General features: G+C 45.1%; 2 protein-coding genes and 1 pseudogene across 3 annotated transcripts; 2 read left to right on the top strand and 1 right to left on the bottom strand.

Annotated features, from left to right (window-relative positions):
* The first annotated feature begins 22,877 nt into the window (after positions 1–22,877).
* Positions 22,878–57,322, top strand: LOC311230438 (splicing factor U2AF 35 kDa subunit-like). Its single transcript, XM_084316709.1, has 8 exons — positions 22,878–22,950; positions 23,479–23,566; positions 30,199–30,265; positions 33,971–34,020; positions 38,449–38,547; positions 39,275–39,408; positions 48,919–49,011; positions 56,933–57,322. Exons 1-8 carry the CDS (start codon positions 22,907–22,909, stop codon positions 57,141–57,143), a joined length of 786 nt encoding a protein of 261 aa, XP_084172835.1. The 5' UTR covers positions 22,878–22,906; the 3' UTR covers positions 57,144–57,322.
* A 9,206-nt stretch (positions 57,323–66,528) lies between these two features.
* LOC311237653 (cystathionine beta-synthase-like) lies at positions 66,529–100,696 on the top strand (the record flags this gene model as incomplete). Its single annotated transcript, XM_084325619.1, has 14 exons — positions 66,529–66,806; positions 67,626–67,732; positions 69,305–69,439; positions 70,566–70,645; positions 75,108–75,312; positions 78,652–78,743; positions 86,430–86,555; positions 87,398–87,482; positions 89,607–89,712; positions 89,919–89,996; positions 91,206–91,340; positions 93,710–93,818; positions 96,648–96,732; positions 100,294–100,696. 14 exons carry the CDS (start codon positions 66,529–66,531, stop codon positions 100,419–100,421), a joined length of 1,749 nt encoding a protein of 582 aa, XP_084181745.1. The 3' UTR covers positions 100,422–100,696.
* Positions 100,697–105,538: 4,842 nt separating this feature from the next.
* On the bottom strand, positions 105,539–106,326 carry LOC311232588 (histone H1-like; annotated as a pseudogene). Its single transcript has 2 exons — positions 105,984–106,326; positions 105,539–105,773 (listed from the first exon to the last, which is right to left on the bottom strand). The product of its transcript is annotated as a histone H1-like (transcript).
* Positions 106,327–132,451: the final 26,125 nt, after the last annotated feature.

The raw sequence follows: 132,451 nt of genomic DNA, 5'->3' as shown, positions 1-132,451 counted from the left end.
TGCCAGGGTGGTGGTGGGTCCCGGGGTGGTGCTGGGTGCCGGGGTGGTGGGTGCCAGGGTGGTGCTGGGTACCTGGGTGCTGGTGGGTGCCGGGGTGGTGGTGGGTACCAGGGTGGTGGTGGGTGCCGGGGTGGTGGGTACTTGGGTGGTGCTGGGTGCCGGGGTGGTGGTGGGTGCCAGGGTGGTGGGTGCCAGGGTGGTGCTGGGTGCCAGGGTGGTGGTGGGTGCCAGGGTGGTGGTGGGTGCCAGGGTGGTGCTGGGTGCCGGGGTGGTGGTGGGTGCCGGGGTGGTGCTGGGTGCCAGGGTGGTGGTGGGTGCCAGGGTGGTGGTGGGTACCAGGGTGGTGCTGGGTGCCAGGGTGGTGGTGGGTGCCAGGGTGGTGGTGGGTGCCTGGGTAGTGGTGGGTGCCAGGGTGGTGGTGGGTGCCAGGGTGGTGGTGGGTGCCTGGGTGGTGGGTGCCTGGGTAGTGGTGGGTGCCAGGGTGGTGGTGGGTGCCTGGGTGGTGGTGGGTGCCAGGGTAGTGGTGGGTGCCAGGGTGGTGCTGGGTGCCTGGGTAGTGGTGGGTGCCGGGGTGGTGGTGGGTGCCTGGGTGGTGCTGGGTGGTGGTGGGTGCCAGGGTGGTGGTGGGTGCCTGGGTGGTGGTGGGTGCCTGGGTGGTGGTGGGTGCCGGGGTGGTGGTGGGTGCCTGGGTGGTGGTGGGTGCCGGGGTGGTGGTGGGTGCCGGGGTGGTGGTGGGTGCCGGGGTGGTGGTGGGTGCCAGGGTGGTGCTGGGTGCCAGGGTAGTGGTGGGTGCCAGGGTGGTGCTGGGTGCCTGGGTAGTGGTGGGTGCCGGGGTGGTGGTGGGTGCCTGGGTGGTGGTGGGTGCCTGGGTGGTGGTGGGTGCCAGGGTGGTGGTGGGTGCCTGCGTGGTGGTGGGTGCCTGGGTGGTGGTGGGTGCCAGGGTGGTGCTGGGTGCCTAGGTGGTGGTTGGTGCCAGGGTGGTGGTGGGTGCCTGGGTGGTGCTGGGTGCCGGGGTGGTGGTGGGTGCCTGGGTGGTGCTGGGTGCCGGGGTGGTGCTGGGTGCCAGGGTGGTGCTGGGTGCCTGCGTGGTGGTGGGTGCCTGGGTGGTGGTGGGTGCCAGGGTGGTGCTGGGTGCCTGGGTGGTGGTTGGTGGGTGGGTGGGTGGGTGGGTGGGTGGGTGGTGGTGGTGGGTGCCTGCGTGGTGGTGGGTGCCTGGGTGGTGGTGGGTGCCAGGGTGGTGCTGGGTGCCTGGGTGGTGGTTGGTGCCTGGGTGGTGCTGGGTGCCTGGGTGGTGGTGGGTGCCTGGGTGGTGGTGGGTGCCTGCGTGGTGCTGGGTGCCAGGGTGGTGGTGGGTGCCTGGGTGGTGGGTGCCTGGGTGGTGGTGGGTGCCGGGGTGGTGGGTGCCAGGGTGGTGGTGGGTGCCAGGGTGGTGGGTGCCAGGGTGGTGGGTGCCTGGGTGGTGCTGGGTGCCTGGGTGGTCGTGGGTGCCAGGGTGGTGGTGGGTGCCTGGGTGGTGGTGGGTGCCAGGGTGGTGGTGGGTGCCGGGGTGGTGGTGGGTGCCTGGGTGGTGGTGGGTGCCTGGGTGGTCGTGGGTGCCAGGGTGGTGGTGGGTGCCTGGGTGGTGGTGGGTGCTGGGGTGGTGGTGGGTGCCAGGGTGGTGGGTGCCTGGGTGGTGGTGGGTGCCTGGGTGGTGCTGGGTGCCTGGGTGGTGGTGGGTGCCAGGGTGGTGGGTGCTGGGGTGGTGGTGGGTGCTGGGGTGGTGGTGGGTGCTGGGGTGGTGGTGGGTGCTGGGGTGGTGGTGGGTGCCAGGGTGGTGCTGGGTGCCAGGGTGGTGGTGGGTGCCAGGGTGGTGGTGGGTGCCTGGGTAGTGGTGGGTACCAGGGTGGTGCTGGGTGCCAGGGTGGTGGTGGGTGCCAGGGTGGTGGTGGGTGCCTGGGTAGTGGTGGGTGCCAGGGTGGTGGTGGGTGCCAGGGTAGTGGTGGGTGCCAGGGTGGTGGAGGGTGCCTGGGTGGTGGTGGGTGCCAGGGTAGTGGTGGGTGCCAGGGTGGTGCTGGGTGCCTGGGTAGTGGTGGGTGCCGGGGTGGTGGTGGGTGCCTGGGTGGTGCTGGGTGCCTGGGTGGTGGTGGGTGCCAGGGTGGTGGTGGGTGCCTGGGTGGTGGTGGGTGCCTGGGTGGTGGTGGGTGCCGGGGTGGTGCTGGGTGCCTGGGTGGTGGTGGGTGCCTGGGTGGTGGTGGGTGCCTGGGTGGTGGTGGGTGCCAGGGTGGTGGTGGGTGCCTGCGTGGTGGTGGGTGCCAGGGTGGTGCTGGGTGCCTGGGTAGTGGTGGGTGCCAGGGTGGTGCTGGGTGCCTGGGTAGTGGTGGGTGCCGGGGTGGTGGTGGGTGCCTGGGTGGTGGTGGGTGCCTGGGTGGTGGTGGGTGCCAGGGTGTTGGTGGGTGCCTGCGTGGTGGTGGGTGCCTGGGTGGTGGTGGGTGCCAGGGTGGTGCTGGGTGCCTAGGTGGTGGTTGGTGCCAGGGTGGTGGTGGGTGCCTGGGTGGTGGTGGGTGCCTGGGTGGTGCTGGGTGCCGGGGTGGTGCTGGGTGCCAGGGTGGTGCTGGGTGCCTGCGTGGTGGTGGGTGCCTGGGTGGTGGTGGGTGCCAGGGTGGTGCTGGGTGCCTGGGTGGTGGTTGGTGGGTGGGTGGGTGGGTGGGTGGGTGGTGGTGGTGGGTGCCTGCGTGGTGGTGGGTGCCTGGGTGGTGGTGGGTGCCAGGGTGGTGCTGGGTGCCTGGGTGGTGGTTGGTGCCTGGGTGGTGCTGAGTGCCTGGGTGGTGGTGGGTGCCTGGGTGGTGGTGGGTGCCTGCGTGGTGCTGGGTGCCAGGGTGGTGGTGGGTGCCTGGGTGGTGGGTGCCTGGGTGGTGGTGGGTGCCGGGGTGGTGGGTGCCAGGGTGGTGGTGGGTGCCAGGGTGGTGGGTGCCAGGGTGGTGGGTGCCTGGGTGGTGCTGGGTGCCTGGGTGGTCGTGGGTGCCAGGGTGGTGGTGGGTGCCTGGGTGGTGGTGGGTGCCAGGGTGGTGGTGGGTGCCGGGGTGGTGGTGGGTGCCTGGGTGGTGGTGGGTGCCTGGGTGGTCGTGGGTGCCAGGGTGGTGGTGGGTGCCTGGGTGGTGGTGGGTGCCTGGGTGGTGGTGGGTGCTGGGGTGGTGGTGGGTGCCTGGGTGGTGCTGGGTGCCGGGGTGGTGGTGGGTGCCAGGGTGGTGGGTGCCTGGGTGGTGGTGGGTGCCTGGGTGGTGCTGGGTGCCTGGGTGGTGGTGGGTGCCAGGGTGGTGGGTGCTGGGGTGGTGGTGGGTGCTGGGGTGGTGGTGGGTGCTGGGGTGGTGGTGGGTGCTGGGGTGGTGGTGGGTGCCAGGGTGGTGCTGGGTGCCAGGGTGGTGGTGGGTGCCAGGGTGGTGGTGGGTGCCTGGGTAGTGGTGGGTACCAGGGTGGTGCTGGGTGCCAGGGTGGTGGTGGTGGGTGCCAGGGTGGTGGTGGGTGCCTGGGTAGTGGTGGGTGCCAGGGTGGTGGTGGGTGCCAGGGTAGTGGTGGGTGCCAGGGTGGTGGAGGGTGCCTGGGTGGTGGTGGGTGCCAGGGTAGTCGTGGGTGCCAGGGTGGTGCTGGGTGCCTGGGTAGTGGTGGGTGCCGGGGTGGTGGTGGGTGCCTGGGTGGTGCTGGGTGCCTGGGTGGTGGTGGGTGCCAGGGTGGTGGTGGGTGCCTGGGTGGTGGTGGGTGCCTGGGTGGTGGTGGGTGCCGGGGTGGTGGTGGGTGCCTGGGTGGTGGTGGGTGTCGGGGTGGTGGTGGGTGCCGGGGTGGTGGTGGGTGCCGGGGTGGTGGTGGGTGCCGGGGTGGTGGTGGGTGCTGGGGTGGTGCTGGGTGCCTGGGTGGTGGTGGGTGCCTGGGTGGTGGTGGGTGCCTGGGTGGTGGTGGGTGCCAGGGTGGTGGTGGGTGCCTGCGTGGTGGTGGGTGCCTGGGTGGTGGTGGGTGCCAGGGTGGTGCTGGGTGCCTGGGTGGTGGTTGGTGCCAGGGTGGTGGTGGGTGCCTGGGTGGTGCTGGGTGCCGGGGTGGTGGTGGGTGCCTGGGTGGTGCTGGGTGCCTGGGTGGTGCTGGGTGCCGGGGTGGTGCTGGGTGCCTGGGTGGTGCTGGGTGCCAGGGTGGTGGTGGGTGCCAGGGTGGTGGTGGGTGCCAGGGTGGTGGTGGGTGCCTGGATGGTGGTGGGTGCCAGGGTGGTGGTGGGTGCCAGGGTGGTGGTGGGTGCCTGGGTGGTGGTGGGTGCCTGGGTGGTGGTGGGTGCCAGGGTGGTGGTGGGTGCCAGGGTGGTGGTGGGTGCCTGGGTGGTGGTGGGTGCCAGGGTAGTGGTGGGTGCCAGGGTGGTGGTGGGTGCCTGGGTGGTGCTGGGTGCCTGGGTGGTGGTGGGTGCCAGGGTGGTGGTGGGTCCCGGGGTGGTGTTGGGTGCCAGGGTGGTGGTGGGTGCCAGGGTGGTGGTGGGTCCCGGGGTGGTGTTGGGTGCCAGGGTGGTGGTGGGTGCCTGGGTGGTGCTGGGTGCCTGGGTGGTGGTGGGTGCCGGGGTGGTGGTGGGTGCCTGGGTGGTGGTGGGTACCTGGGTGGTGCTGGGTGCCTGGGTGGTGGTGGGTACCTGGGTGGTGCTGGGTGCCAGGGTGGTGGTGGGTCCCGGGGTGGTGGTGGGTGCCGGGGTGGTGGTGGGTGCCTGGGTGGTGGTGGGTACCTGGGTGGTGCTGGGTGCCAGGGTGGTGGTGGGTCCCGGGGTGGTGTTGGGTGCCGGGGTGGTGGTGGGTGCCTGGGTGGTGGTGGGTGCCAGGGTGGTGGGTGCCTGGGTGGTGCTGGGTGCCTGGGTGGTGGTGGGTGCCTGGGTGGTGGTGGGTGCCTGCGTGGTGCTGGGTGCCAGGGTGGTGGTGGGTGCCTGGGTGGTGGGTGCCTGGGTGGTGGTGGGTGCCGGGGTGGTGGGTGCCAGGGTGGTGGTGGGTGCCAGGGTGGTGGGTGCCAGGGTGGTGGGTGCCTGGGTGGTGGTGGGTGCCTGGGTGGTGCTGGGTGCCTGGGTGGTCGTGGGTGCCAGGGTGGTGGTGGGTGCCTGGGTGGTGGTGGGTGCCTGGGTGGTCGTGGGTGCCAGGGTGGTGGTGGGTGCCTGGGTGGTGGTGGGTGCCTGGGTGGTGGTGGGTGCTGGGGTGGTGGTGGGTGCCTGGGTGGTGCTGGGTGCCGGGGTGGTGGTGGGTGCCAGGGTGGTGGGTGCCTGGGTGGTGGTGGGTGCCTGGGTGGTGCTGGGTGCCTGGGTGGTGGTGGGTGCCAGGGTGGTGAGTGTTGGGGTGGTGGTGGGTGCCAGGGTGGTGGGTGCTGGGGTGGTGGTGGGTGCCAGGGTGGTGGTGGGTGCCTGCGTGGTGGTGGGTGCTGGGGTGGTGGTGGGTGCCTGGGTGGTGCTGGGTGCCTGGGTGGTGGTGGGTGCCAGGGTGGTGCTGGGTGCCTGGGTGGTGGTGGGTGCCAGGGTGGTGCTGGGTGCCTGGGTGGTGGTGGGTGCCAGGGTGGTGCTGGGTGCCTGGGTGGTGGTGGGTGCCAGGGTGGTGGGTGCCAGGGTGGTGGTGGGTGCCTGGGTGGTGGTGGGTGCCTGGGTGGTGGTGGGTGCCTGGGTGGTGCTGGGTGCCAGGGTGGTGGTGGGTGCCTGGGTGGTGGTGGGTGCCTGGGTGGTGCTGGGTGCCAGGGTGGTGGTGGGTGCCTGGGTGGTGGTGGGTGCCGGGGTGGTGGTGGGTGCCGGGGTGGTGGTGGGTGCCGGGGTGGTGGTGGGTACCAGGGTGGTGCTGGGTGCCAGGGTGGTGGTGGGTGCCTGGGTGGTGCTGGGTGCCTGGGTAGTGGTGGGTGCCAGGGTGGTGGTGGGTGCCAGGGTGGTGGTGGGTGCCTGGGTGGTGGGTGCCTGGGTAGTGGTGGGTGCCAGGGTGGTGGTGGGTGCCTGGGTGGTGGGTGCCTGGGTGGTGCTGGGTGCCAGGGTGGTGGTGGGTGCCTGGGTGGTGGTGGGTGCCAGGGTAGTGGTGGGTGCCAGGGTGGTGCTGGGTGCCTGGGTGGTGCTGGGTGCCTGGGTGGTGGTGGGTGCCAGGGTGGTGGTGGGTCCCGGGGTGGTGCTGGGTGCCAGGGTGGTGGTGGGTGCCTGGGTGGTGGTGGGTGCCAGGGTAGTGGTGGGTGCCAGGGTGGTGCTGGGTGCCTGGGTGGTGCTGGGTGCCTGGGTGGTGGTGGGTGCCAGGGTGGTGGTGGGTCCCGGGGTGGTGCTGGGTGCCAGGGTGGTGGTGGGTGCCTGGGTGGTGGTGGGTGCCTGGGTGGTGCTGGGTGCCAGGGTGGTGGTGGGTGCCTGGGTGGTGGTGGGTGCCAGGGTGGTGCTGGGTGCCTGGGTGGTGGTGGGTGCCTGGGTGGTGCTGGGTGCCTGGGTGGTGGTGGGTGCCTGGGTGGTGGTGGGTGCCTGGGTGGTGCTGGGTGCCAGGGTGGTGGTGGGTGCCTGGGTGGTGGTGGGTGCCTGGGTGGTGCTGGGTGCCAGGGTGGTGGTGGGTGCCGGGGTGGTGGTGGGTGCCGGGGTGGTGGTGGGTGCCTGGGTGGTGGTGGGTGCCTGGGTGGTGGTGGGTGCCTGGGTGGTGGTGGGTGCCGGGGTGGTGGTGGGTGCCGGGGTGGTGGTGGGTGCCTGGGTGGTGGTGGGTGCCTGGGTGGTGGTGGGTGCCTGGGTGGTGGTGGGTGCCTGCGTGGTGGTGGGTGCCGGGGTGGTGGTGGGTGCCGGGGTGGTGGTGGGTGCCAGGGTGGTGCTGGGTGCCTGGGTGGTGGTGGGTGCCAGGGTGGTGGTGGGTGCCTGGGTGGTGCTGGGTGCCTGGGTGGTGGTGGGTGCCAGGGTGGTGTTGGGTCCCGGGGTGGTGGGTGCCTGGGTGGTGCTGGGTGCCTGGGTGGTGGTGGGTGCCTGGGTGGTGGTGGGTGCCTGGGTGGTGGTGGGTGCCAGGGTGGTGGTGGGTCCCGGGGTGGTGTTGGGTGCCAGGGTGGTGGTGGGTGCCAGGGTGGTGGTGGGTGCCGGGGTGGTGGTGGGTGCCTGGGTGGTGGTGGGTACCTGGGTGGTGCTGGGTGCCAGGGTGGTGGTGGGTACCTGGGTGGTGCTGGGTGCCAGGGTGGTGGTGGGTCCCGGGGTGGTGTTGGGTGCCAGGGTGGTGGTGGGTGCCAGGGTGGTGGTGGGTGCCTGGGTGGTGGTGGGTGCCAGGGTGGTGGTGGGTGCCAGGGTGGTGGTGGGTGCCGGGGTGGTGGTGGGTGCCTGGGTGGTGCTGGGTGCCAGGGTGGTGGTGGGTACCTGGGTGGTGCTGGGTGCCAGGGTGGTGGTGGGTGCCGGGGTGGTGGTGGGTGCCGGGGTGGTGGTGGGTGCCTGGGTGGTGCTGGGTGCCAGGGTGGTGGTGGGTGCCAGGGTGGTGGGTGCCTGGGTGGTGCTGGGTGCCTGGGTGGTGGTGGGTGCCTGGGTGGTGGTGGGTGCCTGCGTGGTGCTGGGTGCCAGGGTGGTGGTGGGTGCCTGGGTGGTGGGTGCCTGGGTGGTGGTGGGTGCCTGGGTGGTGCTGGGTGCCCGGGTGGTGCTGGGTGCCAGGGTGGTGCTGGGTGCCAGGGTGGTGGTGGGTGCCTGGGTGGTGGTGGGTGCCTGGGTGGTGGTGGGTGCCGGGGTGGTGGGTGCCAGGGTGGTGGTGGGTGCCTGGGTGGTGGGTGCCAGGGTGGTGGTGGGTGCCTGGGTGGTGGTGGGTGCCAGGGTGGTGGGTGCCTGGGTGGTGGTGGGTGCCTGGGTGGTGCTGGGTGCCTGGGTGGTCGTGGGTGCCAGGGTGGTGGTGGGTGCCTGGGTGGTGGTGGGTGCCTGGGTGGTGGTGGGTGCCAGGGTGGTGGTGGGTGCCAGGGTGGTGGGTGCCAGGGTGGTGGGTGCTGGGGTGGTGGTGGGTGCCTGGGTGGTGCTGGGTGCCGGGGTGGTGGTGGGTGCCAGGGTGGTGGGTGCCTGGGTGGTGGTGGGTGCCTGGGTGGTGCTGGGTGCCTGGGTGGTGGTGGGTGCCAGGGTGGTGGGTGCTGGGGTGGTGGTGGGTGCCAGGGTGGTGGGTGCTGGGGTGGTGGTGGGTGCCAGGGTGGTGGTGGGTGCCTGCGTGGTGGTGGGTGCTGGGGTGGTGGTGGGTGCCTGGGTGGTGCTGGGTGCCTGGGTGGTAGTGGGTGCCAGGGTGGTGCTGGGTGCCTGGGTGGTGGTGGGTGCCAGGGTGGTGCTGGGTGCCTGGGTGGTGGTGGGTGCCTGGGTGGTGCTGGGTGCCTGGGTGGTGGTGGGTGCCAGGGTGGTGGGTGCTGGGGTGGTGGTGGGTGCCAGGGTGGTGGGTGCTGGGGTGGTGGTGGGTGCCTGGGTGGTGCTGGGTGCCTGGGTGGTGGTGGGTGCCTGGGTGGTGGTGGGTCCCGGGGTGGTGTTGGGTGCCAGGGTGGTGGGTCCCGGGGTGGTGTTGGGTACCGGGGTGGTGTTGGGTGCCAGGGTGTTGGGTGCCGGGGTGGTGTTGGGTGCCTGGGTGAACGAGAGCAAGGCGACATGAAGGTAGAGGGGTTGAGAGCCTTTTATATGTAGCATAGTGGAATTGGATTGGAAGGGGACAATTAGTAGGAGATAAATGGTGTAAGAGGCTCATGTGACTGTGGTTAAATGTGAAGGCAGAAAGTCTGTTGAACTTTAATTTAGAACTCCCAGTTTAATTTCACTACAGTATTTCATTCACTAGAAGTTAGAACAACAATGAATGACTATTATGGTTATAGGTTTTCACTTTCTCCACCGTTACCTCCTCAACTACAGTAGACGGCTATTCCGGACTTAATCATATCAATCTTTCAAATCTTTCTCAGGTGGGTCCCCGACAAGAAAAAACGAGGTCTGCTGCCTAACTCGCATCAATTTGGGGGTCCTTCACACTGTCACACAAGAAAGATTGAGACACCACACCTCTGGATCCACATGGTCGATCTGTCTCTCCCCTACTCAGCCAAGGAACCAAACTGCCCAAGATGCGGGGAGTGGAGCGGGTGAGCAGCGCAGTAAGCTTACCAAGCATTCCACAGCAGGACGTGAATTCATACCTCCTTCCTCAGCCCACGCTCTCTAGACTACAGCCTACACACTCTCGAACAACATTTGAGCGATACGTGCTTCGTTCACTTCGTGGTCGGTGACTAACTTTCATTCCAGTTTGTCCAAAGTTCAAAAATAGCTGGGAGAATAAACACACACGCCCAGTTTCACACTTGTGTCTCAGGTATTATCCCTCCTGTGAGTCAGTCTGTGGTCGGGAGCGGAAACCGCCCGACGCCCCCTCAGCTTGGCGTACAGAAACATGTCATGATGATGACGTAATGTGATGTAGTTAACTGATAAAACCCTTGAAATTAAAATAGCACATTTAAAAACAACCGAGGTTGACCAAAGTGCTGCACAATACAAAGTACAAAAGTCATGTAAATACAATACTAATAAAAGAAAAAAAATACAAGACACAAGGTGCACAAATTACACAAACAGAAATAGTATACTGCAAACAGTACTACAGTAGTACACATATAACAATACAAATACAACGGAAAAATACAATATAAAATGCACAGTCAAATAGAAGCGGATGTACGGCTCAACCGGAATGAAAAGCCAGTGATAAAAGGTGAGTCTTCAACAAAGACTTAAAATCACTGTGAATGATGAGTGAATCACTTGTGTTTTGATTGATTGATTGATTGAACATTTTATTAACAGATTGCAGAATGGGTACAATACAGTACGGCTCAATACACACAATTGTTAAGGGGATGCAGACCAGAGAAAGACTTTCGTCTTGTTTACATCAGGGTCCCCCATTTTCAATTCATCATAACATATTATGACAACATACATGACATACAGATAGACAGTACTGCTACATCTAGACATTCATGACATACCAGATTTACAAATACAGTACTGTTTGTGATACAAAAAGAGTAAAACAAATTAAATAAAAGAGAGTATATACATTTGACGAAGAAACTGTACATTGGAGGAGGTGGGGGGGGGGGGTTGGGTGGGGTGGGGGGGGGTTCTGTACATTGGAGGTGGGTGGGGTGGGGATGGGTAGGTGGGGTGGGGGTAACTGTACATTGGATTATTATCGACGAAACCGTACTTGATCCAGGAAGAGGGTCTCGTGTATTACTGGGTTAGGACATTTACTGTACATTGGAGGGGGTTGGGTTAGGACATTTACAGGGGCCAGTTTCGAATTGCAGTCTCCCGTAGGTGCTCCTTGAGAGTGGTTTTAAAAGTGGGTAGTGATTCACATTCCTTTACAGCTTTGGGTAGGGCGTTCCACATTGATGTGGCATAATTGCGAAACGTGTTTAGTCCCTTGTTTGAGCCGAATCTGGGTTTAACATGATTTGTGGAGCTCCGTCTGGTGTTGTGATCGTGGTATTCACTGACCTTTGGGAAGTATTTTGACATGTACATGGGTACCTTGGTCGTGTAGTGTATCTTGTAGACCAGGCCCATTGCAAGTTGCTGTACTCTGTCGTCTACTCTAAGCCATCCTAGGTTGTCAAAGTGGGCAGGGGTGAGGTGGGTTCTAGGAGTAAGGTCAAGCAGTAGTCTGACCAGTTTGTTTTAAGATGTTTGTAATTTTGTTTTTAGCGCCTTTGAGGTGCTTTGGTACCATGAGGTGCAAGCATAGTCGTAGTACCCTTGAATGAGTGCTCCTGCCAGAGTCTTCAGGGTATTCTTGTTTACCAGAGAGGAGTGGTACTAAATGGTACTGATGGGGGGTGGAGGTCAGGCAGGAGGTCAGAGTACATAACCCTGTGGATGATAGAAGAGAAGGTGAACATTACAAATGACATATCTGTAGATACTATATCTATATCTGTACATATCCTACTCTTACTAATTACGCTGCTGAACAGTATGAATACTACCATACTGTCTTTACACCTGTATCACTGCACATATTATACTACAACTCTGTACAAACATCTGATTAGCACTACACTCAGTAGTACTAATTTGTATGTTTTGTACCCAGTTTAATCACCTGTTCATTGTATATTACTGTTACATTTGCACTCTGGTTGGATGCTTCTTGTCGTTGTACTGTACTTGTGCTGTATAATGACAAATTATTTGAATCTAATCTAAAAAGGCCCCCTCTTAGTTGTGAGGATTAGACTTCTATTTATTTTATTCAACCAGGGAGGTAAAATAAGAACAAATTCGTATTTACAATGATGGCCTGGTAAGAGGACAAAAGGGCCTCTCGAAGGGTAACAAAAAGTAATAAAGAAAAAAAAATGTATAAACCAAAAAGAACAATTCAGATAAGACTATGGATACAGACAATACATACATCACAGAGGTAAGAGACAGACGATACATACATCACAGAGGTAAGAGACAGGTGATACATACATCACAGAGGTAAGAGACAGACGATACATACATCACAGAGGTAAGAAACAGACGATACATACATCACAGAGGTAAGAGACAGACGATACATACATCACAGAGGTAAGAGACAGACGATACATACATCACAGAGGTAAGAGACAGATGATACATACATCACAGAGGTAAGAGACAGGTGATACATACATCACAGAGGTAAGAGACAGACGATACATACATCACAGAGGTAAGAGACAGGTGATACATACATCACAGAGGTAAGAGACAGGTGATACATACATCACAGAGGTAAGAGACAGGTGATACATACATCACAGAGGTAAGAGACAGACGATACATACATCACAGAGGTAAGAGACAGACGATACATACATCACAGAGGTAAGAGACAGGTGATACATACATCACAGAGGTAAGAGACAGACGATACATACATCACAGAGGTAAGAGACAGGTGATACATACATCACAGAGGTAAGAGACAGGTGATACATACATCACAGAGGTAAGAGACAGACGATACATACATCACAGAGGTAAGAGACAGGTGATACATACATCACAGAGGTAAGAGACAGGTGATACATACATTACAGAGGTAAGAGACAGGTGATACATACATCACAGAGGTAAGAGACAGGTGATACATACATCACAGAGGTAAGAGACAGACGATACATACATCACAGAGGTAAGAGCCAGACAAGTATACATCACAGAGGTAAGAGACAGACGATACATACATCACAGAGGTAAGAGACAGATGATACATACATCACAGAGGTAAGAGCCAGACAAGTATACATCACAGAGGTAAGAGACAGACGATACATACATCACAGAGGTAAGAGACAGGTGATATATACATCACAGAGGTAAGAGACAGATGATACATACATCACAGAGGTAAGAGACAGACGATACATACATCACAGAGGTAAGAGACAGACGATACATACATCACAGAGGTAAGAGACAGATGATACATACATCACAGAGGTAAGAGACAGACGATACATACATCACAGAGGTACATGTCGGGCAGCATGTCGAAGTGTCCTTGAGCAAGACACTTAACCCCTAATTGCTCCTGATGTGCAGGTTGGCACCTTGTATGGTTGCCTCTATGAAGTTGAGCAGTAATAACTTCCCCCATGACTATTTTTCTTATTGTAAGTATTGATTGATAAATATGTGTAATTGACAGAACATCTATTTCTAATGTTTATTTATTGTTTTGAGTAGGGGGCCGGCTAAATAAGATTTTCTTCTCCCTTGCTCCTTTTTGCTCATGGAATGTGCATTGCCATGAACAGAACAAATAAAAAATTTATTAAATTAAATTAGATAAACTTTTCAAGAATCTGTGTCCATGTGTACAATTAGAAAATACGGCTTAGATGGGATTTTACATCACAGAACAGATACTGACCTGCAAGCAAGAGGAAGAAGAACAGTCCCCACTTCATGGCTAGACGGTCCTCGTCAAGGCTGCCTCATAGGTCTTCTTGTCTGCAAGAACATACACAGTAAATATCCTTAGGAGACTAAAGGAAACACACGCAGATGGTGACGCTAGTTGGAGAAATAACAGCTTACCAGCAGCGATCGTAGTACAGTCTCCCCTGCGTCTCTGAGACCCCCCTCTTATTGCTACAGTGTTTGGATCTGAATGAATCGGTTAAAGTTCGGAGAGAGAGTAGGTCGAGTTAGGTTCACTTCAGTCGAGTCTAGTATGTGGGTTTTCACCGATTCACAAGACAAGAGAGTACAAAGCAGGCTTTGGCATGTGTTTATATATAGAGGCCGTTTTATCTACTCGCATCGTCATGACGGGCAGTTGAGTCAGGCGTTGGAAAACCAATGTTGAATGTTAATGTAAGTGGGACAGGACATTTAGAATACTGCTGATAAAGAAATACCCTGATGTGGACAAAGTGACCATGACATTCAGTTCCTAAATAACTCTCCAGATAGCAGGGCAGCCGACTCGTGTGTGACGAGACTTGATGCCCTCATTCCTCAACCGTACGATATATACAGGTTACATCTTCAGAACCGTCAGAACCGGTTCTAATTCCCCCTTGCCGTTTTTGCTTCAAATCGTCATTTCTGTCTTTTCTTTTTAAATGGGTTTTTGTACGAGACATTGACAGCCACAAGGGACACTGGCCACTTCCCATGGTGTCCATTATTACCTGTTGAATGCTATATAATAATGTAACACCTGGCCTAGATGAGCTAATCCCAGTCAAATGGAGTCCATCCTCAGCTTTCCAAGCAAGGACTAAAATATGACTACTTCACTCTACAAGGTGGTGTCTTGTACGTCCATGTCATGACCTTTGTGTTATGTTGTATATGTATACCAATACCAATACCTGTAATATTGCCTTGCAGGAACATATTCTATCAACATATTCTATTCTTTAGGTTACCTAAAGTGAACCTTTTCTACCAGTTACCTTAACCTAACCCAAGCCTTAACCCCTCCCTTTTCTACCAGTTACTTGAACCTAACCCAAGCCTTAAACCCTCCCTTTTCTACCAGTTACTTTAACCTAATCCAAGCCATAACCCCTCCCTTTTCTAACAGTTACTTTAACCTAACCCAAGCCTTAACCCCTCCCTTTTCTACCAGTTACTTTAACCTGCGGAAATGAGCTCCAGCAGGTTTGTGAGACCAAAACGACTCGTTAAGACACTCACTCACTCACTCACTCACCCACTCACTCAATCACTCACTCACTCACTCACTCACTCACTCACTCACTCACTCACTCACTCACTCACTCACTCACTCACTCACTCACTCACTCACTCACTCACTCACTCACTCACTCACTCACTCACTCAACAGAGAAGGATCTTTATTGAGACAGTAGGAAGACAGAGAGGGAGACATAAGAGAGAAGGGTCTTTATTGAGACAGTAGGAAGACTGAGAGAGAGAGAGAGAGAGAGAGAGAGAGAGAGAGGGATAGAGAGATAGAGAGAGAGAGAGAGAGAGAGAGAGAGAGAGAGAGAGAGAGAGAGAGAGAGAGAGAGAGAGAGAGAGAGACATAACAGAGAAGGGTCTTTATTGAGACAGTAGGAAGACTGAGAGAGACATAACAGAAGGGTCTTTATTGAGACAGAGGAAAACAGAGAGGGAGACATAACAAATAAGGGTCTTTATTGAGACAGTAGGAAGACAGAGATGGAGACATAAGAGAGAAGGGTCTTTATTGAGACAGTAGGAAGACAGAGATGGAGACAGAGTAGGGAGATACAGTAGAAAGAAAGTGCTGGTGGGATCTGATCCCAGGCCAGCAGGGGTGGTTCTAGAGACACAGGACAGAAGGTGCTGGTGGGATCTGACCCCAGGCTGCGTGAATACTTTCGGCAACCAACATGCCCTTCCGCGTTGCTCTGATTGGCCAGGGATCGGCCAGCCCTCCGTCATAGAACCGATTTCCCTATATGGTTGTGAAGTCTGGGGCCCACTTGCAAACCAAGACTTCACCAAATGGGACAAACACACAATTGAGACTGCATGCCGAATTTTGCAAATCCATTCTCCGCACCCAACGGAAAACACCAAATAATGCATGCAGAGAAAAACTAGGAAGATACCCACTAATCATCAAAATTCTAAAAAGAGCATTCAAATTCCACAATCACCTAAAAGAAAGTGACCCAGACACACTCCACAACATAGCCCTCACCCACAGAGAGACCCTCGATAGATGCCCACTCAGCCAGATGGTTCTGCGACTCTGCTCACAAACACAAGCAGAGCCAGACAGAAACCACACTGGACTAAATCAAATTATAAGAAAACAAAAAGAAAACAAAAAGAAAACTATCTGACACATTGGAAAGAAACAACCCAAAACCAGAGCAAATTGAAATGCTATTTGGCCCTAAACAGAGAGTACACAGTGGCAGAATACCTGAGCACTGTGACTAACCCAAAACTAAGAAGATCCTTGACTAGGTACAGACTCAGCGAGCACAGCCTATCCATCGAGAAAGGCCGCCATAGGCAGACCTGACTCCCAAGCGAAGACAGACTATGCACCCACTGCACACAAGATGAGGTGGAAACCGAGCTCCACTTCTTAACAACCTGCCCACTATACCAAGACATCAGAGACATATACTTCCCACTAGGGATGTCCGATATTATCGGCCTACTGATATTATCGGCCGATATCGGCATTAAAATGTGATATCGGAAAATATCTGTATCGGTTTTCAATTTTTTTTTTTTTTTCTTTTTTTTTTTTTTACATTTTTATAACCTTTATTGTCAAAAGTATGCATAATGTTGTGTTAATTCCACAACAAGAGATATGTAATGTTAATTACCTGAAATTATTCCGTTTTTTGGGGGGGGAAACCCTGCATATATCGGTATCGGTTGATATCGGTTGATATCGGTATCGGAAATTAAGAGTTGGACAATATCGGTATATCGGTATCGGTAAAAAAGCCAATATCGAGCATCCCTACTTCACACAAATTGCAAACACCCAAAGAGACTTTGAAAACATGGACAATAACTCAAAACTCCCATACCTACTGGGAGAAATACAAGAATGTGCAAACACAGCAGCAAGATTTGTGAGCTGCTGTGACAAGAAAAGGACATCCAACGGAATGCAACCACCATAAAGACTGTACAAGAAATTCCTTCTGTAATGTACTGATTTCTTTTGTTTTCTCTGTTTGATTGTTTTGTTTTGTTTGGCTTTGGCAATGTAAACGTATGTTTCCCATGTCAATAAAGCCCATTGAATTGAAATTGAATTGAGAGAGAGAGAGAGCGAGAGAGAGAGGGAGAGAGAGAGAGAGAGAGAGAGAGAGAGAGAGAGAGAGAGAGAGAGAGAGAGAGAGAGAGAGAGAGAGAGAGAACACGATAAGGGCTAGTTACAGTAGCAGCCTATTCATCATTGCAACGAAAATGTAATGTTGATATTGCTCCACTATGTACCTTTGCTAACACCTTACTTTACTGTATATCTCTCTTTTTTTCATACCCTTTTAATTTGTATCTTTCTTCTAATTGCTTTCTCTATATATTATTACTATTATACTTGTTTGTTCTATTTATATATAAAACAGCTATTATCAGCTAAGGCGTGCCCAACCTTTTCTCTACTTTTTAATTTACCACCTAGCCGAGAGCTACCAGCCAAAATTTTACCTACTCTCGGCTAGTATTAGTATTAATAGTATTAGTAATACACATTCAATATGCACATGACAGAACATATTATATGGCATATAATATTTTCTGTCATGTGCATATTGAATGGGTATATCGATTCCAGCTCCTCCAGGCAGCGTGTCCTGGAGCAAAGACCCTTAACCCCTAACTGCTCCCGATGAACAGGTCGCCACCGGCGAGTGGATGTTTGAATGTGAGGCATACGTTGTAAAGCACTTTGAATAATATACTGTTACCATTTAGGAAATCTTTTGTCTGATAATCTGATGTATCACAGACGTCAAAAACAGCTTGGGCTGGACTGTGAAAGTGGCTCCTGACGACAACATCAGCAAATGGCAAACTGGACAACTAGAGATGTCATATTTAGACTCCATGCCAGTTTCTTTGTTCATGGGGCACACAAGGACACACAGTTCCCTCCCCCACCTCTCTCCCTCTCTCTCCCTCTCTCTCCCCCCTCTTTCTCTCTCAAGCCAGTCATGCAAATGAAGGCAGTGCATGCTTATTTTTCCAAATCGTTTATTATTCAGTATAAGTTTGCGTACACGTCAATCGATAATTGGGAATCTGTGTGGAATGTGTACGTGTGAGTTCATGTGCAAGCTGTACAACACCTTCTTCACCCTTTCTACTATTCTTACCTTTATTGCTTTTCTACTATTTGCTATTGCTATTGTTCTTGCATATTTTGCTACTGTCCTAGTAAAATTGTATTTGCAATTTTGCATATTTTAAAGCTCCACTCGTGCCTTCGCTTAAGATATATATAACGAGACACGTTAAAAAATGCACAATTGTGCTAGCACACAGTGAAGCATATATGCATATATACACACACACACATTTATAGTATATACATACAGGATATATGCATATATGTGGTACGTGGGTATTGTTTTTTGCTCCACAGGAAACACATTTCTAATTACATCCCAGCCAGCAACATACACACACTTTCTTTTTTTCCCGGTTTTCTTTCTGAAGAAAGGACTTTCACCAGAAAAGTACAAATACAATCGACAACAATCACAGTCAATAATGATATATATTCTCTTATATACTGTATAGTAACCTATACAGTAAGTCACATACATTAAGTACTTTTTGATTGCACACATATTCACAGACTTACTGTTACATTACATTCTGGGCTAAACAATTAATAAGGAAATGACTAAGATTTGTTGACAAGGACTTGTGTAAACATGACGCCAGACATTAATTTGGTACATTCATCACTCAAATCAGCCAAAGGGTAAAGGCAGAGAAAGCAATAGGGTAGATTGATAGATCCTGATTATATTGAAAATATTATATCAGGCTATATCATCACATTATTTAATGGAACACAGCAACATTATTGGAATTGCGCTGACCGTCTTCTCCAGAGCCAGACGAGAATAGAATAGAATAGAAGTACTTTATTGATCCTGAGGGAAATTCAGCACTACAGATCACTCACAATAAACATTTAGGTAGTCAAAATCAAAAATCACAAATAAGAATAAAAATACAGTCTGGGATATACATTCTAAAATATGTATATACATTCTAAAATAGACAGTAAATGTACAGTAATAGACGTATAAAATAAATGTAAGTGTCGATGTAACAGTAAAAAGTCGTATGTCAAAAGTCCAGAAAGATTACCAGAGTTTGTACTGTCACTGTGTGCTCGGTGAGGCAGTGAGGCACAGTGATGCATTGTATAGTCTGATGGCTGTTGGAATGAAGGACTTCCTGTGCCGTTCAGTGTTGCATCTAGGGAGTCTTAGTCTAACACTGAACGTGCTCCTTCTATCAGCCAAGTCTGTGTGTAGTGGGTGGGAGGGGTTGACCATGATGGCGTGGAGCTTGGCAAGGCTCCTCCTCTCCGCCACCACCGCCAGAGAGTCTAGCTCCACTCCCACCACGTTACTGGCCTTCCTGACCAGCTTTTCCAGCCTGTTTGTGTCCCCTGCTCTCAGTCCGCTGCCCCAGCAGGTCACTGCGTACAAGAAGGCGCCCGCCACCACCGACTCATAGAACATCCTCAACATCCTTGTACAGACGTTAAATTGTATTCTTTCTCATTTAAGCTTATTCGTTCTGATATTAAATTTATTCGTTTTTAATTCGTTTTGAATGAGCCATTCAACCAAGAATTTTTTTTTTTTTTTTTTATTTAATTTATATAGTCGACTTTTTACTGATTGAATTGATACGCATGCGTAAAATGCCTGTGTGGTGACACAGAAGAGGGACTGTTTTATTGTTCAAATAAAGTCAAATGACGTTTGAACTGCTGCGGTCAGGCAAGCGATACCGGAGTCTCATGGCGAGCACAGAAAGACTCAGAAGAAGCTTCTATCCACAGGCCATCAGGATGCTCAACGAACAATAACACTATGTAACAACCATCAAATGCACTCACATCACAGCACACACATCCGCAGGCACACACTCACTTTAAACAAACAACTCACTGCAGCACCCACTTTACACACTTTAGAACACCTAAACACACTTTATATTTATTGGTAAAGAATTTGCACTACAACCCATACCTCATTACACCTTACTGTAAATTGTACCTAAATTGTACCTCATCCCATTTCTGCTTTGCACTATATATATTGTATATTAGTATATTGTATAGTATATTGTATGGTAACTCAGTTACTTCTACTCTGTATTGAACATTGTACATATGTACATACTGAACACTTGTGTCCACGTACGTGACTTCTATTTTTTACTTGCTAGACTTATTTTATTTTATACTTATCTATTTTTGTCTAGCACAGTCTCTGGAGCGTAACAGAAAGAAGCATTTTGTATAAAAGTATTCTGTACTTCTGTATGACAACTAATAAAGAAACTTGAAACTTGACTGTTGTAAAATTGTTGTTGTTGTCCCAGCGGCCATTGTCCCATGGGAAAAATAAAAAAAATTACAAAAAGAAATGCCTGTGTGGGCCGCAAATACTTTTGAGATTTTCAAGTGGGCCTTGAGTCCAAAAAGTTTGGGAACTATATATAGCTCGCGGCTTGAGCAGGTTCCTTTCCGTGCTGTTTGACGCAGCCAATATAATATTATCTTTCTTTTGGCGGGGATACATACTGGCAAGTACTTCAACATTTCATAGTCCATTCTTTGTATATCCTTTGTGTAATAATAACTGTTAGTTTAGAATGTACATTGCTGTAAAATAGTGTGCCGTAATATTGACCGAAATATGTGGAACTATCTCTTAGGTTTAAGCCAACCAAAAAAATGGAAAATGGATTATAAACATAGCTAGCTAACGTCGTATGGGCTAGCTAACATCGTATGGGCTAGCTAACGTCGTATGGGCTAGCTAACGTCACACATCGTGACATGTAACTTGGGGCGACAGTGGCTCGGGACTCAGGAGGTAGAGCAGTCGTCTGGTAATCTGGAGGTTCCGTTTAGATTCCCGCTCATCTCGGGCCTCGTGTCGAAGTGTCCTGGAGCAAGACACTTAAGCTCTAACCGCTCGCGGGTTGAGCATGCAGGTTGGCACCTTGTATATAGCTAGCAACCATACCCAGCTAGCACTAGATGACTAATCTACCGCCAGTCTATTTTTCGAAATCATTAGCCTGCAGTGACGTTGAGCTAATGTGCTGGAGGGGCAAACGGTGCCTCTACAATGGCTTTATATGAGCAAGATAGTGTATGTTTTTTTTAGGGGTTCATGGTTGTTGTTTTTATGAGCGGTGTGACTCTGGCTTGTTTTAGGAAGGTGGGAATCAGACCATACCAAAGTAGTGTCAGACCGAATCACCCACGTCATTAGTTTAACCATTTATTATAATGCACTTTGTTGAACATTGTTACTCAGCTGATAGAGTTGTGCCCTTCCTGATGACTTGTCGTACAGAACTTGTAAGTCGCTTTATCTATCTAGGTCGTCCTCGGACGGGCCCTCCATCGGTGCTTCCAGTCATCCTGATCCTCCATGCATCTGGCTAGCTCGCCGGTGCATTCTGTTCCTGCATCTCTCCTGAGTACGTCCACGTAGGTTAATGTGGGACGCCCTCGTGATCGATGCCCGTCCCGTGTGTTGGTTCCCACAGCACAAGTTTGCTGGTTGGCAGCTCATGGTGTCTCGGGCAGTGACCTGCCAGCCTCATTCTCCTGACTGCCACTTTATCGCTCACCTTTAGTCGCTTTGGATAAAAGCTAAATGACTAAATGTAAATGTAATGTATAATGCAGAATAAATGCCAATGGTAATAGTTATTCTTGGTGAGGTGGTTCTACTCTTAGGGGTGCTCCCTGCTGCAAGAGAGATTAAAGCATAACGTTTAATGTTGCTCCATGTGAGTAGACCTTTAGGCCGTGGTGGGACATCTTAAATCCAAATGAAAACCTATAGCGAGCTGAAAGGTCCCACTCTCTATCCTTCCTCATCATAACTATATGGCTGAACACCGCTCTTCTGTTCAATGTTGACACCATTATTACCCTCCAGATGTGTTCTGCACATTTACCACTAGAGGGCAGCATGTCCCCATGTATAACCTGAACGTGTCTATACTTTCCACAACAAATTCGTGTTTCCGCGTTCGAGTTTTGCACTCTGATTGGCCACGCGCGTTTCTGGTCATGTGACAGTTTGTGACAGTTTCTGGTCTACTCCATCGGTGCTTCCAGTCATCCTGATCCTCCATGCATCTGGCTAGCTCGCCGGTGCATTCTGTTCCTGCATCTCTCCTGAGTACGTCCACGTAGGTTAATGTGGGACGCCCTCGTTATCGATGCCCGTGTGTTGGTTCCCACAGCACAAGTTTGCTGGTTGGCAGCTCATGGTGTCTCTGGCAGTGACCTGCCAGCCTCATTCTCCTGACTGCCACTTTATCGCTCACCTTTAGTCGCTTTGGATAAAAGCTAAATGACTAAATGTAAATGTAATGTATAATGCAGAATAAATGCCAATGGTAATAGTTATTCTTGGTGAGGTGGTTCTACTCTTAGGGGTGCTCCCTGCTGCAAGAGAGATTAAAGCATAACGTTTAATGTTGCTCCATGTGAGTAGACCTTTAGGCCGTGGTGGGACATCTTAAATCCAAATGAAAACCTATAGCGAGCTGAAAGGTCCCACTCTCTATCCTTCCTCATCATAACTATATGGCTGAACACCGCTCTTCTGTTCAATGTTGACACCATTATTACCCTCCAGATGTGTTCTGCACATTTACCACTAGAGGGCAGCATGTCCCCATGTATAACCTGAACGTGTCTATACTTTCCACAACAAATTCGTGTTTCCGCGTTCGAGTTTTGCACTCTGATTGGCCACGCGCGTTTCTGGTCATGTGACATGTGTGCCAATCGTGGGACGGCAAGTTCTGCGGATATTTCCGGGTCTAACAGCCTGCAAACTACCTAACGCCTAGTTTATCACTGGTTAAGCTTAGGCGACTCTTTCGCAGTTGGTTAAGGATAGAGTTTGTAATCAGGGCAGGCGTTCTATCGCCATGCTCTAAGACAAACTCTAACCTTAACCAACTTCGAAAAAGCGCCTAAGCTTAACCATCCAAAAACTTGTGGTCCCACGATTGGCGCACATGTCACATGACCAGAAACGTGCCTGGCCAATCAGAGACGCGGAAACACGAATTTGTTGTAGAAAGTATTCAAGCAACCTGAACGTCACTCCTTACGTGATGTATAGATGTTACGGGTCCCAAGGCTCTCTTTATCATATATCGACACAGGAGTTCAGGGGCCAGGGACTACAGCCCCCTCAGCATCGACAGGGCACCAGTCAAGAGAGTGAACAGTTTGTGGCGGACTCAGGCTGTTTGAAGGGCAGGGGCGAAAAGAAAAAAAGGGCACCTACTGCACAACATGGGACCCACTTAGCAGAGACTGTTATTTATTTTGATGCCAATGTGTTAACGTTACATAGGAATTATAACAATGCCGTTGGAAAGTTATAGACGTCACCATGCATTTGTCGAGGCACTGATGAAATAGCCTACCTACCAGCACTATAAAACCCTGAGAAAGTGTATATAATTCATAATGAATAAAAAGGGGAACGGTCAACTATTCCAGTTGTCAGTTCTACTACAAGAACAGTAGTTAAGCCTAAAGTGTGCCAGTGGCGCCCCCGTGAGGCTTCTCTGTCAAACAGACGCACGCACAAGAACGTAGTCAGCAGTGTTAGTGTGTGTGTGTGTTACGTGATGACGTAGATCACAACTTCCCCTGACGACGAGACGAAAATGGCGGAGTACCTGGCGTCCATTTTCGGGACAGAGAAAGACAAGTAAGTTGTTTTTGAGTATTTTATTTGACCGGTAATGCAAATCGGACAGTGCGGCTACATGCAGGGGCTTTATCGACAACTTGAGCTAATTCCTGAGACGCAGCCGGATTCCGTAGGTCCCTCGAATCTCCTCCTAATAGGCAACTAGCAGGAGGCTGCTAGCTAGCTAACGTGTTGAATGAAGGGGAGGGCGCTTTAGCCAACGAGCTAGCTTAAAGTAGCTACAATGTGGTGTCGTAAATAACCAAGGACCAATTTCTAATTCAACCAGTTATCCAGTCTCTCGATTGACTTTTTGAAACGAGTCTGTATGCCTCTCTTTGTTAAATGGCTCAAATTAAGAAGGTAGAAGGATAACGTGTTCTGGATTAGCCTGTTAGCACAGGTCGCGGTCGTTACTTGCGCGCGTTGCTGTGTCTCGCGCGGCCACTGGAGGGCAGTGCACTGCTGCAGCGGTCAATGTATGGTTTTTTTTAAAGGTTGGATTTCATTTGACTTATAATAGATTCCATCCTTTTCTTCTTCTAGGGTCAATTGTTCTTTCTACTTCAAAATCGGAGCGTGCAGACATGGGGACCGCTGCTCGAGATTGCACAACAAACCAACCTTCAGCCAGGTGAGCATCATTGAGATGAGTGAATGAATGAAAACTTTATTTAACAGATTGCAGAATGGGTACAATACAGTACGGCTCAATACACACAATTGTTATGGGGATGCAGACCAGAGAAAGACGTTTGTCTTGTTTACATCATTTACAACATTGAGATGAGTAAATGTAATGTAACGTTCTTAGGAGAATCACCTTTTTTATTATTTTTTTTCGAGGCACTCATTTATGCAGCAAAGTCATTTAAAATTATGCTTTGTTAGGTTTAGGCTATCACTTCATTGTCTCACTCCCGAACCACGTGCATTTCTTTTTCTAAAATGTAGATTTATGATTAATATTGTGAAAACTCATACTATATAGGCCTACAGTACATATACTGATATAATGTCAAGCTGGGCAATGATGGACCTTTCTTTGTTTGTCGTCTGTCAATGTCATAATACTGTGATGGAATTAAGCTATTTTATTATTGTGGTACTTAATTTTGTTGTATTTATTAGCATTTTTGTTAGATATACCTGACATAAACGTGCAATGATCATTTAAGATGTGGTTTCTTATACGCTAGTAGATATTGTTATTCACATCTCACTGTGTCGGGTGGGGGTGATTATTGTGATTCACATCTATGACTGATCTATTATCAGTTATGCAACTGTTATGAATCTTGCACTATAGTCGGTCTCTCTATGCTTCACAGCATTGTTGTAGCATACCAAAAAAAAAAAAACATTAATATGTGAGCCTACGTTCTGACCATGTAGCCTAAGTTAGTGGCAAAAACATTGGAAAGATGTCTGGTCTCGTTAGCAAAAATAATGCAAATGCACCTAGTTGGCGATTCTTTGGTTGACCCAGACGGAAGAGGGGAGCCAGAGAACACGAACGAAGTGACTTGTAAGCCGTGCGATAAACAAGTCACGACTTAAGATGGAAACACCACAAATATCTGCTTCCATCATAAAAATCACCATCCAACACAAACTACAAGCCTGCCACAAACTATCCAACACAAACTACAAGCCTGCTACAGACTCCATCTAACACAAACTACAAGCCTGCCACAGACTCCATCTAACACAAACTACAAGCCTGCCACAAACTATCCAACACAAACTGCAAGCCTGCCACAGACTCCATCCAACACAAACTACAAGCCTGCCACAGACTCCATCTAACACAAACTACAAGCCTGCCACAGACTCCATCTAACACAAACTACAAGCCTGCCACAGATTCCATCTAACACAAACTACAAGCCTGCCACAGACTCCATCCACCACAAACTACAAGCCTGCCACAGACTCCATCCAACACAAACTACAAGCCTGCCACAGACTCCATCCAACACAAACTACAAGCCTGCCACAGACTCCATCTAACACAAACTGCAAGCCTGCCACAGACTCCATCCAACACAAACTACAAGCCTGCCACAGACTCCATCCAACACAAACTACAAGCCTGCCACAGACTCCATCCAACACAAACTACAAGCCTGCCACAGACTCCATCCAACACAAACTACAAGCCTGCCACAGACTCCATCTAACACAAACTACAAGCATGCCACAGACTCCATCTAACACAAACTACAAGCCTGCCACAGACTCCATCTAACACAAACTACAAGCCTGCCACAGACTCCATCCAACACAAACTACAAGCCTGCCACAGACTCCATCTAACACAAACTACAAGCCTGCCACAGACTCCATCTAACACAAACTACAAGCCTGCCACAGACTCCATCTAACACAAACTACAAGCCTGCCACAGACTCCATCTAACACAAACTACAAGCCTGCCACAGACTTCATCCAACACAAACTACAAACTCCATGACTCCAAAACGTTACCACTGCGAGAAACCAAACCGGTAAGCCTTTTACAACTAAGGCAATCAAATATAAATGTGACTATCAATGGTGGTGAGACTGTACGAGGGCAGTTATTAGTTACTTTGGGAAATAAATCGTTCCATTCCGCAGATATGTTGTTTTAGATGTGAAAAGGGCAGTTAGGGATGCTGAGTTCTATGCACTGACTTGTGGTCAAGTGTTCATTTACAGCCTTGAATGTCCATCACCGCCCACTTTATCAATTCTGATTGGAAGGCAGCTAGAATCAAAATGCTTGAATCTTCCCCGTGCACGTGCAGGGGTTGTGGCAAAGGTCTATGTCAAGTGAGCAGCAGGATTGTTTGAACATCTGGTCAGATTTTTTTCAAAATAAAAGCTTCAATATATGCGCCTTTTTGGGACGCTATTATCTTATATCGTTTTTCTTAAAGCAATATCGTTAGTAGGGGAATTTCAATATCGCCGAAGCCTACTTTGAAGTAGAACCTCCACATGTTGGGGAAGTAATATTATCACAAGATTATTACTTCATATTGTAACGGTATGACAGGTTGCTTAGGTCAGGGGTTAACAATATTTTTTCATGTTTGCGAGTCAGGACTCAAGCATAGAGCCGTATCATAAACACGACGCATATCTTCAACACTCAAGAACGCATATACAAAAACATATAGTATTAGGCCAACAAGCAATGAAACGCTAACAGCAGATTTTAATTCAATGATGTGTTTTCACAGTCAAGTTCCTCCCCGGAAACTTTTCCAGTTCAATTAAAGGTGCTGTAAGTGGCATTTTGTTTGTTAAATAAGTGTTCAATAGCTCTACATCCAACTGCCATCACTGATCGTGTTTGGTCAGTAACATGAGTCTGGCCAGTCGCTCTGCGGTAAACACAAAATAAATGTTCTCATATCCTGTTCCCACTTTATCCAAATCAGGAGAGAGAACCATAGATATCTTTATTTATTTCAAGTAATCTTGCCAAGCCAAATTTGCTTACTCTACTGGTAGATTATTTAATTTGTTTCAAGGACACATTTGCGTTAAACTAGTTTTTTATTTCTTATTTCTCCTGATTGGATAATGTGGGAACAGGATACCAGAAAATTTATTTTGTCTTTGATGCAGAGCGGAGGGACTGGGAGACCCATGTTACTGAACAGACTTATTTTAACAAAGAAAATGCCGCTTACAGCACCTTCAAAACGGTACCAGACCAAACTAAATATTATTCACTTCAAAGTTCCACCTACAGTTCAGTTCACTTGTAGAAAAAGGAATCAAAATAGTATTTCTCATAGATTGACCAAAGTTACCTAAATGAAACGTGAATGCAAGTCAGTCCAGTCTGTGCTTTCAGTCAGGTCAGTCGGGGCTGTGTTTACAAACACTGTTTCTGTTTGTAAAAGCTTCTTGTGCCACCTCCTGCCCACAGACGCAGACTACTGCACACCAACACATGGCAAAACCGAGGCCTCTGTTATTTTCATTGTACACATGCCAGTAACCTTCGACTCCAGCCCTCGCGGCAGCAGAAGGGGGGGGCAGATGGCCTCTGTCTCGGGGGGAGGGGGGGCGCACATTTGTTTTGACGCCAGCTGTTGAAGTCAAGCGCATCGACGGGCAGTTGCCGCGTTTGTGGGGGTTTTACACGTGACGTGCCTTCACACACACACGTCCGGGTACCCACTGCAGTAGGACTCGGCACTGACAGATTTGTGTTCATTGTGCTGCTTTTATAAAGCCTCAAATGACGGCTTACAATATTTCATGAAAGCAAAGTGTTTTGTTTGTCTGAGATTTAAAAAGGTTTAAACTTTACAGCACTGACAAAGTTGAACAAAGTGCTGTACAAGTCCCACAACATAAAAAAAATATATATATATATATATAATAATAAAATTATAATATTTTTTATCTCGAAGCTTCGAATTAAAATCAAATGCCCAGAAGCTTCGAATTCCCCTCAGTAGGTGTTGAGCCGCCAGTAGCATTGCTCTGGATTAGGACGCAGCCAATCGGGACGGAGAGAGAGAGGGAGAGATTTTGGTCCTCCCCCCTCTGGCCTTGTGTCTCTCTATTCTTCCCTCTGCAGACCATCTTGATTCAAAACATCTACTGTAATCCCCAAAACAGTGCACAGGCAGCCGCCGCCTCTCACTGCAAGTCCAAAGACTTGTTAGCAGCCTTTTGAGATGCAGATGTCCTCCTTCCCCACCCCCCACCGGTCACATTAGCAGCAGGCTGGCTGGGAGGCTTGTCTTCAAAATGAATAGGCCTAAAAAGTCTACTTCTAAGATCATAGTTCAATGCCTAATGTTAAAGGAACACGCACACATTTGGGGGAAATTAGCTTACCGTCTTCTCCAGAGAGAGACAAGAAGATAGATACCAGTTTCCTCTCTGTGCGCAAGCTATCTGGCTGCACGTTAGCCTAGCTTAGCACAATGAATGGAAGCGGGCATGACCGGTTTGCCTTCGGGAGAGGCGTTATTTGGACAATGTCTAGGCTAAATGACGACGTGACGGAACACAGCCTGGCTACCTCGTTGTGGCGATCTAGCAAGGTTAAATATCGATTCGGAAGGCAAGATGGAAAAATCGCCACGGCAAAGAATTGCGATACTTAACACATTCATGGCCATTTGGATCCGTCTAAAATCACTGTAGACGGCCAGCATTTCTAAACAGACTAACTTGCATAGTCCGTGGGGCTGTTTGTAGAGCTAAATCTATACTTTATAGTATTGCTATCTGTCCATTCTCATTGTCAATTGAGACCATAAATCGTCCCTTCAAAATGGCTTAAAGAAATAATTTTTTCATCAATACGTTCTCATTTTATAGCGTCTTGAATATAAGCGTTATAAGCGATTTCGGCTGGGATATTTCCTGGAACGCGAGATACAGGGCTAATGGCTACTAACGTTAAATCCAATGGCATTTCGGATATACAGAAGCTACAGTTAAAACTCAGACTGCATATGATCGGTATGATGGTCCACCACGAATGCATGAAAGGGGGGGGGGCGGGGGACGTCGTTTCTGATTATTGATTATTACCAATAACCTCATTAGCCTCATTCGTTGATCGGGTGGATGGCTATCAAAACAAGCCCTGATCAGCATGTAATTTACGTGAAAAAGATCTTACCGTGGGCCGGTTGGATCCCCCAGAGCATTTCTCAGTTATCGATCGTCATCTGGTAGATCGATATGTCCATTGGCTGATGATATATTCCTTTACTGCATAGTGAATTCGGCGTTGCAAAAGGTATTCCAAGCTACTATGCTGCACATCCAGAATCCAGCTACTGGAAACTACATTGAAAGTCAAAGAAAATAATGCACCGTTCTGCCACAGGGCACACTGCATTATCGAGACAGCGCCACTAAGAGGATCTGGCCGGTAATGCACTTTTCAGAATTCGAAGAGGAGGGTAGATCTGCAGTGCAGCTCGGTGACATCGAGTAGGTTAATACAATGGAATAAAAGCCAAAACAACCTTGCCACGGACATGTCCGTGGTTGGTCCTCAACCGTTGGATTCGAAACACGGATTTATACGTGGCCCGTCCCGAATGTGTTAAGTGATTTTCTTTGTCCCGCCCCTATTAGATAGGCCTATGTATAGTACATTATTGTTAGCACTACTAGTGTTGAGCCCTGTCTTGCAGCCCTGCTCTTGTAGGTGGGAGTGTGTGGTGAGGTTGGGGAGTCTTTGTGCTGACATTTTGACTTAGGCCAGGGGATCTCAAACTTTTTTATACCATGACCCCATTTTATTTAGGATTTCTTTTGACCTAATGTATCGCGTAATTTCGACGTGGAATTAAGGAATATCAAAATAAAAGCACACGTTGAACTTGAATCATGCATATTTATTAGAACATTTAATTACAGCACTATGTTATCAATACACATTTATAAAACGAGGCATATATTTAGCCAAAATATGTTGCCAGAACATAACATTTTTTATTTATGTTTTTCAATGCACTGTCACCTGCACTGTCGCGACCCGTGGTTTGAGAACCGCTGGTTTAGGCCCTTTTATTGCGGCACTACTTGACACCTCTTCACTGGTCAGCTCTGATGCAGGGCTCCCGCGAGGTCTTAAATTAAAAAAAGGTCCGGGTTGCAAAGTAAGCAGTGCGGTAATGGACTGTAATCAGTTCCCCAACAACAATTTGCATCTTTGGCAGTATGGCTGTGAAATACGTATAAAATTCTATTGAACGTGGTCTTAAAAAGTCTTGTTTAACTTACCTGCAAGAATCCTGTGTAATAGGCTTGGTCAATAGGCTTGATCAATAAGGACCCAGGGATTTGATTGCTTCAGTTGGTGTGAAATTCAACAATTCATCCCCCAAATCAATTAAACTTTATTTATATAGCGCACTATAACCATTTAATTGGTTGCGATGCAGTGCGCTTTACAATTATTTACAAACATAAAAAATGGCAATACATAAAAAAATATATACACAATTGTCTCGTTAGATACCGATGGTCCAGTTCTGAGACCCTTGTGAGCTTCCTATGAGGCCCCCGGCTGTGCTGACTTCTCTTCTCTCAGCATCTGTCCAACTCTTGGTTTCCTTCCAAGCACCCAGCAACTTGGCCTTCACTCAAAAGCTGTAATAACTGGATTGCGATTAAAAAAAAAAAAAGGATCTGGTTTGATATCTTAAAACTGCAACTTTTCTCTCCCCCATCTCCATATTATCTTGCCTAATCTGTATTACTAAAGTGTACGTTTTTGTATTTCAGACCATTGCCCTCCTGAACATTTACCGTAACCCACAGAACTCTGCCCAGTCTGCTGATGGCTTACACTGTAAGTACCTCCGCAGGACCCCGCGCATCCAGCACCCTCTACTTATTCTGCCACATCTCCCCCACGCTGCTCCTTGGCTAGTTTCAGTCTGGCCGGGTGCAGCGACGGCTAACTCTTAAAGTCCCCATGAAATGGCTAGCAGAATGCTATTTGATTCCACATATTTATGCGTTTCCTGTATGTATGTGTATGTATGTGTATATATATATATATATTAAAAAAACAGGAAGCTAGGGATGGACTTGTCTTGGATATTGATTGGCATTTACAGTAGCCAATAGTGCTGAATGTGCATTACGGTCAACCCATTAGCTAGCAAGCTAATGTTAGCAACATTAGTAACGTTATCTAGCAAGCTAATATATTGAACATTTGTTCAATTTAGTTGAAGAGGCAGAGTGCTAGCTCAGTTACAATGTGCTGTAAATGTCATTCTAGAAAGCATTTAATTGGACGCAAAATTGCTATACTCAAATCATCATCAAGAAAAATGCTGAGCCTGGGCCTTTCAGGAGCCTAAAGGAAAGCATTGAGTGAATTCAGCCCAATATCATAAAGGGCTGTGGCTTGGAGACCTCTTCAAAACTCAAACCATTGCTGCTGTGAAACAGATGTAATGGATGAAACACGAGTTATTCTCAGTGTAGTGTCTTGATTTAGATGAAACACAAGTTATTCTCAGTGTAGTGTCTTGATTTAGATTAAACGAGAGTTATTCTCACTTCTCAGTGTAGTGTCTTGATTTAGATGAAACATGAGTTATTCTCAGTGTAGTGTCTTGATTTAGATGAAACATGAGTTATTCTCAGTGTAGTGTCTTGATTTAGATTAAACATGAGTTATTGATTGTAGTGTCTTGATTTGGATGAAACATGATTTATTCTGTGTAATAATAATACACTTTATTTGTATAGCACCTTTCTTACAGAAACTGCAGCTCAAAGTGCTTCACAACAGAAAAAATGAGCACAGAAAGTGCAGACATAAAATCACAGTTTTTCACATTAGGATTAGTGCTGTCAGGCGATTAAAAAAATTAATCTAATTAATTACAGGATTTGTAATTAATCAAATTAATCGCATTTTAATCGCATAACAATTTTATGCCTGATATTCTATATTCTATAATCATATTTCAAATTGCATGTGTCCGGATGGCAGAATTCAGTACTGTATCTACAAAACCTTCTGTTTAATCATCTTCCATCTATTAATTTGCTTAGATTTTTCAGGTCTGATCAATTTGAGTGTTATTCACAGTCAAAGATAAAAAAAGAATTTATTGATGTTCTCATTTGGTTCATTACAATTTACTCAAGCCTAGTAGCAGACACAGTATTTCTGACACTGGGAATACATTCCCTGAGATCCATAGATGTCCCTAGAATCGGATACCAAGAACATGCAAATGAACCATATTTATTAAAAAAAAAAAAATCAGTAAATGTGTATTCTACGTTTTTATGGAATGAATGAGATTAAAAAAAAAAAAATTAATTTAATTTTGAGTTAATTTTCATAGCGTGATAATTTGCTGTGTAATTAATTAATCTAATTAACGCGATAAACTGACAGCTCTAATTAGGATCTAACATTCCCAACAGGCCACCTTGTTTATGGTTTGATTAAATTGGAAATAGACAATAATAAAAGAGTAAGATAAAATGGTCTAATTGTGCAGTGTAATAAAATAGTAGAATAGAATAGACAAAATGAGCACATAAAGTGCAGACATATATATATATTTATTTTTTTACAGTGCAATAAAATAGTTCTGGATTACTGTTCAACAGTTCAAAATCATCTTTACCTTCTCTGTTTGGTATCCACAGTTTAAAACTTGACAGTCTTCCCTTTTGTTTGATCCCCACTTTGACCCTTCGAACCTCACACTCGGTGCAAACCTCCCTCTCAGGGCACAGTTCCCTCTCTCAGGGTGCAGGCCTGGGTCCTACACAGTTTTAGGGTGTTTTCACACCTGTAGTTCGTTTGCTTTGTTCCGATTCAGGGAGACACAGGGACTATAATGATACAATTGTTGCACTTGTCCTTTAGTTCGTTTGTGTTTACACGGCTGTGTTAACAGCGGACCAAAACAAACACACGATCAAACTGTCACTCATTGGTCAGATTTTGGGGTGTGTGTCCCCCCCCCCCCCCCCCCCTAACCCTGACTCGAGCCTGACTTTACTGATGACCGTGGGCAAAGAGAGAGAGAGAGAGAGAGTCGGAGAGAGAGTGAGAGAGAGAGATAGAGAGGAGGCGGCGGCGTTGTCCCGCAAGGTGCTGCTGTTGCAGCGTCACTACAGACCCCGGCTCTCCTCTCCTGCGCGGCGGCGGGGACACAGCTGACTGACACCCGGCAACACAACCACCATTTCAGGGTCTGCTCTGCTTGTTGTATCTCCGCTGTAACAACGTGCAGCAGCAGCGCGACACTGTTCGACAGACCTTTCAAAGCCTCTTTCCCTCATTCGGTCACTAAACTTTCTGTACACTTCAGTGTTCTTGTGCGTGTTCTCCAGCATCTGACGAATGTGATCGTCTGCCCAAATATCAACGAGGCAGTGTACCTCATCGCTGCTCCACGTTGACCCACGACTCATTATTATTATTTTGCCGGATCAGTACGGCAAGTGAGTTGTGTCGGTTTGTTAAGTCGATTGCATTCTCACAGCGTACGAGTCGCGTCGGGTTCGTTTGGAAGTGCGCCGAGACCACCCTCTAGGTGGTCTCGGCCCGCTTGTTTTGTTCCGCAACAGAATGTGATTGCTGTGTTCATATTCATATATGCCCAACTGAACCGAAATAGGGGGTAAATGCTCCAGGTTTCGGAACAACAGCTCCAAACGAGCTAGGTGTGAAAACGCCCTTAAAGCCTGCCAGACAGTCTTTCTTGTTTGATACCCACACAGTTTAATACCTGACCGTTTTGAACCTGTAATAGACAGAGTAAAATAATACAGTGCAATAAAATTGTAGAATAGAATAGATAGTAAAATGTGTTCTTTTGCATGCTTTATACATTACACAAATCTGTTGCATCTACTTTCCTGAGACGATAAAAGGCCCAGTAAATGTTTCAAGTAAAACTGTTACAACAATAAAACATTTTTAAAAGCATGCCGCTCAGCGCTGACACATATACAATAATTATCGTACAACCAATAATGCAAAGTCCCATAATGTGTTCATTTTGTATCATTAGTTGTAATCTGTCTACTTATTCATGTTCCCTTTGCCTGAGGACAAAGTGATTTTTGTTCCTACCCGTCATTGTAACAATTTCTGTTACACAAATGTGTGTCCCCGTAAACAGACAGCCTATTTGAAGATTGCACAACGGTAGGCTATGTGTAACTTGAGATAAGATAGATAAGATATTCCTTTATTGATCCCCTTGGGGAAATTTGGCAGCTTGTGCTGATAAGGTTATTTATTTAATTTCCATGTAGATGCTGAACCAGGCTGCAACTTGTGTCGTTGTAGTTTACTATTATAGCTTTCAATTTGTTGACTCGCATACAATAATTTCCACAAAATACGACAATTCTAAGCCTCTGGTACGAATCACGATACATTCACCATCTGGCAACGCTGAAGCCGCTACATTTTAGTTTGGTTTAGACGTTTTGAAAGTTACAGGTGCAACCGAAATGTTTTCCCATCTGGCAAGTGTTGAATCGTTTTGTTTCCCTTTTGTAGGTGCAGTCAGTGATGTTGAGATGCAGGAGCATTACGACGAGTTCTTCGAGGTGAGTGACCTATCTCTCTCTCTTCCTCTCTCTCTCTCTCCTCTCCTCTCCTCTCCTCTCTCTCTCTCTGTATGTCTCTCTTTCTGTCTCTTTGTCTCTCTCTCTCTGTGTCTCTCGCTCTCTCTGTGTGTCTCTCTTTCTGTCTCTCTTGTCTCTGCGTCTCCTCTCTCGCTATGTGTGTGTGTCTCTCTCTCTCTCTCTCTCTCTCTCTCTCTCTTCTCGCTCTCTCTCTCTCTCTCTCTCTCTCTCTCTCTCTCTCCTCTCTCGCTCTCGCTCTCTCTCTCTCTCTCTCTCTCTCCTCTCTCTCTCTTTCTCTCTCTCTCTCTCTCTCTGTGTGTGTGTGTCCCAGTCTCTTACATGTGATCACATCAGATGACGTTAACGTCGTTTCCACATCGCTGCTCTGTCGGGCGGAAACCTTGTATCTCCCAACGCTGTCAACTTTTCGGGAATTGTAGAATAACAATCTCATTTCTTTTTTAGATTGACATGTATTTTTCTTATTATACAGTAGGGTTTTGAGTGGCTGTCATGGCCATTGAGATTAGCTCACAATATAAAGAAACATTTAAACTTTCAAAATCAAGTGAAAACATGACGATCACAAACCTGGAGATGCAAGGTTTTCTCGCAAGCCTTATTCTGTTGTTTCCTAATACTGGTTTGCCCTGAAGTAAGACCTTTTTCCAGTGCCAATATTGACAGAGGTTTACTGATGCAAGAGAGTTTAATAATAAATAACCGCATGTACTGTACCTGGCCAGCCACATGGAGACAAATTACACACACCAGTGGCCATATTCACACACAGGCCATTTTTCTCTTATGTCATGCTCAGGTTGGGTTGTTCCACCCTCTACCCCCCTGAGCATGACATTGGAGAAAAATGGCCGTTGTGTGAATATGTCAATAGTAAATGGTGGACTCTGTTTGGTGGTGCAGGGAATTAAAGGTGTTGTAGATAACATTCAGCCACTAGATGTCGCAATAGAGCACCAGCGTGTAATTTTTCCAATCAGGTGCAATCCATGTGAGGAAATGGAAGTAGGGAGGGGATATATACATGCACGCAACATCTAAACCAGCGGTTCTCAAGCTACGGGTTGCGACCCAAAGTGGGGTCGTGGGTAGGTGACAGTAAAAAAAAACATTTTGGCTAAATATGCCTCGTTTTATAAATGTGTATTGATAACATAGTGCTGTAATAAAATAAAAACGTAATATCTCGTGTTTAGCCGCCAAGCGTTGAGTGCCAAAAACTTTATATCTCGTTTTTAGATCCTTCGATCTTTTCCCTTTGATCCCCGTTATAAACACTCGCCCGGAGCTCTCTAGGTCTCTCTGGCTCATCTGCCTACGTTGGAATTGCAATAACGATCGAATCTCACCAGGTGGCAGTATCGCCTACCTTTTGAACTGGGGATATCAGTAGTCTTCCAGCCTGGGCCAGTACTGAGTTTACCTCTGGCTCTTTCCGCCTAGGAGTGGATCACAACATGGCAATCGGTGGAAGATTTGGTGCCTCAGAGCTATTCTTTCCCGTATGGTAGAATATAGGGGTGGGACGATACATCGATCCAGATCGATATATCGATCTATTATCAATAATCAAATAGGATTGATGCAACGTAAAAAGATCGATTCATATTGCGATACTCTTATTTTGAAAATCCGCGAGTCATATCCGCCGGCGCCCAGTGAAACTCTGTGTAGCTCTGTACAGCAGAACAGAGCGTCTATTTTGCGAAGCGATATAAGTCTGTGCAGTTTTTTCCCCGCAAGGGGTCAAATGCATCTAACATGCTTTGCATCGTCGCCATTCCTTTATGCCCACGTCGCGTTAAATATCTAAATGAACGTGACTCACGTTGGCTGCTTAAGCTAAGCAGCTAACCGTGAGAGAACAGGAGACGGAGAGGGAAAGGAGGGGGGGCGGGGGCATTCTACCTTTCTGTGTGTGGGGACTGGTGGAGGGGCAGTGTGTGTGTGTTACTGAGGATGGACAGATAATGTTGATATTTAAACATGAATACATAATAAATGTATTCATGATCATCATGCAACATAAAACAATTGTAGGAAGTTTGGGAGAGGAAGGGGTTTTAGCTTGCGTGTTGTGAGTTCCAAAACATTTTACTTAAAGTTTAAAGCTCAATATATAAAAAGTGAACAGGAGGTCTATTTGTATTAAAAACAATAGATTGTTTTTCATTTAAATGTCTGGAAGAGCTCAAAAATAAAAACATCAATTGATATTTCCGTAGCTTTTTTTTTGTTAATCTAAATGTGACTGATTGTGTTAAATGGGCACATAATATCGCCTCATATCGATCGCAGGCACCTGAATCGTATCGTGGCAGACTTTGTGATATCGGCAAATATCGTATCGTTGTCCAAAGAATCGATATCTTATCGTGATGAAACTGGTTCCCACCCCTAGTAGAATATACACGAGTAATTGCGATCGCCATGGGGTCGACTGGGATTTATTAATTTTGGACTACTTTCTGACTGAGGTAAGGTCTCCTGCTGGTATTTTTTTTTAACGTAAAACATGCTTCTGTAATGATCAGTGTCGTGTTTTACCGGACGTAAAACATGCTTGACAAACACGATCATGGTTTCTAGTTAAAACGACCCCCCCCCCCCCCATGATGATTTTGTGAAGACGCATACATGGTATATACCTTTTGGATTTGGAAGTATTTGGGGTTTCAGGCGATCAACCAGAGCGCCTTGGGCATATTGCATATAACGCGTCATATCTCGCTATCTATAAAAAAAGACTGGATTATTTTGGAAAGGGGCGATGTAATAGCGTGTAATAGCGCAAAAACTACAGTATGTAGAAATGAACTGATTAGTCAGTGATGGACTGTGAACAATGCCTGTCAAATGAGCCATACTATTGTCTCCATAGCTATAATACAGAACACACGATGGGTCTGCAAACATCGCTAAAATGGTCAACGCTGGCGCCATTGAGTACTACAGATGGGGGAAAGGGCGTGGCGCCCAAAGAGTTAAGTGTGGGGTCGCCAAAGAAAATACTAAATAAAATGGGGTTGAGCGAACCCCTGATCTTAATTTAGGACCCCGCCAATGTTTTTTGAATGATCAATACTCGTGGCTCGGGGGGTAGAGCAGTCGTCTGGCAATCCGGAGGTTCCGGTTCGATTCCCGCTCCTTCTGGGCAATGTGTCGATGTGTCCTTGAGCAAGACACCTAACCCCTAATTGCTCCCGATGAGCAGGTTGGCACCTTGCATGGTTGCCTCCGCCGTCGGTGTGTGAGTGAATGGGTAAAAGGTGAGTAACAAATTGTAAAGCGCTTTGGATAAAAGCGCTATATAAAAAAGCAGCCATTTACCATTTACTCGATACTTTTTTGTGGGAAAAGCAACACGTTTATTTAAAAAAAGAAAAATTAAAAATATTAGCTCTTATTATAAAAAATAAATGGACAATAATGTAACAAATATACCGGTATATATTATATATAAAATTTGTATCTATACTAGCACCTTTAAACCCCCCAGAAAGTCCATATATAGAGCGCATAAGCCCAACCTCACACACACACAGATTCACCCCTTCACTTCTTTGAAAAATTCAATGATGACGTGATTCAGCATTTGAATTGCCAAGAAAAGATAGTGTCATTTTGTTTTTCTCTTAACTCGGCCTTGGGCTGCTATTGCCTCTTCATTTCCCAATTCCCAAAAGTCGATTCCCTTTCACAAGGGCCGGTTTCGATCAGTTAGGGGTATTTCACGTACAATACCAATTTTGCTTGCATATGAAAGACATTCTCAAGAGAAATAACGCTGTAAATTGTACAAGGAACCTTCTAACCTTGTGCATTATTGAAAATATGAATGTATTGACCACAAAGCAGTTACATTAATGTACTTTTTATTTAATATGACCAACACACTACAGCAGTCAACTCAATTATTTATTTAAGTACAGTGACGTAAAACACTGGCGTGTTGTCAGTGTCACGGTGCCCCTATACCATTGTTTAGGGAAAGCCCTGTGTATATATATTATATATATATTCTCTAGCCTTACTACAGAAGATGAGGGGTTGAAAATATGTTTTCTTTTTGTTTAACCACAAGGCATTGCAGGGAAAAGGTTTTATATTCAGCCCACATACAGTATCATAATGGTGTGCAATGATGCTGTGTAACGTGACGCTGTGTAATGTGATGCAGTGTAACGTGACGCTGTGTAACCAAAGGCATTAGGAAAACGTTGATTTCAATACAAAAGCAAGTTAAAGGGACGGGTAACTCTCCCCCTGTGGCAGCTTGGCGACATGACACTTTTGAGTCAAACCAGTTCAGTCTATGCGAGACCTTCTGACAAACCCGTCTGTCCCTGTCGCTCCTCTCTCCCGTCTCTGTCTCTCTCTCGCCCACAGGAGGTGTTCACGGAGATGGAGCAGAAGTACGGAGAGGTGGAGGAGATGAACGTGTGCGATAACCTGGGAGACCATTTGGTGGGCAACGTCTATGTCAAGGTTAGTCTCATTTCTAAATTATGATTTTTTTTTTTTTTTACTTTTTACTTCACTTTTTTTAAATGATGATGATTCTGACTTGAGTTATTTTGTATGTTACAAGAGACTTGAGTTTAAGTCAAGCACTTTCATATATGTTATGTTTAAGTTTAAGTCAAGCACTTTGGTATGATATGTTGTCTGTTTAAGAAGAGTGCAATCAATTATTTTATTGAAAGAATAAGAATCGTGATCTCAATTCTTAGAGAGAAAAATCGTGATTCACATTTTAGCAAGAATCGTGCAGCCCTACATGACTGTGTGTGATGTTCCTCTGTCCATCAAGATATCATGGAACAAAGAAAAATGTATATGTAGGAGGAGAGCTGTAGAACAAACATGTATCTCAAACCCCTCCCCTCCTTTCTTGATCCTTGACCGGTTGCAATTTGCGAATCGAGAAAAGAGGGTGGGGTCTGACTGTCCGAGGCGGGTCAATAGTTGTAGCTTGTCAAAAACCAGACCTGGGACATTCAAAAGTGGCTATCCCAACAAAAATATATATATATCATGGAAGTTATGCTATATATATATATCATGGAATAATCACAGAATCGCAAGGAATAGGACAAATGAGTACGAAACCTGAATGTAACCGTTGTAGTTGACAAGTATTAATTAGCTTCAACCTCATAATGAATCATCAATGGATGTTAGGTGTTGAAAGGCCTGTGTGTGTGTTGTGTAGTTCCGTCGTGAAGAGGATGCAGAGAAAGCCGTCATGGACCTGAACAACCGCTGGTTTAACAGCCAGCCCATCAGCGCAGAGCTCTCTCCCGTCACGGACTTCAGGGAAGCCTGCTGTCGCCAGTATGAAATGGGGTCAGTGTCGCATCTTCTTTTTTTTTTTTTTTTTTTTTTTTTTTTTCTTATTGCAAAACAAAAATTGTTAAAAGTCAGTACTCAACACACAATGCATAATGAAACTAACAATCAAGGTGGCTAATATGACATGCATATTTTACACCTATACAGTGTATATCCAACGAAATTACCAATTATACCAATGCCTTATACAGGATATACCCCTAATACCTATTTTCTAAAACCCTACACACATATGCTCCAGCTCGAACCCCCCCCTCCCGGACCCCTCCTTGGATAGTACCTCCATTATCCCTCACTCCTAACCAGACACTACCATTATAAGCTAGCTTTTATTCTCTCCACCACTTCTAACCACATTGACATTTTGGATTCGTTGAGACCCAGAATTCTTGCTGTAGATATTTCTTGATAAATCACATCGAGATATGTAAGAAACCAAACCTTCCGGCACATTTTTTCCGGTTGAAACCAGCGTGATGCGATCAGTTTTTTAGCTACTGTGATTCCCGATAAAACCAATCTCTTTAGCTGTGGATTTACTGCAAACTCAAAAACATCATTCAATAGTAATACAGAGGGGTGTACTGGTATATTCCAAGATACGAGTTTTGATAATTGATGGGTCACATCTTTCCAGAATGCCTTAACTGGTGGGCAGTCCCAATACATGTGCATAAATGTCCCTTCGTCTCCATTTGTACATTGGGAGCATTTTGAGTCTTGTTTAAGACCCATTCTGTTCAGTCTTATAGGAGTCAAGTATGTCCTGTGAATATAGTTAAGATTGATTTGTTGATGGTCCGGGTTCCTTGATGTAAGACGGACATTTGCCCATGCTTCTTGCCAATCAAAGTCACTTTCCAGGTCTGGTATATCCCTCCTCCAGACAGAGTCTAGTTGGAGGGTTTCATACGAGGACGTTAGTAATTGATAATAAAAACCTGATACAAAACCTCTCGATGTTTCTCTTTCATAGAAGAATTTGTGTTATCTGTGGTGTTCAACTGGTATGTCTAATGGAACACCGTGAGACTTCAAACATAGCTGTAACTGTATGTAAAAAAAGCCATGTGGACCCGGTGAGGTTAAACTTTGTGCATATTTCTCCATAACTACAAAAACCCTGGTTATTAAAAATATCCCCTAATGAGTGTATGCCTTGCTCTTCCCATATAGGGAATCTTATAGGACGTTTTTCAATTAAGAGTGCATTGTTATTGAATAAGGGAGTGTGATTATGCCATTTTTGTAGGTTAGGATATTTTTTTTGTGTTTCACGCCATATCCGGATTGCATGGGTAATTATGGGGCCAAATTTCCGCTCACAGTGCTTGATTGGAAGTTTAGTGTGTGCTATGTCCTTCAGTCTATGTGGGGCTACTATGTTTTCTTCCAATTTTCTCCAGGATACCAATGCCTGGGGATCAAACCATATTGTCAATGGTCTTAATGTGTATGCCTTAAAATATTGGAAAAAATCTGGAACTGCCATGCCACCGTCTGCTTTATTTCTCTGTGCGGTGGATCTTTTTATGCGAGGTGGTTTGTTATTCCAAATAAATTTGTATGTGGAGGAGTGTAATCTTTTCCAGTAACCCTCTGGAGGGGGTAACGGTAGCATTGAACTGATGAAGTTGATTCTAGGTAGTACATCCATCTTAACTATTGATACCCTTGCCTGTACTGAGTTTTTAAGTTTTGCCCACCTGTCCAGGTTGTCTTTGATTTTGTTCTGTATTTTTGTGTAATTGTGCTTCGCACAATGCTTCGTATCTTCTTTTAATAGCGTCTCGACTTCCCCGCCTCTTAAAACGATGGGTCGGTGGTACCCAAAATGATTGATGGGTCACATGACACCAGTAGTAATAGGTTAAGTTCAAGTTTAGTTTTTTATTTGTCACATATAATATAATGTATATTATAGTGAAATGCTTGGTTCTGTATGACCCTCCTGAAATTGTGCTTCATACAGTAAAAAGTAAAATAATAAAAAACCAAACACTAGAAAATATGTTATTGATATGTTTCAGTGAGCCTGGTTTAAATGCAACAAATTATCACTAAACATAAAAAAAATCGTGTTTTTTTTGTCTCAAATCTGTGATTTTTAACTCCTCATCTAAAGTAGTGATCAATGACATCCCCATAGCTAGGGTGTGTTCTACATGCTTCCTTGTTGTTCTGCTTGATGAATCCCTATCATGGAAACCTCATATCACAGCCATAACTACAAAAATGGCCAAGAGTATTGGTATTCTTGGAAAAACACATCACTTGCTGAGCACTGAGGTTGCCACAATGTTATATTACTCTATACCCATATATCAATTACTGCAATTTAGTTTGGGGTAGTACTCATCAGACCAAACTTGAGAAACGAGCTCTAAAAATCATCAGCTGTGTACACCGAAGTCATTCTTCTCAGCCTCTATTCCAGGGATGTCAAACTCATTTTCACAGAGGGCCACATCAGCATTATGGTTGCCCTCAAAGGGCCAAAGACCGTATAAATGTTAATGTAATGTAAAATAAATGTAGCTACTCATTTACATATTGTTAAACATGTTGTTTCTGTATTTATTACTTATTCAAGTTATACATATTGCATATGCATTTGCATAGATGTAAAAATATGTTAGCTTATGTTATTTTAACAAATAATTTTAGTTTATCAGAACCCCATATTACTCCATTAATCAATGATCAAACCATTCAAGTAAGGTGCTTGTTACATACACACAGTGTTTTTGTGCTAGTTTTTATACGTTTTTGAATACGTTTGATGTCCCTATTACATAGAAATGCCGTTTTTGCCGGATACGTTGTGGCCCTACTGAAAACGCTAAATTGTGTTTTCCGTTTTGGAGTAGCGCCAAAACTCGCCGACAACATGTTGTGTAATCTGCGCGTAGCCGTTGTTGCGAAAACGCCCATGCGCAGTAGATACCATCTGCGTGCCCTTCCGGTGACAACAGAGCTGTCCCAAATAGCTGCAGCTACCATGTGTTGTCAAGTTATTGTTATAAGGACCCCAGTCCAAGCTACAACAGTCTGCATTCCCTTAACAATTGTTTGTATTGAGCCGTATTGTATTGTACCCATTATGCAATATGTTAAATAAAGTTTACATCATTCATTCTGCTAGCATTACCGATTGCATGAGCACTGCCGCTGGCTAACGTGAGCTAGCGTTAGCTATCAGACCCTGTTAGCTCAAGCTCCTCTTTCAATCTTAACAAGCATTAAACAAAATGGCCCAGTCATCTATTCACCTTTGTTTAATACACACAGCGTTGTCTCTAATGTTATCTAGCTACTGATAGCTCCCGATATCATCAGTTTGGTGCTGGGTGGTTAACGTGAGCTAGCGTTAGCTTCTAGCCACAATGCTATACTGTTATACTGGCATATTCCAGTCACGTTAGCATGTAGCTAACAACATTGCCGATCCTTTTTGAGACTAAACTATCCGCTCTTGGTGGTCACTTGTGTTGATGTTAGTTTTGTTTCATCAACAAATGAGAGGCAGAACACACAGTGAATGTATCCGTTTTGTTTATTGCACTTTTATTACATTTTGCTGAAAAATAAGTGCTGCATTGGGTAAATAGGCATTTAAAGATGGCGGCGCCTGCCTTGTTGACATTTTCTTTGCAGGAAGTGTATTGGCACATTCAAGTTCTGATTGGTTGAAAATTGCCTTCATGTTCGCCACCTACTGCTTTGGCAGTGTACTACATCACTGTGCTCAGGTGACAAAACGAAAGTGTGACTCGCCTCCCGCTACGTTGCGACCCTGGAAAAGCAAAACTCATCTGAAAACGAAACAAAAGTCTAACCGCAGCCTAAATAACAAAGAAGAAGATCATCAAATACAAGCTATGACATTAAGTTTGTTCAAAACCTTTTTGTCACAGTCAAGAGGGGCAGAACTAACAACTGAGCTGCAAAGAACACGTGGGACAGATGTAGCAGATGTTACAAAAACAAATGGCTGCACACAACCTTGCAGAGGCCATACATCCAACTAATGGAATATCGTTTAATTAACTTTAATTAACAGATTGCAGAATGGGTACAGTACAGTACAGCTCAATACACACAATTGTTAAGGGGATGCAGACCAGAGAAAGACTTTCGACTTGTTTACATCAGGGTCCACCATTTTCAATTCGTAATAAAATTGCTATTATGTGTCTGCATGAACACACAACTGTAACTGTACTCGAATAACAAAATAAGGGTTGTCTCAGTTCAAAACTATATTTGTCAAGTTTTGGGTGGGACTTGTTTGCGTCCCTACAGCTTCTTATTCAATTGAGCGAGATGCTCGGTTATGTCACACAGCCAGTTTGCATCTGACAGTTCAGACAATATTTCTTCAACCCTTTGTTACCTATTCCGCCTGGATCTTTTTTGTATTTTGGGCTGTAAAATTGTCAAAGAATGTCTGAGGAGTAAGTGCTTTTGGCTTTTTTCCTTTGTTACTTCATCAATACCTCAGATGTTCAACATACATGTATGTGTAATAACTAAGGCTGTCAAAGTTAAAGCTTTATTAACGCATTAACCCACAATTATTTTAACGCCCCTATTTTTTAACCCAAGAGTAATGTTTAAAAAAAAAAAAAAAATTACCAGAGCTCTTGGGGGCCACATCAAATGATGTGGTGGGCCATGAGTTTGACACCTATGCTCTATTCCAGTGGTTCTCAAACTTTTTACACCAAGTACCACCTGAGAACGTAGCTGGCTCTCCAAGTACCACCATATGACCGGCGTTAAAATACAGTCTATTCAGCTATGCACAGTTCACGCAGGAGGCAAATGTATTCCTAATACCATTATTTATTGTTAACTTTTGTCAGACACAGCCACAATGTACAAAGGGATAGCACTAGAACTAGCAAACGCTTCCACACAACTCATACAATGCAAGGGGCATTGAGAACATAATAACTAACATTCTCACATAGCAAGTGAGAACATTAAGAACAACTGTATTTCAGCAAATATACTTAATTATCTCTCTCTCTCTCTCTCACACAGCAAGCAATTGTCCGTCATTCTCTCTCTCTCACACACACACACACACACTTATTTAGTTACAAAAACTTAATTTCCTGCATTCTGGTGCAGGAATTTTTGAATTTTTACCCTTTAAATGCCAGTGTTTGTGATGGGCATCACGAATTATTGTAAAAAAGAAAATAACACATTCAATACATTTTTGAATGGTTACCCTTTAAATGCCAGTTTGTGTGATGGCATCACAAATTATTGTTAAAAAAAACACACAAAAAGTAAAATATTTTCAATATATCAAATGCAAAGTAAATTCTTCTGGGGGGGATTATTACAGGCTAGGCATGTGTCAATGATTAGCAGCAACACATAATTTGATGGATTTTTTGTAATGTCAGATTTAACACCAACTCTTAAGTGGGAGTATTTCATTTTTTATCTGACATTACAAGAAATCTAAAAATAAATGGTTATGATCAGGGCTGAAGTTGAATTAAAGATTTATGACTGTTTAGACTGCATTACTCTCTGTCACAGTGATCTCCTGGTTGTTCCCCACTTAGATTATCTAACTATCGCGCCGCCGCAACCAGAAACGCTGGCCTGGGCCCCGTTCCCCGTACCTGGATAACTGAGTTAGCCGGATAACTTTCGGTCAAGTCTGATTTAAGCCGGACTTTCCCATTCCCCGAAGCTGGATTGTCTAAATCACCATGACAACAGATCAAAAAGTTTGAGCCTGGTCGAGAGCAGGGTTTAAGTTCAAGTTAGCCGGATGAACCATAGCCACGCCCCCGCAAAGAAGTGACAGCCCGTTTCCTGAAATTATTCCCACAGTCTACTATCTGCATTATACCATTCTGAATTACGTTTTTGTGCTCCATTCTTCCAGAGGGGGCTTTTGAAATGTAAAATAGACCCAAAATGCTGATACTAAATTCACTTTGTCCTAAATAATGCACGTTATATTATACCGTGGCGCTCGCTCGGTGCGATGTACACATTATGTGGTTATTTTAACAACGCGCAGCATTGCAAATGTGAATCCCGCGGGGATATCCTTAATGATTGAAACCTATCGCTCGTTTGGCTCTGATTCCTTTCATATTCTCCGCTGTGGATGAGTGAGGAAGGAGAGGAGCGCCTGGATTTTGTTTCATTCAAGCATAAAATTGAAGTGTCTATGCGTGGATTGTGGATTTTGTGTGATATTGTAACTGGGATTAAAATGTCTGAGATGCGCTGTTTGACGGATTTGAGAAATTGAATGAGCCGTTGACGTCACATTAATGAATGAGAATAAAGAGATAAAACTTCATTCAAAATAAAGAATATTCTAAACACGGGTCTCTCGTTCATTAATGTATAAACAATGAATTTATCCCATCTGGCACAGTGGCGCAGCGGTAGTGCACAATCCTGGCAACCGGGCGACATGAAATGGAATTTTTTGGAATATAATATTAATGATTATACGCAGAAGTAGCCTAGTTTTAAGTTAAAATATTATAAATCTACATGCATTGAGGATGTCATTCTTTATATAGCTCTCAACGTGCACCAAATTGAAATATTCCTACATTGCAAAAAGAAGGAAAAGACTAGGAGAAGTGGGATTCGAACCCGGGCCGCCTGTGTGAAAGTCAAAAGCAGACACCGTTACACCACAGTGTAGATAAGTAAAAGATCCACCATACATCAATCAATGGGTAAGAGAGCCGTGTCCTTATTCCGTATAACAGTTTAACTAATTATTTTCGCTAGCAAGATCTCATTTGATTATCCATTCCATAAACCTACTGCCAGCAGGCAAGTTTAAAGAAATATAATCTGATTGATTGGGGTAATGAGGGACTTAAAATTAGCCTATAGATAACGCATTTAACTTGTCGGCGAGGCGATTGAGCCGTAATGCAATCTGTTAATAAAGTTTTAAATCAATTAATCAATCAATGCCGTTAACAAATCAGGATCTCTGCTACCGATACGTGATGGCTTTTCAACTGAAGCGGCCGCGCGCACTTATCCTGGGTCTCAAGTCTGGTTCTAGTTAACGAGACTGAATCCACCTTCGAGGAACATGAAAATCCCGGCTTCAAACATCGGGTTAACTGAAGCTGGATAATGGCCCTCTTGATCGACTTAGTTGAACCAGGTACGGGGAATAGGGCCCTGGCCTGCTTCTAAGTTCAGTGGCCTGACTGCAAAAAAAACATTATTTTCTTTTTTTAGCTTTTTTGGAAATGTTTTCAAGTACCACCAGCAGTACCACCAAGTACTAGTGGTACGCGTACCACAGTTTGAGAACCACTGCTCTATTCCATAAATTAGGTATACTCAGTGTTTATCAAGTGAATCATCTTCAGACTGGTTTATTTGTGTATAGTTCTTTAAACGGAGCCCTTGCCTCTTTTTTCATGACGTGTTTGCCCACAATCACCAAATTCATAATTACCCCACACGTAGTTCCTGTTTGCTTAGACCACCCCTTTCCCGCACTTCCCAATCTTAGTTTTGTTTACTCTACCAAGGGTCAAAGTTGGTGAACTCTTTGCCTCCACATATTTTGTAATTTTCTTTTCTGAAGTTCAAAAGAGCACTGAAATCTCATCTCCCAGATCACCAATATTACCCATATGGACTCCCTTTACCAACTGTGGTCTGATGGCTTGTTGTATTTTGTTATTGTATTTTCGTTTTATTATTTATTATAATTATATATTCTTCCTGTCATTAGTTGTTTTCTCTATACCCGAAATCGTATGGCTTCGGTGCCTATATGTAGACCTGCTTGTGTGTATTGTGAATGAATGTTCCTTGTTTGTTTGGGGGGGGGGGGGGTTGTATATTTTATCTTGATATAATATCAGTGTAATTTTGCTCCCTGGTGAGGAATGCCACATGCAAGCCCCTAGATGGTTTTTAGGCAATTCTCCTACACATCCCTTTGTGGATTGTAGGGGTGGGGGGGGGGGAATCGATACGTAGTAGTATCGCGATACTTTGCGTGGCGATACTGTATCGATACAGGGATGCCAAGTATAGATATTTAATTATTCATAAAAAAAAGAATGATTATTTTTATTTTGTATTTTTTTCAAGGACGTTGCATTGTTAATTTCAATACCTGTAATAGTACAGTAGTCCACACACACATGTGCATTCAGTTAAGTTGGAATATGACTGTAATACAAACGGTTCAGTTTGTCAGGTTCATGCAACACAGATTACAGTGTTTACATCTGTCTGCTTGAGAAAATACCATGTTCTGCAATAAAAATTATTGAAGTGAGATGAACAGACTGAACTTTATTTTATTAGATAAAACATGTTGACAAAGTTTTACTTTGCAGTTGAAAAAAGGTAATAAATCGCAGTATTAATATTGCAATACTCAGCATATCGCAATATATTTAGTATCGCAATACTATCGTATCGTGATAGTATCGTATCGTGAGGCCTCTGGTGATTCCCACCCCTAGTGGATTGTATTGTATTATGTAATTGTTTTTATATGTGTAAATAAACAAACAAACAACAGTAGTAATGTGTTATGTTTCAGTGAGCCTGGGGCACATGACTGCAGTAGTAATATGTTATTGATATGTTTCAGTGAGCCTGGGTCACATGACCTGGGGGTCTCATGTGTGTATCTACAGCAGTGCTTCTCAAACTTTTTCTGTCAGGCCCCCCTTTGGCGGACCAAAATATTTTGGGCCCCTCGCCCCAACAAAATAGTCATGAAATGGGCCATGTTTAAATTTATTGAAATAACACCAATATCGTGACCTTTCAAATTGGCCCTATATTTTGTTTTCAGAGCTGTCATGGATGAAAAGCCAGCTTCACACAGATACTGTATGTGGTACTGTATGTGGTGCTGAATGGTATCAACACCTTAACGGCTGCATCATGAGATACTTGGTGGGCCATGAGATGAGATACTTGGTACTCAGCACCACACTCTGAAACTAGCTCTCTAGGTGGTATCAGATGAGATTTCAAAGAGTTCTTCCAAGAGTTTGGATGGAGATGTGTCAGGAAGCTTTGTCTCAATGTTGTCTGTAAAGGTTTTTTTTATCCAGAGTAACTTGGTGATCCTTTTTTTTCAGATTTTGAGAAATGGTATTTTCATGGAGAACAGTGCAGCTGCAACAGATAGCACTTTAGTGATAATTTTCTGTAATCCATTTTTTTTTTTTTTTATATATTTTTTATATAAATCTCAAGGCCCCCCCTGTCATGCCTCTGCGACCCCCCCTGGGGGGCGCGCCCCCCACTTTGAGAAACACTGATCTACAGCATGAGTCCTGTGGTGTTTTTCCACTGGAGGGGTTGTTTGATTTGGCAGTGGTTGCTCAATGTTTGCGGCTTTGGCTACAAAAACAAGTGTCTACAGGTGAGCTTTTCTCACCGCGTTGACCCACAAACACAAATCCTTGCCTGGTTTTTAACCCTCTGTGTGCTTTTCATCCACAGAGAGTGCACCCGGGGCGGCTTTTGCAACTTCATGCATCTAAAACCGATCTCCCGGGAACTGCGCAGGGAGCTGTATGGCCGGAAAAGGAAAAGGTACGGAATTCCAAGGAGTGTTGTAATTTGCGTTCTGAAATTTCAGATTTTTCATTTTGACGTGTCTGCTGATTACAGTTCTGATCCATTGCTTTTACTGAACAGTACACACTTAGACCATGGGTCATTGAACAGTACATACTTAGACCATGGGTCATTGAACAGTACATACTTAGACCATGGGTCATTGAACAGTACATACTTAGACCATGGGTCATTGAACAGTACATACTTAGACCATGGGTCATTGAACAGTACATACTTAGACCATGGGTCATTGAACAGTACATACTTAGACCATGGGTCATTGAACAGTACATACTTGGACCATGGGTCATTGAACAGTACACACTTGATTGAGATACAATCCCCCTTTCTCCTCGATCTAGCACAGTTCTACGCTGTATGCAAAAAAGATTAAGCACTTTTGATTTCTGACATGGTAATATGTGGCTGTTGGCATCAGATTTGGGTTTTCAGGAAACGTAATATCCGATTCCAGGTCTACATAGTTCTCATTTGCACACTTTTTTTTTGTATTTAATCTTTTTATTATTTTTTAAACAAACACATAAACAAACATGACAACACACGATAAGATATACAAGCATTAGTTGTCAGTGCACATCCAATGAGATCACATTTTAGTTAATTGTCTTATATAGGATATACCCTTAATACCTGTTATCTAAAAACCTACACACATATGCTCCAGCTCGTACCCCCCCCCCCCTTCCGGACCCCCCATTGGATAATCCATCCATTTTCCCTCGCTCCTAACCAGACATTACCATTATATGCTAGCTTTTATTTTCTCCACCACTTCTAACCACAATGTCATTTTGGATTCATTGAGACCCAAAATTCTTGCTGTAGATATTTCTTGATAGATCACATCGAGATATGTAATAATCCAGACCTTTCGGCACATTCTTTCCGGTTGGAACCATCGTGATGCTATCAGCTTTTTAGCCACTGTGATACCCGATAAAACCAATCTCTTTAGCTGTGGATGTACTGCACACTCAAAAACATCATTCAGCAGTAGTACAGAGGGGTGTACAGGTATATTCCAAGTTAACCCTTAGGGGTCATGCTGGAGCTTTGAACCCGTCGGCGGACAACAAAATAATTAGAATCCCTCTTAAATGCTCAAAAAGGACATCTTTTCAGAAATCGATAAAAATAGACAAATGGCCATTTCTAGTGCTTTGACATGTAAGGTATACGTCCCCCAACTTGCTAAACCTAATACGACTTGTAAATACGTTTAATTCTTGCTAGATGGTATGATTGTAATAATCTCCATTTGCGATAAGAACTACATCGCGTCACGAAACGCACATACATGGACGCGCGCACACACAAACAGCGCATAGGTGTTAATCACTGAGTGATCTAATATGCATATTCTTCAGCGCGAGAGGGGGGGGGGTTGTGTTTCTCACTGTCTGTCGTTGATAATATAATCTGAAGAGGTCCTGCATTATTATTATTATCATTCTCGAGAATACACGGGACCCGACGGAACGTTAATTTATGTATTAAAAGTAGTCTAACATGCTTTCATCCTCGCCCGTGTATATACCCACGTCGCGCTAAAACAACATAACTACTGTATGGCAGAGACAGAGTGCGTGTGTGTACGAGTTATGAGTTATCTCGCAGTTCATTCAAGCGCGCATCACGGTGATGACAGCTCTCTAGAGTAGAAAGGTGCGCTCACAGGGGCGTAGCTGGAGATTCTGGGCCCCATGAAAGAATCAATTTGTGGGCCCCCAATCTATTAAAAAATGTGGGGCCCCCAATCTATAAAAAAAATTGGGGCATTTGCTGGGCCCTTGGAATCATCCTAACCCCCCCCCCCAGCTACTCCCCTGCACACACACACACACACTCTCTCTCTCTCTCTCAAACAGAGAAATCAAAAGAAATCAGTACATTACAGAAGGAATTTCTTGTACAGTCTTGTACAGTGGGTGACAATATTGTCACAAGGAAAGATGAAATTACATACCTAGGTTTCATGTCTATCTATATCCCTCTCTCTCCCTCCATCTCTCCTCTGTATCTCCCTCTTTCTTTCTCTTCCTCTATATCCCTCTCTCCCCTATCTCTTCTTTCTTTCTTTCTCTCTCTCTCTCTCTCTCTCTGTCTGTATCTCCCTCTTTCTTTCTCTTCCTCTATATCCCTCTCTCTCCCCCTCTCTCCCCTATCTCTTCTTTCTTTCTTTCACACACACACTCTCTCAAACAGAGAAATCAAAAGAAATCAGTACATTACAGAAGGAATTTCTTGTACAGTCTTGTACAGTGGGTGACAATATTGTCACAAGGAAAGATGAAATTACATACTTAGGTTTCATGTCTATCTATATCTCCCTCTCTCTCCCTCCATCTCTCCTCTGTATCTCCTTTCTTTCTCTTCCTCTATATCCCTCTCTCTCCCCCTCTCTCCCCTATCTCTTCTTTCTTTCTTTCTTTCTTTCTTTCTTTCTTTCTTTCTTTCTTTCTTTCTTTCTTTCTTTCTTTCTTTCTTTCTTTCTTTCTTTCTTTCTTTCTCTCTCTTTCTATTATATTACTATTATATATCTATCTAAATATCTAAACCTCTGTCTATCTAGTGTATGCATGGCATCAAATCAAAGTGTGTGTTGTGATGATGGCGTGATGATGGCGCCGCCCCGTTCGGCTGCCTCTCTGTTTGCTCCGTCGAGACTGTGTTTACTTTTGTTAATATTTATAGTTTTTAGAGTTTTGTGCGTACCAACTGTTGGGGCATTTAATGTATATGACCGTCAGTCACTCATAGACATTGGATTACGGGAAACTTACCAACTGGATTACTCGCTGGATCAACTTTCCGAACCACATCAATGGCCGGAAGAAATCCTCCGGAGACTAGGACCAGATCCTTTGTTCCCAGAGCCCAGGAAAAGACGTCGAGGAAAAAGGGCTGGGATCCGAAACAGGCTGAGATCCAGACGACACCGTACACCACTTCCCAGTATATTGCTAGCCAATGTACAATCAATAGACAATAAACTGGATGACATCCGAGCAAGGATTCAATATCAAAGAGACGTTAGGGACTGCAATGTCCTTTGCTTCACCGAAACATGGCTAACACCGGAGGTTCCAGATCACGCGATTCAACCAGCGGATCACTTCTTTATCCATAGGAAGGATCGGACACAATCAGAGTCCGGTAAACAACGTGGTGGAGGTATTGCCTTCATGTTTAACAAAAATTGGAGTGATCCAACGAATGTGAAGGAATTATCCAACCACTGCTCCCCAGAACTGGAATATATAACCATCAAGTGTCGTCCTTTCTTCCTCCCGAGGGAGTTAACGGCGATCGTCCTGGTCGGAGTGTATATTCCACCGCAAGCCAACAACAACGCCGCGCTCTCCAGACTCCACGACGAGGTAAACAGTATACAAGCGACGAACGTTAACGCCGCCATTTTAGTACTGGGAGATTTCAATAGCGCCAATCTGAGAAAGGTATTGCCTGATTTCTACCAGCATGTGACTTGCAACACCAGAGGCGGTAACATCCTAGATCACTGTTACACGCAATTTAAAGGTGGCTACAAGGCTCATTCTGATAGTGGCTTTGGCAAGTCAGATCACGCATCCATTTTCCTTACACCAAAGTACAGACAAAGAATTAAAAGTACTCCCGTAGTCTCGCGAGAGGTGCAGAAATGGGATGTGACGTCAGAGGATACGATCCGGTCAGTGTTTCACAACACAGACTGGATTGTATTCCGCGACACAGATAACATTAATGCCTACACGGAGACAGTGCTGGACTATGTCTGTACTAGGGTGAAAGAAACAATCCCCACTACCAAAATGAAAGTTTACCCAAATCAAAAACCCTGGGTAGACAAATCCGTCCGTGAAGCTCTGAGAGAGCGCACCAAAGCATACAATGACGGCCTAGTGGCAGGCAACATGAATGACCACAAGGTGGCGCAACACAACGTAAGGAGGACAGTGTCAGAGGCCAAACGGCGCTACAGGGATAAAATTGAACTCCAGTTTGAACAAGCTGACTCTAGAGCTATGTGGCAGGGGCTCAAAACGATGACAGACTACAAAGGCGCCTCCCTCAAACTGAACAGTGACATCTCCTTAGCAAACGACCTCAATACCTTCTATGCGAGGTTTGATGCTGGTAATAACAACACCAGCTCACAAGCCTCGGCAATGGGGGGGGGGGGGTCGGCTGCTGATGGAGGCGCAGTGTTCAGGGTAACAGAGCATGAGGTGAGGCGGACCTTTAAAAAAGTGAATATCAGGAAGGCAGCAGGTCCGGACGGCATCCCCGGCCGCGTCCTAAAAGTCTGTGCCGACCAACTGGCCCCAGTATTCACTGACATATTTAACCTGTCCTTAGAACAGGCTGTCATCCCCACCTGCCTGAAGAAGTCCACTATTATCCCTGTACCCAAAAAATCCAAGCCTGCTTGCCTCAACGACTACCGCCCTGTAGCTCTCACCTCCATAGCCATGAAGTGCTTTGAGAAGCTAGTAAAGGGCTACATCTGCTCCTCCCTCCCCATCAACATGGACCCCCTGCAATTTGCATACCGCCCCAACAGGTCCACGGAGGACGCCATATCCCATGTGCTGCACACAGCAGCATCACACCTGGACAAGAGGCAGGGGAACTATGTGAGAATGCTATTCATCGACTACAGCTCGGCATTCAATACCATAGTCCCCTCCATACTCATAGCCAAGCTCAGGGACCTGGGCTTGGGCTATGACCTCTGCCAGTGGGTCTTGGACTTCCTGACTGGCAGACCCCAGGTGGTGAGAGCAGGCAACTGCACCTCCTCATCCATCACCCTCAACATAGGGGCCCCCCAGGGCTGTGTTCTGAGTCCCCTCCTCTACTCCCTGTACACACACGACTGTGTGGCTCAGCGGAGTAGCAATACAATCGTCAAATTTGCTGACGACACAGTGGTGGTGGGCCTGATCTCTGCCAACGACGAGAGGGCCTACCTGGAAGAGGTCAAGGTCCTGGCGGGATGGTGCCAGGAAAACAGCCTCTCCCTGAACGTCAGCAAAACAAAGGAGATGATTGTGGACTTCAGGAGGTCGGGGGTCAAGGACTACAGCCCCCTCAGCATCGACGGGGCACCGGTTGAGAGAGTCAACAGCTTCAAGTACCTCGGAGCCCACATATCCGAGGACTTGACATGGACCATACACATTAACAGTGTGGTGAAGAAGGCACGACAACGCCTCTACTTCCTCAGGCGCCTAAGGAAGTTCCAAGTCAGCCAGAAGATCCTTAAGAACTTCTACTCATGTACAATAGAGAGCATCTTGACCGGCAACATCACCTCCTGGTTTGGGAATAGCACTGCAAAAGACCAAAGCAGACTACAAAGAGTGACACGTTCAGCCGAACGCACAATTGGAGGGGGGCTCCCCACCCTCCAGAACATTTACTACAAGCGTTGCAAGGGGAAGGCTAAGAGAATTATTAAGGACTCGAGCCACCCGAACAACTGCCTCTTTGAACTGCTGCCGTCAGGCAAGCGATACAGGAGTCTCAAGGCGAGCACAGAAAGACTCAGAAGTAGCTTCTATCCCCAGGCCATCAGGCTGCTAAACGAACAATGAATGAACACTACACAACAACAACCACCAAACACACATAGCACACACATCCACACGCACACACTCACTTTAAACAAACACACTGTAGCACCCACTACACACACTTTATAGCACACACCCACTTTAAACAAACACACTGTAGCACCCACTCCCCACACTTTATATTTATGGATGAAGGATTGCACTACAACTCGTACACCTTACTGTAAATTGTACCTAAAATTGTACCTCATCCCATTTCTGCTTTGCACTAGATAGTACTGTACATTAGTACACTGCATAGTATTGTGTATTGTATATTATATGGTAACTCAGAACATTGTACATATGTCTATACCGAACAACTGTGACCTCATTTTCTTCTTCTAAATTCATGCTATATTATGTTATTATGTTATTTGATACTATCTTGTCTAGCACAGTCTCTGGAGCGTAACAGTAAGAAGCATTTTGTATGAAAGTATTCTGTACTTCTGTATGACAACTATTAAAGAACTTGAACGTGTTGCTGTAGGCCTGCCTGTATTGATCAGTCACACTATACCCCCATTCAGCCGTAATTGTTCCCTGCTGGGCCTTTGTTTCATGGTGTGAATTAGTCATTGACATTGACATCACATTGCATTCTGGGAAGGAGTGTAGTTCCCTTATCATTAGCTGAATTCACTGAATTCTCTTCAGAGGCTCCTGCTGCAAATTGGTAATGACTGTACCAGAATGTTTGATAGGACATTGATTGAAAACTATCGTCTCAAATTTGACAATTGATGGCTTATTTTGAAGGTATGAATCTGTAATTTTACATTATGTAACAAAAAAAAAATATTCTGAGAAGGTGGAGCTAGAAACTCTAGACCTCAGGGGGTTAAGAGATTTGATAGTTGCTGGGTCACCTCTTTCCAGAATATCTTAACTGGTGGGCAGTCCCAGTACATGTGCATAAATGTCCCCTCGTCCCCATTTGTACATAAGGAGCATTTGGAGTCTTGTATAAGACCCATTTTTTTCAGTCTTATAGGAGTCAAGTATGTCCTGTGAATATAGTTAAGATTGATTTGTTGATGGTCCGGGTTCCTTGATGTGAATCGAATATTTGCCCAGGCTTCTTGCCAATCAAAATCACTTTCCAGGTCTGGTATATCCCTCCTCCAGACGGAGTCTAGGTGGAGGGTTTCATATGAGGACGTTAGTAATTGATGATACAAATCTGAAACAAAACCTCTTGATGTCTCTCTTTCATAGAAGAATTTGTGGTATCTGGTGTACAATTGGTATATTTAATGGAACACCGTGAGCCTTCAAACATGCCAATAACTGTGCGTAAAAGTAATATGTGGACTTGGTGAGATTACATTTTTTGCGTATTTCATTGAAACTACAAAAACCCTGTTTATTGAAGACGTCTCCTAATGAGTGTATGCCTTGCTTTTCCCATCTAGGGAATCTTATAGGTTGTTTTCCTATCCAGAGTGCATTGTTATTGAATAAGGGAGTATGATTATGCCATTTATGTAGGGTAGAATATTTTTTTTGTGTTTCGCGCCATATCCGGATTGCATGAGTGATTATGGGGCCAAATTTCCGTTCGCATTGCTTAATTGGTAATTTGGTGTATACTATGCCCTTCAGCTTATGTGGAGCTACTATATTTTCTTCTAAATTTCTCCAGGATACTAATGCTTGGGGATCAAACCATGTTGTTAGTTAGTGGTCTTAAAGTGTACGTGTAATATGTGCTTCGGCGTCCACTCTTAGCACTTCTATTTTGCCTTCGATAGATTCTTTGATAGCATCTACTTTTTGGGTTATTGTCTTCTCCATTGTCTCCATTATCTTCTCCATTTTTCTCATTTCCCGGATGATATATTCGGTGTCCGCGGAGGTATTTGTAGGGGTTGAACTTGAGGCGGCCGCTATCACGTCTATATTCTCCGCTATTTGTCTCATGTATCCTGTGGCCGTAGGCGAGTCCTCTGCGCTTGGTTTTGAGATCGTTTGATTTTTCTTTGGAGGCATCTCGATTCTTTCAGTCAATATAGTTAGTTGATAATCTCAGTTGATATATGCGTCAAGTTTTAAACGCATTGGTGGTCTATAAATATGTTTTTAAAACGGAAAAAAAAATAACGGGTGAGCAGCTGTGTCACATGCGACTTACTCCATTCTATAGCTGACCGGAAGCCTCATTTGCACACTTAACATCCCGTTACGACGTGCAAGAACTTGAAAAATATATATTAATAGCTGGTGTTTTCTTTGTTTGCTCCCTTCAGGCATCGCTCTCGCTCACGTTCCCGGGAACGTCGTTCCCGTTCCCGGGATCGTGGCCGTGGAGGTGGGGATGGGGATGGAGGAGGAGCTGGCGGCGGAGGTGGAGGCGGAGGCCGAGGCGGAGGTGGAGGCCGAGGTGGAGGCGGGGGCGGAGGCGGGCGGGACCGCGAGCGACGAAAGTCGAAGGACCGAGAGCGGTCTGGAAGATTCTAAACGAAGCTAAACGACTGACCCAATATCCCCCTCCTGGTTCACCTCCTTTTTACTGCTCGAGAATCCTTTTTGTTTGTAAAATGTTGGACGTGTTTAATTTTTCTTTTGTTTCCTTTTTCTTTCTTTTTTTAAACGATGAGCTTGTGTCACTTTCGCAATAAAACAAATTTGTAACTCTGTAGCGTCTTCTGTTTATTTCAAATTTGACATTTTCCTCTGCAGTGCTTGCTTGGTATATGTACAGTATACGATATTCCTTTATTGATCCCTTGGGGGAAATTCAGGCATACAGTAGCAGCATGGGGGAGGGGAGATACAGGTATGGGCAGGGTAATAGTAGAAAGACAATATAGGCAATACAATTTATATTACGGTAGAAAAAGTTAAAATAAGCAGTAAACTGGGCGCTCTAGTAGCACACCATGTATTGCGCTGCGTCGTGAAGCGGCCGTCCCGGGTTCGCTTCCCACTCCCGGTGACTCCCATTTGTCGCATGTCTTCCCCGCCTCTTCTCCCGGTCATCCTCTCCTCATCTGTCGGTCATGTCTCACCATGAAAAGAGATAAACGAGGGGAGCTCCAGTAGCTCACCGCGTACCTCGGACGCTATTTCGGCGTCGGGGACAACCGTGCGCGTCACGGATCTGGGGTACACGAGTGTGTCTTTCCCCCGATCTATACCCCATTCAACCTGTTTCTGTCGGTCATGCTTGACCAGAAAAAGCGATAAACGCTAAAAGAACCAGCTGACTGGTCAAAGTTAAAAAAAAAAAAAAAAAAAAAGCAGTAAACAATATAAGCAATGAGCAAGTAAGCATTGTGATCAAAGGAGAATATGAGTATGCCCTATCAGTTATATAAGTTACAATAAATATGGTCAATAACACTTAGAATATATACTACGAGTAAGTAAAGTATACAGTACACATAAGGTACCCTAACTGGCGTGATATACGTTGTAGTCTGCGGTTTAGGTGAAAGTCGGACAGTATAGTGGTAAATGAAAATCTTTTAATGCATCATCCTGATTTCTAATGTTGCTCTTTATGTTCAGAGACTCGTCCTCAATTCTCAGTTGTTTTTAATTCTTCACAGTATGATTCCTTGTCCTGAAAGTTGATTGCTTTAGTAATAATGAGTAGTAATAATCATTAGAAAGCTCTACCGATGCCTGTTCAACTTCAGTAGTAAAGGGATCATCTTCTTTGGAAAGCACAGAAGATAGCACAGGAATTCCACGAGGATTCAATTGGATGTGTTTATTACATTGGAGGCCCTCTTGAATCCTCATGAAATTCCAATGCTGCCTAGAAGCTGATCCCTCTACTACTGAAGTCGAACCATTTTAAAGGAAAACTCCAACATTTTGGGAAATTGGCTTATTTGGCATCTACCCTGGAGTTAGACAAGAAGATGCATACCTTTTTCTTCTCTGTGCATGCAGTAGGAGTAGGAAGACGTTTGGAACTAGGCTAATGGAGGAACCTACTTCCAGTGACTGACGCTAAGCTAGGCTAACGGTGTGTGTCTTCCTACACCTACTGCATGCACAGAGAAGAAAAAGGTATGTATCTTGTCTAACTCCAGGGTAGATGCCAAATAAGCTAATTTCCCAAAATGTTGGAGTTTTCCTTTAAGTTCAGATCAGTGACGGTACCAATCAGCCGCTCTCGTCACAGCTGGGGGAGTAGTACGAGTGACTCATGCTGATGAGACCTGTAGCTCGAGAGTACGCTCTGTTCCTCCAGTTGTGACTGCCTCTGTTAACCCTTTCACTACCAAATGGTTAACCCTTTCACTGTGACAATACAGAAGGTTAACCCTTTCACTGCCACACAACAAAGGGTTACTTGAGAACAGCGTTGGTAGAGCGAGAGCATTTCTAATGATGAATATATTGTAACACAATGCCCGTGTTCCAGGACAAGGAGTCACGTTAAGAACTAAAAAGAAACGATTGAGGTTCAGAGTCTCTGAACATAAATAAGAGCAACGTTAGAAATCAGGATGAAAATTAGCCAAGCGTTTCAATGCCACAGGCCATGAGGTTAGTAAGCTGAGGTTCCAGGACAATGACGTGGTGAATCCTTTGAAGAGAGGAGGGGACAGTGACCACTTACTTTTACAGAGAGACGAGGAGGGGACAGTGACCACTTACTCTTGACAGAGAGACGTAGAGGAGGGGACAGTGACCGCTTACTCTTACAGAGAGACCTAGAGGAGGGGACTGACCACTTACTCTTACAGAGAGAGACGTACTGGATTCACTCTACAGACTGAATGAGGAATTTATGTTTAATTGTTTCTTGTAATATTTAATATATATGTAATATTTTGACTTATTTCCACCAGTCTAGCTCTTGTGATATTTTCATTTTTGGTTATTTCTCATTTTAATACATTTTGATGATGTAGCCTATTGTGTTTATTATTGTGATTATAGATATTGAGATTTCATTATATTTAGCTCAATTTAGTATTGATGACTGGTTGTCTATATATATATACCGTATATATATAATTGACCACGGCCAATGCATTAAAAGAAGCATTTAACATTTTGTCTGTGCAGACTTCCCCCCTTTTCTGACACTGCATGTCTAATAAACTGCAACCATTATGAATCCAAGTCTTGTGAGTCGAGCAAGCCAATGGGCCCTTTTCACAGCAGCCATCTTGTCATGTCATTGCAGGGTAAACACAGGTGTAACCATGATGGTTGCGGCTTCTCAGTTACAGTGGGTTACAATATTGTCACAAGGAAAGATGAAATTACATACCTAGGCTCCATCCTAGAGGCAAATCTTTCCTGTGACAAAATGGCATCCAATGTAATCAAAAAAGTCAACCAACGAACAATTCTTTTTTTATCCACTTTTTCTCCTCCTTTTTTCTGTGTTTTTCTCCCATCCCAATTTAGTCGTGCCAATTCCCCCCCTCCCGTCTTGATCGTTGCTCACATGTGCCCCCCACTGGTCGGTTGTAGGGAGGGTTGAAGAATCTATCGCATGTCCCCTCCGATACATGCAGAGTCAGCCAGCCACATCTTTTCACCTGCCAGCACGGACTCTCATTGGCGAGGTGTAACGTGTGGGAGGCTCACACTACTCTCGCCATCTCCTGTCCTTGCTGTGCAGGCGCCCTGACCGACCTGTAGGAGTCGCTGTTTACAACGACCAGATTACCACCCATCGACTTCCCTCCCGCTGACTCTGCCAATTGAGTCAGTATGACGGCCGGCCCAAGCCGGAGGCAACACTGACAGCCGGATTCGATACCGGTGTCTCTCGCGTTGGTGACGAGCGCTTAGACCGCTGCGTTACCCAGCCGCCAACTAACTAGATTCTTGTACCGGATTTCCTCTGGTAAATAAGAATACCCTGAAGACTGGCAGGAGCACTCTGACTCATTCAAGGGTACTACGACTATGCTTGCACCTCATGGTACCAAAGCACCTCAAAGGCGCTAAAAACAAGATTACAAACATCACAAAACAAACTGGTCAGACTACTACTTGACCTTATTCCTAGAACCCACCTCACCCCTGCCCACTTTGACTACCTAGGATGGCTTAGAGTAGACGACAGAGTACAGCAACTTGGAATGGACCTGGTCTATAAGATACACTACACCACACAGGTACCCATGTACATGTCGAAATACTTCCCAAAGGTCAGTGAATACCACGGCCACAACACCAGAGGGAGTTCCACAAATCATGTGCAACCCTGATTCGGCACAAACAAGGGACTAAACACATTTCGCAACTATGCAACAACAATGTGGAACGCCCTACCCACAGCCGTAAAAAGATGTGAATCCCTACCCACATTCAAAACCGCTCTCACCTATGGGAGGCTGCAATTCGAAACTGGCCACCGTAAAGGTCCAACCCCCCCCCCACCGTATGTATATTTTTTCTCCCGCCCACCCACCCACCCCCTCCAAATGTACAGTCTCCTCCCCATCATATGTATATAATCTCTGTTAGGATCTATGGGTAACAGTACTGTATATTTGCATATCGTATATGTCACAAATGTAACAGTACTATATACCTGTATGTCCCTATGCCATAAATGTCATGTATGTTCTATTGTGTATGTCATAAATGTCACTATGAATTGAAAATGGGGGACCCTGATGTAAACAACATGGACCACACACATTGACAGTGTTGTGAAGAAGGCACGGCAACGCCTCTACTTCCTCAGGCGCCTAAGGAAGTTCCAAGTCAGTCAGAAGATCCTTAAGAACTTCTACTCATGTACAATAGAGAGCATCCTGACTGGCAATATCACCTCCTGGTTTGGGAATAGCACCGCACAAGACCGTAGCAGACTACAGAGAGTGGCCCGTTCAGCCGAGCGCACAATTGGAGGGGGCCTTCCCACTCTCCAGAACATTTACAACAAGCAGTGCATGGGTAAGGCTAAGAGAATTATCAAAGACTCCAGCCACCCAAACAACTGCTTCTTTGAACTGATGCGGTCAGGCAAGCGATACCGGAGTCTCATGGCAAGCACAAAAAGACTCAGAAGAAGCTTCTATCCCCAGGCCATCAGGTTGCTCAACGAACAATAACACTATGCAACAACCATCAAATGCACTCACAGCACACACATCCACACGCACACACTCACTTTAAACAAACAACTCGCTGCAGAACCCACTCTACACACTTTAGAACACCTAAACACACTTTATATTTATTGGCAAAGAATTTGCACTACAACCCACTGTACACCTTACTGTAAATTGTACCTCATCCCATTTCTGCTTGCACTATATAGTATTAGTATATTGTATAGTATATTGTATGGTAACTCAGTTACTTCTACTCTGCATTGAACATTGTACATATGTACATACTGAACACTTGTGTCTACGTACGTGAATTCTATTTTTTACTTGCTATACTTATTTTATTTTATACTTATCTTTTGTCTAGCACAGTCTCTGGAGCGTAACAGAAAGAAGCATTTTGTATAAAAGTATTCTGTACATCTGTATGACAACTACTGTATTAAAGAAACTTGAAACTTGAACTTGAAACTTTCTCTGGTCTGCATCCCCTTAACAATTGTGTGTATTGAGCCGTACTGTATTGTACCCATTCTGTAATCTGTTAAGTAACGTTTTCATTCATTCATTCATGATTAATGTTATTAACTACACCTATGTTTACCCTGCGATGGTATGTCAAAATGGCTGCTGTGAAAAGGGAAAACATCCCCATTCCCCATACTAGCTCTTTTGAGATGTGTATGTACTAGGGCTACGCCCGACGCCTAAATATTAAAGGCAACCAACTTGTGTCTAACCACGCCCAACTTGCGTCTAGCCACGCCCCCGCGGCGACGCGGCAGCAGCAGAGCGTAGCCGCGGAGCTCCGTCGCGGCAGCATTATGTAGCAGTAATCCGCCCTTTTTTACTATCCAGAACTAGTTCAATTGGCAGCGCTGCATTGCTGTGGATCCTATGGCCCGTTGCTGGCAAGTTTGATTCCCTTCAATTTATTTTTTTTTCTTTTTTTTTAACGTGCATTCGCATTCTTTCGCCGTTAAGTTTAGGCATAACTTTAAGCATTGTTTCGGAGTTGGTTAAGGTTAGGCATTGTTTCGGAGTTGCTTAAGGTTAGAAGGGTTAAGTTTAGGCGCTGTTAAGGAGCTGGTTAAGGTTAGAGTTTGTCTTAGAGAATGGCAATATTTTTTAACGTGCATTCTTTCGCCGGTTAAGTTTAGGCATTGTTTCGGAGTTGGTTAAGGTTAGGCATTGTTTCGGAGTTGCTTAAGGTTAGAAGGGTTAAGTTTAGGCGCTGTTAAGGAGCTAGGTTAGAGTTTGTCTTAGAGAATGGCAATAGACAGCCTATTTCCGCGCTGCAGCGCGAGGCAATAGACAGCCTATTTCCTCGCTGCAGCTCTCTCGCGCTGCCGTGGTCACATGGGCGTATTGGCCAATCAGAGAAACGCTAAACACAAGTTGGTTGCCTAAAATATTCACGCGTCCCCGACTAAGGATTTGGATGGTCGACTAGGATTGGCCAAAATTTGCCCTTAGTCGACTATTGGTCGACTTAAAAAAAGAAAGAAAAAAAAAAGTATAATTTTTTTTTTTTGTATCATTCCATTTGGGCTGTGGGGGGTGCTTAATGTCTGAAGGAGTCGACTGAAGGCTTCTTGTCCTCTGCAAAAGCATGCAATTGGTCCACTGATGGATACATCTTGATATTTGTCTAGTAGGCCTATAGTGTGTTCATTAGATGGGTGAAATCCTCTTTCAGTGCCTCTGTGCCTGTTTTCGTAGGCAGTTAGCATCTGGTATGCGTGCCATTAGCGTTAGCCACGCTTCTATGCCTCTTTTCTTTTTATTTTTTTTTATATTCGACTAAGAGGTTGGCCAGTCGACTACGGCCCCTTTCGACCGATTAGTCAACTAATCGATTAATAGGGGTCAGCCCTAGTATGTACATACAGCACCTCAATAGAGCTACCCCATACCAGATGTTGGCAGTGGTTTGGCCTGGTACTGTCAACCTTTTCTTTTACTATTTGATCGGCCCAATTCAAATCAGGTGAATGAATGAATGAATGAAAACTTTATTTAACAGATTGCAGAATGGGTACAATACAGTACGGCTCAATACACACAATTGTTAAGGGGATGCAGACCAGAGAAAGACGTTTGTCTTGTTTACATCAGGGTCCCCCATTTTCAATTCATAGTGACATTTATGACATACAACATGCATGACATTTATGGCATAGGGACATACACATACAGGTATTTAGTACTTAGGTATTTAGTGATTTGTGAAAATGCTTTTGTCTGTTGTAAACTGTCGTAAACACTACATGCGGTATAGAAAGCAACAGATTCCAGTCATGTTTTCCCTTCCAAAACTAGAGATGAGGACACTTTATGTCCCGCCCCCTGGTTGGTGCTGGTGGACCAAGAAACGCCCCCACTGCAGCCAATGAGAGCACTCTTTATCGCTGCTTGCTAACGGTTGGCCAATGGGCTTAAACTCTTTAAACTTTGGATTGGGCGCAAGTCCTTCATCCGCAGAAGCTGTCAGGTTTTTCAGGACCAGGTCGCAGCAGGACATCAGTTTAGTTATCAGCTGCATCCTCAGGTAAGTGGAGCCGTAGATGAATACGAATAGATAATAAGACTAATACAAAAAATGTGGTCTGTATTTTCATACAGTACCTTTAGATTGTATATCAGTTGAAGCATAATAATCAACATAATTTGGTAGGTGATGTGTAGACCAGTAAATTATGAATAAGAACTTTGCTGTGTATTTTGTATTTAGGTATTCAATTACAATTTCCGTTATGTCTAATGGAAAGCTCTTCTATGATGACAGTCTGCGGGGGGAAATATTATAGAAGTCCTTTGGAAAATTCAAGTTAAAGATTTAAATCATGTCCATGTACAGCTTATTACGTGGTCCTGTTTGCAGAAGGCTTGTATTGTGCATGGTTTGGCCAGCATTCCTGCTGTTCACATTTACTCCCATCATTTGTCATGGATGAATGACTAGTCTACTACCAGTTTAACTCTTATCAGCTATGGACCTAGCATTAGGTTATTTTACCAGTATTTATTTATTCACGTAGGCCCATTCATATTTTTTTGTTGCAACATCTAACAATCTTGCACGTTAATTTTGAGGTGTTCTTTATCGCATCGCTTGATCACGACATCACCAGCGCAAGTTCATCGTTTCCTAGAAATCCCAGCTAGTCTGCTAGCTCGAAACACAGCTTGTAATAACTTCCATGGGCTCAATGCCACTTCATTTAAGGGGCTCAAATAACTGAACCCCCACAGCAGAACCCCACCTTTGACCCACATTTGTAACGGTAGCAGTGGCCAGTGTAACTTAATCTGCATGGCTAGTATAGCCCCTTTCGTTACTGCGGTGTGCAAGCCTGGTCACTAGAGCCCCAGGCTTGCACACCGCAGTCACGAAAGGGGCTACATGGCTAGTAGTAGCCGCCTGACTGTAGTATTATTACATACTGTAATAAAGTCACTCATGCTTCCCTTGGCGCACACCCCGAGCTGCTGCTTTTCCATGAAGACAAACAGGATCCAGTTTGTTTATTGTGTAGTAGTCATGTAGAATCAAAGGGCTCAGGCATATAGTTTGTTGTTTTTGTCCAGTTCATAGAGGGGGGGGGGGGGGGGCTCCTGTCTCAACAGCTGCCTCTGTGTGCACTACATACTAGTGAGGGGTTACCGTGTGTCATTTGAAGTGGGCGAGGTGGGGAAACCTGATGGAGCCTCTGTGTGCACTACATACTAGTGAGGGGTTACCGTGTGTCATTTGAAGTGGGCGAGGTGGGGAAACCTGATGGAGCCTCTGTGTGCACTACATACTAGTGAGGGGTTACCGTGTGTCATTTGAAGTGGGCGAGGTGGGGAAACCTGATGGAGCCTCTGTGTGCACTACATACTAATGAGGGGTCACCGTGTGTCATTTGAAGTGGGCGAGTTGGGGAAACCTGATGGACCCGTTTGCGTAAGACAGAAGGAGTGTGTCGACTATTAATAGGTTGAGAGAGGTAATGGTATCCCCGACAGACCCCGAGGAGCGACGTGTAAAAAAGCATAAGAAGAAAAGAAGATACAGAGGAGGTAGAACCTCGGGCAGTTTGGTCCACTGAGCTCAGGTGCACCAACTAAAAAGACCATGTCACCCTTTTTAAAACGTGTTTTTATTCTCTCACGTCAGACTGTGAGACGTCCTGAAGTGCCCTGACCCGAGGATCTCAATCTGCAGGTTATATGGGATTAAAATATCAGAGCTACAACTACGTGCTGGTCCAAAAACAAGCCTTAAAGGTGCTATAGATAACATTCAGCCACTAGATCCACATCCTTATATTCAGCTCACAGCCATTCTGTACTTGTTGCTTCCCGTAGGGCACGTGGAAACGGGTGCAGGATGGAAAATTGGAACCGTGTTGAAATGAGTCTCTCTTTGTCAGACCTCTCTCCACACTGCGTCAGCAGTTAGCACTGTATGTTTTGGAGAGCAACAGCATATCAGTAAACGCCAAGATGACTTCAGATAGAAACCAAGCATTACTACCACTAATTAAGCATCAGTTTTGCGTTTACATACTGTATGGTCACTTTGAACGACAGGTGGAGAAGCGAGAAGTTGTTTTTATGATGGAAAAACCCCAATAACTGGAGTTTTTTTGAAAAACAACAATCATACCATGTTATTCTCTGTAACATGGATTTGAACTATTGGTAGAACTAGTAAAAAAAAATAAACGATCTTAAATAAATGTAGCTGGGCCATATGAGCAGCGCTCTGGCGCTAACCTTTAACCCTTCCCTCGCCTGTGTGCCTCAGGTGAGCCATGCCTTCAGTGCCCTCCACCAAAGAGACTGGCGTGGTGGTGGCCCCCGTGTGCCCGTACAAACGAGACGGCAAGCTCCGAGAGGCTCCCTTCCCCATCAAGGGGCTGGACAAGCTGCCCGAGGAGGAGGAGGCGGATGACGTCGTGGACGGACCCATCCAGCTGAGCACGGGCGGCCCGGCGGCGGAGAGGAAGTGGATACGGCCCGACCTGGCCAGCCGCTGTGCCTGGAGGCTGGGGGCGGGCCACGAGAACTCCCCTCACATACACCCGGCCAAGTAAGACCGGAGAGAGAAGAGTGTGTGAGGCTGCATTTGTTTGGTCCACCTGTCTGTCTGTCTGTCCCCTCTATTCCCTTCTTACACTCTCACAGAGGATTTGCTTGCGTCAGGCTCATCAAGGTTAATACTTTTCATGACAAAAGATGTAATGTGTGTGTCTGAGGGGTAAACAAAGATATTACAGAATTAATTTAGAGATGTCCGATATTATCGGCCTACCGATATTGGCATTCAAATGTAATATCGGAAATGATCAGCATCTGTTTTATTATTATTTACACAAGAGCAGCCTGACCAAAAAGCAGAAGCCTTTTGAGGCTGCAACAAAAACAAGGTTATGTACATGTAAAACAAATGAAAATGTACAGTAGCAATAGTATACAAGGGGGGCGGGACCCTGCATATATCGGTATCAGTTGATATCGGTATCGTAAATTATCGTTGGACAATATCGGTACATCGGATATCGGTAAAAACGCCAATATCGAACATCCCTAAGAATTATACATTTTAAAGACTGTATGTTGTTGTCGGGTTCTATTTCTCCACGTTAAAGGAACACGGCAACAAACAAAAATGCGTTTACTGTTTTCTCCAGAGTCAGACAAGAAGATCGATACCACTTGGTCCGTATCCGCTTCCATTCATTTGTGCTAAGCTAGGCTAGCTTGCAACCGGATAGCTTTCTACTAAACGCACAGAGAGGAAATTGGTATCTTCTTGTCTGACTGTGGAGAAGACAGTAAGCGCATTTCCCATAATGTTGGTGTGTTCCTTTTTAAGATACACTCACAACTCCCTATTCCTTCCTGACAGAATCAAAGCTCCCAAGATCCTCCCCAACATTTTGCAGAGAATCGGGGACACCCCTTTGGTACGCATCAACAAGATTCCCAAAGTCTTCGGCCTGAAATGTGAAATATGTAAGTCCTACCGTGCTCACGGTCACACCATGACGCAGACTCAGATCAGCAGATGGAACCATTGGGATAAAAGTGGGATACTGGCTTTAAAAAAAATTTTGTATGTCTACTCAACTGACTTTATCTTTGACTCGTTCAGTGAGCATGGTCTGCGTAGAGATTGATTGATTGATTGATTGATTGATTGAAAACTTTATTAACAGATTGCAGAATGGGTACAATAAATACAGTACGGCTCAATACAAACAACTGCAAAGAGGATGCAAACCAGAAAAAGACTTTCATCTTGTTTACATAAGGGTCCTCCATTTTCAATTCATCAAGATGTAGAGCTTTGAGAGAGAGCAGGACTGTTTAAACACTTGTTGCTCCCAAAGCCAATCCCTGTTTGATTTGGTGGGTTAAGATTAACCAGCCGCAGGAACTCATGTGAATGGGATTTGCGTGTGCGTGTGCGTGTGCGTGTGTGTGTGTGTGTGCGTGTGTGAGAGAGGGATCAATTCAGCACGAGAGATTAGGGTGAACAATCGTTCACTCATAACTTTGTAATCCAATTTCAGCATTATACTAAGTTGTTCCACTAAATGTATGAGCATAGTTATTTTAGCAGCTTGGCTACATCTTCAAAACCCTCAGATTTTATTTCTCTTATTATTTCACGTCTGCATCTCGTGTGCGTCAACTGCATCATTTTTATACCAATATGGATTTATTTTCAGCCCATGCCAATTACTGGTGAATTAGCTCATAGCTTATACTGTATGTAAGAACGATATTAAAAAGGTCAAGCAGCCCCTTTGAATATGGCTATTGCCATTTCTTTTCTGACAAAATGTTGATGAACGTTGGAGCAATAATCAGCCCCTTTTCCAATAACCTAGCATGGCATTCCGTGCAATCTTAAGTTTCATAATGATACCCAGACGGGTTCCACTGGAATTCTGTTGCTAGGCAACAGTCTGGACACAAGTGTATTTCCTGTTATGTATTGCATTAGCAAAACATTGCAACTTGGGTCCTTTTCAGAATGTTATCGTTGTCACTTTGAAACCCTCTATACATACTGTACAATCTAGCCCAAACTTTGGAGCAGTAGCCCCTTTCCAGTTAAAAGAACACGCCAACATTTTGGGAAATTAGCTTACCATCTTCTCCAGAGAGAGACAAGAAGATAGATACCAGTGTCCTCTCTGTGCGTTCAGTATAAATCTATCTGGCTGCATGTTAGCCTAGCTTAGCACAATGAATGGAAGCGGACATGTACGGGTAGCCTTCAGGAGAGGTGTTAGTTGGACAATGCGTAGGCTACCTGTACATGTCCACTTCCATTCATTGTGCTAAGTTAGGCTAACATGCGGCCAGATAGCTTTTTACTGAACGCACAGAGAGGAAACTGGTATCTATCTTATTGTCTCTCTCTAGAGAAGACGGTAAGCTAATTTCCCAAAATGGTGGTCTGTTCTTTTAAGCTAAACGCTGTGAAAGATGTTTTCTGGGTCAATACTGATGTTTAACCTTCAACCTTCACTTTTCAACCTCCGATAATCTTAATGTGTGCGTGTGTGTGTTTAGTGGCGAAGTGTGAGTACTTCAACGCCGGTGGCAGTGTGAAGGACAGGATCAGTCTGAGGATGGTGGAGGACGCCGAGAGGGCGGGACTCCTGAAGCCTGGAGACACTATCATAGAGCCCACCTCCGGGAACACAGGTAACACGCTGTGTGTGTGTGTGTGTGTTGGGATGGGTGTGTGTGTGTGTGTGTGTGTGTGTGTGTGTGTGTGTGTGTGTGTGTGTGTGTGTGTGTGTGTGTGTGTGTGTGTGTGTGTGTGTGTGTGTGTGTGTGTGTGTGTGTGTGTGTGTGTGTGTGTGTGTGTGTGTGTGTGTGTGTGTGTGTGTGTGTGTGTGTGTGTGTGTGTGTGTGTGTGTGTGTGTGTGTGTGTGTGTGTGTGTGTTGATTGATTGATTGATTGAAAAGTTTATTAACAGATTGCAGAATGGGTACAGTACAGTACAGCTCAATACACACAATTGTTAAGGGGATGCAGACCAGAGAAAGACTTTTGTCTTGTTTACATCAGGGTCCCCCATTTTCATCATAACACTGTACATTGGAATACTGACAAAGCCACACTTGGTCATTTACTGTACAACTGGGTTGGGATGGGGGTGTCCGAAAAAGCGATTGTATACTTAATACATGGGGTTGACAGTGGCTCAGGAGGTAGAGCGGTCGTCTGGTAGTCGAAAGGTTCCCGGTTCGATTCCCGGGCAGCATGTCGATGTGTCCTTCTTGAGCAAGACACCTAACCCCTAATTGCTCCCGATGTGCAGGTTGGCACCTTGCAAGGTCGCCTCCTCCGTCAGTGTGTGAATGTGTGAATGAATGGGTAAAATGTGAGGAACAAAATTGCAGCCATTTACCATTTAATACATGTAGTTAATGTTAAAAGGAACACGCCAACATTATGGGAAATTAGCTTACCGTCTTCTCCAGAGAGAGACAAGATACCAATTTCCTCTCTGTGCATTCAGTTCAAAGCTATCCGGCAGCACATTAGCCTAGCTTAGCACAATGAATGGAAGCGGATTGGGACAGGCTAGCTTAAAACTCTGGTGTTAGTTGGCCAATGTTTATGCTAGTCTGTACCAATCCGCTTCCATTCATTTGTGCTAAACTAGGCTAGCTTGCAGCCGGATAGCTTTCTACTGAACGCACAGAGAGGAAATTGGTATCTATCTTCTTGTCTAATTCTGGAGAAGATAGTAGGCAAATTTCTTAATGTTGGCATATTCCTTTTAAATGTACTGCTACTGTAACTGTGTGTGTGTAACAGGTATTGGGCTGGCCCTCGCTGCAGCTGTGAAAGGCTACCGCTGTATCATTGTAATGCCAGAGAAGATGAGTATGGAGAAGGTAACTACTCAATTATGGCTGTAGAAAGTATACACACTTATTAATGTATGGATAAATAGCCCATGTAATGGTGTCTTCCACTATTTGGTGTTGTTCCAAATGAAACAAGCTGTTGGAGCGCGACTCAACACCAGAAGACGCTTGATCTTAAAGGAACATGCCAACATTTGGGGAAATTAGCTTACCGTCTTCTCCAGAGAGAGACAAGAAGATAGATACCAGTTTCCTCTCTGTGCGTTCAGTAGAAAGCTATCTGGGAGGGGTGCTCCAGTAGCACACCATGTTACCGCGCTCGCGCGGGACTCCGTGCTGCGTCACGGATCTGGTTGACTCCGAGTTCGATTCCCGGACCCGCCGTCATTTGCCGAATGTCTCCCCCTGCTCTCTCTCCCGTTTCACCCTGCAACTGTCGGTCATGCTTGACCAGGAAAGCGATAAACGCTAAAAAATAAAGTAAAAAAAAAAAAAAAAAGAAGCTATCTGGCTGCACGTTAGCCTAGCTTAGCACAATAAATGGAAGCGGACATGACCGGTTAGCCTAGGCATTGTCCAACTAACACCTCTCTTGAAGGCTAACCGGTCATGTCCGCTTCCATTCATTGTGCTAAGCTAGGCTAACGTGCAGCCAGATAGCTTTCTACTGAACGCACAGAGAGGAATTAATTTCCCAAAATGTTGGCGTGTGCCTTTAACTCATTCGGCGCTAGCTATTAGACGGAGCCCGTCATAGCAAGGCCACGTTTTAAAAGATAGGAGTGCGTCACCTTGTTTGTAGAGCTATAACTATATTCTATATTATAGCTATGGATACAATACTATGGCCCATTTGACATCACCTACTGTATCTATCGTTCAATATGTGAAAAATAGCATTGCAGGATCAAGCAAAAATGTACGTCAGATAGTCCTTACCTGTGATCTGGAGTATTCCAAAAATAATATTCCAATTGTTTGATCGCCATCTGGTACATCCAATGTCCATTTGGTCCACGGTATAACCCACCACAACATATGGATCGGGGATATTTGACACGCTTCAATGGAACCGGGAGAACCGCTCCATTTGCCCGACAAGGAAAAGTGAAACCGGAGACGTTTGGCCATTACACAGGCCAAGATACAAGGTTACAAAGGGTGCTCGATACCGCCGTCTAGCTGGATGCGGCCGGTATTGCACTTTGGCAACCTCAGACTCATTCCCTATGGTAACACAGAGGTCCGTGGATGAATAATGAATAAAAATATTGAATAAAAGAATAAGCGACCAAAACCCGAGAAATCTCGGGTCTGGCGCCCAACCGCTGGCGAGTTAACCTGACTTATCTCGGGTTTGGCCTCTATTGAGTTAATATTAACCATAGATATCACCAAAATGGTGTTCAAATGGACAGAGATGTTCACTCCATTGATGAGGACCAATAGGAAGAAATCTCTAGATTGATGAGGACCAATAAGAAGAAAGCTTTATTTGATCACAGTTTGGGGAGTGTGACTTAATTGGAGTACAGGATGGGTCAAGGAAAACATTTTGCCACTTTCCTGGAGTAGAGAATAATGGAATATAGATGTAGAAATACAAGCAAATGCTGTTTTGTCAACTTTTTGACAGGGATTGGTACATACTGTAGATAACTGTATAGTACAAGGTAATAAGACAAAAACATTGAGTGTATATATATATATCAGCGTCCTTTGAGGAACTACTGGTGGCTACGAGCAATGAAACTCTGCCATGTACTTAAAACAAAACAAAAAACTGTCCTATTCCAAACAGTTTTGACGGATGACTTCTCAGATGGTTCTGTGTAAAGGGACCATCAGGCAGGTCAGGTTAGAATCGTACATGTATAGATTTACTGCCAGATGTTGTCTTTGGTAGATCTTTTATAAAAGTCCTGTAAGCTAAATCTTTTCTATATAGGTAGACACTTTAATAAAACAGGCAGGCCTCATCTGCAGCATACTGTTCTTTAGACCTGACCTCGACTAGTCAAATAGTCGACTAATCAATCTAAAGGAGCCGTAGTCGACTGCCAACCTCTCAGTCGAATACAGGCCATTCCATTTGGGCTGTGGGGGGTGCTTAATGTCTGATTTAAGTAAAATCAGGGCTCTTAACACATTGGTCGCCATAAACGAGTTACGCCGTTTTTGGCCATCATGCGTTGAACGCCAACAACGGCGTAAGGCGTTTTTTAAATCAATATTTAATTTTTTCGCCATGGCATTCATAATTCATCCAGCCAACCTCCGACCCTGCAGCGGGACCCTGAATGAGATTGCAACGCCTCAATACCGCCGCCTGGTGGATGGTCGGGCGAGTTACACTCTCAAAACCGGAAGTTGTGATCGGTGAGTAGAGGAAATCCCTCCGGCAGTAATATCTTGCTACGGGACTACAGACAAACACTAGCGTGCATATGGATCGCTTCCATAACGCAATAATCGATATGATGTCGGCGTTTATTGGGCTATACAAACCGGAAATGGATCTAGGCGATCGGCGTCAAATAATTGGGATACTTTTCTTCCAGTCTCATCGGCGAACCGTAAGAGGACAGTAACGTTATTTTCAGCCCGATTGTGCGTTTCTTTGTTTGCAAACAGTCTGATCAATATATCAACCCATACTACATAAAGCCGTTACTGATGATAAAGGAATTATAGACGACCCCCGCCCCCCCTTTCCTCCACGCATGATGAAGCATAATGTATACCGTGTATAGCAGGGGTGTCAAACTCATTTTCACAGAGGGCCACATCAGCATTATGGTTGCCCTCAAAGGGCCAAAGACCGTATAAATGTTAATGTAATGTAAAATAAATGTAGCTACTCATTTACATATTGTTAAACATGTTGTTTCTGTATTTATTACTTATTCAAGTTATACATATTGCATATGCATTTGCAAAATATATGTTAGCTTATGTTATTTTAACAAATAACTTTAGTTGATCAGAACCCCATATTACTCCATTAATCAATGATCAAACCATTCAAGTAAATAACAAAGAAGAAGATCATCAAATACAAGCTATGACATTAAGTTTGTTCAAAACCTTTTTGTCACAGTCAAGAGGGGCAGAACTAACAACTGAGCTGCAAAAAACACGTGGGACAGATGTAGCAGATGTTACAAAAACAAATGGCTGCACACAACCTTGCAGAGGCCATACATCCAACTAATGGAAGATAGTTTAATTAACTTTAATTAACAGATTGCAGAATGGGTACAGTACAGTACAGCTCAATACACACAATTGTTAAGGGTATGCAGACCAGCGAAAGACTTTCGACTTGTTTACATCAGGGTCCACCATTTTCAATTCGTAATGAAATTGCTATTATGTGTCTGCATGAACACACAACTGTAACTGTACTCAAAAATAACAAAATAAGGGTTGTCTCAGTTCACAACTATATTGGTCAAGTTTTGTGTCCCTACAGCTTCTTATTCAATTGAGCGAGATGCTCGGTTATGTCACACAGCCAGTTTGCATCTGATAGTTCAGACAATATTTCTTCAACCCTTTGTTACCTATTCCGCCTGGATCTTTTTTGTATTTTGGGCTGTAAAATTGTCAAAGAATGTCTGAGGAGTAAGTGCTTTTGGCTTTTTTCCTTTGTTACTTCATCAATACCTCAGATGTTCAACATACATGTATGTGTAAGAATGTGTAATAACTAAGGCTGTCAAAGTTAAAGCTTTATTAACACATTAACCCACAATTATTTTAACGCAATTATTTTAACGCAGCTATTTTTCAACCCAAGATGAATGTTAAAAAAAAAAAAAAAAAAATTTTACCAGAGCTCTTGGGGGGCCACATCAAATGACGTGGCGGGCCACATTTGGCCCGCGGGCCATGAGTTTGACACCTATGGTGTATAGGAAAGAAACGGCAATCGATAATCTATCATATGCGTTTGGGCCTATAACTAGCGTTTTTGGAATTACATCAGAAAAGCTTATAAACATACTTATATTCAAGACGGTATTAACACAACAATGTATGAATGAAAAAATATAACGTTCCCACATCCGGAACGATAGATAATCGATGTTGAATGGGCCATAGTAATGCAGATATAGCAATAAAATTTAAAAAGTTATAGCCCTGCAAAGAAGGTAAACATCTCCATAGGCTTTCAACGGTGGCAGACTGGCTATATTGATGGATATAACCCATGGCGCCCAATGTGTTAATGTCCTGCATTCTGGTGAATTCTAGTGCAATGTGAATCACAAACTAATGAGCCAACAACTGCTTAGTACAATCTACTGGTATATAAACCTCAAATAAAACCAAAGGTATATCATTACTGCCAGTCGACTATCGGCAAATTTTGGCCAATCAAAGTCGACTATACAAATCCTTAGTCGGGACACGCCTACTGTTCATACGTTATCAGTGGTGTTACACTGTATGGTAAAAGCATGTGTTTTGTGTGTGTGTACAGGTGGATGTGTTGCGATCCCTTGGTGCCGAGATCGTCCGTACACCCACCAGCGCTCGCTTTGACTCTCCCGAGTCTCACGTGGGCGTGGCCTGGCGTCTGAAGAACGAGATCCCCAACTCGCACATCCTGGACCAGTACCGTAACCCTAGCAACCCCCTGGCCCACTACGACACCACCGCGGAAGAGATCCTGGAGCAGTGTGAAGGTAGCGGCTTAGCTTATTTGATACTCCTCCTGTACTTTACAGTAGGGATGTACCGTCGGTCGTATGGGATATCGGGATGGTACCAGGCTGAAAGGGGGTATTAGTATCTGGAAGAATTTCCCCCGATAGCATGTTAGGAATCAAATCAAAGCCACTCCATTTTCTGTATTTTGTGACGCTTTGAAAGGTATTTTGATGTCTCCAATGGGTAGAATAATGGATTATATCTTGATAATCTTCGTCCAGTGACTCCAAACTAATGGTTTAGGTCCATAGTGTAGCAACCGATCACACTGGTCTCATGAATTTGTTTACATTTGAAAGCTGTAAAACCTTACACCTCCTTTCAATGAATAGAAGGCCATGAGAGGGTGACCTAAAACACTTAAATCACATCTGAAGCCGAAGAAATTACACTCCTGACATTAACATTCCACAATAAGCTTTTTTTATTTAGCATTTTTCACGCTTTTTTCCCATTTCCCAACTTTCTTTTCTTCATTATACTAATTCCCATCTTGGCTCCCTCGTTGCACTGCCCTACTGTCGGTCTGGGGAGGGTGTAGAATACTGTATACAAAGATGTAATTTTGTTTTGTGTTTATACTTGAAAAATACCGGAAGGGTCGAAACGTTGTATCTGCTGCTATTATCTGTCAACTAAAACACCTTGGAGCATCAAAAGTGAGTTTGCGAGCCCACGCTTTGTTTTATGAGGGTGTAGACTACCATATGCTGCCCTACTGTCGGTCTGGGGAGGGTGTAGACTACCACATACTGCCCTATTGTCGGTCTGGGGAGGGTGTAGACTACCAGTACCACATGCTGCCCTACTGTCGGTCTGGGGAGGGTGTAGACTACCAGTACCACATGCTGCCCTACTGTCGGTCTGGGGAGGGTGTAGACTACCACATGCTGCCCTACTGTCGGTCTGGGGAGGGTGTAGACTACCACATACTGCCCTACTGTCGGTCTGGGGAGGGTGTAGACTACCACATACTGCCCTACTGTCGGTCTGGGGAGGGTGTAGACTACCACATGCTGCCCTACTGTCGGTCTGGGGAGGGTGTAGACTACCACATGCTGCCCTACTGTCGGTCTGGGGAGGGTGTAGACTACCACATGCTGCCCTACTGTCGGTCTGGGGAGGGTGTAGACTACCACATGCTATCCTCCGATACATATGGAGTCGCTAGCCGCTGCTTTTCACCTGACAGCTAGAAGTTTCACTGAGAGCGCACTGAGGTTCTCCCTATCTCCCCCAGATCCCCTCCCTGCTGAACAGTTGCCCCGACCAACCAGAAGGAGTTGCTATTGCAGCAACTAGGACTCATACCCCACTGGCTTACCACCCTCAAACACTGACAATATTGTATTCGTAGGGACGACTGACCAAGCCGTTAGTACCACAGACACTGGGGATTGAACCCCGGGTATCTGGGGTGGTACGCGGGTGCTTAGACCGCTACACTACCTAGTACCTACACTACCCAGACACCCCATACAATACGCTTGTTCAGACTGAATTAAGGTCATTGTACTGGATCTTTACACTTTAGCACTCAGAATCGGCATCGGTAGTGAAAAAGCGATATTGTTGCATCCCTACTGATTGATTGATTGATTGATTGAAAAGTTTATTAACAGATTGCAGAATGGGTACAGTACAGTACAGCTCAATACATACAATTGTTAAGGGGATGCAGACCAGAGAAAGACTTTCGTCTTGTTTACATCAGGGTCCCCCATTTTCAATTCATCATAACATATATGACATACATGACATACAGATAGACAGTACTGCTACATCTATACATTTATGACATATCAGATTTGCAAATACAGTACTGTTTGTGATACAAAAGTGTCCAGAAAAGGAGTGTATATACATTTGGCATAGAAACTGTACATTGGAGGAGGTTGGTTGGGTGGGGTGGGGTTGGGTGGGTTGGGTGAGGGCTGTACATTGGAGGTGGGGGGGGGGGGGGGGGGGTTGGGAAGGGGACACACACACATTTTACACTGTACATTGGAATATTGACAAAGCCTTACTTGGTCATTTACTGTACAACTAGGTTAGGACATTTGTAGGGGCCAGTTTCGAATTGCAGTCTCACGTAGGTGTTTTTTGAGAGTGTTTTTGAAGGTGGGTAGTGATTCACATTCCTTTACAGCTTTAGGTAGGGCGTTCCACATTGATGTGGCATAATTGCGAAACGTGTTTAGTCCCTTGTTTGAGCCGAATCTGGGTTTTACATGATTTGTGGAGCTCCCTCTGGTGTTGTGATCGTGGTATTCACTGACCTTTGGGAAGTATTTTGACATGTACATGGGTACCTTGGTCGCGTAGTGTATCTTGTAGACCAGGCCCATTGCAAGTTGCTGTACTCTGTCGTCTACTCTAAGCCATCCTAGGTTGTCAAAGTGGGCAGGGGTGAGGTGGGTTCTAGGAGTCAGGTCAAGTAGTAGTCTGACTAGCTTGTTTTGAGATGTTTGTAATTTGTTTTTTAGTGCCTTTGAGGTGCTTTGGTACCATGAGGTGCAAGCATAGTCGTAGTACCCTTGAATGAGTGCTCCTGCTAGAGTCTTCAGGGTATTCTTGTTTACCAGAGAGGAGATCCGGTACAAGAATCGCGTTCGTTGGTTGACTTTTTTTATTACATTGGATGCCATTTTGTCACAGGAAAGATTAGCCTCTAGGATGGAACCCAGGTAGGTAATTTCATCTTTCCTTGTGATACTATTGTCACCCACTGTAACCGAGAAGCCGTCGGTCTTGCTGAGTTTGTTATTTGAACCGAAGAGAATGGACTCTGTTTTGCCCATGTGTAATGATAGTTTGTTGTCGGCGAGCCATATGCAGATTTTGCCTAGTTCCGAGCTGAGGGCTTTTTGGATAGTATCTACACAGTACTACTGTACTGTGTGTGTGTGTGTGTGTGTATGTGTGTGTGTGTGTGTGTGTGTGTGTGTGTGTGTGTGTGTGTGTGTGTGTGTGTGTGTGTGTGTGTGTGTGTGTGTGTGTGTGTGTGTGTGTGTGTGTGTGTGTGTGTGTGTGTGTGTGTGTGTGTGTGTGTGTGTGTGTGTGTGTGTGTGTGTGTGTGTGTGTGTGTGTGTGTGTGTGTGTGTGTGTGTGTGTGTGTGTGTGTGTGTGTGTGTGTGTGTGTGTGTGTGTGTGTGTGTGTGTGTGTGTGTGTGTGTGTGTGTGTATATCTGCTGTAATGTTGCAGTTGGTCTGTCACAGGTAGAATGGCTGTGTTGAAATGACCTTCACTGAAAGTATTCCAAAGGTTTAAGATGGATCAAAGATACTCTCTATTTACCCCATGACCCATCCAGGTAAGGTGGACATGCTGGTGGCGGGAGCTGGCACGGGCGGGACCATCACCGGCATCGCCCGCAAACTGAAGGAGAAATGCCCCAATATCAAGGTTAGGCGGGTCATCGTTGAAACCGTAGAATGAAACGTAGACGTTTTTTTTTCATTGCTCAAAACGCACCTCTTTTCCCTGGCCTTTGACCAGAGTTAGCCTGCCACTTGCACATGACGTCCGCTGTTACTCTGGACTTTTTATCCAATTTTCTTGTCTCTTTTATATTGCACCTTGCTCTTGCTTTCTTAAATGTACAATACCTTTTTCTGTAATTTTAGTGTATTTCTTTTTATTGCATTGTATGTGTTTTTATCATGTGAAGCCATTTGGTTTGGCTTTTAGTTATTTGTAAATGTGCTATACAAATAAAGCTGACTTGTCTTGACTTGACTTAAAACTATCTCTATAGGAACCACAACGCCAAAGTCAGTCAAACCCAAAAGCTAAAAAAAACGATGGTGCTCTTACTTACAGTACAGTAACATCCAAGCCTAATGTGGCATTTTTAGTTTAGTTTAGTTTAGTTTATTAGGATCCTCAATTAGCTACAGCATTGCAGTAGCTATTCTTCCTGGGGTCCACAAAAACATACATTGTGATCGTGCATGTTGACAGAGTCACCTGGGGAGCAAAATAACTGGTCATGACAACGAGGTCCTCTTTAGCCTTAACTGGCGTGGTTTATTTTCATCTGTACATTTGAACCACGAGACCTGCTCTCCTTGAGAGCTAGAGTGAGAGAGACAGAGGGGGAGGGAACATTCCCTCTTATACCTGCTACCTGACGTCAGCTGCTATAGCTGCATCTCCTTACGCCTATAGCGCCCTCTTGTGGAACAGTTAAAGTGCAGTTATATTCAATCATATTATTACTTACATTTAACACTCCCACTTATGAATGATGTGTATACTGTACAACTTTTCCAAGAAAAAATACAGTTCAAAACATCAAAAGAACATGGCAGTCAATATTACATAACAGGCAATATTTTACACACCAAACATGACCCCTGCAAATCTTTTCAATTTCAGTTTGGAGACAGGCTTGGTCATAGCGTCTGCAACCATGTCGTCTGTAGGACAGTAAACAATTGTCATCCTTTCTTCTCTGATGACAGATCTAATGAAGTGATATTTTATATCCACATGTTTACACCTCTGTCGGCACACAGGGTTTCTAGCAAGTGCAATGGTTCCCTGGTTGTCTTCATAAACAACAGTTTTCTTATATACATAGGTATCCATTCCTTCAAGCAATTGTTCTAGATAAATACATTCCTGTATTGTCAAAGCTAGAGCCATATATTCGGCTTCACAAGTAGATAGTGCCACTGTGGGCTGTTTCTTTGTTTTCCATGAAACCAGTGAGCTGTCTGTACCCATACTCACACAATACCCTGTGGTACTCCTCCTGTCTGTGGCGTCTGCCGCCCACTCTGCATCACTATAGGCTTGAAGCCCTAAGCCCTCGCTGCTCTTTCTGAAACAAAGCTGTTTATCTGCTGTGCCTTTGAGATAACGAAAAACATGTTTTGCTGCAATCCAGTGCTCTTCTGTGGGGTCAGCAAAATGCTGTGATAATTTACTCACTACAAAACATAGGTCAGGGCGAGTACATGTGGTCAAATAAATGAGGCTACCTACAGCTTCTCTGTACATTTTTACATCTGTCCATTTCTGAGCATCCTCTTGGTAGTCTAACTTTTGATCACATGGTGTTTCCCTAGTTCTACATTCTTGCATGTCAAAACGATTCAGGATCTTTTCCACATATCTCTTCTGGGATATTTTTACACAACTGGCAGACTGTTCGAAGTCCATGCCTAGAAAATGTTTTAACCTACCTAGGTATTTCATTTTGAACCTGGTGGAGAGCATACCTTTCACCTGCTCTAGGTTTCTAGTGTTGTCTGCTGCGATGATTAAATCATCCACCCAAATCACAATTATCACTTTTCCTGACTCTTTTGACTCCTTTGTGTAAACACAGGTGTCTACTGGGTTCTGTATGAAGTGATCTTCAATTAGACAAGTATGAAGCATCTCGTTCCAATTTCGCCCAGACTGTTTCAGGCCGTAAATGGATTTTTCTAGCTTACACACTAGCTTCTCTCCTTTCTTCTTGTAACCTTCAGGTTGTTCCATATATATATCTTTATCAATGGGTGTGTGCAGGTAGGCTGTCTTCACATCCATCTGGTGTAAAATCAAGCTGTCTTCAGCTGCCTTCTACATTACTACCCGTACACTGGTCAGATTGGCTGTAGGGGAGAATGTCTCACCGTAGTCTATTCCTTCCCTCTGACTGTAGCCTTTAGCTACAAACCTGGCCTTGTACTTGTCGTGCCCTTCAATACCCTCCTTGATTGAGTACACCCATTTGCCTCCCACTGTCTGTCTACCCTCTGGTAACTTTGTTAGAGTAAAAGTATGATTGTCCTCTAGGGACCTCATCTCCTCATCCATTGCTCTCTCCCATTTTCCTGACTCAGGGGATATCATGGCCTCTTTAAAGGTCTGAGGTACACCACTCACTACTCTGTAGCAGTAATCTATGCTGGTAAGTGTACTGTCATCCTCATCACTTTCTCTTTGGGCATAGTCTTTCAGATACTTTGGGGGATTATGTTCCCGGGAGGGATATCTCCCACTGCATGAGGCACGTGACGTCACCCTAGGGTGCTTCCCGTCATCATCCTCTGGGGGTTGTTGACCGTCTGTCTGCATGTCTGTGCTCAGTACACTAGGCTGTGGTGTCTCTCTTTCCTCACACCCTACTCTGGAGTCCAGCTCTGGTTCCTGTGTCTGTGTCTCGTTCTCACATGTTGTCTTTGTGACAAACTTTACTAACCTGTGCTTTTGCACTTTCCCTTTACCGGGATAATAGACTAGAAAAGCGGGGCTGCCCTTGTCATGCCCTACAAAAAGTCCTTTTTCACACCTGGACTCGAGCTTTCCTCTGTTCTGTTGGTAAGCATAACACACTGACCCAAACTTGTGCATCCTTGCTAGATCACACCTTTTTCCTGTCAGTGCTGTATATGGGGTGGTGCCCGTGTGCTTGTTAAAACACAGATTTCTGGTGTAAGCGGCTTCTTGTACCGCATAATTCCATAGACTCTTGGATAAGTTACCATCTATTAGCTTACACCTAGCCATTTCGAAAAGAGTGTGTCCTTCCCTCTCTGCTATCCCGTTCTGGTGCGGGGAGTAAGGACAGGACGTCTCGTGTCTGATCTTGTTCCTTCTCAGTAGTGATTGGAACTCTCTATTTGTGAACTCTGTTCCGTTATCGGACCTTAAGCATTTTATGCTGCCGTACGGAGCTACATCTGCAAGGAATTTTTCTGTGGCCTGGAGTGTGTCACTCTTTGCTCTGAGAAAGTAAACAAACACTGCCCCTGTACACACATCTGTGAAAGACTGCACATATTTAAAGCCACCTATGGACTCATTATTTACTGGACCGGCTAGATCTGTGTTAACTAGCTAGTGGTGTCTTTACTTTTTCCGTGGGACCTCTGTTCCTTGTTTGAGTGAACTTTCCCTTTATACACACATCACATTCTTTGTTAGGTCTATGCTTTTCACTGTTAATGTGCATGTCTACTGTCACCGCCTGCAGCTTCAGTATATCCTCGTAATTACAATGACCCATGATCTCATGCCATGTCTGAATATCATGACTGACATTACACATATCATTTTCATTACATTCTATTTGTAGATAATACATTCTCTTGTACACCTCAATGTTAAACCTTGTACCGTCAGGCTCTACAAGAACATATTTACCTTCATTGAAGAACACTTTGGCACCTTTTGCAGTAGCAGATTTTACAGAGAATAGTTCTTGTGGGGACGAGGGTATGTAGAGGGCGTTCTTCAACGTCACTGTACACCGGCGTCCCTCACTGTCTATGAGGCATACCTGTGCGTCTCCTCTCCTCTGCGCCAACCCGAATGTGCGCTTCCCGTCTGCCAGCTCCATGCTGTGTCTCTCCGGCTCGAAGGTGCTGTCAAAGTTCTTGAATCGGTTCCTGTCGTTGATAATGTGGGACGACGCACCTGTGTCCACGATCAGTCCCTTCCTTTGGACCTGCTGCTGCTGCGTTGACTGGGTGACGTATGCTGTCTGCGCCCCGAAGGTGAAGTCCTCTCTTCCCGCTGCTCTCCGGGCGTCGTCTCGACTCGCCTCACGTCCACCGCTGCTGCCATCTTGCACACAGCCGCCATCTTGCACGTGCGCGTACCGAACGCTCTGTTCGCGCTTCTTTCTACACACTCTGTCTGCGTGTCCCGAAGTTCCACAGAAACTATACCAAACGGTTTTTATGCATTTATCTTTTCGGTGACCCTTTTCTCCACATCGCCAACACGCCATCTCCGTCAGGGGTCCGGTCTTTTTCTTTGGTGCTGCCCGGGCCTTCATTACCCTTTCTCCCGCCTCTTCGGCGACCGGGTCTGAGTCTTCTGAGGCCTCGAAGTTCCGCAGCTTGGCCTTGAACTCCCCCAGCGACATGTCCGCTGAACTTTGTGTCACCAACAGTGTGAATGGTTTATACATCTCCGGTAGTCCCCTCATAACCATCGCCATCATTAGTCCATCGCTCGGTGCTTCTCCTGCACTCTTGAGCGCCGTGATGATCTGTTCCGCCCTGATGACGTATTCAGTCACAGTCTCTGTGTTAGCTTTCTTCAGCGCGGTCAACGTTATATACAGGGATACAATCCGGGGCCTACCTCTGCCGATGTAGTGTTCTCTTAACACTATTAGACTCTCTCTGCCTTTGTCCTTTGTGTCCCGGAATATCAGCCCCAAGCTTGTGTTGTCTAGGAGTGGTGCTAGCTCGCAGTATGTGTCAGCATTCAGCTTTGTATCCAGGGCTTGCGCGGCTGCCGTTATTTCTCCCGTGAGGCCCGTCAAAATTGTCTTTTTCAGCCCCACTCCGTGCATACAGCACAACATCCGCTCTTCCCAGAGCTCGTATTCTTCTGCCCTTCCGTTAAACGTGGGCCACTTGCTCCTGCCTCTTGTCGCCATCTTTTAATGGTAGCGTTGCTTAGCTGCCTGTTAGCTTAGCTTTAGCGTCACACGGTTCTCCCGCTGCTAAACTAGCCTATACTTTTTTTTCTCGTTATTTTTGCTCTTCCGTGATCTGGGCCCATAACCTGTTGACAGAGTCACCTGGGGAGCAAAATAACTGGTCATGACAACGAGGTCCTCTTTAGCCTTAACTGGCGTGGTTTATTTTCATCTGTACATTTGCACCACGAGACCTGCTCTCCTTGAGAGCTAGAGTGAGAGAGACAGAGGGGGAGGGAACATTCCCTCTTATACCTGCTACCTGACGTCAGCTGCTATAGCTGCGTCTCCTTACGCCTATAGCGCCCTCTTGTAGAACAGTTAAAGTTAGGGTTGCCACCTTTGACCAGTAGAAATAAGGGACACATATCATCAAAAAAAATTTGGGGAGGTTTTTTGGGCGAAAATGGCCGGATTTTGTCACTATTTATTTTTTTTTACTTTATTTCGGTTTTAGGGTTAGGGTTAGGGTTATGTTATTTAATTATTTTGGGGAGCCAGCCCCCCAAACTCCTGAAATGCATAGAAATCTATGAAATCTAAATAAAACAATCTATGACATTTATATTAAAAAGAGCTAGCCCCCCAAACCCCTAAAATACATATAAATCTATGCATTTTGGAACAGTTACTATATATAGTCAAGAAAGCATTTAGTCATACTTAAAGTTTAAAGTGCTTTATTTGCATTTAACATTGTTTTAATAAATTGGCTGAACTATAGCCTCAACTTGAGCATAATACTGTATGCATATAAAGTGCTGTAAAAACTAAGCCTGGGAACACTTTTACTCAAAGAGGACAATTTATATTACAATGAAACACTTGTGTGACCCAAATTAAAAGATTAATAAAAAATAAAGTGCAAAGAAGAGTAAACTCATGGCTGCCAGGGCAGTTAAATAGAAATACTGACATCTAGTTAAAACACAACCAGATAAATAAGATGTAATATCCCATACCTACCTACCTACATATGTCTGATGTCAGTCAGTCCACAATGCGCCACAGAAAACACACACCTACCTACATACTTTACAGTTTGCTTTGTAAACATCTCCACTGACTATCACACCAGAGGTTTGCCTCGTCCCACTCAGGTCTGTACTTCTGGAGGCGTTTTGTCTTTTTAGGACGCGGTGGAGTAGTGTCTGCTGTAGACAATCATTTCAAAGCGACTTCGAAAATAAATCACGCAGCGCACAGACTCTCTGATTGGCACAACGGCACAGAACTCTTCCTAGCAACGTGAAAGCGCTAATTCTCATTGGTCGGTGAGCTGCTGAGCGCACGCCCACTATACCCGAGTTGCCATGTCTGTTTATTTTCCGCAACTTTTGGACACACTTTTGCTTGTTTTTGTAGGTCGGCTGGCTCATTTCTCTCACTAAACTGGCAACCTTAAAATACGGGACAAAGGGCGTCCCGTATCAGTTCAATACGGAACGCGTCTTTTAGTTTCCAATTACGGGACGATTCCGTATTTTACGGGACGGGTGGCAACCCTAGTTAAAGTGCAGTTATATTCAATCATATTATTACTTACATTTAACAGTGCAACATAATACTTACATCATAACATTACAAGTAAACATGACAAAGGACTAGTACACACGGACACAGACATAATACTTACATCACAACATATAACATTACAAGTAAACATGACAAAGTACTAGTACACACGGACACAGACATAATACTTACATCACAACATATAACATTACAAGTAAACATGACAAAGGACTAGTACACACACACAGACATAATACTGCCACATAGAAGTCCTTTGTGTGCTGTTCTTGACGTTGCACTGATTCATGTTTCTCTGGTTGCACATCAACAAGGCACAGCTTTCTTACTGCATCAGTCATAGGCCTTGATATCACAGGGGAAGTATCTGTAATGACGATAAAACCATGACATTTGAGACAATCACTATAATTGATTACTGTGACCCTAAGTTGGTGTGCCTTGAGATTCTAGTTTGACCTTCTGGTTGTGCCTTGGACCCAGAAAGGTTGTGGACCTTTGGTGCAGGCAAACCGGGAGAATGGGCGAGCGAGGCTGAATTTTGGAAGTAGGTTATGGCGTTATGTGTATGTAACGGATATGCACCGCGATAGTGTGACTACGGTGCATGGAAGTAAAACTCACTTCCCAGAGGCATTCAAGCTCAGCGCTTAGAGAGGAGTTCCTCTCTTGGCGCAGCGGTTTGTGTTGCTTCCCCCCGTGCGGACGCCCGGGGCTCGACTCCCACTCAAGGCGCGGTCGAAGTTTCGTGGCAGGTACTAGGTTGTACCTGTTACAGTGGTGCCGTGACCCGGATGCCTTGGGTGGTGTGAGTTTAGGGGGGGTGAGTGTAACGGATATGCACCGCGATAGTGTGACTACGGTGCATGGAAGTAAAACTCACTCCCCAGAGGCATTCAAGCTCAGCGCTTAGAGAGGAGTTCCTCTCTTGGCGCAGCGGTTTGTGTTGCTTCCCCCCGTGCGGACGCCCGGGGTTCGACTCCCACTCAAGGCGCGGTCGAAGTTTCGTGGCAGGTACTAGGTTGTACCTGTTACATGTACATCAAGAGAAGATGGCATGAAGCAGATGTAACAGATTCTGCTACTCCTCCGGTACTAACCAGTGTATGTTATGTATAATACAGATTATTGGTGTGGATCCAGAGGGCTCCATTCTGGCCCAGCCTGCTGAGCTGAACAGGACCGACACGATCGAGTACGAGGTGGAGGGCATCGGGTACGACTTCATCCCCACCGTGCTCGACAGATCTGTGAGTGGCAGCTGCACTCTAATGGAACTCTGGATTTCTCTCTCTCTCTCTCTATGTGTCTCTCTCTCGCTCTCTCTCTCTCTGTGTCTCTCTCTCTCTCTGTGTCTCTCTCTCTCTGTGTGTGTCTCTCTCTCTGTGTGTCTCTCTCTCTGTGTGTCTCTCTGTCTCTCTCTCTCTCTCTCTCTCTCTCTCTCTCTCTCTCTCTCTCTCTCTCTCTGTGTCTCTCTCTCTCTGTGTCTCTCTCTCTCTGTGTCTCTCTGTGTCTCTCTCTCTCTCTCTCTGTCTCTCTCTCTCCCCTCTCTCTCTCTCTTTCTCTCTCTCTCTCTCTCTCTCTCTCTCTCTCTCTCTCTCTCTCTCTCTCTCTCTCTCTCTCTCTCTCTCTCTCTCTCTCTCTCTCTCTCTCTCTCTCTCTCCAAAGGAGACAGAGCCTTTCAGTCTGTAGCGCTTAGACTCTCGAATGCCCTTCCTCGTGGCCTAAGAGCTGTAGCGTCTGTTGAAATTTTTAAAAATTAGCTAAAAACATTACTGTTTAAACAGGCCTTTGGGTAATGTTTGAGCTTCTCCTTCAGGTATAGAATATGTCTTTTGTTTTGTTTTGTTTCTCTGTGATGCATTGTGTTTTGTTCTGTCTTATCTCTTGAATGGTTCTTGCTTTTTATTTAATTTAATTTAATTTCTGCTGTATGTAAAGCACTTGTGAGTTGTCTCTGTGAAAAGTGCTATATAAATAAACTTTACTTACTTACTTACTTACTTACTTACTTACTTACTTACTTACTCTCTCTCTCTCTCTCTCTCTCTCTCTCTCTCTCAAACTCTCATTCCCTCGTGTTTTCCCCCAGGTAGTTGACCGATGGTACAAGACCAACGACGAGGATTCCTTCAACATGGCTCGCATGCTGATCAGAGACGAGGGCCTGCTGTGTGGTAAGAGCGCCACTTACTGCCGTCACCCGGTCAAGAGATTGGAACATTGTTGGTCGCCACCACCTAGGACAGAACCGAATAGAATACTCATGTCTTTAGCTTAGCCTACAGTACATGTATGGACCCCCCCCCCCCCCCCCCCCGAAACCCTGCCCTCTTTTCTTGATCCTCCAATCACGACTGTTGCTTCGGATGGAGGATCACGAAAAGAGGGCAGGGCTTGAGATGGGTAGATGGGTAAATTTTAGTAACTGTTGCCTGTCAGCATAACTACGCTATTCTGCCCTACAGGATAGCATGATGTTGTCTGATTTACAGTTATCAGTGGATGACCAGTGGGTTCTGCTTTTAATTATGTAGCCTCAGGGCGGCTACGTGGCGTAGTGGGCAAGGCGCTCACCACGAAATCTGGAGACGCTGGGCTCGCGCCCAGCGCTCCACATTTGCTTTCAGTTTAGCTGGTCGTCCGTACTAATACACATTGGCCGTATTAGGGGGTGGGAAACTGATGGGTGGGGATCGGGCGTTGTGGACAGCGACTCCTACAGGTCGGTTGGTGCGCCTGCACAGTGGAATCAGGAAGTGTCGGGGGCAGCGTGAGCCTCCCACGCGTTACTCCTCGCCACTGAGAGATCGCGCTGTACAGGTGGAAAGATGCGACTGCTGTTACCTCAAGTACCGGAGGGGACTTGTGCTATGTATGACTTAGTCCACATTGCAGCCGGCTTGTGGGAGGCAAGAAACAGCGTTCGTGACAGGGGAGGGTTGAATTGGATGATACGAAATTGGGATGGGAGAAAATATAGAAAATGGGAGAAAAAGTGGATAAAAAAAAATAAAATTATGTAGCCTCTGACCGGCAAGGGTTCAATGCTATTTGCAATTAATAATTTTCTTTTTGTAAATTATCTCATTTGTTTTGATCTGCTTGGAGTACAGGGTGAGTGTAGTCTTTTACCAATGGAGTTGCAGTTCCGCGTTCGGGTTCCGCGATCTGATTGGCCACTGACGTTTCTCTCTGCGCCAATCACGTTATGCCTAGTTATGCCTCTAACAGCCTGCTAGCTAGCTAACGCCTAGTTCTATCACTGGTTAAGCTTGGCGACTCTTTCGAAGTTGGTTAAGGTTAGAGTTTGGAATCAGGGCTGGTGTTCTATCGCCCTGCTCTAAGACAAACTCTAACCTTAACCAACTTCGAAAGAGTCGCCAAGCTTAACCAGTGATAGAACTAGGCGTCACGTGATTGGCGCTGAGAGAAATGTCAGTCAGATTGCGGAAAACTGCAACTCCGTTGGTAAAAGACTACACGTGTACCGGGTGGGCTTTTCTGCATAGGACAATTACGTTTCAAGTTTTGTTTTATTTGTCACATATACGGTACATGTTACATTACAGTGAAATGCTTAGTTCTGTATGAGCCCCATGAGATTGTGCCTCATACAGTAAAATAAGTAAAAACACCAAACACTATACAAAATAATACTGTGTACAATATACAAACTAAAGTACAAAATGAAGTACAAAATGCAAAAATGAGGTAGGTATGTAGTGCAAATATTTTAGTAATACATATGGTGTGTAGTGTTAAACGGTGTTTAACCCTTTCACTGCCACACGACAAAGGGTTAACCCTTTCACAACCACACTACAGAAGGTTAACCGTAGTGGGGCGGCGTGGCTCAGGGGTAGAGCGGGTCGTCCAATGATCGAAGGGTTGGTGGTTCGAATCCAGCTCAAGCCCATGTCCATCCCACTGCCGTTGTGTCCTTGGGCAAGACACTTAACCTACTTGCCTCGTATGAATGTGTATGCATGTGAATGAATGTTGGTGGTGGTCGGAGGGGCCGTAGGCGATGATTATTCGCCACGCTTCCGTGAGTCTGCCTCAGGGCAGCTCTGGCTGCAATTGTAGCTTACCACCACCGGTATGACTGTGTATGAACGAATAATGGACTCTGTAAGCCCTCTGGGGTCACTGGGGTGTCATGAAGAGCGCTATATAAATCCAATCCATTATTATTATTATTATTCTGTAGTGTGGTTTTGAAAAGGTTAAAGTGTCTAAACTCTAAAGTGAATGTACAGTACATAACATAATATTGTATCTTATCTCGCCTCCGTCAGGTGGCAGTTCTGGCACAGCCATGGCGGCAGCGGTGAGGGCGGCCAAGGAGCTGAAGGAAGGCCAGCGCTGTGTGGTCATCCTGCCCGACTCCATTCGCAACTACATGTGAGAATCCTCCTCCGTTTCACTGGGGCCACTATACCTTCTAATCTACATGATGGGATATCATAGGCTTTTTATCAAAGCAAACAGCATCACAGGAGAGAGAGTACTGTGTGTGTTGGGTATCAGCACTGCTGTGAAGTACAGGAGGGTCCTCACAGCCCCCCCCTCTCTCTCTCTCTCTCTCTCTCTCTCTCTCTCTACTTCAGGTCTAAGTTCCTCAGTGACAAGTGGATGTTCCAGAAGGGCTTCCTGAGAGAGGAGGACATCATGGTGTCCAAACCCTGGTGTGTGTGCGTGTGTGTGTGTGTGTGTGTGTGTGTGTGTGTGTGTGTGTGTGTGTGTGTGTGTGTCTGTGTGTGTCTGTGTGTGCGTGTGTTCCTGATTTCCTGTAACTATAAAATTGCTGACACATTTCACTCTACAAACCAGCTAAGAGCTAAAAACACAGTCGCCAGTTGTTGGGGATAAAAGCAGGGGGGGGGGGGGGGGGTCAGTGTTTGAGGTCAGGCTACAACCTAAAGGCCCAACAGATGTGTGCTGTGTCACTGAGCCACTGACCAGGTCCGTTTAATTACATGGAAGCTTCAGAGTCTGACTGCGGGAAGTTTGAGCGGGAAATACACTGGTTTGTGGTTCCTTCCCACTCTTGTTCCCGTCATCGAGACCCGGAAACTGCCTTGTCATTTATTCACTGCGCCTGGGCGTGGGCTCACACTGTACACCTTTTCAATTCTAATTTCAACCCTTTATTTAAATTTACAGTCACGTCGAGTGTACATACAGAAACGAGCAACAAAAACCCCATATAAAATCACAATAAGACGACAAGACAAGGACAAAGGCAAGGATATCAAATCAGCTGTAGCCATATTTTCAGAAGATCTGCCTAAAAATACATACCCAAGTAAATGGAAGATTGCTCCACTTCTACAAGGTCCATTTGCATGTTCTTGGTATCTAGGAACATCTATGGACCTCAGGGAATGTATTCCCAGTGTCCGAAATATTGTGTCTGTTACTACTATGCTTGAATAGTTTGTAAATCTTGATCAATTGTAATGAACCAAAGGAGAATATCAATTATCATTTTTGGCGGTGAATAACACCATGCTAACATTGACCTGGTAAGAAACTCGTTCATTGAGCTCATTCAGCACCTTCTTGAGATCAAGTGTACAAAGAACCTAAGCAAATTAATAAAGGGGAGATGATTTACAGTTTTTTTTTAAGATACAGTACTGCAATTTGAAATATAATGCAATTTGAATATAGAATATCAGGCCTATAAATTACCTTATTATGGCCAAGTCATACATCTATGGATCGGGCCAAATCTCCATAACATAAAAAGAAAATGATTTAAAGATAAAGGAGTGTGTGTGTGCCTGTGTATGACCATGCATGTCCTCCCCAAACACACACACAATAATGGGACATTTGATTCATCAATAAGAGAAAAAAACGTCTCCTCTTCCTCCTCCTCCTCCCACCAGGTGGTGGAACCTAAGGCTGCAGGGTCTGAACCTGTCGGCCCCCATCACCGTCCTGCCCACGGTCACCTGTCAGAAAACCATCAAGATCCTGAAGGAGAAGGGCTTCGACCAGGCCCCCGTGGTGGACGAGGCAGGGTGGGTGTCCCAGAAGTGACTTCCACTGAATGTAAAATGCAGTGAAATACTTGTGACTAGGGATGTTCGATATTATCGGCCTACCGATATTATCTACCGATATTGGCATAAAAATGTGATATCGGAAAATATCGGTATCGGTTTTCATTTTTTTTTTTTTTTTAACATTTATTTAACCTTTATTTACACAGGCAAGCAAGTAAGAACAAATTATTATTTTATTTATTGTCAAAGTATGCATAATGTTGTGTTAATTCCACGACAAGAGATATGTAATGTTAATTACCTGAAATTATAAAAAGAAGTTGGGGGGGGAACCCTGCATATATCGGTATCGGTTGATATCGGGCGGCACGGTGGTGTAGTGGTTAACACTGTCGCCTCACACTTGGGGACCAGGTTTCCATGATGCCAGGTACCCAGGTGGGGTATCTCCCAGGCCTTTCTGTGTGGAGTTTGCATGTTCTCCCCGTGCTCGCAAGGGTTTCCCCCCCGATAAGATAAACCCAATGGAAAAACATGCACAGCAGATCGCTAACGCTGTGGCGTCCTTGACGAAGACGGACAGGAGCACTTGGATTGGTCCCCGGGGCGCGGCTCACGTTGACGCCCTATCTGCTCCCGGCTGCCCATGTTCTTGACTTATTGTTATGTTTCTTCTTGACTTGTTTAAAGAAGACGTGTACGGCCCATGGGGACATTAACGTGTGTTGTCGGGCCTTACAAATAAATTTGATTTGATTTGAAGGACGACGGGTTGGGTTAGGCGCAGAGACTCAATCGCATCGGCGACTGAGAAAAAGACAATGCATGCGTGTGTGTATCCCGGTGTGTGTGTGCCGCTCCAATTGCATGTCCAGTTTGTTGCATGCCGAATAAAGACCCCCCATAACAGGTCCTGCATTATTATTATTATTATTATTATTATTATTATTATAATTATTATTATTATTATTATTATTATTATTATTATTATTATTATTATTATTATTATTATTATTATTATTATCGGTATCGGAAATTAAGAGTTGGACAATATCGGTATATCGGATATCGGTAAAAAAGCCAATATCGAACATCCCTACTTGTGACGAATTATTTCTCCAATAGTTTACTTTCACTAACAGTCTAGCGCTCTAATCGCCCTCGTCTCTGTTGTGCAGTGGTAAAGCACGCTCTCTTATTCTCTGTGCACCGTCAGAAAAATAAGCGGGTCAGTTATCCTCGGTGCAGTCGTCTGTTATGCTCAGTTATCTCCGCTCAACCTTTGTTCGTACAGTCAAACCCTGTTCCTCCTGTCTCTTGACAACAGGATTCATTCACCGGGTTGTGTGCAGTACAAATTGTGTACAAACTCACTGGTGCACCTCACATGCCAGTAGAACAAACTGATTAACCTGTGTGTGTGTGTGTGTGTGTGTGTGTGTGTGTGTGTGTGTGTGTGTGTGTGTGTGTGTGTGTGTGTGTGTGTGTGTGTGTGTGTGTGTGTGTGTGTGTGTGTGTGTGTGTGTGTGTGTGTGTGTGTGTGTGTGTGTGTGTGTGTGTGTGTGTGTGTGTGTGTGTGTGTGTGTGTGTGTGTGTGTGTGTGTGTGTGTGTGTGTGTGTGTGTGTGTGTGTGTGTGTGTGTGTGTGTGTGTGTGTGTGTGTGTGTGTGTGTGTGTGTGTGTGTGTGTGTGTGTGTGTGTGTGTGTGTGTGTGTGTGTGTGTGTGTGTGTGTGTGTGTGTGTGTGTGTGTGTGTGTGTGTGTGTGTGTGTGTGTGTGTGTGTGTGTGTGTGTGTGTGTGTGTGTGTGTGTGTGTGTGTGTGTGTGTGTGTGTGTGTGTGTGTGTGTGTGTGTGTGTGTGTGTGTGTGTGTGTGTGTGTGTGTGTGTGTGTGTGTGTGTGTGTGTGTGTGTGTGTGTGTGTGTGTGTGTGTGTGTGTGTGTGTGTGTGTGTGTGTGTGTGTGTGTGTGTGTGTGTGTGTGTGTGTGTGTGTGTGTGTGTGTGTGTGTGTGTGTGTGTGTGTGTGTGTGTGTGTGTGTGTGTGTGTGTGTGTGTGTGTGTGTGTGTGTGTGTGTGTGTGTGTGTGTGTGTGTGTGTGTGTGTGTGTGTGTGTGTGTGTGTGTGTGTGTGTGTGTGTGTGTGTGTGTGTGTGTGTGTGTGTGTGTGTGTGTGTGTGTGTGTGTGTGTGTGTGTGTGTGTGTGTGTGTGTGTGTGTGTGTGTGTGTGTGTGTGTGTGTGTGTGTGTGTGTGTGTGTGTGTGTGTGTGTGTGTGTGTGTGTGTGTGTGTGTGTGTGTGTGTGTGTGTGTGTGTGTGTGTGTGTGTGTGTGTGTGTGTGTGTGTGTGTGTGTGTGTGTGTGTGTGTGTGTGTGTGTGTGTGTGTGTGTAGGCTGATCCTTGGGATGGTCACGCTAGGTAGCATACTGGCTTCTGTACTGGCAGGGAAGGTCAAGCTTTCGGACCCAGTCAGCACGGTCCTGTACAAGCAGTTCAAAAAGGTCAGTCACTGCTGCTGTTCAAAGTGAAACTGGTTCAGTGGTGAAATATTGTGATAATTCACTGTCTGACTGTGGTTGTCATCAGTGCTTGTGTGTGTGTGTGTGCAGGGAACAAACTTAACTTTTTGACTTACCAGCCATTTGGCTGGTAGATTTTTAAAAGTCTACAAGATACACTACACGACCAAGGTACCCATCAACCCATGTACATGTCAAAATACTTCCCAAAGGTCAGTGAATACCACGATCACAACACCAGAGGGAGCTCCACAAATCATGTTAAACCCAGATTCGGCTCAAATAAGGGACTAAACACGTTTCGCAATTATGCCACATCAATGTGGAACGCCCTACCCAAAGCTGTAAAGGAATGTGGATCACTACCCACTTTCAAAACCTCTCTCAAGGGACACCTACGGGAGACTGCAATTCAAAACTGGCCCCTGTAAATATCCTAACCCAACCCCCTCCAATGTACAGTCATTTACCTAGTATGGTTTTGTCAATAGTCCAATGTACAATTTTGTTTGTTTGTACAGTGTCTCCTCCCCCCCCCCCTCAATGTACAGTTTTGCTTGTTTATACAGTGTGTCTCCCCCCCCCCCAACCACCTCCAATGTAAATTACCCAGTATGGTTGTCAATATCCCAATGTACCCAACCCCCCCCACCCAACCTCCTCCAATGTACAGTTTCTACGTCAAATATATATACTCCCTTTTCTTGACTCCTTCTGTATCACAAACAGTACTGTATTTGCAAATCTGGTATGTCATAAATGTATAGATGTAGCAGTACTGACTATCTGTATGTCATGTATGTCATATATGTCCTGATGAATTGAAAATGGGGGACCCTGATGTAAACAAGACGAAAGTCTTTCTCTGGTCTGCATCCCCTTAACAATTGTGTGTATTGAGCTGTACTGTATTGTACCCATTCTGCAATCTGTTAATAAAGTTTTCAATCAATCAATCAATCAATCAACCAGCCGGGCAGATTTTTTACTAGCCAAAAATTATAAATAGCTTTTTAGTATATCGCCATGTGTTATTATTACATATAATACTCTCATATGCTATTTTCAATTAATATCATAAACAACATAAGGAATATTAGCATCATTTTGAGTGGACTGAAGGAATGAGTCAGCGTTAATAAACTGTTTGAAACAATTCGAAACTGGCCCCTGTAAATGTCCTAACACAACCCCCTCCATTGTACAGTAAATTACCAAGTATGGTCTTGTCAATATTCCAATGTACAGTTTTGTTTGTATAGTTGTACAGTGTCCCCCCCCCACCCCTCCTACCCAACCCCCCCCCACTCCTACCCAACCCCCCCCCACTCCTACCCAACCCCCCCCCCCCCCCCCCACCCAACCACCTCCAATGTACAGTCCCCCCCCCCCCCCCCCCCACCTACCCAATCCAATGTACAGGTTCTACGCCAAATGTATATACTCTTGTTTTCTGGACTCTTTTTTTATCACAAACAGTACTGTATTTGCAAATCTGGTATGTCATAAATGTATAGATGTAGCAGTACTGTCTATCTGTATGTCATGTATGTCATATATGTTACTATGAATTGAAAATGGGGGACCCTGATGTAAACAAGACGAAAGTCTTTCTCTGGTCTGCATCCCCTTAACAATTGTATGTATTGAGCTGTACTGTACTGTACCCATTCTGCAATCTGTTAATAAAGTTTTCAATCAATCAATAGTTTTAAATGCAAATAATTTATTGAAACATAGAAGTGGGGTCGGGACACACATTTTATTTCAATTTTTGTAACTGTTTTAACCATGTAGTGTAGCACTTTGGGATCCCAGTGAACAAAAAGTGCATTACAAATCCAATCTATTATTATTATTATTATTATTATTATTATTATTATTATTATTATTATTATTATTATTATTATTATTATTATTAAACGAATTGCTCCGCTAATCGCTCATGTTGACCCCGCCCCCAAGTCGCTCTCCGCTCGCTCACCTTGAATCGAGCGCTCCCCGCGGCACATCGCTTGGCAGATTTTTTTTTTAATTTTTTTTTTTTTTGGGAACATGTTGTAGATTAGCTCAAACTACAACAGTCTACACCCCCTGGGCCCCTTAACAATTGTTTTACCCATTCTGCAATGTTAAATAACGTTGTTTATCCATTCACTAGCTCTATTAAGCGATGATAGCTAGCCTAGCCACAATGCTATGGTCGCTGCCATTAACGTTAGCATGTAAGCTAATGACAACAACAATGGCGTCAAAACTTTTTCTAACAGAATGTGAGTGACAAAGCCTGAACAGGATATCACAGGTTCACCCTTCTCATTGGTTGAAAATGGCCTTCATGTTTGTACATCGCCATCTGTTGCTTTGGCATTGTACTACATGTAGTATATTACATCAGTGTTAAACCACTGTGAGCGGCCTGGAGGGAGTGGATTGGAGGAGAAGCGGTAGATGCAGTGTATTTTGTTAGCCGCCAGGTGGCGGGCAGACCTTAAATTCTAATCGCCAAAGAATAAATCTACAAGCCAGTGGCGCTGGGCGTGTAACTATTTTGTACCCTGTGTGTGTGTGTGTGTGTGTGTGTGTGTGTGTGTGTGTGTGTGTGTGTGTGTGTGTGTGTGTGTGTGTGTGTGTGTGTGTGTGTGTGTGTGTGTGTGTGTGTGTTTATTACTCTATGAACTGATTCATTAATACATTTAATCGTTCTCTCTTTCTTTCTTTCCATTCTTCCCTCACTCTTTCTTTCCATGTCCTCCTATGTCTCTCTCTCTCTCTCTCTCTCTCTCTCTCTCTCTCTCTCCCCCTCATCAGATCCGTCTGACTGATAACCTGGGGAAGTTGTCTCGTATTCTGGAGATCGATCACTTTGCCTTGGTGGTTCACGAGCAGATCCAATGTAAGTAGTGCGCCTTGGGAACAGGATACCTGGGATAGAAAACACATATTTATCATCAATAACCATTGATAAAAGACTGTCTGTCCATTTAAACCGGTCCAGTTTCCCCACACGCCTCACAGGGGCGGGGCTAGGGGGTGGCTACTTGGGCTCAAGGCCCGAATGTTTTCTGAAAAGCCCTGAATCTATTTTCAAAATATATATATATATATTATTTTTTTTTTTTTTTTTTTTTGACAACTAATCATTGTTACATGAAAATATGTTTGCACCAGATTTAGCAGAAGCAAATTTTCATCTGTAGTCTATCCAGCTGCTAACTGTATTTGAGTGAGTTAAGTCTTGGTGTTATGGTAGACTCAGACCTAAGCTTTGAATCACAATCAACAAGTTGACAAAAACATAATTCTTCCACCTTAGAAAGATAGCTAAAGTACGGCCCTTTATAAATCAAAAGGACGCTAAAAACCAGATCCATGCCTTTATCTCAAGCCGACTCGACTACTGTAATGCACTCCTTACCGGCCTCCCGAAAAAATACGATGATAACTATTTTATTGCAATGCACTATTGCATTATTTTATTCTATTTTACTAACTATTTTATTGCACTGCACTATTTTACTTTGTATCAGTGATAATCAAACCGTAAACAAAGACGCATATTAACACTTTCAGCGCCAGATGGCGCTGTTTACTGTTACTGTTGAAAGGCCAGCACCTTTTAACATGGGGATACGTGGCTGTGTTTGCAGGCCTAAAGCTATATTATATATTATAGCTATGGATCTAATAATATAGTCGATTGTCATTGAGTTTCTTCCGGTCAAGATGCAAAAAACAGATAATTTTTCCATCCATACATTTCCGTTTTATACCGTCGTGAATATGAGTGTAGTTTCAGGGTGGTCTGGTGTCATTTCCAAAATGACAGATACCAAGCCACATAGTTTCAAATGGAGTGCAATATCGGCCGCAAGGTGTTAGGCGGCGGTATTGGACTTTTGAGATCTCAGACCCATCCCCAGTGATAACACAGGCTGGTTAACCCTAGATCTTAGATCCTAATATGAAAAACGATGTGATTTAATGTTCTATGTCTTACCTTGACTTTGTCTATTTTACTGCTATCTATTTTATGCTTTATGCATTGCTCTTGATCTGCCAATGTTGTGCTCATTTTATGCCTGTCTTTTTGTACTGCTGTGAAGCACTTTGAGCTGCAATTCTTGTACAAAAGGTGCTATACAAACACAGTGTATTATTATTATTATTATTATTATTATTATTATTATTATTATTATTATTATTATTATTATTATTATTATTATTATTATTATTATTATTATTATTAATAATAATAATAATAATAATAATAATAATAATAATAATAATAATAATAATAATAATTATTATTATTATTATTATTATAAATTATTATAGTTTGCTTCATTAATTAAAGGGTGTGAATTTAAGTGTTCTCTAGTGCCTTTTGTCCGCTTTAAGGTGGTGGTATAAGTTAAAGGTTGTGTAAAAAAAATCCGTGCCCGCTAACGCCGGCACCTGTCTGGGCTGAGCCCCGGATCTCCTACAATCCTAAATCCGCCCCGGTGCTGATATGGATTTGGAAAACACAGCTGTTCTCGCAGTGTTTTTGGCTAACTCACAAATACAAATAAACATAAACTTTGTACTCTATTCATCAACCAGAACCTGAATAGTATGTAACTTCTTGTAAACCCACATATGTCTGTCTTGACAGACACAGTGTTCTGGACAGACACAATCATTGGGCCTGGGAATTAAATTGGATTAGAATAAAATGTATTGTCATTATACAGTACAGCACAAGTACAGTATAACGAAAGGAAGTTTGGCATCCAACCAGAGTGCTAATGTAACAGTAAAGTGCAATAGTAATATACAATGTACAGGTGATTAAACTGAGTATAACACATATAAATTAGTACTACTGAGTGTAGTGCTAAACAGATCTGGATTATATGCAGGTATATTCAGACGGATATGGATATCTATATTATATATATATATGCGGTAAATAGAATAGAAATACTTTATTCATCCCAAGGGAAATTTGGCACTACAGATCGCTCACAGTAAAAAGTAAACATTTAGGTATCACAAACAAAAGTCACAAATACGAATACAAATAATAATAAGAATAAAATACGGTCCGGGATATAAATTTTTCGATGTTATGTATATACATTCTAAAATATACAGAGATATACAGTAAGTGTACAGTAAAAAGTGTAAAATTGTACAATGTCGATTTAAAATTAAAAAGTCCAGGAAGATTAGATAGTACTGTCACCCTGTTCTCAGTGATGCAGTGAGGCACAGTGATGCGTTATAGAGTCTAATGGCTGTCGGAATGAAGGACTTCCTGTGCCGTTCAGTGTTGCATCTTGGGAGTCGTCTAACACTGAACGTGCTCCTTCTATCAGCCAAGTCTGTGTGTAGTGGGTGGGAGGGGTTGTCCCTGATGGCGTGGAGCTTAGCAAGACTCCTCCTCTCCGCCACCACCGCTAGAGAGTCCAGCTCCACCCCTACCATGTTACTGGCCTTCCTGACCAGCTTATCCAGCCTGTTTGTGTCCCCTGCTCTCAGCCCACTGGAGCTATAGCTGTCAGTTCTGCCCATAGCCTGTCCTTAACCACACCCCATCTTCTGAGGCCCTGTCCACACATACACGGATATTCTTTTAAAACATAGTATTTTCTCAGATTTCTGGCCTCCCATCCGCACGAAAACAGAACTTTTGGAAAACAAATTGTACGTGTGGACGGGCTTTTGGAAAAGGCTAACATCATGACCTAATGGCCCCCGCCCACATGTATACAGATATTTTGTTTACCTCCTGTCCACAAAAAAATTGGTGGAAACTGAGTTTGAAGTCGTGCCATCAGGTCGTTTCATGTGAGCATTTTATTTTGCGTCGCGCTGACGGAGGCATTTTCTAAAACACTGTTGGCGTGCAACTGATGGCAAGTTTTTAGAAAACAGAGGGGTGAGAAATGCATCTTTATAAATATCAGTGTACATGTGAGAAATAGCAAGAGAGTCTAGTGAGGTTCCTGTTGCTGACAGAAGGGGCGACATGCGTTTCAGTAAAGGAGCTGTAAGTGGTATTTTCTTCGTTAAAGTAATAGCTCTACATTCCGACAGCCATCACTGATATAGAGTGTTTGGTCAGTAACATGGGTCTCCCAGTCCCTCCACTCTGCAGTAAACAGAAAATAAATGTTCTGTTATCCTGTTCCCACTTTTCCCAGACGTCTGTAGTGTGGCAGTGAAAGGGTTAACCTTCTGCAGTGTGGTTGTGACAGGGTTAACCCTTTGTCGTGTGGCAGTGAAAGGGTTAATAGAGAAACGTTTGGGATTATTCCTATACTTGTTTAAAATGAACGACTCACGAATGTTTTCACAATGTAGGAGAAAGTGCACCTCGCTCTCACATGTTCTTTGGTCTCTCTGTAACCATGTTTTCTTTGGTCTCTCTCTATCCGTCTCATTCTCTTGTACTGTCCCCTTGTGTCAGACATGGCAGACGGCTCACCCAGACTGAAGCACATGGTCTTCGGCGTGGTGACGGCTATCGACCTGCTCAACTTTGTCACAGCCAGGGAGAAGAGGGAGAGGTTCCCTGAAAGTACTGAGGAATTCTGATCTGCAAACACACAGACACACACACGCACACACACACACACAAGCCCAGTAACTATTGCTCTTATTACCTCTTCTCCCTGTACCTCCCCTCCCCCCAGCTGCTATGACACTTGAATTGATACCTGAAAAAAGGGGATTAATAAAGGAGCAATTGACTTGACTGGACAACAGTAGAAGAAGTTTGTACACTCTAGGCCGAGACCGCTCCTCATCAGATAAACCGTAACATATAAAAAATAAAAAAAACAACATACAAAGTCGCCATCTTGGATAGTTACACATGGTGCTCCACATAAAATCAACACATGATGGATTTTCCTAGAGACGGTAACATTAGTATCATGCACACGCAAGCAAGAAGCACAATGGGGCGGGGGGGGGGGGGGGAGTGTCTTATGTGTGCTCTTTTTTTTCACTTAAGTTTATTAAAATTGATGTCATTGTTTTAATGGATCTTTGATCTTTTAAAGTGTTGACGTAAAAGTGATGATGTGATCTGAGATGCTATACCACTTAATTGCTTGTGGTGACCTAAGATGACTGAAACTATACATTTAATCATTGTTTATTATGCTTACGTGTTGGGATCAGACCTGGGTCAGATGGCATTTGCAAATAGTTCTGTATGTTTGTTTAAGTCTCCAGGTCGGCGAGGATTACAAAGGATTTCTAAAAGTCAACATAGTGTACATTTCTGTGATTGACAACCTACGTGACATGCAGTAGACTCCACCAATCTGGTACTCCCAAGTAAAGTAAAACAAACATTAAGAATAATGTTATTCCACATGCTGTTTGATCTCTGGTCTGTCTGGGATCAAAAGCAAATATTTTGTCCGTTATTATTATTTGTATGCTTTTTTTTTTGGAAAGCTTTTGCATTTGTATTAGGCACGTGGATAAATTATTTTGTTGATATGTTGTTCTTCTATGTTTTTATTTAAGAAATAACCATGGATCTGTGTTTCATTATAGCTCTATTTTCTCACTGAAAACATTAGAGTAGAGGTATTTTATATCAAATATGCCACAAACACAACACCCATACTTAAGAAAAAACATGTATTCAGACTATTCTCATACCCATAGGCTACAAGAAAATCCATTGGTTTTGCTTTGGAATGTTGTCAATGTTTTCTTTGTTTTCCTTTTTATATTAAGCTTAAAAAGAAAATAATTAGTGATAAATTGCAGGACATGATTTGTGTTGTAATGCTGTGTTGGCGCCAGCAGATGGCGAGATACGTCAGAAGGAAACCCCATGTCATGATAATGCACTGTTCCATTCTTTTTCTGCTAATGGATTTTGAATAATGGTTAAATAAAGGTAAAATAAAATCCTGACCGTTTTAATCTGCTTCAGTGATGACAATCACATGACCATCCTCTGCTGATGCCTCAGACAAAGACAAGACATCACATCATCTTAGTAGGCAAACAACAGGTGATTGTATTTATAATAAAAACACAAGATACTTGTGCCATAATGATGAAGGATAAGCGCTCAATGAAGAAACCAAATCCACTTGCCAAACATCTATGCTACTCATACAGCTCAAATAAAAAGGCCATCATGTGTGTGGGGGGAGGGTTTATAAAAATCTGTTCTCTAGCTCTTCCAAGAAGGTTATGTGTAACCTGTTATAAAATCAGTTCTCTACCTCCTTCAAGGACGCTATGTTTTAACTTGTTATAAAATCATTAATCAAAAACCACCTGTCAGACGTCATGAGGAGGCCACCAGTTACAGTCATCAAACCATAGACGACCGGTAGATAGATATGTCTGGGAGTGAAGGCTATGTGATTGTGTGTGTGTGTGTGTGTGTAATAGAGAGAGATAGTGTGTTTTGTAATCAAATAATAGCTGATTGTCATTAAATGTCCACAGGCTGTGTTTATGGCATTGTGACATATCAGTAGGAAACGTTATGAGAATAATAATAAATCAGTACCAAGAGCAAAAGATTCACTGTCGTCCAGGGACTGTGGTGTTGCCGCTTATAGACGTGTTTCAACTCGACAACATAAACATTCTAAATGGACACGAGTTGAATTCCTGTCTCAATGTTTTAATGCAATGACTGATGGGGAAATACACTTGGGTCCAAACTGTTCCCTATAACAACAGAATCCCAGTGAGACAGTCTCTGTGTAAAGTGCAGAAACTCTTTAAAGGAACACGCCAACATTATTATTCTCCAGAGTCAGACAAGAATTCTGGATACCAATTTGCTCTCTGTGTGCGTTCAGTGGAAAGCTATCCGGCTGCAAGCTAGCCTAGCTTAGCACAAATGAATGGAAGCGGATACGGGCCAGGAGAGGGGAGGAGACTCATCACATGCACAGCACCCGGAATTTCTCGCTACGCCCCTGATGAGGAGCATGAGAGGACCTCTGCCTTAGGTGTGCAGCAAGATGGCATTAACAAAACAGGGTTTTTGATTGATTGATTGATTGAAAACTTTATTAACAGATTGCAGAATGGGTACAGTACAGTACAGCTCAATACACACAATTGTTAAGGGGATGCAGACCAGAGAAAGACTTTCGTCTTGTTTACATCAGGGTCCCCCATTTTCAATTCATCAGGACATATATGACATACAGATAGACAGTACTGCTACATCTATACATTTATGACATACCAGATTTGCAAATACAGTACTGTTTGTGATACAAAAAGAGTCCAGAAAAGAGAGTATATACATTTGACGTAAAAACTGTACATTGGAGGTGGTTGGGGTGGGGGGGGGGGGGGGGGGTTGGGTAGGAGGGGTGATTGATAGTGTGCTTGAAGCTGTGAAGAAGGTGCAGGACAGAGAGTCTAGTCAAGTAAAACAATTGTTAATTAGGGAGTATTTTGTGGAGGAAGCAACTGAGAATATATGTTATCCATATGTAGCAGGGTGGATTATCCCTGCTTTATGGGAGTGGTTGTACACAGCCACCTGGTAGCGGGATGCAGTAGAGTTTGATCTAACTAAACCCCCGTCTTTGGGCCCTGGAGGTCGGGCAGCAGGAGTGGATGGGGCCCAGGATTTACTAACCTGGGGGTGGTACTCTGGTCCTCCTCGCCCTCCAGGGCGGTCAGCAGTAGCTCCCTACACACTCTCACTTCCCCCAGTACCTCTGTTAGCCCTCCCACACCTGGTGACTGTTAGATGACTAATGATTTTCGCTCCCCAAAGCAGTACCCTTCCTTAATGACCTGTGGAGACCTTAACCATGAAATACGAGTATGGTGGAGAAGGGTTAAATAATAATGATAATAATAATAATAATAATAATAATAATAATATTACCCGGGCAACAAGGATTAAGACACGGGCTCAGTGACAGACACACACACCATGCTCCCATCTACGTCTCCTTTATATAATACTTAGTCAAGTCTCAAATACAGGGTTATATCTTAATACACGGGTAATATCCAATATGTTCACACTAGGCACCTGGTGCTCTCACTCAACAATACATTATTATTCCCAAAATAGGCACCTTGTGCTCGTTCCATTAATACTACTGCCCCGCTTTGCGGTGGGGAAGACCCAGGTACATGTTAAAGGAGTTCAATGGGAAATTCAATACAGGAACACAGTTATTACACTCAAAAAGAAATTACATGTGGGCCCACGTTACCAAATAAAAGGTCCTAGCTAAAGCCGGCTTAAAATGGTTGGGGTACCCCTAGACGCTGCTGCTAGCGTTCGTTTCGAATTGATATTGTTTTGGCACTCGGAGCGCCGCTGTACTTAACAGAGATGGCGGGTCCACTCTCATCACCACTCGTCCGGGTGATAAGATGGCCGTCGGGGGTCCCGCGATAACAGCCAGCGGGCCGGGGTAGACAGCAGGGGCAGTGGCAGAGCTGGAGGAGCGTGCTGCGCTGTGGCGGCCTCTGCTGGAAGAAGAGGTGTCCTCGGCTGCGTCGACGAGACGTCCACTGCGGGGCTGAGGGTTGAGCTGGCGCGCGCTAATCTGTGGGCTAACCTAAACACAGCTAAACTGTGGGTCTTGGTGGACCCTCCTGCTGTCGCCTATATAGCTAACGCAACGTGGCTATGTACACCACCTGTCTTCGGCGACGCTCGCCTAGTGGTACACTCAGAGTCACTATAGCCGTTAGCCACCAGCTAATATACCGCATAAACTTCTAGGATAACCCGAGGTATTACTGAAGTTTGTTCCTCTTTCCGTTTCACTATTCCCACACTTCACTAAACCCGTTTTCTAGCAGAGTTTCTCTATCTCTCCCGTTGCTCTTCAACGGGGCTCTCAGAGAGCACACGTCTGTCCACGTTCGAGTTCACTGTCGAAGAGAGCTTCCTCCTGTTCCGCCCTCCAGGTAACCAGCGTCTCGCTCGCTCATCTCCTTCCTCCTCTGCTCCGCCTGCCACAACCGCCCCCTGCTGGCGACCGCAAACTGGTCCCACAATGGGACACTCAAGGCAGGAAGAAAGGTGGTTTAGTGTCACGTTAATAATCCATATTGAAGCCGGAGGGAAGAAAGAGAACCTCGCGTTATTGGTCCGGGCGAGATATCAAAGAGAAACACTGGTTATCATGTCTTTGTGCACACAGGGGAATTAAAAGGTTACGTTAGCACTTCTGAATAATAGAAGAATATTCAGGATGCTACACATATATGCACCTAAGGTTTGCGATCCACCAGTAAAACGAGAGAAGAGGAGGAGCATGATTAAGCACCGAGTTTAGTTCAAACCCGCTTGGGAAGAGTTAGTTAGAAGTCCAATAGCAAACCTCTTTCAGACGTGCTGCTATGACAGCTGAATTTCCCCAAAGAGATTAATAAAGGAACATATTATCTTATCTTATGGAAGCGTTGAATCAAGAATCAAGAGGTTTATTTGTCACATACATACCAGGGCATACAGGGCCAAGGTTGCAGGGCCAAGGCTAAGAAAATAGTCAAAGACTCCAGCCACCCAAACAACTGCCTCTTTGCACTGCTGTGGTCAGGCAAGCGCTACCGGAGTGTCATGGCCAGTAGAGACTCAAAAGGAGCTTCTATCCCCATCAGGATGCTCAATGACTATGCAACACTAACCCATCCATCTACATTCATTGCACACACATTCACCTTTAACATTCAATTCACTTAGTATTCGTGGGCTTGGCAGCCTTCTTCGCTGGGGCTTTCTTGGCTGGAGGCTTTTTCGCTGCCTTCTTGGGGGCCTTGGCTGCCACCTTCTTGGGGCTCTTGGGTTTGGCTGCGGGCTTCTTTGCCTTCTTTGGAGACTTCTTAGCAGCAGGCTTTTTAGCCACGACCTTCTTGGGCTTCTTAGCAACAGCAGGTTCTTCACTGGCGCTTTCTTCGCTTTCGGAGCCTCTTTTTTTTTTTTTTTTTTTTAAACTTTATTTTTTAGCGTTTATCGCTTTTCTGGTCAAGCATGACCGACAGTTGTAGGGTGAAACGGGAGAGAGAGCAGGGGGAGACATTCGGCAAATGACGGCGAGTCCGGGAATCGAACTCGGAGTCAACCAGATCCGTGACGCAGCACGGAGTCCCGCGACGCAGCGCGGTAACATGGTGTGCTACTGGAGCACCGGAGCCTCTTTCTTGACAGGGTTCTTGGCTTCAGCCTTGTTGATTTTGAAGCAGCCGGAGGCACTGGTACCCTTGACCTGGACAGGAGTGCCCTTTGACACCAAGCTCTTCACAGCATCTTCACACAGGAATTATTGTTCTCCACGTCGTAGCCACCGGCAGCTAGAGCCTTCTTTACCGCAGCCAGGGACACGCCGCTCCTCTCTTTAGAGGCGGATACCGCCTCGAGGACGAGTTCTGTGGCACTGGGACCTGATGCCTTCTTCGGCTTGGAGGCAGCTTTCTTCTTGGGGACTCTAGCCGGAGTGGCAGCGGCTGGAGCGACTTCTGCCATAGTTGTCTTCTATCGTCTGATAAACACAAACAGCAACAAGTAGTCTGAGCTGACTGTAGCCCCTTTCGTGACTGTGATGCACAGAGTGAATACACAGTCCCTTGTCCAACCATGTAAAATTCCTACAATTAAGTCTGTCTCGCTTTTCTCTATCAAAACACTTCTCGTACAAGTATCGCAGAGAAATTTCAAAGGTACTCACAGTTGCACGAGGGTTTCGTACAGACAAAAACTACAAAAACATTTTAAGTAATTTTTATAAACTGGTCAACACAGCTTTATTTCCGCCGTTGGGTGCCTGATGCGCCTGCGCTGTGATCACAGCGCAGGCGCATCAGGCAGCTAAAGCTGTTTTGAGCAGTGTTGATAGAGAAAAGCGTGCCTTTTAAATATATGATATATTATACAAACCTTTTTGTCAACAGTTTAATTTAGGAACTACTTTCTACTTCAGTACACTCACCAGTAACAATACTTACTCATTCCTACAATTAGAATTTTTAATGCAGAACTTAGAACTGAGTATTTCTACTTTCTACTGAAATCATTGTACATTCCACCACTGGTAGTGATTAACAAAATCAGGGTTGAACCTCAGAAAAGATCACATCTACCAGAATCTGAGTTTCCCCCACGTAACCACCATGCAGAAGAGCATTTTTAAATCTAGTGTTTACCAGAGATGTGCATATCTTTCAGGAAATAACTCCTTAAAAAATCAACTAAACTACAAGTTTTAGTCAATTAAGACCAAACTGACAGAATAATCGACTCTGAGGGGACTAATGGCTACACACTGTACACAGCATTTCAAATTAAAGGCTTCATGATGAAAGAGTCAAGACAAGCATATCATTCTGGATATTTAATAAACTACATCAAAAAAGGAAGTACAGAAACTAAGTATTTGATATGAATGAAGATGAAGGGAAATCAGTCACAAAACAAAAATAAGTCTCAATAATATCAACTGTTCACTGTTGCTTTCTCCTTCTGCAGCTTTAAAAGTTGAATACATAAAAGTACAGCAGAAAACTACACAAGCTATACATGGTTTGTTTACATACTGGATTTGTCTAAACTCTGCATTTGTAGAATGTAAGGAGCAAAACTCCATTCTCCTCCTCTGATTTATATGACGAACGCAAAACGATCACGATTTCAATTCAGAGTAGAGAATCGATCAAAATGAGCATTCGATTTCAACCTTCAAAATTAAATCACAAGCCGATTTGCAATTCTACCAATTATTGATGAAGAAACGGAACTGGAAAATCCTCCTACTACCGATTTGGCAACATGGCAACTCTAACTTTATGGGAAAGGTGGTCTTATCATGAGAATTAGGCTACCATTTGTTTCAGCAATGGTCTTATTTGTTTACACCAAGGTATGCAACCAATCTGACAATGATATATTTTGCTTTTGTAGTAGCTGTTGTTACCGGTAACCCTATATCTATTAAAGAAGAATTTTAAAATATTAATTAAAGTTGTCAGGGCATAAAACCCATCTGTTGAACTTTACAAATCAAGACTTGATAGTTTAACAACGGCATAGCCATCAGTGCTGGGGGAGGGGTTACATTGAAAATCAAATCATAGGCGGCTAAGTAGCGCAGTGGGCAAGGCGCTCGCCACTAACGCAGGAGATGCTGGGTTCGAGCCCAGCTCTCGCCGTTGCTTCCGGCTTGGCTGGTCGTTCATACTAATACAATTGGCAGTATTAGGGGGTGGGAAAGCCGGTGGGTGGGGATCAGACGTTGTGGACAGCGACTCCTACAGGTCGGTTGGTGCGCCTGTACAGCCGAATCAGGAAGCAACGGAGGCAGCGTGAGCCTCCTACCCACGCGTTACTCCTCGCCGCTGAGAGATCGCACTGTACAGGTGAAAAGATGCGACAGCTGCCTCCTTGTGTACCGGAGGGGACACGTGATGCAAGGCTTGGTCCACATTGCAGCCGACCAGTGGGAGGCATGGTCTAACAACGTTCGAGACAGGGGAGGGTAGAATTGGATAATATGAAATTGGGATGGGAGAAAAAAATAGAAAAATGGGGAGAAAAAGTAGATAAAAAAAAGACAATCAAATCATGACCTTAAAATCGAAAGTCACATAGAATTGGGACACCCCTAGTGCCCTACTAAATACACAAAAGCCAATTCCAATTCCTCTCTCCTTTTTGGTGCTCTAAATACTATCAAAGAGGGTCTGGCTCTGGTGGTAGCTACCTCACAATCATTCTACGCCCATCTGATAAAATACAACAATTTTATAATAATAATAAGATACAAAAACATTTATCTTATTTTCTTTTGTTCATATCTGCACTCTACTTATTATTTTAAATCAACAAATGTATCAAACTAAATAATTGAATGAATGTGAATGATGAAAATAGAAATAAAAAGATATGGGTGCGGTTATCGACCATAAATAATAAAAGATAAAATGTCAGATATCAGCCAGATGAATCAGTCTATTACTAATGAACAACTAAATGGTTTCTCTTCTGTATGAGTTCTCATATGTCTCTTCAGGTGTTCATTCCTACTAGTCCCTATTCCACAAATGGAACAACTAAATGGTTTCTCTCCAGTATGAGCTCTCATGTGTCTGGTCAGGTGTTCCTTCCTACGAATTCCTATTCCACAAACTGAACAACTAAAGGGTTTCTCATGAGTTCTTAAGGGGTTCTCACCAGTATGAGTTCTCATGTGCATCTTCAGATGTCCCTCCCTATTGAACCCTTTCCCACAAACTAAACAACCAAATGGTTTCTCTCCAGTATGAGTTCTCATGTGTGTCTTCAGATTTCCTTGATCACTGAACCCTTTCTCACAAACTAAACAACCAAATGGTTTCTCACCAGTATGAGTTCTCATGTGTATCTTCAGATGTCCCTCCCTATTGAACCCTTTCCCACAAACGAAACAACCAAATGGTTTCTCTCCAGTATGAGTTGTCATGTGTGTCTTCAGATTTCCTTGATCACTGAACCCTTTCCCACAAACTAAACAACTAAATGGTTTCTCACCAGTATGAGTTCTCATGTGTATCTTCAGATGTCCCTCCCTATTGAACCCTTTCCCACAAACTAAACAACCAAATGGTTTCTCTCCAGTGTGAGTTCTCATGTGTGTCTTCAGATTTCCTTGATCACTGAATCCTTTCTCACAAACTAAACAACCAAATGGTTTCTCTCCAGTATGCGTTCTCATGTGTGTCTTCAGATTTGTTTTCTGAAAGAACCCTTTCCCACAAACTGAACAACTAAATGGTTTCTCTCCAGTATGAGTTTCCATGTGTCTCTTCAGATGTGCCTTCAGATTGAACCTTTTCCCACAAATTGAACAACTAAATGGTTTCTCTTGTCTTTTCTGTATTTTGTTTGGTTTCAGAGTCATCAAACTTGACAGAAGTCCTCCACTCTCCTTCCAATCATCATTCCCACCAGTTCCAGAAGCGTCTGAAGAGAGGAGCTGGCCATCTCTAGTTGGTTCTAAATCACCAGCTGGATCTAGGTTACTGAAAGGTTGTGATTCTCTACAGTCCTCTCCATCAGATTCTGTTTTCACCTGTTCAGTTGAGGTGCTGGGTAAAGAGTGAGCTTCTCCATTTTTCTCCCTCTGGGTTTGAAGAGGCTGGAAGGGCTGAGCGTTCTCTTGGCCACATTTCACTGGGTATACTGTGATCTTGGAGCGACCAGCTTCTTCAAGCCCTTGAATTAGTACATTTTTTATTTGCACAATCGCTGGGTCCTGGGTTTGGCTGAGCTGTGAGGATTGGGTATTATCACCATTGTGTTCATATTTCACAGGGTGTACAATCATCTTGGAGCCATCAGCCTCTTCTAGATCTTGAAATAATTCCTCCTGTTCCTCTTTAATCTGTAGGGACTCTGGGTCCTGGGTTTGGTTAAACCATAAGGACTGAGGTTTCTCTTCATCATGTTCACATTTCACAGAGACGGGACTAAATGTGAACTTTATGATATCAGCCTCCTCCAGACCTTGGAGCTGCTCTCCCTCCTGACTGGTCCAGAGTTCCTCCTCCTGTTCCTCTTTCATCTGTAGGGGCTCTGGGTCCTGGGTATGGCTGAGCTGTGAGGACCTAGTCTTCTCCCCATCGTGTTGACATTCCACAGAGTCGGGATATAATGTGAGCTCCATCATATCATTCTGCTCCAGACCTTGGAGACTGGGGCGCCTCTCCTGCTGCTCAGGATAGACCTCCTCTTCACAGACAAGGAGCTGCTGAGCGAGGGAGTCTAAGGAGCAAAAAGAAAATATTATAACAGCTTATTTAACCTCTTATGCCCTAGCCATATTTTCAAAAGATTTGCCTAAAACACATACCCAAGTAAATGGAGGATTTCTCCACTTCTACAAGGTCCATTTGCATGAAGGGACATCTATGGATCTCAGGGAATGTATTCCCAGTCAGTCAGAAATATTGTGTCTGTTACTAGGCTTGAGTCAATTGTAATGAACCAAAGGAGAATTTCTTTCATCTTTGACAGTGAATAACACCAAGCTAACATTGACCAGACATTCAGCACCTTCTTGAAATCAAGTGTACAAAAACTCAAAGCAAATGAATAAAGGGCAGATGGTTTATAGGTTTTTTTGTAGATACAGTACTGAATGTTGCCATCCGGACACATGCTATTTGAAATATGAATATACAATATCAGGCCTATAAATTACCAATATTGTGGCCAAGTTACACATCTATGGGTCGGGCCAAATCTCCTCTTTCCAATGGCAGAGTTCAATCTGGATTTAGTACCACCAGGCGCCCCTGACAGGGCAGCAAAAACCGTGAATGAAATCTACTGTAAGCAGAGTTACTTTTTTGTAATGTAAATAGCTCCACCATTTTTCATCTGATTGAGCCATGGTTTTTTCCCTCCTAGACGTTCACAGAAATTAAAGAAACTAACTATGTTCTATTTTATGACAATAATGTTCAGGTTAGTTCGACCCATGAGATATGATCCCGAAAATTCAAGTTCACGCTGGAAGTCAGATGATTAACAGGGGCTGGCGTGAGCTGGTATGTGTAGTTTTATGAAATTCAAAAGCCCATCGAAAGCCCTGGGTCTCCTCGTTCATAGGACTACATAGGGCTGGGCGATATAACGATAATGATAATTATTGCGAAAATATCGTTTCTTTTTTTTGTGACCTGCAACAGGGCAGTTCTCTACGGCGACGCTGATATCGCGGGCGCGATAGAATGACGTCAATTGTTTGACGTGGTCTGCCTGGGAATTGTAGTCATTTTCCGGGTTTCTTTCAATGTAGTTGACCGGAAGTTACACGCTACTTTTTATTTGGTGTTGATAAAACAATAAATAACTGAACCAGGATAATTTCAATTCGTGCTAAATAAACTTTTACGCGTGCGTAAAATGTGCCACATTTATTTTTTATTTGTTGAATAACTTTGGCTAGGAAGATCGTATCGTCACACGGTAAACGGAAACGGAAGCTGCGGACTCAGCCCTACCCCTTAGTAGAACCTTCTAGAATGTTTCACTCACTCTTCCGCGTGGTGATGACAACAGTCCGGAGATTGTCCGAGCAAGTTTGAGTATATTTTGACTTTGAGCAATTTTTGGCATCATGACGAGGCGAGCTGAACCGCGTCCGAGAGCCGTCTCCTACTGGGATGATTATTTCGATGATGACGATGAATTGGATGCACTTATTGGCGTGGAATCGGGCTCTGATATTTCTGCTGAAGAATCTGGATCTGACGTGGATCCATCCTTTGTCCTCGACAGGTACAGATGCTTTATTGTCTCACTCATTACTGTTCTGTCTGGGAAACACCTCACACATGTACAACGTTTGAATAAAACACTTAGTATAGTTGAAAATAATCTATTTCTACATGGCATTGTACACAGAGACGATGAGCCTGGGACTAGGAGAGGAAACAGGGCGGCTGGGGAAGCCATGCATGATCCAGACAGGTGAGACAGACTGTTATTGCTTTTTATTTTTTATTGCTTGCAGACTTTGCAATATACAGAATGTGTGTGTGTGTGTGTGTGTGTGTGTGTGTGTGTGTGTGTGTGTGTGTGTGTGTGTGTGTGTGTGTGTGTGTGTGTGTGTGTGTGTCTCTTTGCGTTGATGGCCACAACTGGGGTGGGGGGTGGGGTGGTCACTTCTTTGCGTTGATGGCCACAACTGGGGTGGGGGGGTCACTTCTTTGTGTTGATCAGGACCAGGTAAGAAACTAAATAAAAGGGTTGCTTGCTGTATGATGTACTGTTCATAAAAGTTGAAAATAAAGTATTTTTACATGTCATTGTCTACACAGCGATGAGATACCAGAACAAACCCCCTGATGCTGGTCCCCTTGATGCTGGTCCCCTTGATGCTGGTCCCCTTGATGCTGGTCCCCTGATGCTGGTCCCCTGATGCTGGTCCCCTTGATGCTGGTCCCCTTGATGCTGGTCCCTTGATGCTGGTCCCCTGATGCTGGTCCCCTGATGCTGGTCCCCTGATGCTGGTCCCATGATGCTGGTCCCCTGATGCTGGTCCCCTGATGCTGGTCCCCTGATGCTGGTCCCCTGATGCTGGTCCCCTGATGCTGGTCCCCCTGACACTGGTACCCCCCTCATTGCAATGTTTAGTGCAACATGTTTATTCGTGTTGATACACAGGGTCTCCATGGTATCTCATCCACCGACAGGGCCTTCTTCGGGTGATAATGCGCCTTGCAGGCATCACGGATGTCATGAATGAGCGGCTTTACACTCGTCATATTCCACCCACTTGTACTTCTTCCCCATTGCAATGTTTAGTGCAACATGTTTATTCGTGTTGATACACAGGGTCTCCATGGTATCAATGGTGAAATGAGCATGAAGAGCTGCGATGTTTTACTGCGTACATACACACGTGTGTAGTGTATTTTTTTTTTAGGATCCGCCACACTCTCACTCTATATGACTGCACTCTAGTCATGTGTAGTATATTCTGTTCTGTTCTCTTTTGTTTATGTAAATATGCTACCTGAGGGTGCATTTCCACTGTTTTATATGCTTGATTGAATATGTTTGCATTGGTTCATAGTAAAAAGAACACATTTTCTCAATCAGATTTTGTGTTTTGTGTTGTACATTATGCAGTATACAGTATATACAGCAGGGTTAGAAATTAACGCGGGTTTGGGGCAAAATGCCCGTGAAAATGGACCAAATGCCCTCGAAAATCAGTTAAGGGGGGCACAAAATGCCCCAGACAGTTGACTAATTATATATATATATTCTGTTGAAGTCCGACATATTTAAATATCTCCGGTCATAATGTCCTGTGAAAATAATTCCCTCGCAACCTGTGGTTTGCTGATGAGAATGTCGGGTGGGTGGCGCTGCTGAGCGGTCCTCAGAGCGGACCTGAAAGCGCTGCTGGCTCTGCAGTTGCATACTATTGGGATTAGTTTATCGCTTCGTTGAACGTTTCAGTGAACCGGACCCCACGATAATGTTGCCGTCTCTCTCTGCCAAATTTCTCAGTTCTTCGCTTGATATAATTAATACAAATGTCCAATATAACGGAATTCGTTAGCTCATAAAAATGTGATTATAACAGACTGTTGTTTATTAATGTCGGGCGACTGCCCACAGACACCTATTTGATTTAAAGTCGGCAGCAGCACGAGTCTCGGGACTTATTTTATTTGGAATATAATGACTTTATACGCAAAAGTAGCCTAGTTTTAAGTAAAAATATTATAAATCTACATGCCTTGATGATGTCATTCTTTTGTTTTGTTGTCATTCTTTTGCCTATCAATTGTTTTTAAGCTCAATAAACTCTGACCGGAATTGAAATCTACCGGACACTGAGGCCGGCAACAATTTTTTCTAACGGAAACCCTGCTGAGACTAGGGATGGGTACCTTTCACATTTGAACCGATACCGGTACCGGTACCTGTGAATCGATACCGGTACCCAACGGTACCTTTTTTCGGTACTTTAGTCTCAAGAAATTTAATTTACCTACCTCAGTCGTAAAAAAAAAATCCAAACTTCAAATAATAATTGACAGTTTTCGGCTTGTCATTGCTCCGACTGCTTTGTTGTTGAATCAAGTCAAATCCTAGGTAAGCATATATTGTGCGTGTGAACGTTGACATGAAAAGAAAAAAGTAAAAAAAAAAAAAAAAGTAAAAAAAAAAAAACAATAAAAAATATTTTTTTTTATTTTTTTTCCGGTTTCTCACTTGATTCGATACTCTGTAGTACCGACGTGTTTCGGTTCGGTGCCTCAAAAGTACCGAATTCGGTACCCATCCCTAGCTGAGACTATTGGATCCACTGAGGGAACTAAAAGAAGCGTCGATTATGTGTTTCGAGGTATAACGTTGGATCAATAAACACGATCGATATTTGGAATGGTGATCAGGAATTGGATTAATCTTTTTGCAGAACATCTGAAGTGAGGTAAGGACTTTATTTTACCAGTCTTGGGGTAATCAGAGTTTTTTCTCACAGCGTTCACAACATGTCTCATATGTGTGTAACGTTAGCGCCAGGCAGGGCATAGATAATAGATTTTTCAGCCCGCTTCTCTAGCGTGCATAAGTACACATATACTATTGATAATCTAGCGTTTATTTGAAAACGATTCATAAATAGGCCGAAAAATTACAACATGTTTTGTGTATTCCACTAAAGGGCTATTTTCGCGGATTTTTCTGGAATCACTAGAAATCTTCAAAACTATACTCGTATTCAAAACGGTATAAAACGGAAATGTACTAAAGGAAAAACAATCCGTTTCGTACATGTTGACTGCAAGCAAGTCATTGATAAGCGACGGTTGTATTAGACACATAGCCATAATTTAAGATATAGTTTATGTGTTCGCAAATATCCCTGTCCTCTCATTGACTAAAGCGCTGGCACTCAAGTGATAAATCGCGCACCCCCTGCTGGCAACCAATGTGTTAATAGTGCCAACCTCAAGCGCTTCACTTGGAATGCATAGCAAGTGTAGACAATTTAAAAAAATATTCTACATGATGAGATAGATGTAATAGGTGTATTTTCAGTTTAGTCACTAGTTCAGCCTGCACCAATAACACAGGACATGAATATGGTATGGTATTTATTGGCAATACGAGAATGAAGCATGGATAGACGGCAGAGGGATCGATGTACAGCCTTCAGGGGAGGAAATTAGGCCATTTGACTCGCCAAATGCAAGTATTTTTTATGTTTGGTGAGTGATTCATGAAGACCACTCGCCACACTGGCGAGTAAACAAAACAAAAAAAAACATTCTGCAATCACGGTCACTGGCAAACGGTGCACGTCTTCTGAGTGCTCGCTTTAGTTGACAGTGCCACGAGAGCACTGCACAAGACCCGCGTACATATAATGTTTAATAATAGTTCCCGCAGTACTGGCCAACCCACGAACATATAGAATGTTTAATAAAGGTTCCTGCAGTACTGGCCAACCCACGAACATATAGAATGTTTAATAAAAGTTCCTGCAGTACTGGCCAACCCACGAACATATAGAATGTTTAATAAAAGTTCCTGCGATACTGGCCATCAGTCAAGGGAGCACTCGCAAACAGATAACGTTAAACACAGCAGAGGATGGAAAACAGACAGACTGACCAATGGGGAACTGCATCCAACCCTAGTACAACCCTTGAGTATAATTAAGGACACAGTTAAATCACAGAGGTGTAATGTTAGTATATTGGAACTATATACAGTGGTTAGCTTCTAGTTCGCGTTTTAGCTATAGCTGCTTGCTAGCTAACGTTAGCCCTGTGTGCGCGTGTGCTCAAAGCAGCCAGCCCCATGTTAGCTAGGTGTATCTGTTATATTGACTATAATGTTTCCTTAAACGCACCGGACTACGACGTAAGGTTAGACGTTTTATTTCATGCTCAACCAGTGCACAACAGCACGTCACCAACCCAACTGACGATTCGAATAAAAAAAAAAAAAAAATTATATATATATATTTTTTTTTGTATCTTATGTTGTGGGACTTGTACAGCACTTTGGTAAACTTTGTTGTTTTTAAATGTGCTCTATAAATAAAGTGGATTGGATTAATGAATTAAGTAGCCCCTTTCGTGACTGTGACGCAGCCAACACGGCTGTGTGATTTAATTCAAGGTGGATCGCTGTTGTCGTTTGAACAACTTCAGATTTCATGGGAACTACCAATCCCCCAAATCAAGAATGTTTAAGATGAATGAAGTATGGCTGACCCCTATTAATCGATTAGTCGACTAATCGGTCGAAAGGGGCCGTAGTCGACTGGCCAACCTCTTAGTCGAATATAATAATAAAAAAAAAAAAAAAGTATTAATATATATATATATATATATATATATATATTTTTTTTTTAATCATTCTTTCCAAAAGAAAATAGGCCTAGAAGCGTGGCTAACGCTAATGGCACGCATACCAGAGGCTAACTGCCTATGAAAACAGGCACAGAGGCACTGAAAGAGGATTTTTTCACCCATCTAATGAACACACTAGACTAGACAAATATCAAGATGTATCCATCAGTGGACCAATTGCATGCTTTTGCAGAGGACAAGAAGCATTCAGTCGACTCCTTCAGACATTAAGCACCCCCCACAGCCCAAATAAAAAAAATATATATATATATTTTTTTTAAGTCGACTAATGGCACATTTTGGCCAATCCTAGTCGACCATCCAAATCCTTAGTCGGGGACAGCCCTAGAATGAAGTAAGATTTTGATTATTTGAAATATGGCCTGTGTAGACTAAACTATGCACAGAATTATGTCAGTCTACAAGGTCCGGCAATGTAGACCTTGTAGACTCCACTACAGACCAATTATCAGTGAATGTTCATGCATTTTTAAGAAGGGCTACTTCCACAAAAAAACAAAGAACTCACCAAAACATCTCAGTAGCACCTTATCTAAATGTTCTATTTCATATATGGAGATTCATATTTATTTATGTATTGCATGCATTTCTACATTTTATTTCCTATTTTGTTTATTCATCCCAGTATCTTTCTTTCTTTTTTTTTATCCACTTTTTCTCCCATTTTCTATATTTTTCTCCCATCCCAATTTCGTATCATCCAATTCAACCCTCCCCTGTCACAAACGCTGATTCTTGCCTCCCACAAGCCGGCTGCAATGTGGACTAAGTCATACATAGCACAAGTCCCCTCCGGTACTTGAGGTAACAGCAGTTGCATCTTTTCACCTGCGCAGCTCGATCTCTCAGTGGCGAGGAGTAACGCGTGGGAGGCTCACACTGCCCCCGACACTTCCTGATTCTACTGCGCAGGCGCACCAACCGACCTGTAGGAGTCGCTGTCCACAACGCCCGATCCCCACCCATCAGTTTCCCACCCCCTAATACGGCCAATGTGTATTAGTATGAACAACCAGCTAAACTGAAAGCAATGTGGAGCGCTGGGCTCGAACAGGCGAGCCCAGCGTCTCTGCATTCGTGGCGAGCGCCTTGCCCACTACGCCACGTAGCCGCCCCCCAGTATCTTTCTTTCTTATGTGTGGAATTCTACAAGGCATTTACATTCACATTTAGTCATTTAGCTGACGCTTTTATCCAAAGCGACTTACAAGTTCTGTACGACAGGTCATCAGGAAGGATACAACTCTATCAGCTGAGTAACAATATTCATCAAAGTGTTGCGTGTTACAGTGTAGGTTAGTTTATTAGGACAAGTGCATGACAGTAAGGTTAGTTAGGGTTAGATTTATTTTATTTATTTCATTTCAGATAATGGTTGAAGAAGTGAGTCTTTAGTCGACGGCGAAAGATTGGACGGGATTCGGCTGTCCTAACTGGGGTGGGTAGTTCATTCCACCATTGTGGGGCAAGGACTGAAAATAGGCGTGTAGGTGGTGTATATGTGTTTGAGGATGATATCCTTCAAACAGGCAATAGTGATGATATAATTTGGGCAGTGCTGAGCTGGGTTACTTTCCTCCAGTGTATTTGTCCCCCGGCCCCACCCAATGGCCCCATGCACACACACACACGCACACACCAAAGTAAAAAATAATAATAATGAAATTTTATTTTTGAAAAAAGATTTTTTTTTTAACTTCGATTTTTTTTTAATGTTCGAAGCTTGTGCCATCGAACGAAGCTTCGAAGTATTTAAGACAGCCCTAGTGACAATGTTTAGCTTTTAGTGCCAAATGATAAGAGTCTGAAGCGGAGTCTCAAAAGAGAATGTTGAATATTTAGTAGTAACTTTGATGCAGTAGCTTGTGTGTGTGTGTGGGGGACTGGGGGCGGCGCCGTTGGCAGGACGCGACTGAATTTATCGGCTACTGCCATCGGCACATTCGAGCTTATCGGCCAATAGGCCGATTGCAGTCAACAAGGCACTTATCGGCCGATACCGATACCCGACCGATACATCTGTGCACCCCTAATCTATACACTTCACAACTTACTTCGGCTTTTTTCTTTCACTGCCCAACCCAGTCCAACCCAGCATCTTTCACTGCCCAGTTCAGCCCAACCCAGTTCAGAATAGATCCCTCTTTCATGTTAATATGTTTCCTGCTAATATTGTGAAGAGTAGAGACACTGTTATTAATGTTTTATGCTAATAAATATTTTAAAGAGTAGAGACACGGTGTGATTATTACTATGATTGAAAATCTATTTAGACGAAGACATACAAAGAAGTAATTATCACAATTGGCGATTTATTTTTGGCTGGTAAAAATCTGTTTGGCTGGTAAAAGAAATCAGCTACTCGCCAGTTGGCTGGTAAGCCAAAAAGTTAGTTTCCTCCCCTGAATGTGGAGCATGCGGGAGAGAGCACAGCCGTGCTCAGGAATGTCCAGCTAAGGGACGTTGTTACAAAGGGTCAGATTAAACCGAATATATGTATTTATTGATTGATATATATTGCATAGTATTTGTATATCGTTTGATATCCCTTGTATATTCATTGTACATATACACGGAATATCCCTTTATTCTACTACAGCCCATAATAGTTCATTCTCTCATTGGACCAGAACCTGGCGCCAGCAGACAGGCCCCCTTGAGTCAAGTTCAATGGTGCCGACGAACATGTCGTTACTAGCCCCGGCTCCGCGCAGGAATACGGCTACCGAAAGCAGAGCGGCACTATTTGTCCACCGTGCATATAAATATGGCGCAAGAAATGTAGAATTCCTCTTAGTCCCTTGTCCCGTTCAGTCTCGTTCAGTTCCAGTTATCCAAGCGACGCCTCACCATGCAACGTGCGGCAGAGTAGGGCTCGTATTGCCCCAAATAGAGTCGTGTTTATCCTACTACGTTTGTTCAACGTATCGTTCGCTATTTGCTAGTAAAAGCCTTCATTACGAGTCAAAGACCACGTGAAGTGGGTAATTGTGTGTCTACATAGAGCACTTATTGCCGCGTGCTAATAGGATAGTAACTTCAAGTTCAACCGTGGACCACCGCGCACCACGGAGGATACCTACACCGGTGATTGCAGAGCCACTTTCCGGCAGGATTACTATTATTATTCTTCATTCTTCACCAAGCTGCTGGAGCAGAGAACCGTCTACACCCACTGCTGTGGGATCTACACATGCCCGTGAGGACATCACTCGAGACCGTCTCTGTCGGAGCAGAGACTCCACGGCTTCATCTGTGCGGCGCGCACTGGGACCAGCTGCCGTTTTCATCCGCTGCTCCAGGGAGTAAGATCGCCCCCCGAGCAGGGCTTGAAGCCCTGTGGAACCATTGACTTGCATAGAGCATTGCCTCCCCCTGCTGGCTTACAACCGGTAGTAACTCCCCTACCATTATTCCCTAGATAATTCCTAATATTCAGTATTGACTTGCCTACGCACATTCTTTGCCTTATAAGCGCATCCGAATTGATCTAAGTAATGTAATCTAATATTCTCTTGATGTAATAAATATTCTAAACGAGTATTTGTGTGGAAACCGTTTCATTGTGGAGAAGTTCTCATCATATATACTTGTGTACAGTATGGCCAGTAATGTACATAACACGGTAGTGGTTTAATGATACCAATACTTGATTAATACAGTCAGGGAATTGTACCCCTCAGTTACAATTGGTCCTTCGAGCCCCGGATAATAATTAGCGTAATATTAATATAATATTAATATTGACATGGCCGATGACGAACACTCCACAAACGGTTCTCCTAAGCTAGATCGCCCGCAGCGCAGACGGCAGCCACCTCCCTATCTAGAGGCATACGCTGTCAGTCCAATACCTAGCTTTAAAGGGAAATTAGATACGGATAAAATAACTAAAGCGGATAGTAAAATTATGTCCGACCCTACCAACCAGGCTACCCCGCCGACAGAGGCCCTAGTGGGTTCTAATGTAACTGACCAAGCTCACGGTGGGGACCAGGAGGGAACTGACACGACTTTATCCCCCGACAACGCCGACGAGGTAGTCCCCGGAGCGCTCCAGGATAAAGAAAGCCCTCCCGGGACGGAACCCGACCCACCACAAGAAGAGACGCGCACCCAGGAGATGGATCTCCTCGGTACGCAACAGGAGAACGGGTCTCCAACAAGTACTGCCGGGAGCCGATCGCCCCGAACGGCGTCTTCCCCCAGCGCGGCGGACAAGATGCTGGCGCAAGCACTCATCGCCACCCTGGCAGCCTCCACCGAACGCGATCGACTTCAAGCGCAACAGACGCGCGAGCGCGAACATTTTGCAGGCGAGCGAGAGCGCTTCCAGGCGCAACAAAGGAGTGAAGACGACCGCATAAGACTAGGGATGGGAATCGAAAACCGGTTCCCGTTGGGAACCGGTTCCTAATTGGCCGATGCCTGGAACCGTGTGGCTCCTGTGACTTTCGATTCCCTTAACGCTGCCAGGTTTTTCCTACAGTTGCGCGCGTTAGCATATAGCCATGGCAGACTGTATTTGATTCCTTAAGGGCTCGAAATTGCCTGGCTTTTGGTCATATGCTCCCGAAATGCTCCCGCTGTTTGGCTACTTCTATGTGCAGTGAAAACTACTTGAATGCTTTAGAACATAGTCATTGATTTAGTTTAGGTTGAGCTAAAATTAGCCGCGGAGCTATCGCTAGCTAACGTGAGCTAACGCTATTTAATCAAGCTCACAAAGAGAGATAAACAGCTGACAGCGGATAGTACAGGTACAAATACAATAAAACAGCGGGTGGGGACTGTTGTGTAAACATTGTACTCTTTAGTTCACATATAATAAGAGCCGGATTGTTTATTTACAAAGTCTCTACTCTGAGTCCGTCAGACAGGAAGTACCATGGTGCAACATACAAATGTGTCCGTGTAGCAACACAAGCCAATACCTACAGGACAGGGGCCCGGGGAGGGAGCTCTGTGTGTCTGTGTGTGTGTGTGTGTGTGAGACAGAAGTCAGAGGAATAACGACCTATTCAATAGATTAAATTAGTTTAAGAATAAAAAAATAAATACATTTTAAGAGAATCTCAAATACATTATTTTATTTAAGTGTAGGCTATAGTTAATGTTTTATTTTTTACAGTTTTTGTATTTTTCTGACATGGTAAATGGCTGCTTTTTTATATAGCGCTTTTATCCAAAGCGCTTTACAATTTGTTCCTTACATTTTACCCAATCACTCACACATTCACGACGGCGGAGGCAACCATGCAAGGTGCCAACCTGCTCATCGGGAGCAGTTAGGGGTTAAGTGTCTTGCTCAAGGACACATCGACACGCTGCCCGGGAGGAGCGGGAATCGAACCGGGAACCTCCGGATTGCCAGAAGACTGCTCTACCTCCCGAGCCACTGTCGCCCCTGACATGGGGGCTCAACAATAAATGACAATCAGAAATGTCAAGTTGCATGTTGTTATTCTAACCAGCTTAGTTCTGTTGCATTTCCAATTTATTTATTTAAATTATAAATTGATCAGGTATCGATAAGAGAATCGATAAAGAATCGAATCGATAAGCAGAATCGATAATGGAATCGTATCGATAAAATCCTATCAATTCCCATCCCTACATAAGACTGGAGACCAGACGCCTCCAGACAGAAGAGAACATTGAGAGAAGCCGCGCCGATGCACAGCACGCCGCCGCCAATGCACAGCGCGACGTCGCACATGCCCAGCGCGACGCCGCCAACGCACAGCGCGACGCTGCCCAGGCCAGCGCCAATGCGCAGCGCGACGTCGCCAATGCCCAGCGCGAAGCAGCGCGCGACGCAGCCCATGCCCAGCGCGAGGCAGAGCGCGACCGGCTGCAGGCGGAGCTGATGGACAAACTGGTTGCCATGGCGACACCCCCTCACTCCACACGGAGCTCTCAGAGATCGTCAAGACATGGGTCTAGGACACATTCCCCTACCCGACGAAGCGACCCGGGACCCCGCCAACAGGAGGATCCTGTCCACGTCTCCGAACCCCCTCCCCAGCCGGTCCATACGAGACCCAGCAACCGGGAAGAACCGGACCACGCCGAGAGACTGAACAGAAGACTCCAGGTCCTAGCAGAGGAAGAGGAGGAGGAAGAGGAGGAATGTCAAGCCGACCAGCAGCAACGTACTCTGGCCCAGGAGGCCCAGTACAGCCCCGACCAGCAGCAACGTACTCTGGACCAGGAGGTCCAGTACAGCCCAGAAGTCAGCCCAGAGGCCCTGCGCTACAAACCCCCGACTCAACTCACGGGTGAGTTTGACGCACCGCCAGCCCCGAGGGACAGCACCTGGGTACCCGACCTTCGGTACCCACCAAGTACCAGCCCAAGACGACACGCAAGAGGAGACTCGCCTAGGAGGCCTCTTCCCCAACGCTCACCGATGTGCCAGTCATCCATGGCATCGTACCTTGGCGCACCGACGTTTCCAGACTTCACCCATGAGAACTGAGCACAGTACACGGAACTACGGATGTGCTTAGAGACCATGATGGTTGATGTAGCTGATGAACGCCACAAGTATGCTACCCTATTGAAGCACCTCAAGGTGCCCCGAGCGCACAATATAGCGCTGGCCTATGCCAACTCCACTACCCCATACACAGCGGCTCTAGCAGCACTTGACCAACGTTATGGACGCGTATGGGACTATGTGATACAGGAGATAAGAGACATTGACCGTCTCCCCCCAGCCAGAGACAACAGAGCATTAGATGACTTGTCTATCAAGGTACAGTCCCTGGTAGGGATGCTGGGGTCCCAAAAGGAAAAGGGTATCTACGAACTGTACGCTAACTCCAACGTAGAGAGGATATTAGAGAAGCTCCCTCCCGCCCGACAAGAGCGTTTCAGGCGGCAGAGAGACTACCGCGACCCCAACGGTCCAGAGGCATCCCTCCTAGACCTATCTGAGTTCCTCGCCAGGGAGGTCAGTAGCCTACGACTCGACATGTTCGTATGGAGTGGACCAAGCCCAAGACTCGGACCTCGGGGACAAACGGATAACCGCCGGTTGGTGACCGTTATGCACCAAGCCGAATCAGTACCACACAAGAACCACAACACCCCCTCGACGAAAGAGGACCAGTGGAAGATTGAGTGCCAGTACTGTGAGGGAGAACATCGGCTGTATCAGTGCGAAGATTTCAAGAAGCTGACCACGGATGATGTGAGTCAGTGGGTCAAGGACCACCGCCGCTGCTTCCGCTGCGCGCGCAGCCACCTAGCAGCTGAGTGCCGCTTGAAAAGGAAGTGCAGCAGGTGCGGTGGCACCCACTTGGAGGTCCTGCATGACATCAACAGGCGTCAGCCAGGACAACAAAGTGGGCCCGTCGCGGTGATGTACCATGCCGAGGCGGTGGCACCAGTACCGAAGAGCCACCAGACCGCTCCCTACTGTACCTACTGCGACGGCGGACACTGGCTGGCACAGTGCGCCTAATATAAGACACTGAACCCCGTCCAAGTTAACCAGTGGCGTGAGGCGGCCCAGGCGGGCGCCGCTTACCACGCAGGGGCGGCCCAGGCGGGCGCCGCTTACCGCGCAGCACGGTGCGGAGCCCACCAGAAGGTCCAAGACAACCAACCAACAGGAGTGCTCCACATTGACCAGCATAGCGGGACCCCCCGTGTGCTCCTCAAAGTGGTCAGAGTGCTCCTGAGCTACGAGGACAAGGTCCTGGACACTTACGCCGTCCTGGACGATGGGTCTGAAAAGACTCTCCTCCTCGCTTCCGCAGCAGCCCAGTTGGGCCTGCGGGGTGTCAAAGATACCATGACCATACGCACCATCAGAAGGGACCAGAAGACCATAAAGGGTGAAAAGGTCTCCTTCAAGATGGCAGCGGTGGACCAGCCCGAGAAGCAGTATAGTATAACGAACGTCTTCACCAGCCACGACATAGGCCTGTCTCAGTACACCTACCCCATCCCACAGCTGATGGCTAAGTATGTGCACCTACGTCAACTACCTATACCGCTTATCGACGGCGCCACACCGACCCTGCTCATCGGCTCCGACCACGCGGACCTCATTCTCCCAATTGAGGCGGCCCACGTCGGACCCAAAGGATGCCCAGTCGCGGTTCAGACCCGACTGGGATGGACGCTCCAGGGCCCCCTCTACGGACTTGACAGTCAACCCACGTCTACACGCTGCCTACACACAGAGGCGAGCGACACCGGCCTCTCCCCCGTACAGCAGAGGCTATTGACATTAAGCGAGAGGCCCGTGAGAGAACCGTGGGCACCAGAGGGAGTTCGGAACTCCACCCCCCTCAGCTGCGCTCCAGACGTAGCTGACCTCGAACCCAGCACCCCAGGCGACTCCTTGACGGGGCGGCCGGGACCGGCCCCTCCTCAGACGGGGTACAGAGCAAACAAGAGAAACAGACGGAGGAGGAGAAAGCACAGCCAAGCACAGATCAAAGCAGTCTCAGGCCCGCTTCCTCCTAAGCCCCCCTTCATCCCGTCTAGTCGTCATGACCATAGACCAGTCACTACCCCGAGCTGCGTGGCCGGCCGGCCGCGTAAGCAAAGTGACCACTGGTGCCGACGGAAAGGTCAGAGTGGCAGAAGTGCTCGGCCAAGGGCGGACCTACAACCGACCCGTGGCGAGGCTGATAGAGTCGCCAAGGCTCCCCGACTCGCTTAATGACGACCATGACCCCTGACTTTGTGACCTGCCTACCCTCACAACGGACATTGAGTAGTGGACAGTGCGGTTAATCTGTCTCTGCTTAGCTAATTAGGTGGGACTAATTAGGGGGCGGCTGTTACAAAGGGTCAGATTAAACCGAATATATGTATTTATTGATTGATATATATTGCATAGTATTTGTATATCGTTTGATATCCCTTGTATATTCATTGTACATATACACGGAATATCCCTTTATTCTACTACAGCCCATAATAGTTCATTCTCTCATTGGACCAGAACCTGGCGCCAGCAGACAGGCCCCCTTGAGTCAAGTTCAATGGTGCCGACGAACATGTCGTTACTAGCCCCGGCTCCGCGCAGGAATACGGCTACCGAAAGCAGAGCGGCACTATTTGTCCACCGTGCATATAAATATGGCGCAAGAAATGTAGAATTCCTCTTAGTCCCTTGTCCCGTTCAGTCTCGTTCAGTTCCAGTTATCCAAGCGACGCCTCACCATGCAACGTGCGGCAGAGTAGGGCTCGTATTGCCCCAAATAGAGTCGTGTTTATCCTACTACGTTTGTTCAACGTATCGTTCGCTATTTGCTAGTAAAAGCCTTCATTACAAGTCAAAGACCACGTGAAGTGGGTAATTGTGTGTCTACATAGAGCACTTATTGCCGCATGCTAATAGGATAGTAACGTCAAGTTCAACCGTGGACCACCGCGCACCACGGAGGATACCTACACCGGTGATTGCAGAGCCACTTTCCGGCAGGATTACTATTATTATTCTTCATTCTTCACCAAGCTGCTGGAGCAGAGAACCGTCTACACCCACTGCTGTGGGATCTACACATGCCCGTGAGGACATCACTCGAGCCCGTCTCTGTCGGAGCAGAGACTCCACGGCTTCATCTGTGCGGCGCGCACTGGGACCAGCTGCCGTTTTCATCCGCTGCTCCAGGGAGTAAGATCGCCCCCCGAGCAGGGCTTGAAGCCCTGTGGAACCATTGACTTGCATAGAGCATTGCCTCCCCCTGCTGGCTTACAACCGGTAGTAACTCCCCTACCATTATTCCCTAGATAATTCCTAATATTCAGTATTGACTTGCCTACGCACATTCTTTGCCTTATAAGCGCATCCGAATTGATCTAAGTAATGTAATCTAATATTCTCTTGATGTAATAAATATTCTAAACAAGTATTTGTGTGGAAACCGTTTCATTGTGGAGAAGTTCTCATCATATATACTTGTGTACAGTATGGCCAGTAATGTACATAACACGGTAGTGGTTTAATGATACCAATACTTGATTAATACAGTCAGGGAATTGTACCCCTCAGTTACAGACGTCAATGTAACAACTGCAACAAATTCAACCACTTTGCCAGGATGTGCAGGTCAGAACCACAGCGACGTCAGATCAAGCCACAGGCAAAGAGGATGCATGCTATATCTGACACTGGTGAGCAGCAAAGTGATGATGATGAACTGTACATTGACACTATAACAAAACAGCATGCAAACACAGACAAAGAACAAGCCTTTGCAGAATTACAAATTGGAAAACAGAGGCACAAGTTCAAATTTAAAATTGACACAGGTGCTCAGGCTAATGTGATACCAGCCAACACATTCCATGAGCTATTTGGAAATGTAGTATTAAGCCCGCAGGCCAGCAAGCTCTCAGGCTATGGTGGGCATGTGCTTACTGTAAAAGGGGCCTGCAGGCTGACATGCAGATATAAAGAGAAGACAGTCATGCTTGACTTTGATATAATTGATGCCCAATGCTCCACCTGTGTTGGGCATGAGAGCATGTATAGACCTGAATTTGGTCAAAATAATCCATACAGTCAATGCACAGCCCAAACCACACATGAACATCATGGATGAATATGCAGATGTGTTTGAAGGCATTGGACTGTTTCCCGGTGAGTGTACCATTCACCTCAGACCTGACGTAACACCAGTGGTGTGCCCACCTCGCCGCATACTATATGCCCTACGTAGTCGGCTCAAAAGTGAGCTGGATGAAATGGAAAAAATTGACATAATCCAGAAGGTCACTGAGCCAACAGACTGGGTCAATGCACTGGTGGTTGTAGAAAAACCCAAAAGGAAAAAGCTTAGGATTTGTCTAGATCCCCGCCCCCTGAACAAAGCCATCCTGAGACCCTACTACCCGCTCCCTGTTCTAGATGACATTACCCCAAAATACATGGGATTTTGAGCACATCACAAGCAGCCCCCTGTACCCGCAGAGCAACGGGCTGGCTGAGAAAACTGTGCAAACAGCTAAAGCCATCATGGACAAAGCACAGCACAGAGGTCAGATCCATATCTCAGCCTGTTGGAATACCGAAACACACCAGTGGACGGATTCAAGTCACCAGCACAGCTGCTGATGAGCCGATGTTTGCGCTCAATCCTTCCAACCACTGAGAAACAGCTGCGACCAGAACTTGCCTCTCGCAGTGCAGTTCTAGGCAGACGAGAACTGTGCCAAAAACGACAAAGGCAATACTACGACAGAAATGCCAAACCACAGCCTGCACTGCCAGTAGGAGCCACGATCCGCTTCCAGCAACCAACAGGGTCATGGAAACCCGCCACAGTCGTCGGACCAGCAGGGACCCAGCGATCCTACAACATCATCACGGATGAAGGCCACACGCTCCGGCGCAATCGGCGTCACCTCCTACAGACCACCGAGGGAGACGTCACGGAGTGGCAACGGATGGTCAACAGGTCGAGCCTCAGGCCACTGAGACTGTACAGCAGACTGTTGAAAATTCCCCAACTGTGCCACCACAAGGCATTACTACCAGGTCAGGCCGCTTAGTTAAGCCGAGAGACATTCTAGACCTGTGACTATTATTACACTGATGTTGTTAAAAAAAAAGAAGAAAAGAAAAGAAAAAAAAATTTGATTTGTGATAGATGTGATTTGCACTTATGGTGTTATATGGTGGTATAATTATATGGTGTTATAATTAAATGCACTTATTTTAAAAGAAGGTAAATGTGGTATCCTGACGTAATGGTTTCACCCATAAGTTGGTTTAGCCCAGACTCTTGATAATGACGTCAGATACGGTACCTGTCAGTTCATGTATGCAACCCCCAAATGGAAGTAAACAAACCTTCAGCTGAATGAATGAAAACTTTATTTAACAGATTGCAGAATGGGTACAATACAGTACGGCTCAATACATACAATTGTTAAGGGGATGCAGACCTGAGAAAGACGTTTGTCTTGTTTCCATCAGGGTCCCCCATTTTCATTTCATATAGACATTTATGACATGAATGAATGAAAACTTTATTTAACAGATTGCAGAATGGGTACAATACAGTACGGCTCAATACATACAATTGTTAAGGGGATGCAGACCTGAGAAAGACGTTTGTCTTGTTTCCATCAGGGTCCCCCATTTGCTATGATGTCATTGTGTGGACATTCAGTTCTTTCTGCTAGACACGTGACAGGCAGAATAGAAACATTACAAGCATTTCATCTTTATTGTCTTCCAATATTATTCCGCAGTATTACCCCCCCCCCCCAACAAACGTCAACATAATTATTGTTTTAACTATAGTTGTTCTACGGGCACTCACTATGAATTGAAAATGGGGGACCCTGATGTAAACAAGCCGAACGTCTTTCTCTGGTCTGCAATCTGTTAAATAAAGTTTTCATTCATTCATTCGGTATTAGCTTAGCTATAAAGTAGCAGCTGAGATGCTATTCGGTACTAAGGGAGTAGCAATGAATGAATGAAAACTGTAACAGATTGCAGAATGGGTACAATACAGTACGGCTCAATACATACAATTGTTAAGGGGATGCAGACCAGAGAAAGACTTTCGTCTTGTTTACATCAGCGTCCCCCATTTTCAATTCATCAGGACATGATGGTGCGAGGTAACGTTTGCTAGATTCTTTGACTGCTGTTGATCAAATGGTCGAGTCGTGTGTTTCTTTAATAAGATCAATGCGATACGAATAACGTCCAAACTATTATTTAGATTTCACAACACAAACCTGTTCTCTTCGCAGGCTTCAGGGCATCGAGCAGTTGACGCTGGCGATCGATCTCATTCTCTCCTTCATATTCTTCTAAAGTTCTTTCAAATATTCCAAATATATCTTCGACGGCTGCAGTCAATCGCTCGTTGACTAACGATCTCAGTATTTGTATTTTATACATATTCAAAGAATTAAAAATAAGAGGCCTGTTGACTTTAGCAGCTAGCTCTGAAGCTAATCCACATCCCACACGCGTGATTTATTTCCGTAGCCTTTGTTTACGACAAGGCGGAAGAGACCCTTCGGAGCTAAACCAATCAGAGAGGGTCTTCGCTGTACGCGGGATAGCCAATCAGAGAGCGTCTTCGCAAACAGTAGGGGATATCTACAGAGCCCAGGCGTGGACGCGTCTATACAAATAGTAGCTCTAGTTCTGCAGACCCCTCTCTGATTGGTTGAGCTCCATTTCTGCAGCCCCTCTGCTGGGAGCTGTCGCGCGGAAATAGGCTGTCTATTGCCATTCTCTAAGACAAACTCTAACCTTAACCAGCTCCTTAACAGCGCCTAAACTTAACCGTTCTAACCTTAACCAACTCCGAAACAATGCCTAACCTTAACCTTAACCTTAACCATGCCTAACCTTAACCATAGAAAGAATATTGCCATTCTCTAAGACAAACTCTAACCTTAACCAGCTCCTTAACAGCGCCTAAACTTAACCGTTCTAACCTTAACCAACTCCGAAACAATGCCTAACCTTAACCTTAACCTTAACCATGCCTAACCTTAACCGGCGAAAGAATACATGTTAAAAAAAAAATGACGTTAAAAAAAAAAATTTGATGGGATTCGAACTCATCAACAAAGGACCGCAGGACCGCTGCTCTGCCAGGTGAGCTGAAGCGCTGAATGAAAATCATGGCGGATTCCGCGATAAGCACCTCAAAGCACCTCGATAACCTTACGCGCGAGGGGCTTCGCTCAACCAATCAGAGAGGCGTCTGCAGAAATGGAGCTCAACCAATCAGAGAGGGGGCTGCAGAAATGGAGCTCAACCAATCAGAGAGGGGTCTGCAGAACTAGAGCTACTATTTGTATAGACGCGGCGTGGACGGGTTTGAGGCGGGGCTTCGTGGCGTAGACAAGTATTAGTGGCCTGGACGCCTATTGCTTAATAACAGCGCAGCAGTGCTGCTTTTGCTTCCGCGTTTTCCCTGATTGGCTGCGCCATGCCCCGCGGCAGGCGCGGCAACCGCAGAGCGGAGCGGCAGAGCGAGCGGAGCGGCAGAGCGAGCGGAATTATCTAACCGCCCCAGTAACCCGCCATGATTTTCATTCGGCGCTTCAGCTCACCTGGCAGAGCAGCGGTCCTGTGGTCCGTTGTTGATGAGTTCAAATCCCATCACATTTTTTTTTTTAACGTGATTTTTTTTTTAACGTGTATTCTTTCGCCGGTTAAGGTTAGGCATGGTTAAGGTTAAGGTTAGGCATTGTTTCGGAGTTGGTTAAGGTTAGAACGGTTAAGTTTAGGCGCTGTTAAGGAGCTGGTTAAGGTTAGAGTTTGTCTTAGAGAATGGCAATATTCTTTCTTTTGTTTGTATTTTATTTTTTTATTCTTTTTTAAACAAACATATAAACAAACATGACAACACACGATAAGATATACAAGCATTAATTGTCAGGGCACATCCAATGAGATCACCTTTTGGTTAGTTGTTTTATATAAGATATACCCATAATACCTGTTATCTAAAAAAAAAAACCTACACACATATGCTCAGCTCGAACCCCCCCCTCCCGGACCCCACCTTGAGAAGTACCTCCACTATCCCTCGCACCTAACCAGACACTACCATTATAAGCTAGCTTTTATTCTCTCCACCACTTCTAACCACATTGACATTTTGGATTCATTGAGACCCAGAATTCTTGCTGTAGATATTTCATGGTAAATTACATCGAGATATGTAAGAAACCAAACTTTACGGCACATTTTTTCCGGTTGAAACCAGCGTGATGCGATCAGCTTTTTGGCTACTGTGATACCCGATAAAACCAATCTCTTTAGCTGTGGATTCACTGCAAACTCAAAAACATCATTCAACAGCAATACCGAGGGGTGTACAGGTATATTCCAAGATACGAGTTTTGATATTTGTTGGGTCACATCTTTCCAGAATGCCTTAACTGGTGAGCAGTCCCAATACATGTGCATAAATGTCCCTTCGTCCCCATTTGTACATTGGGTGCATTTGGAATCTTGTTTGAGCCCCATTCGGCACAGTCTTATAGGAGTCAAGTATGTCCTGTGAATATAGTTAAGATTGATTTGTTGATGATCCGGGTTCCTTGATGTAAGTCGGACATTTGCCCAGGCTCCTTGCCAATCAAAGTCATTTTCCAGGTCTGGTATATCCCTCCTCCAGACAGAGTCAAGTTGGAGGGTTTCATACGAGGACGTTAGTAATTGATGATAAAATTCTGAAACAAAACCTCTCGATGTCTCTCTTGAGTAGAAGAATTTGTGGTATCTGTGGTGTTCAATTGGTCTGTCTAATGGAACACCGTGAGACTTCAAACATAGCTCTAACTGTTTGTGAAAAAGCCATGTGGACTTGGTGAGATTAAATTTTTTGCGTATTTCTTTATCACTACAAAAACCCTGTTTGTTAAAAACATCCCCTAATGAGTGTATGCCTTGCTCTTCCCATATAGGGAATCTTATAGGTCGTTTTCCAATTAAGAGAGCATTGTTATTGAATAAGGGAGTATGATTGTGCCATTCTTGTGGTTTAGGATTTTTTTTTTGTGATTCACGCCATATCCGGATCGCATGAGTAATTATGGGGCCAAATTTTCGTTCACAGTGCTTGATTGGTAGTTTAGTGTATGCTATGTCCTTCAGTCTATGTGGGGCTACTATGTTTTCTTCTATTTTTCTCCAAGATGCTAATGCTTGGGAGTCAAACCATGTTGTCAATGGACTTATTGAGTAC

Source organism: Notolepis coatsorum (assembly GCF_963971535.1).
Source record: "Notolepis coatsorum genome assembly, chromosome: 1".
NCBI lineage: Eukaryota > Metazoa > Chordata > Actinopteri > Aulopiformes > Paralepididae > Notolepis > Notolepis coatsorum.
This window is presented reverse-complemented; position numbering and strand designations above follow the sequence as displayed.

What these genes read in the sequence shown, in the direction of transcription:
- LOC311230438 (XM_084316709.1), top strand. Translation starts at nt 22,907, where the DNA reads ATGGCGGAGTACCTGGCGTCCATTTTCGGGACAGAGAAAGACAA. An exon ending in TTCGGGACAGAGAAAGACAA is followed by an intron (nt 22,951 to 23,478) that starts GTAAGTTGTTTT and finishes TTCTTCTTCTAG; the next exon opens with GGTCAATTGTTCTTTCTACT. An exon ending in GTCTGCTGATGGCTTACACT is followed by an intron (nt 30,266 to 33,970) that starts GTAAGTACCTCC and finishes TCCCTTTTGTAG; the next exon opens with GTGCAGTCAGTGATGTTGAG.